The 144,179-nt window shown below is 40.0% G+C and overlaps 2 protein-coding genes and 1 long non-coding RNA gene across 17 annotated transcripts in view; 2 read left to right on the forward strand and 1 right to left on the reverse strand.

The window, feature by feature from the left end:
• Positions 1–8,716: 8,716 nt before the first annotated feature.
• LOC308061782 lies at positions 8,717–20,629 on the reverse strand. 2 transcript variants are annotated; one of them, XR_013927353.1, is made up of 3 exons: positions 20,509–20,629; positions 11,222–19,834; positions 8,717–9,349 (listed from the first exon to the last, which is right to left on the reverse strand). It is a non-coding gene; the product is annotated as an uncharacterized lncRNA (long non-coding RNA). The 2 variants fall into 2 exon arrangements; XR_013927354.1 differs by lacking the exon at positions 20,509–20,629 and having other exon boundaries at positions 11,222–11,350; positions 18,210–20,275.
• Positions 20,630–20,707: 78 nt separating this feature from the next.
• OSBPL3 (oxysterol binding protein like 3) lies at positions 20,708–113,598 on the forward strand. 12 transcript variants are annotated; one of them, XM_080382165.1, is made up of 26 exons: positions 20,708–20,908; positions 26,142–26,193; positions 41,057–41,182; positions 64,892–64,934; positions 65,012–65,135; positions 74,000–74,116; positions 74,322–74,375; positions 74,584–74,697; positions 75,446–75,616; positions 78,968–79,094; positions 79,915–80,018; positions 80,169–80,261; positions 80,855–81,011; positions 83,410–83,540; positions 86,359–86,466; positions 89,269–89,403; positions 90,144–90,237; positions 93,325–93,575; positions 95,424–95,561; positions 98,292–98,355; positions 101,186–101,264; positions 103,387–103,531; positions 104,855–104,999; positions 105,680–105,806; positions 106,372–106,494; positions 108,032–113,598. In XM_080382165.1, exons 5-26 carry the CDS (start codon positions 65,043–65,045, stop codon positions 108,126–108,128), a joined length of 2,667 nt encoding a protein of 888 aa, XP_080238291.1. In that variant the 5' UTR covers positions 20,708–20,908; positions 26,142–26,193; positions 41,057–41,182; positions 64,892–64,934; positions 65,012–65,042; the 3' UTR covers positions 108,129–113,598. The 12 variants fall into 12 exon arrangements, with proteins under 12 accessions (XP_080238291.1, XP_080238295.1, XP_080238300.1 ...); XM_080382169.1 differs by adding an exon at positions 31,687–31,734 and having other exon boundaries at positions 20,709–20,908; positions 64,892–65,135; XM_080382174.1 differs by adding an exon at positions 42,517–42,592 and having other exon boundaries at positions 20,709–20,908; positions 64,892–65,135.
• Positions 113,599–125,362: 11,764 nt separating this feature from the next.
• GSDME (gasdermin E) overlaps positions 125,363–144,179 on the forward strand; it is a 24,459-nt gene continuing 5,642 nt past the window's right edge. The window contains exons 1-6 of one of the 3 annotated variants that reach the window (XM_080387003.1): positions 125,363–125,482; positions 127,889–128,119; positions 129,274–129,466; positions 137,996–138,167; positions 139,174–139,294; positions 143,734–143,922. In XM_080387003.1, the coding sequence (XP_080243129.1) occupies positions 127,909–128,119; positions 129,274–129,466; positions 137,996–138,167; positions 139,174–139,294; positions 143,734–143,922 (886 nt within the window). In that variant the 5' untranslated portion in view covers positions 125,363–125,482; positions 127,889–127,908. Of the gene's footprint in view, positions 125,483–127,700; positions 128,120–129,273; positions 129,467–137,995; positions 138,168–139,173; positions 139,295–143,733; positions 143,923–144,179 lie in introns of those variants that run through there. The other 2 variants (XM_080387002.1, XM_080387004.1) reach the window with 2 other exon arrangements.

Here is a 144,179-nt window from a genome sequence, read left to right on the forward strand (position 1 = left end):
GTTTGTAAAGAATATGCTGTCTAAAATCTGTGTTGAGATCATGTTTGGTGAACAGCGTATTAACAAGAAATCAAAGTGATTCCTCCAAAAATCTGAAAGCAGACCTTATTGTTGAGAAAAATAAAAGAGGAGGTTAGCCATTCTAACTAGTACCCTTTGGATTTGCACTTTGATACTGATGCTGAAAGTACCAAGTTGACAGTCGGAGTCCAGCTTTACAAACATGACCCTACTTTTACCTTTTGCTGAAATGTTCTAAAACAAAATGGGGGCCCCGTTTCCTTTTCCATGAGAGATAGGCTTTTGTCATCCTAATTCCACTAAGAAAAAGAAAGATTCGTAGGAAGCAGCATCATCTCCACTGGCTTTAGTTTACAGATGAAACTTGCTGTTCTTCCTCCCGCCTGTCCTTTCTGCATTCTCCTTCCTCACATCCCATTTTCATTTCTCTTCTTCACCCTCTCCCTCTCCTTGAGCAGGTAAGACTGCACACCTCCGGAACACCTGGATTAGGAAGCTGTGCCTTAAAGGAGCTGAATGCTAATGCCAGCTCATTAGATTTCACAGGCTGTGGACTTAATCTGGGTGCAAGGAGTGCTGCAGCAGCACAAGCCTCATCTGTATCTCCTGCATTTTCACTCTGCTGGGTCCACTTGTTTTGTCTTTGCAGAAACACAGCTAGTTTCTCAACAACTCCCCAGGGAAAGACCAGGCTGTCTGTTCTTCTAGAGACTCTTTTCAGATGGGCTTCAGCTGCTGGGATGATCAGATAAGTGCATCAATAAGGATTCCCGTCTCACTGCTGCTAGACCAGACAAATTCATCTCGATACAGAGAAAATCAAGTTTGTTTTCCTTCCCTCTATGTGTCTTCCTCATATACACAGGCACGTACACACATATAGCTTCCTACCTTTTGTTTCACATCCCTCTGGGCCTGATTGTCACACCAGCAAGCTATAGCATGACTGAAGGAAGTTTCCATATTTGTATGATTAGATTTGTCCAGGGATATTCCACATCATGAAAGACAGCCAAGATCCAGAGCATCCCCCCCAGATCTGCCATTTGTGGTTGATAAGCCCCACTGTGCACTGGAAATATCAGTAGATGTTGTATTCCCCTACACATAATGAATCTGTTCTTCGGTGTTTGGCCTGGATTGTCTGTCTGTCCTAGGACTCAGCAGACAGTAGTAGTTGGTCTCAGCACTTCAAACTGTGTTTAACTATTCATTGCTATTCAGAGACAAGACTGTGCTAGCCCCGTTCATTTATCTGGCCTGTGTCACCACTGAAATTAGCCCAGCGCTTGCCACACAAGTATCTTTCACTTAGAAGTCATTATATATGGATATAAGAGCACCGTTAGGACTCTGCTGCACGCATCTGTTAGAGGAGGCCAGCACACCTGATCTGCAGAGCCTGGGGCCTAATTCTTCAACATGAGTGAAGCTGAGAGGAAATTTCTCCCCACACTTAAGCTTATGCAGAAGTCAGAATGGACATTTGCTGTAACTGATAGCAGAAGTAGACCATAGACAGTCGCAAACTGCGGGTGAGTGCATGTTACAAGATTAGGTAAGCATGACAAAAGATTCAAAGACTGATGCAACCTGCATGGTTTCTTCTTCATCTTTGGCTTTCCTCATTAGAAAATATATATATATATATTTTATCTTCCTCAATGCAAGATTTTAAAACAAGAGTGAAGTAGGTGTGCAAGTATCAGGAATAATCCTCATACTCTCCCTGCTGCCAGTGTCCTTGGGAGCTGAGATGGTATTGACATTTTCCTACTTAATTATGCTTATCTTAATTTGCTGCCTGTCCATAAGGAAGCTGCTAGTCTGGAACAGCTGCTGGGTCTGTGTAAAATTAACCTGAGCTACATCCAAACTCTAGCAGATGGGTACTGCTCTGCACAAGCTGACGCATTTGGTGCTGACATCCCATCCTGAAGCCGAGTGCAGAAGGCTGAAAGCCGGGTATGCCCTGGAGATCAGTATGTCCTGCCTTCTTCTGGGTTTATCTTCTTAGGCCTCGCAGAGATGGATTTGCAGGGGGAAATCGGGAGGAGCATAATTCTCCTCATCTAGAAGTACCATCGCATATTTTGTATCATGAGGTGGGGAAATGACTCTGGCAGGCACCGCTTTCTCCCCAGAAGGGGCATCACAACCGCTCTATAGCTAACCCTGACCTATGAACACGTAGATGAGATACTTCTGGAAAACCCTAACTACCTCCTACTCCCCATTTTCCACGCTAAAGAACATGACACAATTTCTTGAACTAAGGCAAATCCGCCCTGGCTGGAAATTCTTACCCCAGCTAAAAGGCGAGGTGATTCTTACGTTAGCAGAGGTGGTTTACTCTGGGAACAGTAGCGTGCGTGCTGTTGGTCTAGGGCGGCTACCTCTGGGCTTTCGCCTGGAAATTTTTATCTCGGGGCAAGTTTGGTTAGTGCTTTTGCTCTGGTTTTACCTGTTCTCTCAATGATATGATGCAGTTTTCAGTGCTCCCAATACGGTGTTTGGCTGCAGTGTGCCCAAGACTCATTTTGTCCTGTTATTCCGAATGCTCTTATCTCAAATTAAGGCTGTGTTTCATGGGGAAAATCAGCAATGCTATGGTGAGTCAAGAAGTAGAAAAGTCAGTTATTGTAACTTAAAAAGGGAGAAACCTGTATGGTGAAGATTTCATCCTACAAAATGTCTTTGAATCAATTCAGAGCACTCTTTCACTAAGGACTAAATCCCTTAAGGATTAAGGACCACTTTAGTCACATTAGGACCACTTTAATCCTAAATGAGGACACTCATTTGGGGCTTTAATGCATGTTGATTTCCCATGGTCAGATGAATTGGCTTAACTTACCGAGTGTCCCCTTGCAGACAAACCCTAAGGCTCCTTTGTTTAGCATTTTTGCAGTATCCTACAGCAAAGGACTGCTGCATCACACCTGCTACCCCACGTGTACCCAATCCTCTTTCCTTCTTTAAGTCACTGAGTCATCTCTTTCATCAGCTGACTCTCTGCAAAGTTTTGTATGCTGCAAGCTATATAAAGAAACAAATTGCATTCAACTGTATTAGCAAGGAGCCTGGAGGGTGTTTTAATTTTATTTTTTTTTTTGTACAGTGCCAGAAACTGATTTTCCCAAATCTTCAAAATTTCTGAAACACTTGACTCACATTCCTGAGTTATCAGGACTACTTACTTCATGGTCATGTTTTACTCCTTTATTCACTGTGTTCTTTATTCAGAGCTGATAATTTTTTCTGAAATTATTTAGATGATGCTACAATTAGCATAATTCACATAGAACTAGCAAGCCCATCTACTCTCTCACAGTAATTAGAGAGAAATGTAACACATTTGAAAATAAATAACCCAGGCATGAGGTGGTTTTGTGGAACAATACAGAACAAGTGGGTGGACAGGAATGTGGAAATAGAGCCAGGATTCCAAGCAGTAAAAATTGGCTCATCTCCACCAGCTTGCTAGATGTACAATAGCTTGAACCCTTGTATTTGGTAATAAGGTATAAAATGGCAAAAATACATCGTATAAGGAGAAATGTGTCCTTCTAAGCTGTTCTTTCAGTGGAGTTCTTCTGACAGCAGCACATCCTCGGAAACAAATGTTCTAAACTTAGGTTTCTGTAGTTGCACTCTTGGCTGCAACTCACATGGAGTTACGGGGGGGGGGGGGGGGGGGGGGGGGCAGTGGCAACGGGGAAGAGGAGGGGGGAGAGAAAGAATGAGAGATCTGAATGGCCAGGAAATATGATTGCTGTGACTGACACTTTACGATTTGTAATTTTATGCCCTTGAGCAATGGACAGAGAGGAATATTGAAAGAATCCTTTTATTTTTTTCCTCTTCTTGCTAGCACAGCTGCTTCTTTTCCCAGGTTAAATTCTGGAGTATTGTTTTAAAAAAAGCCAACATATCTTCAGAAAAAAAGAGGTTACAGGTTCCATATTCAAGGTGCTGTTAGAAGTTGTAATCCCATCCTGCCAGTCATCTCTAACTTCGTACCAGGAGTCTCCTACACCACAGCTTCTGTTTATAGCTTCTCACAGCCAGATCTCTGGTTTGTGTAGATTGGTTGGCCTCCCTTGACATCTTCCAAAAGATCATAGGCAGTGCTCAATAAAGAAAGAGACACCTAAAATCTGCTTCAGACATCATTTTGTTAGCACTAAGAGGAGAAAATCATACCTTGGTGGGCTAGCTTCCTAGGGTATTATCTATGGATAGAAATGTGTCTTGAAACAAGACCTTATCTACTTGTTTGTTGCTATTTAAGAAAGTCAGGTCATTAAATCCAGTTATTCATATCAATCTTCACTTGAGAATCTTGTTCATCTTTTCTGTTTTTCTGTAAGTCAAAAGATTTTATGACAGTTTAGAAATATCTCATCATAGCTATGCTGTATTTATTAGTCAGAAGTCTGATAAGATGTGGCCTTTTCTTCTTATGACCCTCCAAACACATTCTTCTACTTTCATTTATTTGCTGCGTCTGGCTTACAGCAGCTCTTCAAATGGCTTAATATAGCATGTAAATAGAATGAATTTGCAAAATATGGAGCATCAAAGAAGTGAATTACATTGTACTGTGTCCTCCCTCATTTCTCAGGCTAATATAAAATGGCATATGCTTCTGTTACTGAACTGGAAACAAGTTGTTTCTTTTCTTTAAATTTAGGTTATGGTGAAAGGCTAAGAGTACTCCCACATGCTTACATGGGAAAATATTATAAGTATGAATCATCTTTATTGCATTTTCTTCCTCCCCGATACTAGCAATATGGCTAGTGATCTCTCCCAGCAATGAGATTGTGTGTGCTGTTCCATCCTTGATGTACATCTGATGGCTGGGATCGGGACCAGTACTTGGTTTTCACAATTGCCAGCTGAGTTTCACACTTATGCTACTTCTATCCTGAAATTAGCAGGACAAAAGTGTTTGTGCAAAGCCCTACTGAGCTGTTAGTGTAAGGGGCACTATTAGGATAGTGTTGGGAAGCAAGACTCATTTTTCATTTATTATTGAATGAAGTATCCTGTCAAGATTATTTTACATAGCTAACTCAGGTTTCCTACAATGAATGATCCAATTATCACTTGCATTGCCACTGATCATGCAGATGTAGACCACAGGAATACTAGAAGACCAGAATTTGCTCAAAATTGTTAATGTTGGTAGAGTTGAGATGTCTGTGGCCTTTCAGATGACATCTGCAGCTCAGGGGAGGCTAGGTAGGGAAGACTCAGAATTTCAGAAGTGCACAGTTTCCCCACTCAGACATGATGAGCTTTCTGGGCTCAGTGGCTCGGGAGAGCTGCCAGGGACTGCCATCATCACTTGTCTGCAGACAGAAGGACATGAGTAATGGTTTGGATGTCACCCCACACCTCTCCTACTGCAGAGCAGTGGTGGTGCTGCAGCAGAGTCACAATCCTCCCTGGAATCCAGGCTGGCAGCAGGAATGTTGTCCTACTCATGCTTTGCATCTCACGCAAACCTCTGGGTGTAAGTGACGCTTTGGCCTTGGCTAGGAAGAAAAACAGAGCTGAACCTGAGTTTTTTTCCCTAGATTTCTAGGTCTTCTGTTATTTGGAGTACCATGCACCTCTAGTGCTTGGCCAGGTTCTCACTGCTGTAGGTTCTCCCTCTCCAGTGTATAAGGATGCTAAGTGTGCACACTCTTAGTGGATTATTTTTCTTAGAGAGGGAAAGAAAGAGCATGTTGGTTTGTTTTTTTCTTTTTCACTTTTGTGTCTTAAGGAAACAGTCTCTGTCAAAGAGTTTTGAACATGTTGCTGGGCAGAGATCTCTGAGGAGTGAAGACCTGACAGGTGGTTGGATGGGGGCAAGAAAGAGGAAGCAGCAGGGGGAACTCAGCTGAGATTTCTCTCTGACAGCAGCTGGTTAACCAGTGACTGTGCCTGTAGCTCTTCATACCCTGTGCTTGCTTGTGCTCAGCAGGAAGCCTGAAGGCTGTAAACAAGGGACATAAGTAGATCTTTGGATGTTGTATGAACAGATCAAGGGACTGTAAGAGGAGCTTGAGGTGAGGAGGATTTAGCAGAGGTGGAGATTGGGGACATGGCGATTGTGGTGTTGCAAGAAACATAGGTGAGAGTTGGATTACATATATGGATTAGTGCTCAGGACACAGAAAATACATTTGTAAGACATCAGGCTTAACTGGCTTTACTCCTAACAGAATATGTTTTTTCCCTCTTCAGTCCCAATTGCCATAGCTCTGCTTTTGTATCAGACCCCTCGTCCACAATGAGTAGAGAGGCAGGCACAAACTTCCACAGTAGCTTGACATTTTAGCATGGAAAAAAATAGTGTTTCCTAGCCAGGGAGCAGCTGCCCAATAACTGCAGCAAATGGAAGAGCCTGAGCTCTGAAGTGCATGTGTGCTTCTGTCAGCAGTGGTTCTCTCTTTCAGTGCAGCGATCTGTACAAATTAGAAGCAGAAGTTGCTACACAGCCAGCTGATATAAGCAGAACTTACCCGAAGTGTGGTGCTTAGCACCTTCTCCTACTCTTGGCTTTCTGATGTGCTTAGTGTGGGTGTTCTGCAAATGTGAATAGGCCTTATCAAGCTGTGACCTTGAAAGAGCTGCTATTATGCAATAAACCAGATTCCACTCGTACAGTGCTTGTGTAAAAGTTACTAGCAGTCCACCATAGAGTTATTAGCCGCTTCCTCGGTAAATAGAGGTTTTTTTCACTTGGCGGCATGCCTAGTTCAGAGTTTGTACTAACCAGAGACTAAGTCTAGATCTGTTACTTACTTCTAAGAATAGCATTTGCAATAGATCTGATTGCTGTTCCCTTTGTCAAGGTAACCGTGTAACCTTTTGTAGTTCAGTATTATGTTCTTACAAAACTTGAGCTTTACAGAAGTCCTAAGACAAATGGCAACAGCAATAATATTTCTTTGAGTCTCCAAGAAAGTGGTGGGATATGACAAAGTGAAAAGACTTGGGATAATTACCCTCAGCCTTCCAGGATCCACGTTATTCACGTACATGATCTGATATAAAGTATCGTGGAACTTTACAGGATGTGTAAAAGGAAGCACTGTGCCTACTGGCAGCTGGAAAGCCCAGTTTCAGAGAGCAGACCAAAGGCATTGTACGATATTCATTTCACCAAGCTGAAAGATGCTACAACAACATTATTTGTAGACAGGCAATGGGCAGTCGGTAAAAATGGTCCAAAACATTTAAAAAGGCACAAGTTTACTCTGCAGAAAATAAGATGACCATTATTTATTATTGTCCTAATCTAGGAATATGAAGATCTAGCAGTAAAATGAGAAATGGAAATGGCCTGCCAAATTAGTGACACCCTCCTTTTCCTCGCAAGACTTAGACCACAGCCAGAATCCTTGCTACTTTGTCTTGCTCCCCTTACCAGTAAGTTTCAGAAACTCTCTGAGAAGATAATGGTTTGCAACTTTTATGATTACATCTCTGGAGTGCTGTCAGAAGGAAATGCTTGCCCTGAGCTGCCACAAAGTATTGTGCTGCCAAAGAAAGTGGCTCTTTGTAACCAAGGAACTAGAGATCTCCAACTTTTCTCAGCTCTGCTTACACAACTTTGTTGAAAACAGTCACAAAAGGCTATGTCCACATGGACAGCTTAACATGCTCATGCAACAAATATCTGACCATCAGAAAGAATTGTCAAGAATTTATTGTGGAGACAGAGGAGAAAGGAGAAGCAGGTTGCTAATACAAGACTAGTGCTTATTCTCTAGATGAGCTTAACACACAGTAGGATGTAAGATGTCATGCCAAATCTCCAGTGGTTCGCTTCACACCACGAAAAACACTTGAGCTTAGTCACTCAAAGGCGTGTCACTGTTAGATGTGGGCAATTTGTTTGAAAAGTACGACTATGACTTGGCCACACACTAATAGATTTTGTTGCATTGTAAATCTATTGTATTCCTGATAAACCTTTTTAATTGCACACATTTTAACAGTTTGTAGACTTCTTAATATTGCTGAGTTTCCATATTAGCTCTTCTTATTACATCTGGAAGAGGACTTTCCCATGCACAAATATTTAGAATACCTGCAGTTTTTTTGAACCAGACCAGTGTTTAGCTTTTATACCACATTATCCTTATTCAGGTGCCTACTTTCCTGGTCAAAAGCATCAATGTTGCTCTCCCACTGAAAGGTCGCTTTTGGATCAGCCAAGAAATCTTTGGAGGAAAAGAGTAATTGTATGACAATGTTCTTTTTAATCTTTTGTATCACAACAGCAAAGAAATGTACAAAAAAGTCACATGGCCAACACCTTCTCTAGCCCAGGAAATGCAGACTACCCTAAAAAAGGCAGTGTCATGGACAAGACAGAGTAAATGACAGTGGATCTGGGAACTGGGGGTTACTTGTCAACCAACAAGGTTAGAACTTTTATCCTTCTTAATTACTTCACACACTCACTCACGCCCACTACCACCCCAGTGTTACATCCACCAGGTCTCAACTTCCTTTCTCAGCAGGGTCATCACTGTCCATCCAGGAAGGCCATCCCCTGGCACTCACCTACATGCAGCCCTCTGGTCTCTAGGATCTTACCCTACTTTCAGGACCTTTCCTCTAGCCAAGAACGTCACCTTCCTTTTTCCAGGCAATCTTCTTTTTATTGAGACCACATCTTTTCTTTTTATTGAGACCACATCTTTTCAGAAACCCTTAATTTTATCACCAGCTCTTCTTTCCAGAATTCCAGGACCCCATTTTCCCCAGTCTGAACAGCCAGTGTGCAGAAGCACAATGCACATGATCAGTCTCGTAATTGGTGGTTCTGTCTCATCTCTTTATTAATTACAGGATTTGGGATGTGCCACTTCTGTTTAGTCCAGGTGTTAACAAAATCTAGTACCAGCCTGTACCAGTTGCAATTAGTAAGTAGCAGGCTTCTGCTTGATAGTTCAGAAGTTCAGCTTCAGACCTTCACCCTGCCACACATACATCCAACTATCTGTCCCTGTTAGCTTTCACAATTTAAGCCATTTTTTTTACTTAGGATAGGCAGGACAGATGTCTTCCACATTCTTCACCCACTGCATTAGCTGGCACTGGGATTAAAGGGCTTGGGGTGAATGCTTGAGGACAACTAGATTTTAAAGTATATCTGGCTGGAGAAACACTGCTGAATCCTACCTGGGCTTTACTGGAAGAACGAATGTAGCTGGAAATAACTTGGTCATTTCTGTCTTCCCTGGCATGGGTCCACGAAGGCCACCCTGAGGTTTCTGGGCCAGAGTCAGGGGCACAATCCTGCCGAGTGAGGGAGCTGTTAGGATAAGATGGACAAGACAATAACAAAGTTAATGAAAACACTGGTAAAACTTGGCATCAGCACATACAAGAGATTTAATAGTAGGCAACTCTGCAGTACAAGGATCTCCAAACTCTCGTAAGCTCTAACTCCTAGAGCACATCCCCATAGGAACATGGGTGTATTACTTCCAGACTTAACCTGGCTCACGTGGAGCCCATGAAAGCAGTGTTTCCAGGCCACCTAGTTAATTCTCCCCCACCTAACCAGGAGGAGACTGTCATTGTTTTGGATGGATTAATATAAACTAAACCTTGCTTACCTGTATTTCATACAGGCTAAAAAAGACAATAATGACTGGATCTGGTGTCTAGGATGGCAGTGTTTTATCAAAAGTCTGTTCCACACTTGCAATGCTTCAACCCAGCTTTCATTAGAGACTCTTGCCTTTTTCTTCTTTTATATTTCTAGGAGCTAATTTCCATTTACTAAGTTATTTCAGCTGGATCACATAGCTAGGTTTTACTTCTTTTTAAAATGACTGAAAATTATTTAAGTTTATTCATTGTGAAAAGAGGCCCCAGAGTGTTGAGCATTCACAAGAGAAAACTATTTTTAGTCTTCTTTTTCTTAAGGAAACAATGCCTACTCAGCCAAGTTGTTTGCTCACCCATACGTCAATTTAGTTCTAATAACTATAAACCTGCAGACCGACTTCAGGAAGACTTGGCAAATTTGCAGAGTTCCTGTAAATCACGTAAAAAATCTGTGGTTAGGTAGAAAAAGCCTATTGTTTCCTTCATGATGCAGAAAAGGGAAGAAAAATCAAGTCATTGTTCTTTTGAGTGAAAACCGGCTGGCCCATTAGTCTGTGCTACTAATTGACCAGGTGCAGAGCTCTAATTCAGCTACAGCACATCTTGCCTCGTCCCTGCATGGTAATAAGAGTACCGGGAGTGAGGTGAGACTACTGTAGGAGAGCTTAGGGACATGTAAGTGTACTGGAAAAGATGAAGGGAAGACTGGGGTTATTGAGTGGACCTTTGTAGGAAACATGTAGAGAAACAAACCTGCAGGATATCAGACTTCATTAGTTCTGCTACCTGTGAAATACTGTCTCGTCTTTCCCTCTGGAGTTTCTTACTCTGATTTTTTTTTTACCATTTATATTCAGAAATCTCACCTGAATGACTCAGATCTTTTCAGCTGGCAGTTTGAAGATGTCATTGCCATTCAGCCTACATTTGCTGGATGAAAATGACAGCCACCTTTCTGAGCACCTTCTCCCTGAGCTACTTTGAGAGCACAGAAGCCCAAGCAGCACACTCCGTTTTTCCCCCCACGTTGTCTGTGTCACTTTGCTTTTCTTCTTTTTGGGAGTGTATACTGAATGTACACCTCACAATGACACTGGGGAACTTTTATGATGACAGTCATGATTTGTGGAAGTGTCAGCTCGTTACATCAGGATCATTTTCTTTCTTTTAGGTGTGAGATTTCAAGAATTGAAGGCTTAGAGATTTTTAGCATGGATCAGCTAAACAAGGTCCTTTTCAAATTCAGGTTATTCTCAATCTCAAATACATACAGAAGTGACAGGATAACCACCTGAGGAGGTGAGAGAGGAAAAGGGGGGAAAATAGAAGTAAAATAGTAGAGGGAATGTTTGGATCTGCACTTGTGGTACATGTGAGTCTGGTAAAGGAACAAATGAGAAAAGAGGTAGATGAAATGAGGGAGTGGAAATGCAAAAAGCTGCACATGAAAGCAGTATCGTCTTTGAAAAATGCCTTTAAGTTTCAGACCTGCTCTGGAGCAGCCTTTTGTTAACTGACAAAGTGAAGACCAGAAGAACACTGCATAGTATCATATTATTTTGTTTATTACCTTTCATTTTCTTCTTATGAATGTTAATACTTCATTCACTTTTCAACATCTGCTGAGCACTCAGCAGATGTCTTGGGGTGAGCTGTCAACATGCATTTGCATCTTGAGCACCACAAATTGATTTGATGGCTAAAATGGACAATTTAAACAAAAATTGGTTACAATTAAGATTGAAGTCTATCTTCTCCTTGCCAAAACAAACCACTGGAAAACACTGGTTCATTTGACACCGATACTCCGTTCAGCCTTAGAGAAAGGCTTTGCTTAAAAGAAGAAGAAAATACAATCTAACCCTCCAACATTACTGTTCCTGCCTCTTCAGTAAGCAAGCATGAAGTGGGATAACCTGCCTGAAGCATTTTCTGGGATAACTGAAAGGAATCAAGGTGGTTTTTTGGCATACAACTAATAAAACATACTGGATCAGCTAGAGGCATTAAAGCACTGCATCTTCTTGGGAATAGTTTAATCACTGCCAAGGTTAGGCATTCATTCTCTTTTTTTTTTTTTTTTTTTCTCTCTAAGTAAATGAAATCCCTCAGCCCACACCCTTTGGCACAGCTTGTGCTGTGGTAGCTCTGGAATTCCCCCATGAGATAGCATCTCCCTCACAGAGGAGGAAGAGGAACTGGTTCTGCTGCATCTTTGCCAATTGCTCCAGTTATTTCTTCACTTTTTTGAATATGGCTCTCAACCATTTATGGGTCTTTTCTTGTTGAAATTATTTAGCAAAGTCAGATTATACTTGCAAAGAATCTCGAGATGACAGCAGTCACACTGGCAGTTTTACTGGCGTTTTTTTTAATGGTCTTCTTGCCAGTTCTGCTTAGAGCTGTCCTTGGAGGTTACAGTTCATTCACAGCCCACTGCACCCAAGTGTGCCACAGCCTATGTTCCTTCCAACAAGGCTTATATTGAACTTTCTCTGTTGGCATTTCATTTACAATTATATTGCTTCCAAACATTTACAGTAGCTTTATTAGATCCATCTGGTATTCTTCATAATCCTCACAAATTATGCCAAACCCAAATAATCTGTATCATAAGCCAATTTTACTATCAGACCATTCATCCTCCCAAGACTGCATAATATACAGAACACTGGCTCTAGCCAGGATCCTGGGGGCATCCTGCTATTAACCTTTTTTCCATTTTAAGAGGTAGTAATTTATTCTAGCTCTTCATAGCCTCTCTCTCAGCTAATTTTTAACTCATGACATAACTTTACCTTTCACCTCTGATTCTCAAGCTCCTTTACAGCCTCTTCGAAAAAGACTTTCTTTGACAGTGTTTCAAGGCTCTGAATTAATTGCAACCCCTCATTCTTCATCAGCCATTATTTTAATATTGAAATAATGTTTATGTCTTAGAAAATAAATGTTTTTTTTCTACCATTAGCAAGTGTCTTTATTTTGGTTTATTGAAGCCAGTGCGTGGAAGGCATATTTGCTTGCTTTTCTCCCAGTGTTATGACTGTTTGCTTTCAGCCTATAATAGTCCTCCAGCTGCCTCAGAAATGCATTTTCTAACAAAAATTTAATTCTTTACCTCAGCACTGAGCTAAAATTCTATAACCTGTATGATTCCTAAAATCAACGTGAGTTCCACTTTAAAGAGTGAATACTATGTTTTTCATTTTCTCCTTGCAAAGTAAATGTTTGCTATAACACATTGCCTTAGCTCTTTGAGGTCAGATAAACAAGCCCATTTAATTCAAAGTGCATTTTTCATTTTGTAGGCTGGGTTTTCCTGAATTCAGCTGCTTCTTACTTTAGTTCTTACTAGACATTCATATATCACCAGCTTCCAGTTATGTAATGTGATTTAATTTCATATTTTCAAAGAAGTCTCCAGGAGTCTTTTGCCTTTATTACTTCTAAAAAGCAAGATAAACCCCTGAATTCCCCACAAGGTAGTTATTTCCTGCCATTCCATTGTACTAACTAGGGTGAAAATGAATGTACATAAACAGCTCTATGTCCCTGCCAAATAGTTTTCTTCTTTGGTTACGAGTGGAGGACTTTCCCTTTTTAATTACTTTAAAATACACCTCTTTGCTCTTGGTTCCTACAAATGTGTACAGAGCAATGACCTCAAAATTTTTGCTATAGTATTTGCTTAAATTTGAACAGTTGTTTTGGTGGGTTTTTTAATTCCATTACAAAATAGCAGCTTATAAAAATAAAAATTTTAACAGCTGGTAAATCTGTGTCTATTTGTATTCAAAAGGAGATTTTAAAAGTGGCTGGCTTTAAAACCTTGTACAGACATCCCTTTTCCACACCTTTTCTGGAGGCAGGAAAGTGGAAAGGCAGCTGCACACCTCCATCGTGGTTGGGGGCACTGTTAATTGAGTTTGTGCTGAGTTACTACTTGCCTGATCAGCAACTGACTGGACTGAGGTGACGGTGATAAACTGGCTATACCTGGGCTGCAGGTAAATAAACTTCCTTTCACGACTTTTGCTAGTGACCTCTATAGCTGTGTTTGCCCAAGGCAGGCTGCATGGGAGGTTTGCTTTTCCTCTATTTTACTTTGTCAGTCAGTCAGTCAATGTGCACTAATGCCATAAATGCTTTTGTTCTTTTCTTTCTCAGCAATCACCTTTGAGTTTAATTAAAGGTTTTCGTTGCTTTAGCATTGTCAAAATTTTCTTAACCACAGAGAGCCATTCCTCAGCAGTAAACCCGCAGAAAAACAGCAAGTGTGAAAGGATGCATTGAGCAATAGACTAGGTAGCCTGTCTTGCCTCAGTTATCACAGGGCAACAGTGGAGGGATGTGGTTGTCCTGCCAACAGCTGCCAGGATTCTCGTCAATGTCTTGAGATGCAAGGGAAAATTCCAGCCACTCAACATTTTGAACTGTTAGGCGTGGCACCTGACCCCAAAGCGTGTTGAACTTGAAGGATGATTTTTCCATTGATTTCAACAGCTCTAGATCTGGTCCAATGCAGCTGCCTGGAACTGTAACATTACTTTGAATAAAGGCAAAGATTTAATTTCTTGGACATCCCTTCTGCCTGGAACCATTGCTAGCCTCTGGCAAAAAAAAAGCAAAAAAAAAAAAAAAAAAGCACATCTGTCTGGACTTACTGACTTGTTTTGTATGGAGTCAGGGTTATGATGTGTGGGAAGATATATTTTTCTGTCAAATAAGGTCTGCTGGCAGCATTGAAAATGGAAAGTAAGCCATACTAGTATGCTTCTGAATTGTTTCAAAACTCAGGCCATGACACTAATGGCTGTGGTACAGAAAGAGGAGAGGGCTACTACTGTACATCAGCAGAACTCAACCCACCTAGCTTAGCTTTTCCCTGCTGCAACTTGGCAGTCAGACAGAACAGTTCCTCTGTTGGAAATCTCCTGATGCAAAATGAACAGTTAATCACACCAGCAACAGGCATGCTTTCTACTCTCCTCTAGTGAAGTTCTTATCTAAGTACATGTAGCTAAGAGCTGTGGCAGTGGATGGGTCTGGTACATTAGTTTTTTACTGAGGTGCAGGTCTGGGGGTGCAAAGTATCAATAGGCCTAACTGGCTGAAACTATGCCTAGTCTGAGAGCTAGGAGACTGTCTGATCACTGGAGCAGGAAGGCTCTGGAACAGCTCTTTGGTCAGAGGCCAGAAGCCTAACTTTCAAGTGAGTGTGAGGAGATCTGATCCTCTCTTCTTTCCTTCTGACACCAGTGAGGAATATCTGTTTGCTAACAAGTTTAACGTCTGTAGCTAGACTTGCAGACATTGTCAGGGTCGTGCTCGTTACTGCCATTATTGACCCTTGCTGAGTCAATGAAGCACTGGCAACTTTAAGGAGTTCACACAATGGAAAGCTTTGTCCATGCTGGCAGGAAATGTGCCTTGTAGGTATAATTTACAAGGTTTGAACAATTATGATTTATTTTTACTTTGAAGTGAAACACAAAGGCATCTATCCCATGGCCTTCCAGATATATATTCAGTGCCCTATCTTAGCTTTTGCTTTCATGGTCCCGAAAGAATGAAATAACTTGACGTCAGCAGTTTTTGTGCATTAATGTTTCCACATTTTTCCTATTGTGTGCATTCAAAAGAAAAGAATAGCAAAGGTAGCACTAACAAGAGAAATTGGGATGCTAGTCTCACTGCAGAAAACACGAGAATCTTCAAAGATTAAAGAATCTGTGTGTAGTTCCTCTGAGAAAAGGAGAGCAGGAGCCTAACCTCTGGACTTGAAGTGCCCCACGCTATGTGCAGTAGTTACAGAGAAAGAATAACAAAAGAGGTATGCCTGTGCCTCACCCAGAGCCCAGTGAAGTAGAAACTTCAGTTGCAATGGTCAATACATTAAGTCTTCCATCTGCAAGTACCTAAGACTTTAGAAAGACAAAACACCTGTGGGCGTGGAGTATCTGCTAATCCTTTGTGCCCCACAGGAGGTTTCTGTCTCTCCTACTCCAGAGAGAACCCCCCACTAGCAACCCGAATAACCAGGCTTGCATGAGTAGGAAGGATAATCTGGCCCACAGTGCAGTGAATTACGCTGTTTCCTAATAGCTGTACTGCTGCCTGCCAGTTGAACTGCATCTGGATGCCAGATTCTGCAGAGGACTGTATCACATCTCTCTAAACACGCTTTCTGAATACGGTAAATTTCTATGTACTCTGATACTTTCTGTCTTAAGTAATATGGAAAAAATAGGACTGTTTTCTTCCATCTGACTGCATTTTATATAAATACTAAAATCCTAGAATACTTGGAAGAATGAGTAATAGTCACCAATGAGGGGGAGGATAAATGTTATAAAACAGCATCTGGCATGTATGAAACCAGCAGAAGACTGACAAATCCAGAATCTTCAATTGCCAGTTTGTTTAGCTTTTCTTCTTAAAGGAAAATGCTACTATTTAAAAAAAATCATAATAATTTTATCTTGAAAACCTTGGAGTTGCCTCTCATTTCCAAGTCAGTATTAAAATTACTGCTTGAAGCACGTCCTCATCTGTGTGAAGCAGAAGCTTAGTGATTCTTAACTCCCTGTTTCTCCAGCAGTCTGGATGTCAGATTTTCTCATTCACCACACAGTGACCACTTGACATTCACAAGTTGGCTCTCAAATGCAGTAAGCCTGGGAGCTAGACCAAACACAACTGGGCCCTCTCCATTTCCCTGGAGCTAAATGGAAAATTAAATTAACAGCAAGAAAAGTACCAGCAATGAATGTTACTATTAGGAATTCAGCTACTTCCAAGTCCACAGGTCTTGTTGTGGAAGGTGCTGCACAAACACACACACACACAAGACAGGGTTCTTCAGAGTCTGCATTGTCAGCTTTGTGTGTTTTTTAAAAGAAATGGTGTTACATGCCTTCTCTATTTCTTTGCTGTCCACTGGCACCTTCCAGGTTGGATTAGCAATGCTGTGGAAAGAGACTGTAAAGCTATCATGTGTCATGTTACCCAGCAGGTAAACACTACGCACAGTCATGGCAGCCACAGTGAATCTGTGCGTCTTGTTAATGTTTGTTGCCTGGTTTATCCTACTCCAGCTTTGTAAGTCTTGGGCCAGAGCAAACTTCTTTTGCCTATTTGGCACAGGGACTCTCTTGAAGAGCAATTTGGGTATGGGGAATGGAATGTTTGCTTGCTTTTTCCACTGTAGTACAGTACACAGGGGTAATTCCTTGCCGAGTGCCAGGCTGGTGGATGTTCATTCCTTGTCAGTTTTTGCCTTCCCATTTTGACTAACCTCAGGCCACACATCTGCTTTGCCAACACAGAGAGACTAAGACCTCCTGCTTTCTCTGCCCTCATCTGAATAAGTAAACTATAGCTAGTTAAGAAGTTTGTAAACAGAAGAATAAAGGATGATGTGACAGCAGGTCTTTCCCCCACAACTGTAGAGTTCCAATCACCATACAAATGAGGGGCAGAATCAAGACTGCTAAAAGTATTTACAACAATTAATGAATTTTGCAACACATGTAAGATGCTTTCGTATGGACCTTACAGCATGAGGCACTTCAGAGGTAAACCTGGTACCTCAGATGTATTCAGAAGGGCTCCAAAGCTAATTTAACAAGGCTAATTCTGGCTGGGAAGTCAGACAAGCCATGAAGAAGACACAGTGACTACGGTTATGTGAAAAGAAGCCTGGACAGGTTAGGGAGATAGGGAAGCATTCAGAAGTACCAGCAAGAACAACACAGCAAAGGTAGTGCCAGTAGTTTGCATAATACCAGCCTGTAAATGCAACAGGACAGCAGCAACATTTGTCAATGGGATAGAAAGCTTCTCAGCAGTGTCTGAGAATAACATTAAAAAAAAAAAAACCCACAACAAACTGGCAGAAGGACAGAAATAACATGATGGGGAAGGCTGGAGGAAAGACGAAAGCTATCAAGGACAGATTTATTTTGGTACACAAGGAAAGATGATGCTGAGTTTCAAGACAGGGAACTAGTGCCCAGGACTGAATATATATGTGCACAGTCATCAGAAGAGAAAGACAGATTAATACAATAACTTTGCAATGTACACAACTCTCCTGCTGCTCACACCTCAGCCACAAGGGTACTTATAAATATATTCCTCTGCTGTAAATGTAGAAGCTCTTCACAAGTCTTACTTGTCTTAGTTGTTCAGCTCAAACCACAGGACATAACTTATATCTTACAATCAGCCTTTCTTTCTCTGGTCTGTATACATGGTATGGAAGTTTGTTCACTCACATGAGACTAAGATTGCTTAAACATGAAACATCATTGCACATCTGTGAGTTCAGTAGAAATGCAGTAATTATTTTCACCTAATAATTAGGAAAAAAAAAAGCTGGAAATCAAAAGAATCCCTTTCATTGCAGTACTGGGGAACTTAATTGTGAACAGTCTTTACAAAACCACAGGAAAGAGCAAGCTAAAAAGACACACATAGTGGTAGAGTTTTAATTCAGGCCATGTAATTTAAATCTGTATTCTATTAGATCAAAGGGAAACTGAATTAAAAAATACCTGTTGAATTATGCAGAATGGAGTTCTTCTTAATAGCTCTGGAAAGATTACAATGTCATGAAGCTCCATCAATCAGAACAGAAAAACTGAAGACCAAGGATAAATTGAAGGTTAAGTGCATGGTGCTGAGGAACACCCTTAACCACGTTCCTTTTACTATTATAAACCAGATGGGTTTGAGTTGACAAATCCGTTAAGAAGGAAAACCAGAAATCTATATTCAGACAGAGGCTTTCTGCATATACATTTACTCTGATGTGTACAACCATCTTGTATTTTGCCATCTCAGTTAACAGATTCACTACTCTGTGTGTTGATTTTCTAACAGAAAGAATGATCTTAGTCTCAAAAGGCTGCCTATTAATTTATTTCTAAACTCTTCTTTAGCCCCGGAAAAGAAAGCACTCCAATATCTTTTCATTATTTCTGTTTAGCAGAAAGGCAGAACAAAGGGAAAGGAAACAAAGCCCTAAATCCATAGAAAGCTCAAACTTCTTCCTGATGTAACTCCAGGGAAATAATTCAATACAGCCTGGAGATGTGCTCAGTCCCTGTTTTTTGCTGTAATGAACAGTAAATGTCCTAAATATTTCAGGAACCTCAAACAGTTCAGTGGCCAGTACTCAAGATGGAGATTTTGGACTGAAAGATAATTTTATTTTTGTTCTGTTCATTTCCTTTTTGTTGCAGGGCCTGGAGATCATACATCCTCGGGGAGACACCGAGTTCCTTTCTAAATCACGAGGTGGTCTGTATTTGGCTTCAGTGGGAGCTGGAATAGGCTGCACATGCATACGAAACATACTGTTACCTAACAGTATGTTATTATATCATGTGATCACTAGAAATGTGTAACATCAACATATTCCAGTTACCTAATTTTTCCTTAACTGGTTTGCTGTTGCAGGCTATTTGGTGCCTTTAGTTCAACAGTTGTGCTCTTTAAAAGGACAGTGCTAATTTCACCCTAAAACTTCTATTTATAAACCCAAACTTATAAAACCTGAAATCTGAGGAACCGCTATATGCTATTGTTGAATTCCATTTTTTTGCAAGCTGATAAATACTCTGTCAATGCCTGGATTCCCATACAGCAGCAACTTGAAGCTAGATTAAACAATACAATCAAAACTAAAACTGCTTCTGTTGCTTTTCATTGACTTTGTTGCTTGATGCTGACCAAAACATCATTGCTCAGGTTTTCATTGTGTAGGCAGCATCTTCACAAGATATCATCAGGCCGTATAGCTACAGTGAGCAGGAGAGGCAACAGAAAAGCCCTCTCTGCTGTCTTAGCCCAGAGGCCAGCTCGGAAAGTAGCATTGAAGGTGTTTGGGTTGCTTTGGTGTCTATGGTTTGGGAAGCTTCTGCTGTGTAACATTCTTACTAAATGTGTTAACTTTGTGGTACTTTCATGTCCTTGTAAGGTTTCATTCAAAGTGCAAGGTACTACTCGCGGGTTATGCTACCACAAGTGCCCATCCATGAGCACCCTCCCTACCTTTTGGGATGGCACTTGGGCTTGCTTTTCCAAGTGCTTCTGTTCTAACGCAGTGCCAACAGTACAAATGAAGAAAAGTGCTTCTGTTTCCCATAATCGCTCCAGCTGAGGGAAGCACCAAGTTCTGAATAGAATCGAAAAGCAGCTGATCAGTTTGGGGCACATGAGGCTGAGTAGGGAAATCAGGGTCTTTCTTCCCACTCCTCGCCCTTTCTCCTGAGTGTGGATTAAATCGCACTTTGTGAAACAAAAAACGGCGTGAAGCGGGTGCCAGGTCACATCCCGTCTACATCCTTGCAAGCAGAAATCATTTTGGAAATCTTTAGCGCACGCATTAAAGGGTTCGTGGAAGCAGTCCAGAGCGCTTCTAACGGCTTGGATCTAATTAGTCATTCAAGTTGTTTCTTCTTAAATAAGACTCGGAGGAACGCGCTAAATTTAGGATGCCGGGGCGGGGCGGGGGGAGGCGGGAGGGGGTTTCTCTCCCACCGGAGGAGTCCCCCCGCGGCGGCGGGCAGGGTGGGCGCGGGGAGCGCTCTCCGGTCGTCGATCCCCTCAGGCCGCTGGGTGCAGGCGCGACGAGGCAGGCCGCGCCCTCAGGACGGGGCTCCCGAGGGGCCACCGCTCCCCCGGCCCCGGGGCTGCCTCAGGGCCGGCGTGGGATTAGCTCCGCGCCTCGCCCCCTCCCCCGGGCGCCCTGCCCTGCCCTGCCCCCGATGCTCAAGGGCGGCTCGCGGGCTCAGCTCCGGCTTAGCCCGGGGCTCCTGTCCCCGCGTCCCCTCAGGGACCGCTCCCCACCTGTCCGCCGGGCGCTGCCCGTGACGTCATGGAAACACCCCCTTCCCCCGCCTCAACGGCCGGGGAGGCGGGCGGGAGCAGCGCCTTCTTGGCGCGGGAGCGGGGGTGCGAGCGGGCGCTTCTCGTTGGCCAGCGCCGCTGCCAGTCGAGCGCGGCGGCCCCGCCCCCGGTGCTGCTCGTGGACGGACGCTCCCCAGAAGCCGAAGCGAGCAGAGGTGTCGCTCCGCGCGCCCCCGCCCGGGCCGGCGCAGGTAGAGCGGCTCTGTGTGGTCGCGGTCGCCGCTCCTGCCCGTCTCCTTCCTCCCTCCGCCCTGCCGGCAGCGGGGCGCCGCTGCTCGGGGGGCCATGGCGGGGGCGCCCGGGGGGCGGTAGCTCGGCCGGCGGCAGGTGAGGAGCTCAGGTGGGTGTCCGGGCAGGGCCGGCGGCCGTGGGGCCGCTTCCCTGCCGCGCCGTAGGGACGGGGCAGCGGCGGGGCGGGGCGGGGCCCCCGGGTGGGCCGGCGGCCGTCGCGGTCCCTCGCTGAAGCGCCGCCGGGGAGGGGAGGGGGTCCGCGGCGGCGGCCGCCGGCGAACTCGCCACGCGGGAAAAGTGGCTTTTTACCACGGGAAAAGCGCCGTTCCCGGCCCGGGCGCGACGGGAGCCCCGGGGGCCGCTGGCCGGGAGGCTGCTGGCGGCGCAGCGCCTCGGTCCCCGCCTGCCCCGCCGAGCCCCGCTCCGGTCACCGCCCGCGGGGTGCCCGGCGCCGCTGCTGTAGCCCCGCGCGGCGGTTCCCGGGGGCGGCCAACTTCAGCACCGTTCCCTGCCCCGGGAGGGTGCTGCCGGCAGCTGCCGATCGCTCGGTTAGCGCCCGGTGTGCGCCGTGCGGCACCGAGGCGGAGCGAAGTGCCGGCGGGCCGCGGAACGCCGGGCAGGGCAGCTCCCCCGCCGGCTGCCCGCTGCGGGGGGTCCGGCCGGCTGGCTGCTAGCGTGCAACTGTGTGCGAAACCGTCACTCTCGTCTAAATCCCTGGTTCTCTGTGCTCCTGTAAAATAAAAAAATGTCACTATTATTTTTTTACCCTTTTTTTTTCTCCTTCTTGCCCACACCTTAAAGAAAATAGGTTAATTAAATCTAGCTGCTTCAGTTTCCAGGTTGATTTAACTTCCATTTGAGGACAACTTTGTCAGTATGAGCATTTAAATGCTCCATTGCTTGAAAACAGTTTGGTACGGTTCACTGACAGTGAAGTATTCTTCACTGACACTTGCTGATTTATTTTTACTATGAGGGTGTCTGGAATAGGTAGAGAAAAGGATGTTTTAATAAATTTTCTTCCTTGTAAGGTAATTTGCCTGCCATACGTTTTTTGTCCTAGGCCTCTAATGATGGTAGCAGCGTTTCTGGCCGCTTTCTTCAAAAGGATGCAGGGAACAGTTGGTTGTTGCTTCATCCCTTGACTTTCAGTGATTAATCATAGAGTTCAGAGTGTTTCACTCAATTTCAACAGAGCTTGTAAGTCCAGTTTGGGGATTTAAAGCAAGTGTTTTCATGGATGTTTTTTTCTGTAAAGCCAAGGGTAACAACAGTTTTAATTTCCATGAGCTTTGCTTTTTTGTTACTGAAAATGGTTATTTTTAAAAAAAAACTCAAGTAACACTCCATAGTCTGTACTCCCAATAGATTAAGCTAAATAATTTCTACTGTGGCTTCTAGTCAGTTTTCAAAACTATAGCACTCATGTTTCTTTATTTTCTTTTTCTTTACTCTGATATCCCTCTCCCCACATACCACGTTAGGCCCATTTATGTCCTTTCATCATTTTGTATAATATCTGGGTTTGCACGCAGAAAAGGTGGAGGGAATTTTAGGGAATGGAGATGCGCTTTTTGTACGAGTGTGCCTGTGTGTGCACTGAACGGTTTTGGGCAGAAATCACTAGCATGTTCACCAAGGACAGGAAATGATGATGAGACTCAGCTGGAGTTTGCTTCTTGCAACACTGCATGTGTGGCTAGCTCATTTACTTTTTGTAAACGTAAACATACTGTATTTTACACAAAACCCTATTTGCTTTTATTTTTTAGGGGCTGTGTTTATGTCGTAAAGAATTTGGTCTGGGTCAAACTGTATCTATTATAAACAGATGCGTGTCGATGTAATAACCTTGTCTTCATTTGTTGCATTCTGTAGGTCTGGTTATGTGCTGTGTAGGAAGCAGAGTTAAATAGGGCATTATCCTGGTAGTCTTGGGTCTTACAGTTTCTAATTGTAACAGTGCTTTAGCTACAAAATGAGAAAAGCCTTCCTATTGAAAGGTAGTTCATATATAAATTGCTATTATGTTTTAGACTTAAATTTGACTTGCTGTAATGTGTATTTCAAGAAAATGCTGTGACAAACAAGGCAGCAGAATGAGTATGCGATTGCGCAGTCACGGGGCACTTTTATGTCAGAAGAAACACAGTGTCTATATCAGTGTATTTTGATCTTATTGAAGTAATTCTCAAGTTATTTCAGTCATATAAAGATTTGACTCCCCAAAGGTGCAAACTGTTGCTGATAAAAGGATAGGGGATAATACACCACTGCTAAGGTAGCCAAAGAAACTTCTAGCAGAATCTAATTGCCTCTTCCTATATCAAGTTTCAGATAATAGGATGCAGATATTCTGAGATGTGGCAAACAACTCTCCAGATGGGGACTAATGTGTTTCTGTTACTGAATTTACCTAGCTCTGCTCTTTGAGATGCTGGGTTTTCGTGTCTGTCTCTGCATTTGTGGTTGTGCTCAAGCAGTATGCTTTGGGGGACAGACACTGTTTTTAGTCCCCTGCAGCTGTCACTTGTGGTACAAGTGTGTAAATCCTTGAATGTTGTGCCTTAAAATACATGTCTAATTGCTTTAGTTGCTTGTTTATCTGAAGGGCAAGGAGGTTTTGTCCCGTTGTGGGTACTTGTCCTTATTTTGCTAACATAAAATGTATTTCCTTGATATTAATTTCTAATTGGCTTAGAGAAACTTGCTATCTGTCTTAAAGGCTGAGTGACGTGGGTGTTGGTGCTAATGAATATGACTATCTAGGTGAAGTTGGAAACTTAACAGCTAAGAAAAGCACATCTGTGGGTCGGATCCTGGAAGGCAGGATATCCGTAACTCCTCCTCCTTTCAATATGTTTTAGCTTGTTGCTCATGTAAAGTTCTTCAAGCTGCTTGGTATTTTTACGTAGTGCATATGTTCAGAAATAGAAGATTCTATTATATATGGAGTTATGACATGAATTAGCACAGAGTTGGAGTGGTGGTTTTGGAGCTCTGTCAACATAAAACTTGTGACACATTGTTGCAAGTTGCTTGAAACATTTAGAAAAAAAAAAAAAACAAACAAAAAAACCCCAACCAACCAGAGCACAGCCTCAGCAGGGGGAGAAAACAGAAAACTTTCACAAATTCTTTTCTGTATTCCAACTGAGAAGTGTTAAATGAGCAGAGTTATTTTTTAAATACAAATTCAGTGGAAACTGTGGTATGTGCCTTGTTAATCAAAGCAGCGAGCACTCTAAGTGCTCGCTGAGACCAAGAAACGCATTTGGTCATTCAGCCCGGTGCAGCTCGGCCTCTACTGCCCTGCCTGCCCGGGGTGCCAGGACGGGGCTGACCCAGCGCAAGCTCCTTAGGATGGGAGCCACGTGTTAGCGCGTAGTGCTAAGCACAGCAGCACTTAATCCTATTTTGGTGTCTGGGTGCTCCGTGATGCTAACCATGAAAGTAAAGAAATAGAGTTGAGCCGCTTTCAATGTGGCAGGTGCTGGGCAATTTTTGCAATGCCTCTTTGCTATTGATTCACAATCTTCGGATGAAGGCTATTCTAGGCATGACTCTTGAATCTTTTCCTGTGGAAAATAAGTACTGATAAGCATGACTTGACAGGAATCCCTGTTATGTACAACAGGAGGGAGGAATAAGAGTGAGAAGTGACTTTCACTGACTTCTAAGCCCTAAGCTGAAGTAGTGCATTGAGAATTGTTATGAGTTTCTAGCTCTTAGATCTCCAAATTTACTAATTGTGTATCTGGCTGTAAAGACAGCCTGACATAAAAATAGTGGCTGCCTAATAGCATCTGAAATTCTAGAAGTTATAGAAAGAAGGCTGTAGGTGTGGTTCCCTATGTGCATCTGTGCATCACTTCTAAATTTTTTTCACAGTTTAAACAACTTGAAAAATCCTTCCTTTGAAGTCATTGAATAGCATATTACCCAAGCTCTTCACTCCTTGTCTAACCAAGAGGTGTGTATGTATCTGTGTTTCTAGATTTCTCACTTTCAAGTCCGGCTCTTAAATTTCAAGTACTTGAACTGAAGATTCCCTCTTTAGTCTAAGTTGCGGGGTTTTGATGGCTGAATCACATTTAGGTTGGCAAACACAGCTGCTACAATGTCAACAGAGTTATTTCCTTCTGGGCATTTTCTTTGGCACTTATGTTAACATGGATGTGCAAACAAATCTTCCTTTCTTCTACCTTTCAATGTAATGTATGAATTGGGAATTAAGGAAACTTTTCTTTTGATTCATCTTTCCATAACAGCAACTTTTTAAGTGATAGCTTCAGATTCTGCCTGCATGTTGGTTGAGCTGAAACCTGAAAAAACTCACAGCAAAAACATGGTAGTATGTGGTGCTGCAGTTGTCATGCAGCACTTGTATTTGACTGCTGTTCTTAGAATGAAAGTGGTAACAATACAAAATAGTAAAGGTAAGAAACTAAACCTTGTTGGTACCAGAGTTTATAACTATGCTGTGTTTACTGCAATGATACTTGTTGGATATCAATAATGATTTTTGTTGCCATTAGAAAAAATGGAAGCATCGGGCTTTCTGGCCGTTCGGTGTATTCTCTGATTAATGTTTTTAGAGTAGAAGCCTGAAATGTTTCCCTGGCTGAATGTAATTGTACTCTTCCCTCATCTTAATTTCTGCTAATTCTGTTATTACAGTGCTCATGATGATACTGTGAAGAGTCTATTATCACAAGTGTCATAACTTTATCCGTTGTGGCAATCACTTAGGTCACTTCTAGGTCACCTCTCTCTGATCTGACTTACGCCACTTTTTCTTGTGATTTGGAGGCTTTTCCTAGTTGCAGTATATGCATTGTTACTCTTCTGATTCTGTTTCATTTTCATATAATTGCTGGTGAAAATGAATCTCCTGGTCTTAACGGTTCCGGTAAAGAACAACTGTGTGGGTATACTCAATTTGCTTTACATGTTTACTACTTTCTGCCTAAAGAGTAACCAAAACCATAGGAGACGATTTCTGAACAGCTTGTCAATCATCAACAGAACCGTGTGTGCAGGAGACTTTATTCTTCTCAGTCCACGAGCCCATCTGTGTCACTGTTAATTCTGCTTGTTACAGAAGGTTAAGTTCTGCTCTTCAAGTTTTTGTATGAGCAGAGTAGGATATAGGTCTCTGGCACTACTTACTTTCATCTCACCAACCACTCATATTAAAAAGATTTTGTTGCAGTGTCTCCTCCTTCTCCAAGATAATTGCCTTGTCAGTGTGTCTGGAAAAATAGCCTTGAGGAAGGATAGCGAGAGTTTCTTCATACTCTTATTTCCCCAAGTAAAATGTACAATTCTTATTTTAACAGAACTTTACTGCCCTGTCTGCGGTGGCAACAGATGGCTTTGAAACCAGTCTTGGTAAGTTTTATTGTCAAAAGAGTTCTGCTGCTGCCTCAGGCTGCAAGGCATAATAGCAGCGTCTCCCCTGAACACAATGCAGAACTCGTTTGGCTCATACTGGCACCTGTGACTATGCTGGCTGCAACTGTGTTGCTAGAAGCTTGTATAATAGTATTATAAAATACTGTATTCTGAAGGAGAGTGAATGATACTATGATTTCTTTCTATATCCCCTGCTTGTGACAAATAGGAGTGCTGAGATCCCCTAGACAAAACTTTGACAGCATAAACTGTGAATTTAAGTGTAATTTACAATGTAGGAGTGGAGGAGAGAGAAAGTTTCACTATGAATGTGATTCAGTCACTGACCGTCTCGTATACCTTAAAAAAAAAAAAAAAAAAAAAAAAAAGGAAACAGCAAGTGTCTTTTAATCTTCTGTGGTAGTGCTTGAGCACTTCAAAATAATGAAGTGTAAATCATCAGCAGCAATGGGAATCCTGAAGACATGCTAGTGACTACCGTCTGCGTACTGGGGAGCTGGTGAAGCTAGCTCCAAAGGATGTGGGCTACTGCATTTCTGCTAGTTTAAGATGACTGTGGTAGGGGTTTGTGGTGGCTTTCTCAAGTTCACTCCCTGATGCCTTGCTGATTGCTAAAGGCAGGCAGGCTGGTACTTGCTGTAGATACCTTTCTACAATTTGGTAACTGTGTAGGGTTTGCTGCCACCCACACACCCACACCTGCCCCTGCAATTGGATGTTCTAAGAACTTGCTTGTCCATTTTTTTAGCAATGGTTTCCCTGCCTCAAAAGAAGCAGGCCACCTGGCATACATTGGGCTATTTGGAGCTGGTATTATTGCTAAAAGATCTTTGTAGGTCTTTGCTTTTTAAATAAGTGATTATGGAACAAAGAAACAAAAAATAATAAGCAAAAGCTGTTTTTAAGACTATGCCTGAATATAAGATTTCTCCCTAATGTGCTTTTTTTTTTCCTTGTAAGCGAGGGTGATTAATAAGGCTCTGTGGTCCACCTTGGTGCTCTCATGTCCTGGAAACTTCTCAGAACTGCATCTTACTTGCTGTTACTCTTAATTAGGGTTAGTTAAATTACTCAGAACAGCCATGTTTAGTTTCCTTAAAAGATAACATTCTAATAATGGTTTTGTCACTCATTAAAGATATGTATCAGGACAGGGCTAGAGGCAGAAACACAGGAGGTTCCCTCTAAACATCAGGAAGTTGTTTTGTTTTTTTCCTGTGTAATTGAACATTGGCACAGGTTGCCTGGAGATGTTGTGGAGTCTCCCTCCTTGAAGATACTCAAAAGCTGTCTGGATGTGGTCCTGGACAACTGGCTTCAGGTGGCCCTGCTTGAGCAGGGTGGATGGACCAGATGACCTCCAGAGAAACCCTCCGACCTCAACCATTTTGTGATAATTCTACTAGTGTATTTTGAAGTTTAGTGTAGTGCTCTTCAAACTCTGTTAGATCTAGAAATTTTGGAAAAGCTAGTCGGAGTCCTGGTGGTGTTTCCCCATTTTGCCTGGGCCTTAACTGAGTCAATAAGCAACTTTGTGGTTGGGCTACAGGTTATCTTTCATACAGGAGGGTGCAACCATTGTTGGAATAGCCTTCTTATGGAAGACTGGTGGTGTCTGACAGGATTTGACTTGTAGAAATAGAAGAGAACTTGAATTAATGGGGTTTGATAATTTGTCGATACTGAGGTCAGATAACAAGCAATTTGTATGTGAAAAGAGGAGAATCTAGGCTAAATCTAGTCCTGTTGCTGAACTCTAGTAACAACCATGTTGGGGAAAAAAGAGTTGATATTTCTTGTTGATTTTCTGATTAAGGTCGAACAGTGGAAGGAAAAGAACTTAGGTGTTGGTCTACAGGGCTTTGTCATGTCTTGGCAAGAAAGCTACTGTCTAAGAAGTGAATTCAGTTAGGTATACCCTTACAAGCATCAACAAATACTTATTCACTGAATAAAGTGATGGACTAAGACGTATCATGGGCCCTCATTTGCCTACCACTGTGGTGTCTGTACTGCTGCTAGGCTGAGTGAACACCCGGCTAGATCTGGAGTCCTGAGCTACCTGTTTTGTCATGTTGTTCTTAATCTTCTATCCAAAACACAGATCTAAAGGGAAATGAAGTCTAAAGTTTGGGTGTTGAGCAAAATATTGGGCCAAAGTATTGTGACTGATTCTTGTCTTCCTTAACTGAATGGTACTGGTAATTTTTTTTTTTTTTTTTTTTACTGACTGACCTAGCTAGGAAGTAGCAATTCAGAGCTCTTACACTACTGCTGCAGCTGCTGAAATTCAGGAAGTATAAACCCATTCATTCTTTCCTGTTGTTTTGAGAAAAAAAAAAAAAAAGTGCTATCACTGAGTTCATTTGCAGATTTGTTGCTGTCCTTCAGATCCACCTATCTCATCTACAAGGCACTGAACACAGAAACACTCAATATTATGATAACCTTATAAACTGTATAAAACTAAGGCTCACTGAATGTCTCCCATTGTTCAGAGAATCTCAGACTGTTGAGGAAAGAGAACTTATTGAGGTAGGGAACTGCTATAGTGAATAAATAAAGTTCCTGCCTTTTAGCTGATGTCCAGTTTTTGTTGAAACAAGCTTTTTAACATCCTATTTCTTAAAATAAAAATGCACTGCTGAAATAATGCTGTTTCATTCAATTCACTGAGTAAATACGGAACTTCATTTCAGATTCAGAGAAAAAATGTTAGAATTTTCCACAGGCTAGCTGAATCATAGGCTTCTCTCTACACACGTGAGCGCACACACGCTTCATTTTGCAGCTTATTTTTCTATGTGTAATACTATATTGTACTGTACTCTTTGAAGTTCAGCAGGATTGATGCTTCCACTTGAAAATCAAAAGCAGAGCTGTTGCCAGGATGTCACTTTGGCAGATGAGACTTATTGTTTGTTTGTTTATGTTCTTTTTTTTAAGAAAAAAAAATATACTGTACTGCTTTCACAAAATGGAGTATTTGATAAGGGTGACTTGTTAATATTTTTTTTCCTTTATTGCAGGAGCACTTAAGTATACGAGGTCAATTTCTTTTTCCATGTCATATGCATGCAATTGCTGGTGTACCAAAGATCCCTTACTAGTCATAGTTTTACATTTTAAAATATCAAATTTCAAGTAATGGGACCCAACTGAGTATTTTTAAATACATACGAGGTCACTGTTTTCATCAGGCAGGCTTTAATAATCTGCTTTTGGTCCTAGTTGGTTAGTTTGATAACCTGAGCAGGGAAGATGCAACTTCCAATTGATTTCTAGCTGTATTGTCAGCCATCTCTATTTTTAAACAAATGGCTTCCTTAATTTCATAGTAATTCAGTGATAGAGCAGCGGTGGTATTTTAGTGTCAACAAGTGACTGAGTGTCCTCACTTTGTGAGACACTTGTGGGGCTTGTCTGTGGTTGTGACTGCTTCCTACTTGGAGGGGCTTGGAAATCTTGGTTTGTGAGGCATGGCTCAGCATTTGAAAACATCCATGTTTTTCTGACTGTGAATGCAGTTTCAGTCGTGATAATCCAGACATAATGACAGTTCACATTGAACTACTAAATGTTTTTTGGCAAATGAGCTTGCATTATTTACATTAATATGATTAGAATGCATGGTTAGCATAAACGCACCCTCTATTCAGTGCAGGATGAGAGTTGTTCGCTTTGGGTTTTCTCAAATTTAAACTGTTTAATAGTAGTTCAGTTTGTAGAGCCCTTCTGCAACAAGGATCATCTTTGCTTGCTGTTTGGTGAATTTTATGTTCTAAAGTAAAAACAAAAAAAAGTTTCTATCTTGACTATTAGGAAGATGCAATGCCTTTCTCACTTTGGCCTGTCTCCCAGCACACACATCTTGCAGAATTTGAATTTTTGAGGGATTTTCATTCTTAATATCATTAAGACTGCTCACAGTCTGCAAGTGCATTGCCACTCCATCCACTTTGTGATGGGTGACTTAAGAAGAGAGCAGGTACATTATCAATACAATTGTGTACATTATCAATAAAATCCTATCTTCTAAATTAGCCTAGCCTAATGCACTTACAGCTGAGAGAGTGATGTTTGGTAAGGGAAGCAGGGATGGATTTTTAAGTATTAGTGTATGTAACTTTCTCAATTCTTATTCTGGTTGACCATACTGCTTTTTTTATTTCCTCATGGTTCTTGTTGGCCCTTGAAAATCATGGGGGTGTTCTGAGTAAATACAGGGGAGTCATCTTACGAAATTGTTTTACTCAGTCCGTGAATGCCACTGAAACATTTGCATGCAAAAATGTTTCAGTGGCATGTAGGAGGAGTGCGAATGAAAATCACAAGGCATAGATTAGCTAGACTTGTGCTTGGATTGGCTTTGTTGAAGGGAAGAATTGAAGAAAACTGTTCTGATTCCTTGATTCCTCCCTGCACTGAGATTCTGAAACGCTTGTTTCTGTGTATCTGAGTCCCAGAATTGTGGAAGCTGCATTTACTGTCTTTGGAAAGGCATGGACGTGCAAAGTACTGACATCGAACTAAGGATGAAATATCAACAAATTTCAATGTCAAAACTGATGTGGTAGAAGCTACATATGTCTGGCAGCCCAAATGTATGTTCTAAAAATCAGAGTTTTCTTCATCTGGCACTTTTTGAAATTAGTAGTGCTTTAAAACCAAACCTTTGTTTGCAAAAGAAATCCATATAAGTGAGTAAAACCTAAGTAATTTCTTCCTATTAATGGAAACTTTAGAGTATTAAGGCACAGTTGGTTTGCAGCCCAGGTTAAATCAGTACAGTAAAGATGATAAATAGTATATAAAGACTTCCTTGCTGAAAGTGGGTATACTGACATACCACAGTCTGGAAGAGAGGTCCTGAATACTCACGTTTAATATCTGCTGCGGTCAATACATTTGTATATTCCCTTTTGTAAGGTGACCAGTCATAACCTTAAGATAGTCAGAACTTGGTCCCCTAGTATCCCACTAACAAATTATTTCAAAACTTCCCTGCTTTGACTAAAACTTTATTCCAGGATTGTGTCTAAATGTATCAACGACCAGTTTGCACACCTGGCTAAAATTGATATTTTCTCTCGGTGTTTATAAAGGCATCTGCGTTCCCTCTGAGTCTGTGTAAACTGGTGAACTGTTTGCTCTGTTCATGTTGGGGAGGCTCCCCCTTTCCCCCATCAACCTGGGAGACTTGTGTTTAGACTGCAAGAAATACAGAGAATCTTGTGATGTGGCTGACTAGGTATGCTCATGGTATTCACTTTAGGACAACATTCTGCTGTCAATCTTCCTTGCTTAATATTGCATTGATCTCACGTGTGTCCTTTGTGCTATTCGTTGTTTCCTGACCACATTAGATGCAGGCAGTGCCTTGCACAATGACTTTTTTTTAATGCTTCCCTATATGTCTCTTAGGAAATGCCTTACTTCATGTCAAGGATAGCTTTTTTCTTTTTTCAGACCTTCATCAAATTGGTGATGGAGTGAATGTGTAATCAGCTCATGCATGTGAGTACCTTCCCCTCTGTTACTTCCAGCTGTCATAGCAGAACTGCTTGTCTTACTTGGGTCCTGACCTTGCCTCCAGGACTGATGAACTGCATTCCCTGTCACCACTTTCATTCATGTGGTTCCTCTCACCTGCTGGTCTAGTTGTTTGGTGCAATGGAGGTTCCTCTGTGCTTTTTGTCAGCAGTAATTTTTATTAGACATCTAGGTTGTTTTGCTGCTAGTAAAACTGTTAAATAAAGCTAGCCCCAAGATAATTCTTGGCAACCTCTTCTAGTGATCTGTGTCCAGCCTGACTTTTTTTTTTCAATTGATTTCTGTGGCCAGTTGGTTAGCAACTTTGCTATTCTTCTACTAAGATCATTGCCAGCTTTATTAAATTTTTATGCAGCTGTTGTCAGGTCCAGATGAGATCTACAGATTTTCCTGGTCTCTTTTTTTTTTTTTTTTTTTTTTTGTACAAAGTTAATCTGCTAGCATTGACTTTGGTATTTCCTTCTGACTATTTGCCTTAATCTGAAATCTTGCTTGTTGCTGATTTCCCTTTCTCCCCTCGCTTCCACTCTAAAGACAGGTATTCTGTTTGCTCTCCTGCCATCAGAGTATACCTCCCGCTGCTTTTTTGTCTGCTTCAAAAGTACAGATTATATTTTTTAAATGTTTATATTGGCTGGAGGTGAAGTAGGCACAATAACTTAAGAATGCATGAAAGTTTTATTTGCAGCTATATGTACAATTCAATCTGCCTTTTCTTGCAGAAATCTGTAGCAGTATCATCTGCTTTCCTCAAGTCGTGCTCAAGAAGTTGTTAGTCTTGATTTCATGCTGGTTGTGATAGTTTCCGGGCCTGTTTCATAGCAGGTATCCTGTCTTTGTTTCCTTACTAAGAAATTTTCACTGCCGGTTACTTCTTCACTTAGCTTCGATGTGTTGTTGAAGAACTTTGGTTTTAGTATATTTTAAATAAAATTTTTTTAAAGTTTTAACTTTATTCCTATACTTCAACATACGAGGTGCAGCTTCTCCTGTCAACTCCTTCCTTGCCTTTTGGGGAGGTGTGGGGAAGCCATTTATCTAGTTAGGGCTTTTTCATCTTGCAAGTTGTGTACTGCACACTGCATTCCATGAGGCATTTCCAGATTAATTTCTGCACATCTAATGAAGCAGCAGCTCAGCATTTTCAATTTAGAGAGTCTGAATTCCTCAGTCTACCTGATTACTTAAACTAGTTCCTTTTGCTTATTACTCATTTGAGTCAGTTAATCTCCTGCAATGCCTGATTCACTGTGATGTTTTTCATTCTAATAAAATAAAATCTCTGCTAAAGGCTGGTTTCTTGTATTCTGCTACAGTCTCAGCACTCTGAGTAAGGCTTTTTTTTTTTTTTTTGGACCCAGTTGCATTCTGTTTGTTCTTTTGCAGTGATGCATGTGTTGGTGCGTTGTGTTTTTTTTTTTTAAATCTATCACAGTCTTAACAGGTGTAGAAGTGTACTGCCCCTGCCTCTACTGGCTTTTCGGAGTAGAGTATACAGTTCAATGTGTTTAGCTACTAAGACTCTGCTGTCCCTCTGAAATTGTATTTAATTCAAGTTCATCAGTTTTGTAGTATAGTTGTCTTTTTTTTTTTTTTTTTTTTTTTTTTTTTTTTTTTTTTTTTAGTACATAGCTACTTCAAAGTCTTTTATCTGGTCATGCTGTTTACCAGGACAGGCTATTTGTCTGCCTGACCCCTGTTCTTTATCAAGGACCCTAGTCTTTTATCAGACAATCTGAGATAAAAGTCCTTCTCAGCTACATCCTCATTTTCCTTTGCTAGTGCAGTGAGGTTAGGTGTGGAAACTATGTGGGTGCCAAACAACTTTCACTTCTCACTTTCATCTGTAAATCCCTTCTTGGGTGTGTCACCTTGTCCTAGAATGTCAGTGTCCTTGTCTCATGAATAAGAGTCCATCAGCAGAAGAGCCCTGATGGGTGACTCCGAATAGTGTTTCACCCATATCTCTCTCTCTCTCTCCCCCCTTACATTAATACCTCTTCATCAAATCCCTTGAGGTACAACTGGATCAATTGTTTGAAACCCTGCTATATAACTAATCTCCACATTCTGCCCCTGCCACCTCTGTTCTTTGATGGTAGCTTAAGTAACCTTAAACACCCAGAAAGTGTGTAACTTCAGATCAGCAGGGAAATACATGAAGTGCAAGGAGGAAGGCTGATATATGCAAATCACTTGATATGATTGTGAAAGCATTCACTTAAATGTGACTTTATATACTTTATAAATAGATGCAACTTGAGATTTTTTAATATGAGTGAATGTATGATTTTTTTTTTAAAACTTAAAATATTTATAGGCAATTTTCTTTCCCCATAAAATTACAGATACAGTAGTAATTGTTGCCAGAGTTTTTCCAGCACTCGTTGCTACAGCTAAGGCAATTTTGCAGGCCACCAGATGTAGAGAAAAGAATCTGGTAAATAAATAATTCTGGAATTTGTAGACCTCATAATTATCCACATCTATTTGTTTTTTTCTGCAGGAAACATTCACAGAATAAACTTACTGTGAATAGGTTGCAGCTTCTGCAGGATGGCATGTATTTATTCTGGAGGATGATACGTATTTACTCTGATGGATCTTGTTTTAACATAATTGCTTTTTAAGTAATGCTTCCATGAAAGTTTTGTGAATGTTTAGGCCTCAACTGTCTTTGACCTGAAGCTGATGATGCTTTTTGGTGTGTGTGGTTTCTCTGTGTAGATGTGACTGAGGAAAAGAAGGGGTTATGCTTATGTAGGTGTTCTAATTTCAGAGAGAAGCATAAAATCTCTCCAGTATTACTGGCGGCAAGAAAACAAATAACTTTTTTTTTTCTGGTCTTCTCTCCTGCTAATCCCCAGATCCAGATTTAGTGGACAGTCAGTAATGGTACCATCACTGCATGCTTATTTTCCCAGACTAACACCGTGGTTGCTTTGGCTCATCTTCCCTGTTCTTCTATCCTTCCACTTGTGCAGGTTTTTCTACTGCTTTCTTAAAAGGCAGGATGTGGTATATCTCTACTCACTGTACCTGACATGATGGTTTTAAATGTGGGGAGAGGGTGAGAGGTGGTTTGGTGCTCGACGCTTGTGCAGCCATACCCGGCAGGCTGCCCTGCCTGCATCTGGTTGCCACTGCCTGAGGTGGAATAGCCCAGCTAGGAAGAGCCCTGTGGAGTTCTAGGTCGCTCAGCTCTCATTCACAAGTTAACACGTAGCATTAAGAGTATATTTATCTATGGTAGATGCATCGTGTTGTGTGTGTGGGCTTTTTGTTTTGGTTTGTTTTTTTTTTAACATTCATCTGCACTACATAGGCTGTTGTGATCTGGCAGGGTTTTAAAATAAAAATGCTTTCTGTAAGAGTGACACAACTAGTATACAAAGTGCCTGCAGTATTCATCCCTATTTTTGATGCTATTCATCCACGCTTTGGTCTGTTAATTCAGAAGAAAGAGTCTTAATGGCAGTGAGTGTCATAATTTTGCACTTTATCAGAAGTGAGTGAATAAAGCCTGTCTACACCTGCACCGACAGTAGGGAGCCTTTTTGTTCTGCAGCAGCTCAGCTAGCAGTGGAACATGGATGACCCACTGCAGAACACTGCATGTCAAGAGGCTTGCTTTAAAATCTCTCTTAAGCAACAAATAGACATAGTTCCTTTAACCTGTTCAATCCAGCCTGGTTTGCACCTCAGAAGTCATTGGTCAGAGGACAGAAAAAACTGTGGCACACTACCTTTGGCCATATTCAGTGTAGTAGGTTCTTCCTGGCAGACAGACCTCCAGCTGCTGCTCCTACAGTGCATGTGCAGCTCTAACACAGGCAAACCTGGCGTCTGAGCTGTAATGTGACATTCGGTAATTCGTATGGTCTGATACTTTCTTTTCCGTAAGTAGCATTGTTCTTCTTTTCCCCACTCACCAAAGACGAGGATGAAGAATACCAGAACTGTGAAAAATTAAGAGTTTGGCTCAGTAAAGAAGAAGATGGATGAAAACAGAGAGAAAGTAGGTAGAGGGTACAAGCTGGGTGATGGTTTGGGGAGGAGGGAAGGGAGTTTGCAGTTATGGCCTGAGAGAAGGTGGGCAGACTTGTCATTGCAGCAGTGACTTTTTAAATTTAACTCCCTGAATTGTAGAAATATGGTGGACACTTCCATTACATAGCGACCTCTGAAATGAAGATGAACAGGAATGCTGAATCTGTAGGACACGTCTCTAGCTGTCAGCCGAACTTTCTGCCTGAAACCCATTACCAGCTGAGAAAAGGAAATCAAAGCCTGCTATGCAGAACTCTTCCTTAAATCTTTTGAAATCCATATGTGGTATGAGAAGGCAGAAGAGAGAACTTGTTTCATGCCTTTATGGGGGTGCTGCAGTCTGCTGCCATAGCAGATTTTGGACCCCCTTGTGTTGTACCTCATGCCAATACAGCAGCTGCAGGGAAGGGTCAAGCTGTGTGCGTGTTCAGGAGATGTGCTCCTCCTCTTCCTTCTCAGTGGTGCCTGGCTAGGTGGCACAGGAAGGGGTGTGTGGGTACTGATTCAGAGGTCCAAAACCAGATTTTAGCGACTAAATATTCTTTATTGGCGGCGCCGGGTGTACGGGGATCCTTCCACCAATCATACACACCCGGAGGGGCAGATTACCTTCTATTTATATAATGAAACAATGAATATTCAGTTAACGCCTATACATATTCATTACCTGAACCCGCCTACCCTCGCTTCGTATGCTAATTAGCTTATCAGTCTTTTACGCTTGCGCAGATTCTTCCAAAAATTGTGGGCCGGGGTCTTTAGAATGTGGGCAGTGGTCTATGGGAGGAAAGCCGTAGGTCTTCCTCATGGTGTGCTTTTCACCTTAGGTCTCAAAAGTGATGAGTTGGCAGACTTGTAGAAATCTTTCCCAGGGTTTTTACAATACCCCTCATAATTTTACTCAAGGACATCCAGCTGTCCCGTTATCTCCTTGGTAGGACAGCTTGCTTTGCAGGTAAGGAGGACAGCTCGCCTTGCAGAGATTTGCAACTTTCTTGCCAGAACAGTCTATATGATCTTTCAGACATTTTAACCCCTTTGTGGCTATACAATTACAGGCTCATTTATGCATTAAAATGAATACTGGTTTATGAATACAAACTTGACCATATTATATAAAGCTTATTCACATCAGTACCAGGGTAGATTGCTGGTAAAGGCAACATCTTTACTGGAAACACGGGGAAAAGTGAAATTTGGAATGGTTTGCTAATAAAGCAACAAGATGGCTTAGCTTGAAAAGGTGCAGGTATGTGTGCTTCCATTGCCTGCTGGCACTGGAACCAGAGTGACAGGAAAGCAATTGGCCTCTTGAAAATAGGAGTTCTGAAGGAGTGTTGGAGACTTTAATGTAATCATCTTCATGGTTTCCTTCCTGCTTCTCTGTTGTAATGTGCAACTGAGGGTGCCTGTGTGCTTTTTCTAACGGGAAGATTTTTTTTTTTCCTCCTTGAAAGACAGAAGAGCTGAGGGGGGGGAAGCTATTAAATTCTGAGAGCTATATTTAGCTCAGAGCAATTAAAGCTAGCACTATATAATGACACTTGTAACTAGCTTATCCATCATGCCAACTATAAGATTTTAATGTTTGGTTTCAGTCAGACTTGGCATTACTTTTAGCTTTTGCTCACATTCATTAAACTCTGAATTTTAGAAGACATCTATTTGTTTGTTTTGGTCAAGTCACTTTCTTACTGTTCCCTGTCATGTTGTTTGATTTTATTTTTTTTTTTTTGACACAGCCTAATCCTGTGTAGCTTCTGAAAGGGGTAGTTCTGCTCTACCCTCTTGTCTACAGCTGCCTGATTTGCTCTTTTAATCTCCTATATGCTGGCTGCACATTCATGCAGTGAACTCATTAGTGTGAACTAAAAATCTGACTTTTTTTCCTGGTTAGTTATTAATTGGATTAATTTCCTACTCTGTTTCCACTCTCTAGTAGTGGTGTTACTGGTTTTAGTGAGAGTTGCAGCAGAAATAAAGGGCTAACTTTAAGAAGGGAGAAAATGGGCTGGTTGCTCCTCAAGGGCCCGGTTCTGCTTGCTGCAGATTTACACCAAATTACACTCTATTGCCAGATTAGGTCTTTGTTATGCTCCTGGTAGGCATTTCCAGGAGTACTTGGAAGTGTGTAGCTTCTTTGGGACTCATACAGTACAAAACAGCTTAATGAATTGTAGAGTTGTTAAAAGGTCAATTATTGCACATTTGTTCTTTTTCTTTCTTGGGTATTAAATAGCTAATTTTCTCTGCTCCGCATTAAATGAGCGTCCCTCTATGATGCTCACATGAACTGTAGTCACCCACTGTGAGATTGTTTGTAGTTCAATTTCTTCTTCTATTCCAAAGTATCAGGCTCTAAGACTTTTCTAACATTTGTATGTCTGTACAGGTGTGCATTACTTCTTTATTCTACAGGAACAAAAAATAATAATAGTAAATCAATCAACAGTGCAGTTTAGCTGGTCTGGATTTCCCAGATAAATTTAGAAAGTGTGTACCTGTATCGCAAAATACTCTGAAACAAAATATCATACGGGTACATCCCTATGCTCACTGATCAGACTAGCTCACTGGAGAGCAGTGGGGATCATGGAAACTTTTTTTGACCAGTAAATTGTGGGCAACATTTCATTTTGGGAGGAGGATCTGCTGTATGTACAAAAATGTGGCAAGATTGTGGAACAATAAAGGCATCAGTTGCCTATATGGGGTGACCAAGGGGCTGATCCAAGCCTCGGCTCCCTGATGGACTTCTCAAATACCTTAAGAAACATCAGTCAAAGTTAAGGCCCCTGCATTTGGTTTGTCTTGGGTGGCATGGAGTTCATGAATTCTGCAGTTGTGAAGACAACACTGAACTCTTACACAGGGGGCTGCATAATAAAGTGGAAAGTTCTAGATATTGTTTTGGGTAACTCTTAGCTAAATAAAGGCTTTGAGATGGAAATGGTGGAAATAGCAGCTCCCCTTTCCAGTCCCCTGACCTGTGGAGTTGCTGCAAAGGTCTGACCTTGTGGGCTGTGTTGAAAAGCCCAGTTATTTCTCTTGCTTTTTTGGGATAGTGTTTTATTTATTTAGGCCATCGCATGTTTTGGAGGTCAGTGCAGAACTGCTGATGGCCTGATGTGCCTAGTGAGGGAGACGGCTTAGGTTGTGCCTCCTTGTATCTGTTGCTTTCCTTTGGGGTCCCCCTAGGGTCCCTGCTATTTCAATGTGATATGTAATATGCTTCTGGTAACTAACATAATTGTCTGTTACCTATATCAGCTAATTTTTATTCCTATTTCTCTTACATGCAAGCAACACAAAGAATTAAAGGCACTATTTTTTCAGACCTAGGTATTTTTATTTATTTTTTTCAAAGACTTACCATAAGGTAATGTTGTTGCCTTAACCGTGAGAAGTTTTTGGTGTATGATTAGTTGGAAGTTTCAGGTGTAGAGCAGCTTAATTTTTGAGTTACTGGGAGAAACACCTGCCATAGATCTGGGAAAGTCCGAGTAATAAAATCATAAAGCTGGATCATCACTTAAATATGTTATTATTTCAGCTGCATCTGCCCTCTGCATGCTCATACAAGCTAAAAAAGTCAATAGACTCTTGTATTAATACCTATTTTAGGTCTCTAATCTTAAAAGGCAGCACAAATGAAAGAACCTTAGATTAATCTAAAATATCAAAGTTAACATGTGAAGTGTTCTTTCTTACTCTAGTTTTAAAGACTTCTGCCCTTAATATTTGGGTTATTAAAAATATGCAAGTTTATACATTTAAAAAAACTAATCCTAAAATTAAATCACAGATGTTTAGACTTCAAACCAGCTGGGGCAGTGGCATTTTCACAATGTAACACATAGAAGCAGCAAGGAATTGAGTGTAAACATGAAATTAGAAATTATTATTTGTAGACAAGTGATACAAGAAGACAGAGGTATTGCTTAAAACTCAGCTCAGTGAGTTGAGAATGGGGAAAAAGATTTATTTTCTTTGGAAAATATGCTAACACTTTAACAATAATATTCAGTAAGGGTAGTAATGTAAATAACTCAAGAAATTCAGAAGAATTTAGTTCATTACTGAAATGAAGCTGTGTGGTCTATTGAGAACATATAGAAATAATAACTAAGAAAAAATAAATTGTAACAGTGGATACTGGTTTTGAATCTAGGGTACAAATAACTGGAAGACTTCTGTTTTTCATATTGATTTTGATGAAAGCTGGGGAAAGCCTTGGAGCACTGGAGGAAGCTTAACGATGTGCTAGTTTTTATAAACAGTAAATGATACGTGGTGCCCGGACACTGGTTACTCTGGTGTTGATTACAGACTTTTGGAGAGATTATCATCAAGCTGATATGTGACCTGACTCGGTGGAACAGAAATTCAAATCTAATCATTGGAATGAAGAACCATATGGTCTATGAACATAGAGACTAAACCATTGATCCTTTTTAGCTCAAATAAAGCACATCAATGCTTAATTGTATGTCTAGAAGAACTGAAGGACGTAGCAAGGAAATGGAATAGGTAAACCTGAAGTTGTGCTAATGTAACCTTATGTTCTACTGAGACGAGGGTAATTCTTCAAAAATACCACAAAGCTGTGTTACTCTGTCATATGTGATTTCTGTTTGGTAGTATTCATATTGTACAGAGAAGTTCTGCAGGCTGCTAAAACCGTAAGGCTGGATTGCCTTTAGAAAAAGTGCATTTGACTAAATATTAAAACTGCGTGGTTAGTGCTTCAAAGCAACAATTGAATAGTGGTATGAGTTTGTCAGAGTAGTAACCCTGGCATCTTTCTGTACGGGATTATTCTGTGTCTTTTCTTTGTACTGACAAGATGTTTGTTTGAGTGGGTTCCCTACACCCTCAGCAGAGTTACACACTTGTGAAGAATTCTGGATCCTTGGGGCAAGAAAGATTTCTGTTAAAAAATGAATTGCTCCGTTAGTGTGTTACTAGACTGAAACTTAGTTGCTTAGTTATATAGGAGAATGTTGCTAACCTGAACTTCTAATATGTATGTTTCAGGAAAGGAAGATGTAGCTGTAGGTGCTGTATTTTAGGGAAGTAATTTTTTGGGGTGGAACACGTGAAAAAACAGGGTAGAAAATTTTCCAGATATTCATATGTTGTACTCCTTACTTGCTTTGTGTGCTTCCCAGGTATGAAAGGACAATGCAGCAGGAAGTTTTATTTCTCATCTGACTTTCTTTTTTTTGTTTTTCAGATCCAGCGCAAGACTCCTGTGAGCTTGCCACATCTTGCCTAATGGAATTGCTCAGACTTTCACTGCTGTAAAGGAGGAGGAGATTTAGATTCTTCATAGTTGGCACTGAAAGACTACCCACTTACTGTAAGTTGGTCTGCCTTATATCATGGATGTGGTGCTCTCCCTATAGGAAAGCAGAAGTTAAATTTATGTGGAGCCTGTTTTGCCCTAGAGGGGCAGCTGATGAAAGAAGCTGTGTAAGAAGCTGCTTGCCATGAAGAATCACTCCATCAATGGAGAATGGGAGAGGACTGCAGTATAGCTGGCATAGAGGCAGTACTTCAGCCCCCTTTTGGGATGATACATTGTGCTTAATTGCATGTGTAGAATAATTGAAGAACCTAGCAAAGAAATTGAATAGGTAAACCTGAAGCTGTGCTAATGTAACCTTGTATTCTGCTGAGATAAGGGTAATTGTTCAAAATACCTCAGAACTGTGTTATTTTTGAGGGAACTGGAAAAACTATTTGTTGGGTTGTACGGTTTCCCTTTAATCTTAGGCTTTGGGGTTTCCACTGGTCACCTACCAGGAAAGGATTCTCACCCATTGCGCTCTTCGTGGTTTGTGTCTCATTCTGAAATGCTCTGTACAGACTGCAGCCAAAGATAGGCTTTTGGCAAGGTTGAGATTGTTACCAGTGATATTGAGAAACCGTGTGTGTTGCTGACGGGCATGTTTTTTGCCTGAGTGTTCGCTAATTGTGAGATTTATCATTAAAATAAAATTGTGTCCCAAGTCATATTGCCAATTATGGCACTTGTGGTGTTTTACCTTCTCTGACAGCATGTCAAAGTACTCACAGTGCATCCTGAATACTTAATAATTTATATTTTGGGGTAGGGACATTGATAATGTACTTGACCTTCCTGGCTAGCTGCTTGTGCTACATTTTAACATTTTTTTAACATATTCTTGGCCTTTGTAACCTATAGGCATTAAAATAATATGGGGCACATAGGACAGGTGTGATGATCTAAGTCTTACATGCATATAATTTACATATTTGTTTGCGGTTGTGAAAGGCTGGATGTTCTGAATTGTGCAGTTCTTGCAGTGCTGTGATTGTATATAAACTAATGTCTTGAAATTAGTGTTAACGGGCCTACGTGGATCTTTTACCTGTAAAGCAGAATATAGCACTGCTGTTCTGCACTGATTTCCCATTATACTCACATCTGTATGTGTGTAGGCTTAGTCACTGCTTTAAGCTTGGCAAATTCCTTTAGACTAAATCTCTCACAGTTTCTGTGTGAGCATGTAGAAGGTATCGCTAGCTGTATATTGCCCAGCAGGACTTCCTTTCCTCTGGAAAGCTGGAGATGAGTCATGAAAACTGAAGTATGTAGCAGGCACAAGGGTTGAATCTTTGCTAGATGTGGATGCTGTAAAGCACAGTAATGTCCATGTGTGTGTTCAGCTTCTACAGATTAGCAGCTGAAAAAGAGTTGGAGGAGGAGACCAAGGACTGGAAAATACTTGGTTTATTTGTTTTGGTAGGTACTGCCCTACTGCTACAATGGGCTCTCTCTGGGAGGTGCCCTATTGCTATAGGATCCTTTTACCTATGCAGATAGCAGAGTTTATCAAATACAATTACAAAATAGTTAGCTGTTTATATTGGGAAGTTTTATGTTTAAGTAGCAAAGCAATGTTTTATGATTGTCTAATGACTTTCAAAAAAGTTTCAGTGTACCTGGCAGAAATTAATATAGACCTGCCCTGTCCCAGTGTGCAACGTGGTTATTTTATTTGCAGGGGGGTTCCTGTGGAACAGATATATTCATGACTGCATGTGGAGTCATGCAGGAAACCTGTAAAAAAGTCAGGGCAAGACCTCACTGCTTTATCCTAATCTTTCCAGTGCAAGAATGTTGTCCATTGAAAGACAGTTTTGATAGTTGCTGAAAGGAAGGGTGGTAGATCTACAGGGGTAAAAATACTAACGAGTTTCAACAGTTATAGAAAGGGAATGTTTTGTTGCTCCTCCAATAGCTGTAGCAGAAGGCTGCAATGAATACTGGTATTTATCTTAACAATAATAATTTTGTTTTCATACTGATGTAGTACCATCCTGTTGGCATATATTCTTGGAATGCATTAATAATTTGTAATACCCTTTTTCTGTGATACATTAAATCTCACATTTAACACATGGTGTAATTTCACTGAATAGCTCTATGCCTTTGGAAGAGGAAAAAACCAGTACTTGGTGCTCAAAGTGAATTCACCTTAAAGTTATCTTAAATGTGTTTTCACACAGTTGAAAACTGAACCTGTGGCTCTTACAGAAGCAGTTTCCATGTATTACTGACCCTTGGGAGGAATTTTTTACTGCTGTCTTGGATGTAGGAAAAAACAATGAAGGAAGTGATCCTCAATCATAAATTTTATTAAGAAACTTCATGGAGCCCCTGTGTATTCCTTTGTTTGTATTTTGTCTCAGTTTTGCCAACCTAAATTTCCTAGCTTAGTTTTTCAGTATAAATATTATGTACATCTCTCACTTGGACCACTGACATAGTAAATCTTACGAAAGGTATTTAATTTTACTTTGTCAGCTGAATATTGACAGAAGTGTTGAGAATATTGACAGCTCGACTGCTGGCTCTTTGCTAACTGTCTTATATGAGAAGCTCTTTGTACAGATATAAATTCTGTGCTAAAATGTGCCATTTGCCATTTAGTACTTCTTTCAAAGGAAACTGAGGTCAAATTTCAGTGTGCATGTATCTGTAAATCCAAGAATAACCAGTGTGCACAACCCTAGCTGCTCTTTGTGTGCAAGCTCATGTCTCTGAGTTTAAGCTACTTCTCCCAGATGAATTCCAATGTGTTTCTTGTGGATTTAGTTATGAACACTTGCACTAACTTGTTCAATGGCTAGTAGCATAGGTAGATGATGTTCCTGCAAAAAAAGTGGAGTAGGGGAGAAAAAGGATGTTTGTCAACTTATTGTCTTACTAGTTGCTATTGAAACAGATTAATTTTATGTTATTGTTTAAGACTAAAATAAACTATACATATGAGCATCAGGATGGGCATCTATGGGAAGGGAGGGGTGAAGAAGCAGGATAACTTGACCTCATAAGAGCATAATTTATAACTTTTAGTTTCGATCATAGGTACTTTAGTCTTAAACAGATAAAACCTGGTTAGACAGAGGAGCTGTTTGAAACTGGACTGCTGATTCAGTATGATTACAGAACAAAGTCATTTTTAGAGTTTGTGTCAGTAAAATTAAAAGTGTTTGAAACTATGAAAAGGTGGATCAAATGTACAGGCACAGTTTCGTTAATACAGCATTGTAAATCAGTCATAGCTTAAATGCATCTTTTACGGCAAGTTGTCACTGGTAAATGCCAAACTTGTCAGGCTGATGTTGGGCTTGAAGTGGTGTGAAAAGGTTGTGAACTCCTTGGTCCTGTGGTGTCAAGGCCACAGACTGATCCCCCTGCAGTAGGGACACTGTTTGCCTCAGACATGGTAATTCAGATCTTTTTAATAGTTACTGCTTCCTACCTTGGGAGAGACTATGAACTCAAGCGGCTAAAATAGGTAATTAGCGTAACCAAAAGTGACTTAGATCATGAATCTAGATCATGAGATCGTTATCAAGAGAAGACCATGAATCTTGTTTCCTGTTAATCAAATTTTTGATTCCTTACGCAGAGGAAAGTAGCAACTGCTATGTGTCTCATTGTTCCAGAGACAATCAGGATAGCCACCCTGCGTTTCGGCAACAGGAACAAATTGCCTTCTTACTAGCATTACAAGGAGAATTATGCAAAGTGAGGTTCTGCATTTTGCTTCCAGAAAGTAATATGGATAGTGCAGATTCTTACCACTGAAAATGTTTTCATTGCATTCTCAGTGAGCAGGAGCACATGCTTTTCATCAGAATGTCATGAACTCAGTCAGTCCTCTGATGTAAATCAGTTTTGTGCTTGGAAAAGCCATGAAAACTTCCCCCTCATTTTAAGAGTAGCTCTAAGATACTGTCTCTGTCTTTTGGTTTGTGTTTGAACCTATGTTTCCATCAGCCGTATCTTTCTAAAAAAAATTGGGTAACTTTTTCTTTCCTTATGTAAACTCTGGTAAGTTGTTTATTTGTCCACTAGGAGGAGAATGAAAAGAATGTTTCATATACATCAGAAGGCAGAAGATTTGTCACATTTCAAGGGTGCCCTTAGAAATTTATTTATTACGAGCTTCAAAGCCCCTTGCTTTCCAGCTGTGCAACAGCAAAGGTTTTGCATGCAAGCTAATGGCATGAGAGGGGAAAAGAAGGCTGCAGTTGTTGGTGGACTTCTTTAGTAGTATGGTAATGAGAATGTGGGACTGAATCTTCAATCTTGGCATATGTAATAGTCAATGAGATATGTTTTTGGCCTCTAGTGACTCTTTTGCTCATTCACTGACTCCTAGTTTAAACGCCTTTTACTCCCATGTGCTCTTGCAAAAAGGTCATATCCTCATTTTAATTCATAAGGCAAGTTCTTTTAGCAGTAAGTATTTGAAGAAAAATAAACCCTATATTGTTACTTTAGGTTCTCAGAGGTTTCCTGTGCTAAGCAGAGAAAGATGATGGTTAAACTAGGTACTTTTCAAGAAGAAATAAAGTTTACTCAATCTTTAAAGTAATATGTTAACAGTATAGTTTTTTTAAAGGCACCTGTGTAAAGCTCACAGTCACTGTGCTTCTGTAGTAATGTGTGTTAATCTTGTTTTATCCTCAGTTGTTGGTCCAAGCGTGTAATCAGTTGAGGATTTTTTTTTGTTGCAAATCTTATCAAAGCATATATAAGGAATGGAAAAAGGTCAAACCTGACCAAAGATAATTATCAATGGTGATTAATAAATAGAAATATATTTAGGAAAATTAAACACTTGCAGTATTTGTTTAGTAAGATTTTTTAAAAAAACCTTAGACTTCTATGCATGTGCCACAGGGGAGAGAACATCTACTATGGAGACACATGCTTTTTAGTTACAAAACCATAGCAAGAACATTTGAGAAGAAAAATACGTTCCCCTGTCAGCTGAAATTATGTTGGAAGAACATTAAGATTCTGGCAGAAAACCAGGCACAGTCTTATCTGGTAGGGAGTAAAACATGCTGGCTGGTAACTTCCAGGCGCGATAGCGAGCATCAGAGCAATATAGTATAAAATTATTATTAAAATTTTCAAGAAGATTTCAATGCAGCAGCATGTTTTACTGTAACTTTCGCTGACCTTCCCTTTTGTCCAGGTGAATTCTGTGCCTCCCTATCTCCTGGAGGAGACTTGGGCTCTGCTACTGTATTTTTGGAGGCTGGCAAGTTATTAAAAAAAAAAAGGGAAAAGTTCTTGATCTAAGACCAGATTTCATATGATGCCTTACCTTAAAAAATAATAAAAAGATTCTTTATACTCATCACCCCCCAGTTTTTGTCTGTGTATATATTTTTCCCCAGGAGTTTTTTCAGTACTTAAATATCTGAACAATTTGACAGCTGTCCACAGGTGTGTTTGAACATACTGCAAGTAGTAGCTTATTTTAAGCAGCAGGAATTGTGCTTTCAGAAAAATAAAATAAATTATTATTCTACTTTAAAAGTGTAATACTAGATGATTAGTGACAATGTTAGTACCAGAAAATTGTCCTTCTGTAGTGCAGCAGGTGTTTGGAAATGCTAACAAGCTGTCAGGTGCTAAAAAAAATGAAATAATTTTAATTCTTGGGGGCTCTTACATTAGCTAAAAGGTAATGCTGTCAGCTACAATCATAGTCCAGAGACAGCCGTGCTCACTGTGTTGGCAGTGAAAAAGCTGCATGTTTTTTCTGGTTGAGAGACATCGATAGAATTTGGTGTTGCTGCTGAGAAGGATAAGGAGAACTGCAAAAGTGCCCTGTTCCTTTACGTGTAATTTTAAGGCAGCTCTTATTGAGCAGCAGCTCTTTGCTTCTAAAGGTTGAAACCATTTGCTAATGCAGTTTTTAACATTAATGCTGGGCCACTCCTTACCTGATGCTTTTATTTTTGTCATAGCTGAACAAAATTATATTAACAAGTGGTTGGCAAGGTAAAAGGTGTTCTAACGTATGCTACTTTATAGTTTTACCTGTAACACCTTCCAGCATCTGACCAGCAGCTTTGAGAGAAAACATTTGGTTCAGGAGAAATGGAAAAAGCATTCATCGTTTAGCTCAAGCTCTGGGACTCTGAAGGAAACTGGAGGGAGAGAGACAGGCTGCAAAGTTAAGAACTGAAAAGTTCAGTGGATTTTGATTTGCCATAAGCATAGTATAAATTTGCAAGTTTTCTCTGCCTTTGGCTTTTATAGCAAGTAAACTTCTGACTAAATTTAGCATGTTGTAATGAAATGGGGATGCAAAAATATAAACAAAGCAGACTGATTTCTCTACCCATAAAGAAGAAACATGCTATATATCTCTGTGGACATGTAAATTAAGGTGATACTGGGAAAATGACAAGTGTCCCTAAATCCAGAATAATTTATCTTTTGTTTGCTTTAATCATTTTTGTATGTTTGCTTTTTATGAAGATATGGAAAGACTGATTCTCATTAAAACACAATGAACTATATGTGGATATTTGGTAATAAATTTAGCTTGGCAAAACAAAGTACTCTCACACAGCTGTACATATTTGCTTCATTAATTAAGAATTTATGTAGCATTGCATATGTCTAATTCTGATTCTTAGCTTTACACTTTATTACTCTTGGAATGGTAAGTAAGATCATATTCTGTTTGTAATCTGTGGTAAGCTGTATTTCCACAGAAATTGGTTAAAATACTGAAAAAGAAGTTTTAAACACTAAATTTTAAAATATGCAACATACATAGGACTAATTTACTAAACCAGAAATGCACAATTGTACCACTGTACTGATTTGTTTCTGGTTGTACTTAAGCAGTGTAAAAGCTGTTCCCTTCCAGAGTTTGTTGGTATTTTGTTAATTTATTAGGTGAAGAATAAGCAATATTTTCAGTTCCCAATTGCCTTCCCTCCTCTGAGTGAGCAATAGACAACACATAAACCTAGGCAGCATACATTACCTGAAGATGACGTTGGTCTAAAATATACTTTTTGTATATTTTAGACTTTTGCTAGAAAAGGTCATGTTAAGTTTCCAGAGCAGCCTGGATTCCAAGTGAGTGATTGACAGCTCTTTCTAATCTCATGGTTAGAGTCCCCTTAAAACCTTCTATTTAAGCATATGCTACTTCAATTTGCTTTTTCAGCTTAAATCATATTTAGTAGACTATCATCAGGCAGTGTAATCATAATTTGGAAATAAAATTTCAAAGTTAAACATTTTGACAAGGTTATGTTTTATTTTTATTTTATGATTTTATGATTATTTTATGATCATCTTTCAGGCTGTTCAGAATGACCACAGTTTCAGTTTTTCTAATGTTCTGTCGTCTCCTTCCTTTCTGTTCTTCTAATGGGAAAGGCAACAGATCATAAAATATGCGAAAGCTTTAACTGCCGCATCCTAAATAACAATCAGATAGTAATTCAGTTTCAATAACGCATTTTGCAAGGAGTAACTACCAAAGACTTCTAAATTAAATTCAGTTTCTGCTCTGCAGTGTTAGAGTTTGGAAAAGAGATTAATGGATAAAATAGGTTCTTTAAGTAAACATAAAGGAACGAAAATGTAAATAAAAGTGAGGTGTTTTCTACAGCAGACCACTGAGCTTGGAGAATTTCTGGCACATGCTGTATCTTTACTTTATGACCAATTATCAAAGCATGCACGACTGATAAAGGTTTTTGCTTGATTTGGTTTTCTTATAAATCAGTCCTTGACAGCATGCACTTTTCTTTCTTTCATGCGTTGTTGTTGGAGGATGTATTGGAGAGAAGAAATGGGAGGTCAGCAGTGGGTGAGGGAGAACTGTGGCTGGCTGTAAGAAATGGGGGTGTGGGTGGGTTACTGCGTTAAATCATCTTCTTGTCTTTGTGCAGCAGGGGCTCTTCTATAGAAGTAGGCTGTATTGAGCGATTTTCCAGATAAATACTTGGATGTATCAAGTTTGGAGACGAAGCTTCTTTCCTTACTAGCTCAAATGGTGCTGGGAGGTGGCTGAATAGTGAGAGTTCACTTGCCTGTTTTCAGTAATCCCTTGACCAGAAATTCTAAAGTTTTTAAAGTCTAAATGTAAAATTATTCTTCCCTCAGGCCATAATTCATGCTGTTGCTTAGACAATGAATCTAGAAGGCTGTTTGTTCTATCTGGCCAAAATGTAGCTTGTGCTTCACCTTTAAAATTGTTGCATGCATATGATTTGTGTTTAGGGTTTGGTGGGTTTTTTCAGTACCATACAGTTAACAAGAAAATGTAAAAGGAACAACTAATTAAGAGGTGGTAGCTAAGTAACAGCTGTTAAGAGCATGATTCAGCATCTCACCCTGCAACTATCTCCCCCTGCAAGTTCTGAGGTTTTGATCTACCCTGTATTTGCAGACTCCTTGGTGAAGGAATGCTGGTGACCAGGGTACCGGGGCTGCTGTGATGGATGTTGTGGTGGGTTGACCCTGGCTGGACACCAGCTGCCCACCAAAGCTGCTCTACCACTTCCCTCCTCAGCTGGACAGGGGAGGGAAAATACAACGAAAAGCTTGTGGGTTGAGATAAGGGCAGGGAGGTCACTCAGCAATTACTATCATGGGCAAAACAGACTCAGCTCAGGGAAATTAGTTCAATTTATTGCCAATCAAATCAGGGTAGGGTAATGAGAAACAAAAAAGAAATCTTGAAACACCTTCCCCACCCCTCCCTTCTTCCTGGCCTCAGCTTCATTCCCGAATCCTCCGCTGCCTCCCCCACAGCAGCAGAGGGAAGGGGGCTGCTGTCAGCTCATCACTTGTGGTCTCTGCTGCTCCTTCCCCCCCAGGGGGAGGGCTCCTCATACTCTTCCTCTGCTCCAGCCTGGGGTCCCTCCCACAGGAGACAGTCCTCCATGGATGACTTCAACATAAGTCCTTCCCACAGGCTGCAGTTCTTAAACTGTTCCAGCGTGGGTCCCTTCCATGGGGTGCAGCCCTTCAAGGAAGGACTGCTCCAGCATGGGTGCCCTGTGGGGTCACAAGTCCTGCCAGCAAACCTGCTCCAGTGTGGGCTTCTCTCTTTCCATGGGTCCTGCCGGGAGCCTGCTCCAGCACAGCTTCCCACAGATCACAGCCTCCTTTGGGCACCTCCACGTGCTCTGGTGCGGGTCCTCCATGGGCTGCAGCTGGGTATCTGCTCCACCATGGACCTCCATGAGCTGCAGGAGGACAGCCTGCCTCACAGGGGTCTTCACCAGGGGCTGCAGGGGAAGCCCTGCTCTGACACCAGGAGCACCTCCTCCCCCTCCTTCTTCACTGACCCTGGTGTCTGCAGAGCTCTTGCTCTCACATATTCTCACTCCTTTTTCCAGCTGCAGTTGCAGTTGTGCAGTAAATTTCCTCCCTTATCACAGAGGTGGTGCTACTGTCGTGAATGGGCTTGGGCTTGGCCAGCGATGGGTTTGTCTTGAAGCCTGCTGGCATTGACTCTATTGGACATAGGGGAAGCTTCTAGCAGCTTCTCACGGAAGCCACACCTGTAGCCTCCCTTGCCATGCAAGCCCTATACAGATGTACTCTGTGCTTCTCTATGCCTGCCTCTGGCACTGGCCAGTACCAAATGCCATAGAAGAAAGTGCATCAGTCCTCATCCTGAATAGTTATAAAGCATTTGTTTTTTTTCAGACCCTTCTTATGGTCTTCATCAGGGTGATACAATCTGGTGTGAAAAAGGCTGTCTTTAAATTACTTTTTTCAAGTTCAGAGAAATTGCACATCCTATTCCAGAAAGTGTATACACAAAGCTAAATAAATTTATATTATAGGACTTGACTTAGGCTTTTTTTGTCTAATATATCCAGTTTTCAAGGCTGGTATAGGCAATTTCTACCAGCAACAGTTGCCATGACTTAATGTATCATCAACTTGAATAATAATACTCATTTAATTTAAAAAGTGAAACTACAAAAAAGAGAATCCCTAAACACTCAAGCTATACGGACTGTAACAAACTGTAGCAGCTGCAATCACAAACAAACAAACTTGGCCCTTGAAATGAAAGGGGGAGGAAAAACAAACACCTGCCCCCAGTGAAGTAGCTTTACACTGTATCATTAAAGCTCACTTGAAAAAATCAAGATGTCTTGTTCAAAACACTGGCAATGAGAAACTTCATTTTTTATTTAAGGCTGTTCTTTTCCCACCCCCAGAAATGCCTGCAAGTTCTCACTGGTTTTTGCTGTGTAATTCTCAAGTTTGTTTTCTCCCTGCAGTTATATTTCTTATGGAATATTTTTTAACAATATCACAGAAGTATTTGTCAAAAGAAGAAACACATGACATTCCTAAATCCTGAGTATCTTTCAGATTGTCAGTATGTCAAAACAGTATAACTGAAATGAGCCATGCTTTAGTAAAAGTGGATGTAGTGGTAGGAGAATGGTACCATGCGTCTATAGTCATCATCTCTGCATGGCAGTGGGAAGTACGGAGGGCAGTGACTACAGGCTTTGGAGAAATACAAGGAATGAAAGAAAGAAAGGAGTGATAAGAATTTCTTACAACTTTATCTTTGTGCACTTAAAATCAGATATTTGGCTTTGTATAATGCATGTATTTTTCAAAGCAGAAGTAGGTGTTTTCAAACCACGAACAGATTTCAGGGTTCTGTAAATCTTATCAGGGCAAAAATCTTATTTCTAAATGCATTGTGTTTTGTTCCTGTCAGTGTTGTCCTGCCTCTTTTATGTGTTTGAAAAAGCAAATTTGAAGATTTTGATACTGAAAGTGTTGGTCTCACCCCATTAAGACTGAAATGAAACTCAAGGTAAATGACTTTCAGAGTTTTCTTTTTTTCCTTCAAGTTCTAATGGAGGAAGGTATAAATAGCTCTGCAGAGTTATGTTGGTCAAGCCACAGATTATTTAGTGTGCGTCTGTTTAGGCAGATTTGAATATTTTGGGATTTATCTTGTTAGCATCTTCAGACTTGGTTAATTCATGACTAGCAGCACAGAATTCGAGGAACACTTCTGAAGTGGGATCTTTGGCTATAAGCTGGAGGCCTTTTAATAGTGGCTTGCAAAGGATAATGAACCACTAACACTGTCTTTTGCCTGGATATCTGGCTGTGTGTGGGATGCTCCAGCTGTACTGTTAGCATCATCACCTGTGGGAAGATAAATTCATGTTTCTCAGTTCCATAACTACACATCTCATTTTATTTAACTTATAGCCCAGAAGTCAGATCTCAACATGATAGATACAATGTATGCATTTCAATCACAAGGGCATTGTCACAGAAAAAAAGAAATGTGCACATTAGGACTTGATTAAAAAAAAGATCATTAGCACATAGGTAATAGCATCACTGCAGGTATATGTATGGAAAGCATGTATATAAATATACACAGACTTTATATAGGTATTGGAAATAAAGTAGCTTAATGACCAGCAAGAATTGTGGGGTTTGCTGTGGAAGGTGCTGCAGAAGTTCTTGGCCTGATAAATGGAATATTGCTGCCGAAGGTGTGTTTGGTAGGCAGCAAGGCTGCGATCCACCTGAGTGTCCCAGGCAGGTGGCACACGGACGGATCTGAGTACAGTGGCCAGCTCAGAAAGCCCAAGTGATGCAGATGTTGAGTGAAATGTAGACTCCGCAGCTCCTCAGAGCGAGGGGGCTTCTGCCTTAGCTTCCAAATACACTCTGTCATGAGGCTCGTGTAATCTAATAGGCGATGACCTTTAATTGTCCTTCAGCCTGGCAGCATCAGGCCGCAACTGCCACCATTATTAGAAAAAATTCTGTCATTAAGCTGGGGTCTGAGAACAACAGGTAACATGTTATAAAGTGCAGGTTAGGGAAGATTTACCTTCCTTTAGAAAGAATATTTTAATTTTTAAAATATATTATATGTATAACATATTAATTTTATTATATTATAAATATAATATTTTATTATTTTATATACATCACAAAAGTACTCACATTTCTGCATACATTTGTATTTCAGAGTACTCTGAAATGATTGTGAAAACCAGCGTTGCTGTTACATGTTTATTTCTGTTAGCAGTGGTGCACGAGTCCTGATTCAGGATGTTACAGGGAAGATCAAACCGAAGGCTGTTCAGTGGTTTTGGATAAATCGTAGCAACCTGATTTGGACTGTTTGTTTCCACATGATTAATTTAATTTGCTACCTGTGAAATACTCTGTTTCTGTGCATGTGGACATAAAGACTGTTTACTCTTAAGTGGATGTTGTTGAAATAATATCTTGCTGCTAGCTCAGCTGAAGAAAAGTCAGGCCTGCAGCATCCCTGAAAACGGTTCTGAATATAAAAAAGCCAGTGGTTGATTATGTACAAAATGTTAATTGTCGCTCTGCTCTGTTCAGACATAACTAATGTGTGACTTAATTTAGATACATTAGCTGAGAATCATTACATTCACATGGGAAGAAATGCATTTGTCACATGTATTTACTTTCTCATGCTTAATGCATAACAGCTTGACAATTGCATGCAGCTTGACAATTCCTCCACTTGTTGGTGAGTTTAAGCCTCTTAAATTTGCTGTATAAGGTGGTTAAGCTGCTGGTTTTAACTTCCAAATGCCTCATGCTTTTTCCATGTCCTCGTCTAGCTCTAGGAAATTATTCCAGGCACAGAGAGTGGGTCAGGGAGGAAGATGGAGAGATGGAGCTGTGAGTGTACAAACTGGCAACAGATGTTCTGTTCAAGCAGTTTGTGGAATCCCCAGGCAAAATTAATACTAAGTCAGATCCCTCTTCACAAGGCAGCAAAACCAGTGCATCACAGCATTTGCTAGAAGCTCTAATTATTTTAAAATACTGTATGCTGGAATTGTATGGACAGCCCACAAGAGCAAATGATAGACTTTTCAAAGTGAGTTGCTGGATGCCATGGGGAGTAAAGGCAAATTTACATCTCATTTTTGGGAATTATACTGAATTTTTGCATAGGTTGGTGGTTGGTCGAGATTTGCATTTCTGGGAATGCTATATAACTTATATATGTATGTATTATATATTAGATATGTATATACAATTTATGCAAAAGCAAAATGTGACATGTGAAAGCTTTTAATGCAGTTTTGGGTCAGTCTAAATGAACTGTGCTTTAGGGTAGGTGTTTTGGGAAGCAGGAGGATGCAGGCAGGTTTCACTGGATGCCATTCAGAGCCTGGCATATGGCTCCCATTTGTTCCGCTTTCAAAATCTTTGTTCAGAAAGCTAATAGTGCTGGATGGAGAGAAACATAAGGAGAGAGATCAGAATCTTTTTCTCCAAGTAATTCAATAACTTTTTTTTTACTTGATACATATATAAATTATTTGGATTTTGATGTGTGGGCTTCCTAAATGAACTGGCATGACCAAAATGAAGAGTTGTAATACAACACGAGGTGCTCAAGAAATATGTTGTGTTGTACTGTAGTCTGTATTTCTTGACTTTCACCTTTTAAAAGTATGGTACCCATTCAGCATGATAAGCGATCTATTCCTGAAATCACCTCTCCTGGTGATGCGAACGATACTGGAGTGTGACAAGAGATCCTGCTTGTTTTGTCACTGTATTTTATTTTAGAATTTGGTTACTGACTTGAAGCAATGATCACCTTTGCTGTTCATCTGCCTAACCAGGATTATAAAATCACACTAGAGAACAATCTTTCAACATCTCCCTCTGGGAACAATGCGGGAGTAGCTTCAGCAACAACAATTTTATGATTCGTCCAATTAGCGTGAGTTTTCTACTCTGGAAGATCATTATAATGAGACACATCAGAGGGCTTGTCCTTCAGTTAAAAAAAGAAACTAGTCCATTAGTTTTGTTAGGCAATCAGATACTTGTGGGGCTCTTCTTGACATCTTCATGTTGCTAACCATGAAATGCTGCTCATAAGTTTAATCCATAAAGAATTTGTTACATAGAAGCTCACCTCTTCTACTCCAGGAAAACCTGTAAGTCTTTGCAAAAGGATATTTTTGCAGCACTCTCTCCATTGCACACGAAGTAAAAATATGCTCAAACCATCTTGCTCTTTTCCCCAGATGCAGATGAGCAGTCAGGCAAGTTAGCATGCTGGAGGGTGACAGTCCGAAATAGGAGCTGGAGAACTGCTGGCCTCTGTGGCCACCTTGTTTGTTTGCTGCTAGGACAGACACTTGACTTATTTTCTTATTTTTGACTACAGAAGAGAAGACTGGAAAACTGCAAATGCTGGTGATATAACTTCTCCAAATGTACCCCTTCCAGCTGCCATTGGTCATTCCAAGATTTATCTTTAATGTGATGTGTGATGTAAATCCTTGTTATTTTGGAGTAACAAAAGTAAAAGATTTGAATATTTTGGAGATAATTTTATGATGTGCTTTAAAAAACAGTGTAAAGATAATGCTTAGGAGAAAAGATTGTGTGCATTTTATATGGCAATTTTAAATTTTCTTGACTTAAATTACAGTTCACAGTATTTTTTTTCCACATTCCTCCTGCAGCTCTTCACTTTCTACATGCATTTAATTTTTCTACCTGTTCACAATTAAATGCATAGAACAAAATAATGAATTTCAATTCAATGGTTGTGTTTTAACTGTATGGCACAAGTGTATTTTTTCTAGAAGAAAATGTGAGTTATGAAAATACTATAATGTCTGCAGACTTCAAGTTTTGTGGTCAGGACTTGGTGAAAACTTTGTACGTAGAGTTTCAGTCTTGAGCAGCCTTTGAAAAGATAAGTTTATGTCAAAAGTGCAATTTTATGCATAAGCTTAGTAAAGGTGTTTTTCTCCTTTATACATCCTGTATTTTACCATTTAAAACAGATGTACTTGAATGAGTTTCTCAGTCCTTTTATCCTAAAAATACCACTTGCTGGCAAAATTGTGGGAAACACAGTCAATGAAAGATGAATATTAATAAAAGTTAAGGAAAAAGATGTAGGTTAGCATGGGTGAAGTGGGCATGACTGTCATCTGTTAAGAAATTAGCTTTCAGTATTATGTTTCCGGCAACTTCATGTTATTTTAGACATTTTTATTAAAAACAAAAACTGCTTTTAGCACCTTCCTTTAAGAAATTATTTTTTTTTCTTTTTTCCTTTTCAGAAATTCAGGAAGTGCGTTATATGAAAAATCGGAAATTTTTAAATTATAAAAAATGCTAAAAAATATGGAAAATGTCTTAAGTATGTCAGGATGTGCTTTATGCTGCACTACTCCTAATTAACCACAGGTTTAATTTATTTTTGTGTTGTAAGTCCTGATGGTCTACAAAAGACAATACCATATGCCAGCATTTTAGAAATAAACAAACATGATGACAGGTTGGGAGGAGAGTAGAAAGAGAGAATGCAACTAATATTAAGCAGTTTAAGGGGAATCTACATAACTTGTAAACACTTCTGTTTATTGCTGCTTTATAGCCTATAATTAAAATCCAGGTTCTTAGCTGCAGTTCAAGTATAACCAACCTCAAAAATGCTATGAAGCAACGAACTCACTGGACTGCACACATTATAAAACTTCATGTTGTTGTCTGCTGTCTCTGTGGCCTGCTTACAGTGCCTGGAACTGAAGTAAAAAATGAGTGTACTCATTAGAAATAACAAATATGGATTGTTATGTTGTAGCACTGAGCTCAAATCAAGTTTTCTGTAAATTATTCATTCTCTCATATTGCTGATGCATCCTAATTAAAGCCTTCCATCTTTTAAACCACTAAAAATGCTTCGGAATGGGCATGTAGATGAAGCTTTTTTAAATCATGCAGAATTCCTTTTGTTTTTAATTAAATTTAAATAGAGATAGCTGGTGGCTTGCACTAACCTGAATCTAAATGTAAGATTAGGGACAGTATCTTTTTCAAACCTGTCTGGATCAGTTGAAAATAATATTGCTTCCACTTTCTTGCTCACAAGTTGGTGATGACCATCGCTGCATTTTGACCAAAGCAAAGTATGTGAACTACGCCCTGTGACAAATGGCTCTCCACTGAAGTGGATTAGAGAGGACTTACATGACTTTATTTTTTTAAATTTATTTATTTTTTGGCAGGGGAGCTACTGATGTCCAGAAGAGGAACATTAACATTCCTATTATTAATTATAGAAAGTCCTATTCCTTTAACTGCTTTGGCAGTTCTACAATTGAGTATAAATTTGAGCTTTAACCCATCAGTGGAAGCACTGAGCTGCTACTGAGACCCATAAAAGTTCTCAGCAGCTTTGTATTAACTCTAAGCTCTGTTGTTGGAGGCAGGCCTTGTTTTTGCATGGGGTTATCATACTGTATATATCATACTGTAGTAGATTTGAATAAACAAACAGTGCATTAAAACTCTATACATCTTCTTCCTTGTAATAGTGTTAAATTATTCACAGAGTCCTAAATTGAAGCTTTCCTTTTTGGCCAAACTCCTAACTTGCTTCTAGATTTTATTCCATCGTAGCTAGGCAGTGATAGGACAAGACTTGACATGAAAGCACTAACTCTGAAACGGACCTTCTGTTCTTCCCAAGCATGGCTGCTGCTTCTGCAGCTTTGTGTTCACTTTCTTCCTTTCTCAAGGTCAAAAGTTCTCTTACTAGCTCTGTCCAAGTAGATCCTCTAAGGTAACCCTAGCTGGATTCAAGTTCTCCTTCATCATTTCAGAACTTGAGGAGGTGGTGGTGGGATTCTATCATTTGAAGTAGGGAGAGGATCCCTTTTATGGTCTCTTTCCTGCTGAAGGGCTGCCCTGTTAACCTAGTCAGAGGCCCTCATCTCCAGCAAGCATCTTCTTGGGCCGACCCAGCTATTGTGATTGATACTTTCCCATTTCATATTGCTTAGGCAAAACATTGCAATGTAATCATTCAGATTTATGATCTGCTTTCCCATATCTTGCATCTCTCTGCTTCTAGGTCTGTTTCAGTTCATCTTTTCCTATGCTGTGAGGATAATGTTGCAGAAAACCTGATCCCTGGAACTTCTTTCTTGGTTCCCATTGTCGAGGTGTTCATTACAATCATAAATATGAATGGATTAAGACAAACTGTCATGTAGAGCATGGTTTACTCCATCCACATCTGTTTCTCATGGTTCTTGTCATCTGCATACGTGTATGTGGTACATGTTTCCAAGCAAAAGGACTGTTGCAGGTGTCATCCTGTCTGTCCTTGAAGATCTCCAGCCCAAGCCTTAACTTGAGATTTTTAGTTTTTACTTGAGAAACACGTTTCTGTGTCTTTTTTCTTTATATTTGCTTTTTTTTTTTTTTGCTTTTTTTGTTGTTGTTGAAAGCTTGACATTAACAGTTCCTCTCTTTTTGGCATTAATAACAAAAATACTTAGCACTTGTAGTACTAATTATCCTCAATATCTAAAGTGTCAAGGTTTATTCACACATTGCATATTCAGAAACACAGTGTTGGGAAGTTAGTGGCCCCTTGCCTAAGAAGATGTTAGAAAGGGTTAATATTGATGTGCTATCAACTACCTGTCCTTCTTCAGAATACTACACATCTTTTGATGTTTCAAGCTATCTTAATATGAAAGACCTTCTGTAAAGGAATAATCTGCATATTTAAAAGAAAGCTGTAGGTCTGTCTGCATTTATAAATACTAATATTGTAAAGTACACTGAAAAAGGTGTGCTGGAATGGGCTTAGAGACAGAAACCTCTATAGATACAGTAAGTCAATCAAGAAGAAATGTGACATTTTCATAACTCATACCCATTACATTTCATAAAGTGCATAAATGAATTTCTGTGTATCCTAGGAAGAACCGAATCTTGTTACCATGGTCATTAAAGTTAATGAGATTTAAATTTTGAGCTAATAGGCCTGCTTATAAAGGAGAAGCACTAAACATTCTCAGGGAAGTGTTGTTCCCTTTGTATCTTTTCCCTTTCAGAAATTAAGTCACATACACAAGACATACATGACAATTCCAGTGTATTGTGGAAAACCAGGTATCTGGGAGGGTGACTCTAGTTTATTTGTTTGGTTTTTTTGGCGTTATGTTTGCTTGTTTTAGAAAATATATGATGCCAAAGTATGAAAAGTAGAACACCACATCAAAGAGGGCAAAGCAGGGTTGTTGGATCCTGCCACTTTTTAATGAATGTGTCTAGCTTTCCTCTGTGAGATAAGGGATCTCTGTGTTGTGTTTGCTGTTCATACATACCCCATGATGTTTTTCTTCAGATTTTGGTGAGGATCATTCCTGACCCATGAAAACTCTTCCAGCAGTCCTACTTGATGTTTTACCTGAAACCACAGGTGACCTGTTTTTGGTTTCTTTCTCCATAGTTAAACCAATTACGTCAGCTGGTTTAATAAAATATATTGCTTGATGTCAGCCTTGATAGATCTATGCTTGTCACAGCATTATGCAGCTTATCAGGTCACAGAGAGACAGTCTGATTTGAAGTTACATGGATGCCTTCAATGGTTTGACAGGAAAGTGATGTCTTTTTCTTCATGTGCAGACAATGCTGTCTTTAGATCTTGAATTACTATGTGCTGGCAGACTGACAGATATTTCCAGAACTAATGTTGTGGCTATCAAAACCGAATCTAGGAAAACAAACAATGTGTATTTCAGTAACATCTTAGCAATAACAAGTGTAGTTTTAAAAAAGAATAAGCCTTGGGGCATAGTGGAGTATCTTTGTTGTTGTGAACAAAGAAAAGCTTTAAATAGCAACAGATAGCAGAAAAATGAAAGGCAGCCAAACTCATGCCAAAGCTCTGATGGTGATGTTTCCAACTCTGGGACGTTATCACTAACAGATGGGCCTTTCCAAGGTTTTTAGTACAGACTGTAAAATGATACCATGTGCCTGTTACTTTCCTTACTGGAAATGATAACCCTTTCTCTCTTTTCTGTTGCCTGATCATCCTTTGTCCTTTCACTTGTAAGGTCTTCTCTAGACGAATAGCGCTTCCAATGCAAACAGACCCGCTGCTTTATTATTTGAGCCCAGGGAGGGCTGTCAACCTCATTAGCACTGCTGTATGCAGTTATGTGCTCCCAGGGCAGGATTGGATCACAGCTCAGTAGCTGTTGTTTTCTGCTTCGCCCTCTTGACAGGGGAGACTATGGACTCCTCTGTTACTGGGCCTCAAACCGGTTTCTGTGGTCCCCCAGCTTTTGGCTTCTCAGTTGACTGTGTAAGTTATGCTAAGAGCTGGAAACGGGGGCTGTGGGACCCCAGTGAGCCCAGCAGCTCGTGCTAGAGGGCCCTGAGCTGCCAGGCTGTCCCTAGGCAAGGCTTGTTCCAAAAGGGGTGTCAGACAAGAAGAATTGTTAATTATTTAGGACCTGACTGCGAGATAGGTCAGTCCTATTAGTTATGATTCTTGACGCAGTTAAAAGTGGGGTAGAAAAGGTGGTATGACAGCTGACTAATTACCGTAACAATACAGCTATTACTGCATGTATTTTCTGTATCACTAGTCACAAAGGTTTTTAACATATCTGTTTAGAGTATATACCTGGCAAGTTTGGTTTTTTATACAAATGTAACCTCTTGCAGATCTCCTGGGGGAGTGAAAACAGTATCAAGATTATGCATTTAAAACGAATCACGTTGCATGCAGTATTATAGTCAGTTTCTATGGTAGGTGTAGGAGAAAGGTGGTATTTTTATATATACTTACATTTCAGGATGCCGATTGACCTATTTATAAATTTATGTAAGATTTTTCTAATATAAGGATTGAATTATTTGCTCCAAGGGTTAGTGAAACAGCAGATACTTGCTTTGTTTCAGGGAAGTCTGACTAGACTTGACATTGAAGCATGTTCATCTTGGATGTCTTTCTTGGGATGTATTCTGCTGAATTGTGTCTGTTTTTTTGTTTGGGATTTTTACTTTCTGTACACTGGAACATACAGGATTTTCTGTCATCAAGTGGTGAACATTATACATGAAGAGTAATCCGGTGTTAAATGCGGTATGTTTGTCATTTGTCTAGCTTTTCTCCTTTCCTGCTCTGTCTGTCTCTCTCTTGATTAGAGGATTAGAAGAGTTTTGTTTGAACCAAATTTTCTTCTTTTGGGTCACTGAAATAGCATGATTTAATTACTCCAATAGCCTCCTTAAGGAATTGGGCTGGGTGGAACTAACTGTTTCTTTGCATCACGGACTACTTCAGAAGGTAGCACATGTCCACGGCAAATGAAAGCATCTGCTCCACAGAGATGGTGACTTGGTCGATGTCTAGGGACAGCACCTATCTGATGGAAGGCAGTTCTGAAATGCTTCCTGTTATTATTGTTAGTCTCCCTAAGCTGTTTGAACTTTTGCTTTCAAAGGTACTTTTAAGAACTTAGTTGTTTAAAGCCATTTTATGTTTGGTTTTCTTCTGTAAAGAGAACGGCTAGCAGTGGGACCGTATTTGTATGCTTTGCCCTTCAATAGTATGAATCTTATGGTAATTCAGGAACAGCAAATATCTGCCTTGAAAAGACATCTCCAATTGTTGTACGTGACGTATCTGTAGTCTATAAATAATTCTTTCCTTTTTTGAGTCTGATGAAACACTGTGATAGAATAAAGCTGACAATTTGAAGTGTAACAGAGAAATCCATGAAAGCAGTAATTGGAAAAGACTATTGCTTTGTTTATCCAGGTGGACATGAGTGAATGTAATTTAATAGTTTAATAATAGCTACAGAGCAAAGGTTTCAGCGCGGATTCTGTTTTAATTCTGTGAAAGTCACTCAATGTAGCTTGCAACTCTGATTTGGATTGTGCAGTCCTGTGCTTGCTGTGTGCATGTGACTCTCACCAGGCTTTCTGTTCTATCCACAAGACTACAGTTAAAGAATGAGATGTATGCTTCCAGTTTTGCTGTTCTTTCATTGCTGAGTCAGCAGCTCTGAAGCAGCTGTTACAGCTTTATTTTTCTTACAGAGCTGTAACAAAAATAATTGCATAATGTTGATTTTATTTTTTTTACTGCAGTTTTCAATTTTTTTTCTCAATTTCCGCTTTTTTGTGAGATATGGAAAAACTTGGATTTTGCTGTAAGCTTATTGCTTTGAGAGTTGTGAGAGATGAATTGTTGATACTGAGAGGCTGCTTTGAACCCATGCAATTTTAAAGGTTTAAGGACAGCTCGGGATGGTACTTTTTTTAAAAAAAATAGGTCTTCCTATTCTACGTATTATATTTTTACATTGGCTTTAATTGATGTAGAATAGTAAGTCTCTTAGTAACTGGTGATAAGTAGAGATAAGTGCTGTTTATAGGTTTAGGATGTAGTAGCTATAAATATTTGACACTCATTTATTCTTAGTTCTTTAAAATGCACCTGGCGAGGTCATTTGCAAAAGTACTTTTGGCCTACTTCCACTGCTGTTGACTTGATAGCAAAGAATTAGGCTAATACTTAGCATTTGTGAAAATTCCTGTCCTAAATTTATTTGGATTCGCTTCAGCCTCACACCTTTGATTTGGCTTTTTGGAGTAGACCAAAGTGGCTTAGTGTGCTCCAGTGAAAGGTGGGAATAAACAGCTCTGAGGCCATCCTGTGGCATGGGGGAGAGCAAAATGTATGGAACCTGAAGCAATTATATGGCTTCTTTTTATGTTACAGTCCATGAGACCTCCATTTTTTTCAGTTATCTGACACTTCCAGGACATCACAACATTGTGCTGTGTGTTCAAACAGGCAAAGAGTATTGTATAACTTAAATCGAATGTGTCCTGGGGATGTATTTGCAAGGTACTGCTGACAGCAAGTTTTGCTGCAAATTAGAGCCTGTTTCTTGCTGTGAACTCTGCCAATCTTGGCCAAAATGCCAGACAGTCACTGGTGAAAGCCAAGTGATAAAATGCTTATTTTGAATATGGAGCGATGAGGAGGACAGGTGGTTATCTGAGCAAACAGTGTGCCAAAAAAGTAAAGCACTTGCTACGTGGTACTATCAAGGGGGTATGTGAATGATGAGTTTGCAAGAAGAGTGTGTTTCTGTTCCTGTTGTGAATATTTGACCTCTGCTTGTTAATAAAGATGTTATCATTAAACTCTTTTACTAAATACAGTTTGAAACTAAGTAAGAAAGTTATACTTCATACTTACTTCACAGTTAAAAACTTGCATGAAGTCAGATAAATTTAAACCTCTTAAAAGTGCTAGTCCTTAATGAAATGCCACTCAAATTTATCTTCTGCATAGGAAGCAACTATACCTTCTCCAAAAGGCGCTACTCCTAATCTCAGTAGTAATTTCAGCCTAAACCCACGCCCAAGGCCCTGTTCAGACCTTGCCATCACATTGCTGTACTGTTCTGGCTTGCTTCTGCTCTCACACTGCTTGTTGGCACTGTACCTGTCTGGTGTTCCCTGGACACAGCTGCCAGCCTGCCTTACCAGTGAAAGAGCCCCAGCGAAGCTTGCTTTCTCACCTGGCTTTTGGAGACCAGGGCTGTTCATTACTGTTGCTGAGCATAGATTTGCTCTGGGGGTAATTAAGTAGTAGGGAGAGAGGTTTTCTGCAACATAGTCTTGTTTTCATCTTAAATATAGCACCTGGTTTTATTTGGGGTTGTTGTTGGTTTTTTTTTGTTTGTGGGTGATGGTTTATTTGTTTGTTTTAAAGGAAAATTAATTCTTCAAATACACAAAGTGTACTAGGGATTTGAAAATTCTGCTTCTCAGAATAGGTTTTTAAGCCTCTTCAAGAAAAAAATGAATGGTAGACTTCCATTACCAGTGATCCCAGTTCAGGACTGTGAGGGGATTGTTAAGTAGCGCCTCCCTGGTTTGGCAATGAAATCTCTCTTCTCCTTGTGAAAAATTGCGTATCTTCCTCAGTGCAAACTGAGGAATTGCACTCTTCCGAATGTGAAATTTTTTTTTCCCAAGACAATAAAATCTGAAGTGATACACAATTTATAAACCTCTTTCACCACCACAAGTTTTGGAAAGCATCACCCTTTTGTTATGCCCTCTGTTTGGTTTTTAAAAAAATATGCAGTTACCATGACAACTCTTACCCACACTGGAAATCCATTATTTGGAGTTTCTGGCATGGGTTTTATTTGCATATGCTACAAACAGCACTGTTATTAAACAGACTGCTAATTACTCTTCCAGTCCCAGACTGAGACAACTAATGTGACGATAGTTACAACTTTATGATTCCAGGTAAGAGTGCTCATGCACAGCTCTATGTAGCTGAATTTGCACACTCACAGCTTTTATATATTGCTTTTTTATAGAGAGAAGTTTCTTTTTTTTTCCTTACAACCTGAAGCCATGCTTACTTGTTTAAATTATCAAGCAACTGAGAAACAGAGGTGTTTTTTTGATTACTCACCATCCTTTTTGGGAGACATTTTATTGGATGCTTTCTTCACATGTTGAGGCTGTTTTGTTCCATTTTATATACAAATTTATTATACCCTATTTGTGTCTTTATTAATGTTTTTTTAATGAATTTAAATCTTTAAAAATAAGCTTCATACTGTACTTTGTCCTCTTAATAAATAGTGACAATTAAAGCGTGCGTTTAGGATCTAAAATTCATGTTGTTCTTGTTTGAGACTTGAAAATTTGTCTTAAAGTGATTGTTGAATTAATTTCTCATAATGTACAGTAATGCAGTCAGCTTGTATTACCAAAGGCTTTATTATGATTCATGCTACAGGAGGGCAGTAAGAGATGGCATCTGATAACTTGGCTTTTGGGATTTTTTTCCCCCTTTAGGAATTTCCATGGGATGCAGATCATGCCACGGGACTGCATTTGGGTAAAGAATGAATTCTGCATTTCCCTTGGGAGTCTTCCAACACTTTTTCTAAATTACCTTTTAATGGTTGTTCTAAGGGAGCTTGTTTGAAATAAATGGTATTGGATCATGAGCGAAGAAAAAAGCTTTGGTGTATCCCAGAAAATGTTGTCTCCTTCAAGAAGTACTAGCAGCTGCTCTTCCAAGCAAGGAAGTCGACAGGTAACGCAAACTTTTTCAACCAAACTGAAAGCATTACTAGGATTGGCTGTTACTTTTGCTTTTGAATATTGGTGAATCTCTTAAACTCTGTTTTCCTATTGCTTACTTGTTTTGTTTCATCACTTCATTTTCCTTACTCTGTTTTCGTTTTTTGTTGGTAGCAGCATCTTGTTTTGAGTCAAATGCAGTAAATAGATGTTACTGAATAGCAGACACTTGTAAAACTGGAATGCTAACAGTGAATTTGATTTTCTATCACACTGTATGTATGGTGCTTTTATAGTGAAATATTGCTGCTGTAGCTGCTTGGTCTTAGTGGTTTGGTCCTGAAATCCCATCTCTTCCCTGTAATATACCACTTTTGTGGTAGAATATTGTGTAACTGCTCTGCTTATTTCAAGTTTCCAGGGAAAGGTGTGTGTGCATGTGTGAAAGAGAACTCATTTGTCTGAAGCGTGACATAGGGCCTCTGACAACAAAAAATGTCTGTGAGTCCCTGTGTGTGCTGGTTGTTGCTGTGGAACCGTAGTTATGAAAGTATGTGTGTAACGTGATGCATCTGGGTGCCTAATGCAAAGGATGGTTTGTTTTCTGCAGAGGCGATGCTATTCTTTAAACCTTACCGTTTTGAAAGACAAGTCTACGAGTGTTTGCACCTGACAAGTGAGAGTGCTGAGGATGGCTTTTGTTTGTGGGCAAGAAGCATTGACCTGCAGCTGTAGTGAAAATTAAGCTTAAACACGCTCAATCCATGCTTGTAAAATCATGAGCAATATGCTCAACAGAAACTTCTACTAAGCCAGTATTTGTGAAAATAGAGGTATTGAAGCTGCCTCTGGTTGAAATTTTAATCAGAATTGAGCATCCCAATCCCACAAAAGCTTTGGAGACCTCAGATGTGTTTGGAAACAGCACCTGCTTTTCTGGCTCTGTACATACAATTCACAAGGCAGACAAATCTCTGAACAATTTATGACTTTAAAAGCACTGTGCTTGTAAGAAATGTTGTGTGTTTCTACTATACTGAGCAAAGAAATCCTTGCTTTCTGGATGTCTTGTTTTCCTGTAACATTATTTTTCAGATCCTTTTTAAAGGTATGAGATTACCTTTAAAAAGTATAATTTAAAGCATTTGGTATTGTCTGTTTCAATAGTTCATGTCTATCAAGTGTTATCATGTAATATTTAAATAATAAGATTTGCATGAGCATGACTAAATCCACTGGTGTGCTACACAGCCAGTATAAGCAACCTTACTTATGCAGAAGCAATTTCTGCAAGAACCTCACTTACTGCCATTTAACACGATCAAATCTATTGGCTAGCGCAGGCTTTTGATACTATTATTAGCAGGTCCCATTTCTTATCCATTTTGTTCTCACCTGCTCTCCTTGGAGAAAAGGAATAATTCAGTAAGGTTTAATGTCACCTTGTCAATCCACAGTTTTTTAGGTTTTGATCCTTGCACAAAAATGCAAGGTGTACCTGACCAAGGTGAGAGGTGCAACTTGGTGTTCTGTTTGTATTCCTGGTACATCAGTGCTCATTCATTATAGTCGGGGAGATGGTAAATTGCCTCATATACCTAACAGGTCAAGCTAAGTGGAGATAGCAAGTAGGTTGTTTCCCAATGTATATTGAAGGGCGATAGAGTTGATATTTCTTTGTGATTATACGCTGCATTGTGGTAAGTATCTCCACTTCATCAATGTTTCAGTATTACTCTTTTCATGGTCAGTCTAATTACAATACCAAGAAAGCAACAGTATACTTTTGCATCTGGGGAACCTACATGGGTTGTCAGTCCATGGTTTTGGGTGGGTGGCCCACAGAAGTTGCAGAGATTGTGTGACTTGTATTGGGGAATGATCACTAAGCGTGGCTAAAAGCTCTGCTTGCTTGCTTGTTTTTTCTATACAGTCTGAAAATTTACAAATATGTTTTTTTCAGAAATTATTTGTGCTTTTTAAGGTTCTACTGGTCTTTCTGATCTTTTTAGTTTTAAATAGGCACGTCTAATATTTCTGAGTACTTCAACACTTTCTCTGTTTCCCTTTTTACCAAGTGCCATAACTTTCTAGCTTATCCTGTAACTGTTGTTTGCATCTGCTGAAATGGTCTAGAAGTCTTCCTTCAAAGTAGCAAAATTGAGAAAGAAAAAACCTGAAATGAATTTGAAATTACAGTTTCTTTCGTCATTGTCAGTGTTCATGTGCATGGCTGTGTATTGCTGTTCCTTCCTTAATTCCCTGACATTTTTGGTATTTTTCACATGGCTCTTGTTTCACACTGAAGTTGTCTTGCAGTTTATAGAACAAACTGTTTTGGTGGGGAAAACGAAGATTTAAATATGCTGTGCAGTATGCACTCTGGATATTTACTTGAAGATAACCTCTGTGGGTCACTTTCCTTTATGTCTCTTTAATTTATTTTTTATAGTTTGTGATGATAGCATGTTTCCATGAATGTTTTGCTAGATACGCTCTTCTGTGCTGCAGGGGGGAAAGATGGACCTTTAGGTCTAAGAGACAGTACTCTGCAAGACTTACTGGCCTGGAGCACTGCATTACAGCAGTGCTTTGGGTGAGGAATGGATATCTTCTCCTGGTTCCCATTCCCCAAAAGGCTCTGGTCTTGGAGATTATAAAGATATTTACCTTGCTAGAAAGACCTTCTCTTCAGTGGTATAACCATATCATTTAGCATATATTATAAAATCTAAAATGTTAGTCTGAGCAGCGAGGATGTTGAGAACTTTCTTGTGTCCTGTCCCTTTGCTCCCTCCTTCCCACAGAGGATTTCTTGTCACACCTGATGAAGTAGCTTTGTTTATATCATTAATTGCTTATCTCACTCAGACTCTTGTATTTGTAAATTGGAGCTTCACAGTCCATCCCTACTAATATCCACCTACTCAGGGCTGACAGGACTTGGGATGAGTGATGCCATTGTCTGAGATTTATTTAATTTGCCCTTTTTGTCTGCTTTTTAGTTTAAATGATAGTACTTTAGGTGTCCTATTAAGAAAAAAGCAACATCTAAAATTATGTAAAACTGCTACCAAAAAAAGTAATCAAAAACCTACGTGTGCAACGTACACCTCCAGCAGATAATTTTTTTCCCCCCAAAGTCAGGATAGAAAGAGTACAGTATAACACTGTTATTGATACTTTTTTATGGGTAGTATCATGAAAGTTGAAATAATTTTGCCATATGCTGTGCAAATTAAGGAGTGACATGCTGTGATTTTGATATTCTTTCCTTTGTTTTCCAGCTCCATGGAGGCTTCTTGTTCCTCCTTCAAACACTTGCGCCTTGCTCAGGGACCCCTCAGAGCTAGGCTCATTGTTGTAGGATAACGAAATATCTGCCTTACAGGTGCTTTCCTCTGGTCTGACACAGCAGTACTTTTAACCTGATTAAGTGGAAAGAAATCTGGAAGAGCGCAGCGGGAAGAGACCTGGAGAGTTTTGCAGGGATTGAGTTGCCCAAAAAATAGTGGGATCTGACTTTTGACTGTCTCTGATTTCCTAGGCACAGACTCTGTTGCTGGTACACACTAGCACCACATAATAAGTGACCTGGGGTTGTGCCATGGAGCCGCAGTAGTGCAGGGATGCTGTGTCTGCTAATATTACGTGTCAGTGTGTTGCTGGTGTGAAGCGTCAGTCCCGTGACGCAGAAGATGGGGCACTGTGCTGGAAAGGAGTGTAACTTAAGCAGGGCTGCAGGGCTTGGAGGAGCCTGCTCCTTGTTCTGCTGCACTTGGTGCCCCTTTTCTGTGAGAGGCAGCCCATTACAGAACTGAAGAGGCTGTTACTCCTGTTCCACTCCGTTCACGTTCACCTTGAAGGCCCACGGCATAGGTGGAGGCTACTGCCGCTTCCCAATTTCTGCTCATCTCTGCCCCTCTCCTTCAGCCGTGGAAAGGGATCTCTTCCACAGAGCCACAACTCAAACTGTGTTTTGTGAGGAAGGAAAACTGGCGTTGATTTCCTTTAAATTTAAATTGGCCTGTCATCAAAAGAAGGTATATTGTGGTAGTATTTTTAAGTCTAATATGTTAACTAACTTTTAAAATAGATTCAGTAGGGAAAAGCTTTATGGCAGGAGAGCCACTTTAAATAAGCACGTTCTAAAAAAGAAAATTAAAGCATTTCTGCCAATTTTATGAACTGTAACAAATGCTTTAGTTGCAGCTGATGCCAGCCCTTACCCTCCACAAAGCAGATTTCTATTTTTGGCACTTTAAAATATTCAGTACAACTGACTGCATTTTACACTGGAAGAAAGTCTGGCACTGTCATCTGTTTTGTTCAGGGAGCTGAAACTGCAAGCATTGGCCTGAGCGCCATTCACACTCATTACTTCATTCTTTCCTCTGAAATAATTTGCCTTGAGGAGCTGTATGGTACAGAACCTTGCAGAAAATGAGAAGGCTTTTATTTTATTAAACAAAGAAAATGACTGCAGTTACCTAATGACAGACTTATCTCTGAAGACCAAAGTGTATGTTTTTTTTCCCTCAGCCACAGAGCCGGTATAAGACAAGTAGCAACTACAGGGTGATGTCCTAATGCTGATCTGAAACTGGACCTGAGAAAAGCAAGAATATGTTCCTCCTTCAGCCTTGAGTGAAATTTCTCCCTGGGCAGCAAATGCAGTGTTGATCATTTTGTGTAGATATTGGCCCATAATGATGCAAAATCTTTTGTAGTGTATGATATATGTTAAGATATGACCTATCTGGACATCAGGCTTATGCTGTAGTTGTTAATGCCATTCAGCTGAGAGTTTTTGGGGGTGGGGGTGGGTGGGGGGAGTGTGTGTCTTGGGAGATGTGGTGGTGGGTTTTTTTAATTTACCACTGCGGTTTGGGGTCTCTCTTTCAGTTCCCTGTTGTGGAATAAGAATCAGAAAAATGGAGCATAATCTCAATGCTTCCAGTAGCTTTCAGGAAATCCTGTATCTCCAGTTTGCTCCTCTGCTATTTCAAACATATGAGAACAGATGATAACTGACAAGCCTGATTCATTTGCCTTCATTTTAGAGAGTAAGCAGTTTTCTTCGCTTCTGCAGCTGCTCCCAGTAATAGCCAACTGATGCTTTTTCCTCATTAAATGAGGTGTCAAATCTCTTGCAAAACAAAATACTGCTCGAGATCCCATAGGGTCTGGGTCAAGAGCAAATGGATGCAAAACCAGTCACAGCAGCAGTATTCTGAAAAATGTGGGAGTTCAGGGGTTCAGGTGGGAAAGGTTGGGCTCTTCTGGAAGAGGAGCAGATGCTGTTAATGCAGCATTACACCTTGCATGCATCCAGCAGGTCCCCAAAGTGTTCATTCTCTGAGCTATTCCTTGCCTTTCTTTGGGTAACATAGTTGATTAAATAGTCTTGTGCTTTTAAAAGGGTTCCTTTTTAATTTTACTAAGCTACCTTTATGTAGTTTGCAATTGAAGCGTGAGGTTCCCAGGGCAGAAATCTGAGCAGGAGACTCGCCTTCACCACCTGAGCTTTGGCAGGCCATTGGTCTTGCTGATGGGAAAAAGTGCACCTACTTCAGCTTTTCTTCCCATTTTCACACTTCTTAATTGTGAAGGCACATTCCTGGCTGCCTCACTGACCTGAAGAACAGTGAGAAATGTGACTCTCCCGCAGGAACATGGGAGACATCTTGGGTCTGGGCTGCGGGAGAGGCCCAGACAAAATTTGAGTTGCAGTGCAGGCCAGGATGTGCTTTTTTTATTTAAAGTTTGACAAAAGCTATTGATACCATGTATGTTCCAAGTGGGTGTAATTGGCTGAGCTATTTCTCAGCTGCTTCATTTCTCTTCACCTCAAATGCCCAACGTAGCATAGGCCTGTCTCACTTCAGGAGCCCTTTTCTTTCAAAGCTTATCCTTACAGATGGCTGGATCTGGATTCTTGTGTTTTTCTTGATTGTGCTCAAATTTCTGCTTGTCTCCTGCAAGCAGATGACTCTATCAATGATATATTTTGTTGAAGCTTAACTAATCTGTGAGAACTTGATCCAAAGTTCAAGAAACTTGTTTCGTTAGGTGTAACGCTAGGACATTGAACAGGATCTACTGTTCACTAGTCTTGACTGCTATCAGATTAATTCTCAGTGGAAAAGTTGTGTGTTTAGGGACTGCAGTTTAACAGATTTTGGTGAAGACAAGGGAAATAGCTTGCTTGGTAATCAGGCAAAACAGCTTTTAAGTTCTTTTGGCTAATTTCAAAGAAGCACAAATGTAAATGCAACATTTTTCTTAATCTCACAGATGCTCCTATTGGTTCTTAATTAGCATTATCTCTCACTAGTTCCATTAGGTTTCTCTTTTTTAAAAATGTTTACCTTTATCCAAGTCTCCGGTTTGAAATCGGCTAATGTCAAGATTATTTTTTATATTGGCTCATTTAGTAGGTTGTAATTTTCTTAGGCGATTAGATTTTATCCACCCCTGGACGTTTAAGCAGCAGTAAGTTCAGCTGTTAGTTTATGTAAATTGTAGCATTACACTGTGTGTCATTATATTTGAAAAGGCTGCTCTCTGCCATTCTAACAGTCCCAATTCTTGTGATTACATAAGAGTAATAAATAATCTTTAATGGGAAAAAGAAATCCAAGACCACTAGTGAAAGCATTTAGTGGTCTAATATTCACATTGATGGTAAAAGAGGTTGTGGAACATCATTTATCTTTGGCTTTCAAGGCTGCAGACTGGAAGGTTCTTTCAACAAAAAAAAAAGGCGGGGGGGGGGGGGGGGGGGAAGTCCTTAATTGTGGAGGCTTAGAGCTGCCTTCATGCTTGAATAGCTGTCAAACTGCAGCTAGCAAGCTCTAGCTAGCTGTCCTTCCACGCGCACAGGCTGACTCTGCTTTCTTCTCTGCCAGCTTCACCCTGTGAGAGGCCAGTGCTGTGGCTCTCTGGTGCTGGGCTGATGTGCTGGAGACAACCCAGGAGGCCTTCTGCTCTCCCTTCAGCCCGCGAGCTCACGATATCCATGAGTAACTTCTCTGTTCCCTGATCTGGTATCATAGTAATTTACCCCAAATCAGGAAAGGGTTCATGATTATTGAGAATTTTAAGTGAGTCTCGAAGTAGTGAAAGTAAAAAAAAAATAATGAATATGGAGTGTAACTTCCATTTGCAATATGGAAGTTGATTTCGTGATCATTGGTTAGAAATAATGATATCTAAGTAGCTGTCAAAATACCTCTTAGACTGGAGGGAGTAAAGAAGCTATTTGTTACAAAAACGACAAGGATAAAACCCAAACCTGTCGGAGCATAAAATGAAATGTGTGCCATGATAACAATTTTGAAAACTGCTGTTTTCACTTGCCTTCAGGTAGTAGAACATCATTGGGTGGTCTGTAGGATGTTGGAGTGACGGGAGCTGCTCAGCCCCACACTTCTGCTGCATGCAGCCTGTTGTGTGGTGAGTGCTGGCAGAGTGAACTCAAACCAAGAAAGCAGAGCAGCTTTCCAGTTTGTTCCATAAAGTGCAGTGCAAAGAAAATAATAAGAAAATAGCGGAGTGTCACCAGTAATGTGGTAGAATAAAAGATCGCATTCCTTAAGCTGTTTAAAGAATGTCTTTTCGAAGATGGTTTGCCACTATGCCTTGTTGCTCAAGTAATGAGCATGTTACCTCACTTTTTTTTCTTTTCTAGGCTTCTAGGGCTGAATTTTTAAGGATTCAGGAGATGGATAAATGAACACAACTAGCTCTTGTTGATTTTTGCTTAATTTTTGTTTTAAAGGTTGGGTGTTGTTTTTTTTTTTTTTTTAGTCAGTCACTTCTTGGGAATGCTTCCCTACGTGTCTTACAGAGGACCACAAGTACTTACTTGCCTATCATGTTTGGCCAAAGTGTTTCATACTGGTCCTTTTTCTTCGTTAAATTCTATGTTAAAGTATTCTCTGCCTTTTTCAAATACATGGGGATGGTACTAGCACATGCCATTTCCTGTCAGTTGTTCATAATTCTAATCTATGATATCCTGTGGTAGCTGGCAATAAATAATTCGTGAGATCTCTGATCAGAAATCTTGAAACTCATGTTACATTGTCATTAGCGTTTGTTCCATAAATACAAACTGTAACAATACTATGAGATTTATTCTCTTCTCTGTTAATGTTGCTGCGATATGTTTCATTTAAGAGCTCCTGATGGCAAAAAAAGAGAGACCTTCTTTTAATTAGAGGTGTATCTGCTGAAGGGTGTTTTTTTATTTTTCTTGTACTCTCCCTTTATGTCATCTTCCTCATAGTACTTGAGTTACTTCCCTGGCTTTTTCATTTGTTTTTATTTTATTCTATTATCTTTACTGAAGTAAAGGGAGGCTGCAGTTCACACCAAACACACAACATTGAGTTAATGAATATGGGAAAAAGTTTTACAGAAAAGGTCTTCATTTTCAGTGTCTTATTTCTGTTTCATAACCTATAAAACGTATCCTTTTAGCACAGGCTGTTTCTGCCTGTGATAGCAGAAGGGTTTTCATTGTTTTTTGTTTTTTGTTTTTTTTTCATTAAATAGTGACTAGGCTGTGGCTGTACACTGTGTCTATGTATGAACAGAAAAATACACATGAAATTCTGGTAAGCACGTACACTCAATGAAAGATGGTGTCAGAAAAATAGTGTTTTGTTTACTTTGTATAGTTTCTGTCAAAATGAAAAAGGATCTTGTCTCTTGGAAGATACACAAGTAAAGATTGATCTAAGGTTAGATTTCAGTATAATTTTGGGTTTTTAACTTATAGCCTTCTTCCTGTTTAATCTCTTTTAATTCTCTTTCAATTCTGTTCTTTGGAAGAAATAAGATCTACATGTGGGTTTTCTGTTTGAGCAGGACAGCTGGGAAATTGTAGAAGGACTCCGGGGAGCAATGAATTGTACCCAGGAGCCACAGAAGCAGGAGGGCTGCTTGCTGAAAAAGAGGAAATGGCCTTTGAAGGGCTGGCATAAGGTAGGAAAGGAACGTGTATGTGGAAGCCTGATGCCGTGTGACTGGGACTTACTTGGTGGGGTTTTGTGGCAAAAAGGTTGCTTAAGAGCAGATAAAGCATTCTCCAAAGAAATACAGGTGTGGGTGGTTGTGTGGGGTTTTTGTTTGGGTTTTTTTTTTGGGGGTGGGTTTTTTTGGTTTTAATTCTCTACATTTTTGGTTACAGAGATATTTCTTTTTGGACAGAGGGATTTTGAAGTATTCTAAATGCCAAGCTGATGTAAGTGATCTGAACACCCTTAAGGCCATTATAAGGTAACAACACTATTTTATCCAAAGTAACGGTAATTCCATATTGTTGGCAATGGGAAGTAAAGTTTCAGCCATTCTAAACAGTTGGAGAGGGGGAAATGATGGTTTCGGCAGGTAATGTCTACCCTTTTGCTTTATTCTGGAGTGATTGTATTCTTTTTACTTTTTTTTTGCAGATAGAGAGAGGGAAGCTTCATGGCTGTATTGATGTTGGACTTTCTGTAATGTCTGTAAAGAAATCAACGAAATGTATAGATTTGGATACAGAAGAGCAGATATACCATCTGAAGGTAGGTCTTCAAGTTTGTTATAACCTTGCTGCAAAAACGCCAACATTAGCTATGTATGGTGGACACGTTTTTTTAATAGGTATGTGAGTTACACTAATAACTTACTTTTGTCTCAGCAGACTAGTTTATACTAGCTTGAGAGACCTTACTGTACTGTTCCAGAGTCAGTAACCCTGTTCTGAATAGAAACTTCAAAGATGCTTCATGTTTAGCAGCACTCCTTTCACCCAGCACTTTTTTCAGCAAAGAGTACGCGCTTGTTGCACAAATGCTTTTCTTTTCAGTAGATGTACCTTGATCTTTGTCTTATCTATTAGAAGTATTTTCCAGTCAGATCTGTAGATTTATCTATCCTTGTGAAATAAATTGTTTTAAAATACATCACCAAAATAAAATGTCTATTTGTGGTTAGTTAAACCTTGACTAAACCTTAAAAATGGCAATTTAGAAATGACAGATTATATGTGAGGGTTTTTTTATTTATACCGAGGGGTTTTTCCATCTAGAAGTTGCTAAGTATTGTATTCTGCATTGGAAGTCATAACTATACTAATTGAAATTTCTATTTTTCTCATGTTATCTTAAGCTCAAACATTATGTATTTTAGTAAGAGCATCATTAGAAAACCTTTCCTGATATTTTGCCAGTAAAGGTCAGCCGGGCTAGCTGTCTAATGAGCACAAAATACCTTCATTTCTTTGGTAGTGATTTTGAATGTGAATGTTAAAAAATCTGAAATTTTGTGTAGGTGAAATCTCAGGAGCTGTTTGATGAATGGGTAGCAAAACTTCGTCACCACAGAATGTACCGTCAGAACGAAATCTCCATGTTTCCTCATGATGTCAATAATCTTTTTTTCCCTGTGTCTACTACTGCGGACTCTGTCTCTGGTTTCTGTGATTCTACTCCGGGTAGAAAGGTAATAATTATGATTTATAAATAATGAGTTTTCATCAGGGATTACATTAGTCTGATTTGTCTTTATTAAGTGAAGAGCGTAATGGAAGTTTGTGGTGGGGTTTAAGTTATGATCTAAAATGTCAAGAGGAAAATTATATTATTTATTGATTTACTCCTATGCAGTTTTCTCTATGATGCTGTTAAATTTTATAATAGCCTCTCATTGTTTACTCATTGCAGTAAATTATATCATCATGATCAGTTTTAAAACTGCATTATGAGTTAGAATCCTCATAATTTTTGAGACATGTATCATTATTTGTCTAATATGTGCTGGTGAAGATTAGTCTGGGTCACAGAAGAGCACTCAGCTAGATATTTTTTTTTCTTTAGCATTTTTTCATTTATCCTTTAGCTAATAAAACCTCTCCCCTTTTATATTAATGAATCTAACTACTTACCTGAGGATTATATAGGAATTATTCACCTGTGGCCACTATTTATATTTTTGACTGAGGTGGAAGCATTGTTCAAAGCAATCCAAGGACCATGCTGTAGGTGGGAATGGGGTCTGGAGCGTATTTCCCTTTAGGCAAAGTCTGTGACTGTTAGTTTCAAAAATGATTTGGCCAATGCTCAGACCAACACCGTAACTGGCCTCTTTGATGCAATCTTGTGTTCTGTGGCTGAACACAACCTCTGTGCCTTCAGCAGTCTGCACGTTGACTGACTGACTTTTAACCAAAGAAGGTCTTCTGCTCCCATTTAGAACCAGTGGCCTCTTCTGAGAATAGTAAGTAACACAGTATTGCTAAAAAAGACACTATAACTGAAACAGCTCTATGCTTCTGTCGCCAGAGTGTCACCTAAAATCACCTCTTTGTTGCCCTCTCAGGTTTTCTTTTCCCTGGCCTATATTGCTGTATGATCTGAGTGGGCTTGTTCCCCAGTACCTGCAGTCCATCCCTTTGGGAGAATTATCCTGTAACTGAATATTAATTTTACTAAACACAAACATGTGCCTGAACAGCTTTTTGCCCGTGGTCGAGAGGGAGGGGTTCTGTGTGAGTGGGTGGCTGAAAGAACAGTAGCTCACCCCACGGTACCAGGGCTGTTCTGAAGAGAGCTGTCTGCATGCTTTCGGTGGTGCCAGCACCTCTGTGGCTCTGGCAGCCGGTTCTTCTGAGGCTGTCTGCAGAGAAATGGCAAATCTCCTGTGGCTGTTTAGTTCTTCTCTCCCAAAAACCAGAAGGGACAGAAGAGGAGAAGAATATTGAGGGCAAAAGTGGAATGTTGCAAAGCCAATGATACATCTACGCATGTGCTCTCAAAAAAAAAAAAAAAAAAAAAAGTCAGGGGAAAAAAATAATCCATGTGACCACCATATCTAAAATCTATGCTTACTGTCAGGAAACTAACCATTTCTTCTTTGGCATGAAAGGCTTTAATTCACTTCTAATTTATTAATCCAGATTTGCACTGCAAAGAAGCCCTACTTATTTTCATGTGAAAAATAGAAGGGGATAGTTCTTAAGCTGCAGTTAATCACCTTAGCTCTGCTGAAGCTAAATGGAATTTTGCCAATTTACACCAGCCAAGCTTGATGTTAGTTGATACCAATCCAGCGGTTGGGTTATTTTAAGAAAAACATATTGGGTGAGCTTTGCATTGCATTTTATTTGCTTTTAGAAACACCGGATTGGTTTTTACACCTGGTTTTTTGTTGTTGTTGGGAGGTAGGTGTATATATTTACATACGTTTAGTTGGAATGCTTGGATTCTAAAGCTTAGCCATGCTAAGCAAAACTATGCTATCTGGAGCCACACGAACTCTCTCTTGCCTGTTCCTTGGCAATGCCTACTTCTTCCTTCCTGCTTGTGCCCCTTGTGTATATGAGTTCTGGAAAAGTTGATTATATGAGATAAGATTTCTGAAGACACAAATGTAGGATTTGTTCACATAACGCCAATACAATTGCTCATCTTTAAATTCAGTTTCATAGTGCTTTTAAAGGTGCTGGGATTATTATTTGGGTATACATATATAGATGACTAAAGCTCATATAGCTTTATGTAGAAATAAAACAGCTGAACTGCATACATTAATTTAAAAATAAGTAAGTGTGCCTACTGATGCCTACTACTATTGCATGCTGGCTATATAAATTGACAGTACTGAATGATGTCATGTGGCTAATGCATTCTATTTTATTCTGCAACTCAAATTGGAGCTTATGTTGTAAATTTAAAAAGACCAACTAAGAAAATTGCAGCTGACAGAGATGTAGATGATGTTTCCTATGAACAGATTTAAAACTAGTACTACCTGAGGTTTTTATATGGGGTGAGCAGGAAGTAACAAAGTTTGTGAAGTGTATGCTTCAGAGAGGAGCCAAACAATTCAGTCAGCTTTTCTCATAACCAGTAAAGTGGCCATGTAATGGCACTTAAGATGAAACATTTTAAAACTGATATTAAACAAGATGATGACAAATCACATAATTTGTGCAACTTCCTGACATAGATATTATTAAAGATGAAAGGTTGAGTGAGATCTAGAAATAATTATGCATTTGGATAGCTATTATTTGTAGTCATGCTAGAGAAGAAAACTGCATTATAGGCCACAATCAGCTGGTAATAGCACTGGGTAGAGTTTTCATTCTATTGGAAACTACTTCATTATCCTGCTCGAAAATACTTAATTATCCTGCTCAATTAGCTCTTACACAGAATTTCAGCATCTCTTGAAGCATCTGATAGTGGGCACTGCTGAAAATGAGAAAAGTTTGAAAATGGTTACCGAGTTGTTGTAAAAGGGTAGTAAATAATGCAGATGAGGTGTACATTCACACATGTATTAAGGCCTGTCAAGTCAAAACCATGGTGAAGTCATACAACTTTGAGTAAAATTTTTGAATAGGATGTAGTAGATCTTGCTTTCTTTACTGAAAGATAGCTTTAACAAATCTGTGCATGTGACATTTAAGTTACTTTTGGGGCTTCTTTGTGGAGCATGGGAAAGGAACACAATGTCCAGCTTTGGTTCTGTTTGGATATGGTGCTTTAATTGTATTAAGTTGACTTGATTTATGCAGAACTTTTCCCTTTCTCAAAATTTAGTTTTCAGGAAATGTTTATGGTTCCTTTAGTATTTCTACTGCTTGCGGACAGCCGTTATGTTAGATATCCTGATGTTATGCTCAATGACTCTACACCTAGTCTAGTTCATACACTTTTTTTCCTCTGTGTTATTGATGCCTTCAGTCTTTGTCCCTGATCATGGACCTCAGCTGTCGGTAGTCAAAATCTGTGCATACAACATGAAAATATTGTTTCTTAATGATTCACTTTTTCTTCCCTGGAACAGGCAGGCAGCTTGACCAAACAGAATTCGTTGTCAGCTGGAGTTAACTTGTCATTTTCCTTTTCAAGTAATGAGTCCAGGATTTCATCCTGGCTACAATCTTCTGAAGACATGGAAAAATGCTCAAGAGGTAATAATATTTGAAGGAAGTGGAAAGTAGCCTAGTATTTCCCTAGGGTTTTTTGACAAGAAGACTACTACACCTCTGAAACAGGAGGGAGGACAGGGGTGGTTGTTCATTAACTGGCTGCTCACTTGTTTTCAAAAGGAATGATGATTTTGAATGTGGGGATATCAGTTGTGGGCACCTCTTCAAGTAAACTATGTATTTCAGTACATTTTTTTTTACATATGAACATCACCTTCAGTAGTTAGATTTGAACTCTCATAAGCTGGGTATTCAAAAAGGGGAAGCATCCAAAACCTAGTCTTTTAAAAAACACTAAAATGCTTTGTTCTTCAAAGTCACCTTCTGCTTTCATGCTTTCCTAAGAGCATGAAGATCTTTCTCATGTTGGTAGTGTCTGTCTGATACTTACTTGGTAAAGTGCTACTACCAGTGAGCTTCAACTCTAATATAGAGGAGCTTCATCTCTAGCTCTACGTGTACAATTCAGCCTTGATGCCTATGGAATTATTACCCTCACCATGAGGAGCTGTGACTAGTCCCAAACTGCAGTAATTATCACATTTTTCTCATTTTTCTGCAACCAACTAAGGTAAAATATCGTGATCATTACACAGACCATCTAGATGCATTTCAGTATTTTGAATTGGAACTTGAAGGTAGAAGGATACAAGCTTTTTATCCAGTCATCTAATAATGTTCTTTTAGTCAATGAATAACTTAAGCTAGCTACAATCAAAATAAGACTAACCTACAAAGGAAAAATACTTTCAGTGTGTCTGTTACTTCAGAGCAACTGAAAATATTCTCTTGTTCAAAACAGACCTCTCCAACTGTCACACATATTTACTGGAAATGAACCAGCTGTTACAGAGCATGGATGTTCTTCACAGGACATACTCAGCGCCTGCTATAAATGCCATGCAGGTTTGTTGTTTAAAAAGACAAAACAAAAATAGTTTTCCCTTGCAATTTCAAAAAAACCAACCCCAAATCCTAAAGGATCAAGGTATTTCTTTGTAGCTCTATTAGTTTTATGGCAATCTGTATTATTTTTGTCCTATATGTTGTTACAAGGTTGGACCTTTTGAAAGCCCCAAGAAGGAAAAGAGAACACACAGGAGATGGCGATCCAGAGTTGTTGGGAAAGAGGGTAAAGGAATGTTACAGGTAACTTCAGTCCTTTCAGTGCCCGTCTTTCTCCAAATCTTATTTATCGCTTCTTAGTATGACCAGTTAAGGAAATATTAATCCTCTCTAGTGTCCATTGCTAGATCACTTTAAGTGGTAATATATCAGACCAAACACGAATATGTTGCCATTGATACCTGCAGTAGGATCTTTGCTATTACCTTCAGGAGACTGGCCATGTTTTTTATCCATGTTTTCAATCTGCCTCTGATTTGAAGCGTTGTGGTGTTGGGTTTTTTTTATCAGTACAGATTTTTTTCAAATTTTTCAGATAGTTTTGTACAAATTTGCATCCAGAGACCATGTGATTAAATATTTCTAAGTGGGGAAAAATAGTATAGCATATGCTATAGCTCTCAGTGGTCTGGTTTCTTGGAGCTTTGCCAAATCTCCAATTACAATATCTTGGGCAAAGTTATATTTATGGATTCATTTGCCAGATGTCATCCATTTCAAACCTATTGGTAATGGACAGTAGTTTTTCCATTTTTGATGTCTCCAGTGTGCAACCCAGATGGTACAATATGATAAAATTTTATTTACAGTTTTTAAAAACATCACACTCCTTACAGGTGCCTTCAGTATTTTCTGCCCCTATGAGACTGCATGCTTCCAACCCGAACTTATCTACAATAGATTTTGTAGAAGAGAAAAATTATTCCGATGGTTCTGAAACATCATCAGAATTTACTAAAATGCAAGAGGACTTATTTCACATTGCACATAAAGGTAAATGCAATTGTCTTTCATATGTGGTTTTATATCATCACAAGTTAAATAATGATGTGCCTTCTGAGAATGCTTCCTGTTTAATGTTTAGATAAAGCAGAAACCATCCTCCCTTCCATTAATTCCCCTGAGGAACTGCAAATGTTGAGTTCTTGAGTCATTTGAAAAAAGTGGCTTAATCATCATGGTTTTTTATTTTTTATTTAGTAAAGGACAGCCCTTTGTTTTATGTGCTAAAACCCTAGATTGTATTTTTTTTTTTTTTGCCAAAAGGTTAAAATCCTAAAATCAGTTGCTATAAACATAAGAGCAGATTACACTCTTTTGTGTTTGCATACATATGTGTGTATATGAGCACATACATGTTTGTATATTTGGTGTGCTTCACTGTATTTCAGAGTCAACATTTGTTGGTGATGCAAGGGGTTGCTATGGTAGTAACCTATTTTTAGTGAATACAGAAGAGTAAAATCATGTAAAGCAGCCAGAGGGGCAGCTTGACTAGAAATGTTTCTTCTCTCAGAATAATTTTTCATTGGCAGTGATTTGCTCCAACACCCTTGCACAAGAAACATTTTTATTGTTTGAATGGTTTTGGTGAGGAAGGCCCTTAAGTATTTATACCTGAAAGACTTATGGAAGTATTGGCTTTGTTGCCTTTTGCACAGGATAATGGTTGATGTTATCAATAAGCATTCTTTGCTTGTTTTTCTCCTCTGGTGCTGATGTATCTTGATTCCATTACATAAGAAATGTATCTAAGTGGTAAACTTTATAAAGTCAATTTTAGTCAAAACTGATATATATTTTCCAAAAGGAGAAAAGACGTGGGGGCAAGGCACAGCTGGAAAAGTTGATATTAAGCCAGGCAAAGAAATCACCTCCTCAAGATCATTACCTGAAATGTCCATGTCAGAAATTTTGGTTAGATTGACCCATGTGTTTGAGGGGACAACTGACTTGGTACCATTTAATACAGTATAATTTTATTAAGAGTGCAAATAATTTTTTTCCAAAGTTGTTTTATACCACACCCCTTCCAAAAGATGGTAGTGAAGAAAACTTTTGCTTTAGCTTTTGATTCAAACTAAATAAAATGTAAAATTAGTAATTTAGTATGTAATAATTCTTGAAATTCTAAGTTAGTATACAACTTATTAAATTGTATTTAAGGTCACTGAAGATTCTGGTCACGTCATCCTCATATGAAAGGCTAACAAAATTGATCATAGTGGATACATCTTCCTCCCCACCCTCTGTGATACTGTTAAAGATTTCTTCAAATAGGTTAAAGTATGAGAATTAGCTTTGGTAATGGTTTGCAGTGTTGAAATAAACCTTAAGAATATTTTCTTAGAAGAGTAAATAAGGTTACATCAAATACTTAATGAAGTGATGATGATTCCGGTTAATGCTGAGTGGGTGATTAGAAGAGAGAGGTATCAGAGATTTCTTCTTTGCCCCTGTCACGCATCCATGCTCAGATTTTGTATCTCCATTTCCCTGTAAATGGATACATTTTTGCATTGGCAGTTCTCATGACTGTATTACAAGGCTTGATTAGACCCTCAAGAAATCATCTAATTTTCAAGTTAGATCAATGCTGAAATTCTATATAAACAAATATTACTTGAATATTTTTTTATTTCTTGTGGTTAAAGAAAAGATTAGTCTTAAAAGTAAAAAAATAAGGAAAGTGCATTTCCCCTTTAAAAATCTAGCAATTTTAAAATCACATAATCTGTTGTCTGATTTAAATGTTTCAGGCTGGTAATACTGGCTCTGAAAGGAGTAGAAGTAGCATTGTAACATGCACAACATTCAAGATCTGGCCTTTTGAGTCACTAAATCATCTAACAAGCTGAAATTTCCTTATCCCAAAAAGACATAACAAAACTCAACAATGCAGTTGACTTGCTTGTGGGGAAACTACTAACCCTATGGCTGTGGCACAGTATGTGTTATAGCTGCTTTTTTGATATTTTTTTTTCTATTTAATTTTTTTTCTTCCCTGTCTTCTCCTCCCCCACTGGAATTCTTAAAGGAATGTGGAATAGAGTCATTACCATCTGAAGATTCAAGCTAATTGGGGAACAAAAGCAAGTGAAGAGCAGATGTGGTTAGTTAGCTTTGTTGCCATCTGTCACAAATAATCAGAATAATTTTGACTGTGGCTAATATAGTCAATACAGTAGCATTCACCATAAACATTCCTTCTACTAAAAAATCTACCCTATAACCTTGATTAATACTACTTGTTTTTAGTAACCCACCCTGGATCTCTTAACCTAAGTTCTTGTTTCTGTCACCATAAATGATGCTTCATTGAAGTTTTAGATAATTGGTACCTATACAACTGGTAGCTGTTTTTAACTCACGTTTTATGAAATGGTTCTAGTTTACTTCACCTTGAGGTCAGCTTTCAGCACCATATCTACAGAGAGAGAAAAGCTGAAGCAGATGCTGGAGCACGATGCATCCTCATCTCCATCTGCACAAATAGTTGGCTTGAAGAATGCCTTAACATCCGTAAGTGACATGCTGAAGTTGAGCAAGCTTCACTGTCATCAGATATTACTTCTAAATTTTATAGTACTTAATTTCTGTTTATTTAGTGTCTGTTCTGTGCTAGAATTTGCAGTATTGAATCATAGTATGTTACTATGTATGCTGTTTTTCAAAGATTCTACTAAATGTTAAAGGTATCGTGAAATCACTGAAGTTTGATAGATTGATTGAGGTATGTAGTATAATCTGAATCATTTGATGCGAAGAATCAGAGGGCTGCTCTGTGATAATGAATCTACTTTCTCTCACTGTTTAATCCCTCAGTTCTGGTAGGTTGCACGTTTCCTTTTCCTTTTCTTTTCCTAAACAGCACTCAAGTATTCACTGTATGACTTGGCATGAAATGAAGGTGAGAGTGGCTGAAAGCACTCAGCTGCCCCTTCTAATGCACTGCAGCTTCATCATGCTGCACCAAAACACTGCAAAACAAATTCAAGTACAACTTGTTTATATTGACTTCCAACTTTAATTTATCTCTTAGTCATCTAAAAGCAGCAATGGAGCTGTTAGGGCAGAGTTCTAAATGATGAAAGATTGTGCTCTTTAAAAAGGTGGGGTTTTTTTGGTTGGTGTGCTTTTTGTGATTGGTTGAGACCAGAACTTTCAGATTGGTGATGTTTGAATGTGTCAACCAAACAGTGATCTGATTTCATAGCAATGAGCGCCATCATTATCATGGTCTTAAAATTTCAGTGTTTGTTGCAATTTCCTATTGCAGAATCCAAACTCTCTGGCATTGGATGTGATATAGATGATCTTTGAATTATTTCAGTATGATAACTTCCCTTTGCTTTACAAAAGCTGCATATAGTTATAGTTTTATAGCGTATAATGTGCCTCCCTGCCTAGCCCTTTAGAGGCCGTGATGTCTTCATGGTATTTAGAGAAAGCTGAGACCTGTTGCATAATAACTATATTCAGTTGCACTTCTTTGGTTTTGGCTTTCAGATGTTTCACTTCTGATATTTGAATAGGTGACTTTTATTTTTCCAGTGTTACATGCCTACCAATTTTATATCCAAAAATCTGTTTTAAGATACCTGAACTCAGTGAATACAGCTTAGCATAAATATTTTTTTCTGAGCAGTGAAATTCTGTTTTCTTTCTTCATCCTTTAAATATCTTTTGGAAGTCATGCTTTTAGGTCTTACCTGATACTTAATAAGCCTTTTGTAGCCCATCCAGAAGTCATCTGTGACCCTTGCCAGTTTCAGCAGAGGTTTACATCTGTGAGAGCTATTCTTAGCCTGCAGATCTGTAAAGCCATGATGCCAACAGAAATTTTCTCACCCTATACAGCAGAGATCTTGTAGGAGAAAGGAATAGGCTTCCTTTGAAGATGTATGGAAGCACAGATATGATAAACTTGGCATATTTCTAAGACTTCCTTGCAAGAGAGTCTGCGTTGATGACTTTGACATAGTGTTTGTTGTTGTTCATTTCTGTTGTTTTCTGTACGTGAGGAACAAAAAAATCAGACTTTACAGGTTGAAAGCTATCAAACATAAGTCTGTTTTGCTCTCATAAGCCTGGCAGGGGAAGAAAAATAAACAGATTTAAAGCAGATAAACCACCACAAAATTAGCATCTCTGCCTCTGCTTCTCTCTCACTAAGATAGTACCCTTGACCTACACACAGTCTAAGAAAAGCACATACAGAATGGGGAAAAGTACAATATTTTTATTTTGGGTGGAGGAAGAAGACAAGAGAAGGAAGAAAACACTTTGTAGCAAACAATGTAAATTGGAAGATGCTATTACAGCAAAGCTGTGTAAATTCTTTTTTGCACTTACGTGATGTTGTGGGTATAACATAATGCTGTCCACTTGAACACTTGACACAGAAGTGATATATGCCTGTATGGCGAATTCAGACCACACATATGGAAAGCCAGAAATTACTTTCTCTTCTCCATTATCACTTCAAGCTTACTGTCTTTCCTGCCCTCAAGACTATTTCCAAAAAAAATTACTGTTGAAATTGGAAGCATTTGTGGGACAAAGTGGATGTGTAAACAGCAGGGTTCTCCACATCCTAGTATTGATTCAGATCACCAAAATGGGCAGTAAGTCTTCAGTATTGTTCCAAAATTGGTAACCCAATCTTTTCTTTCAGGGATATTTTCGTTGCAGGCAGGGTTGCACTCTCTTCCTACAAGTCTACTCTAACTGACATCTGTCCATCAGATGCACCCAGCATGAGTAAATAACCTGTAACAAACATGAGTTTGCAGTAGAGGCTTTTTATTCTGATCATTGCCATTATAAGCTGAGAGGGCACAGGTACCTGTCTGAATTTAAGTCTTGTTTCTCTGTCAGTGGAAGACATGGGGAACTGTCATTATACCAGGCTGATGGGAAATTCAAATGTTTTTGGATGTGGCAAGAGTAAGAAGTAATGTTGAGAGAGGCTAGGCTGGAGATAGGGATGAGGGAAGGGAGCTTGAAAAGAAAAAAGATGCACAAAATTAATTTATAACATTAAATTAGCTTGCAAAACTTAGTAACTTGAAATATCCCTGCCACCTTTGGCTTTTTTTTTCTGTTTATGTGTCTTTTCCTTCATGCTGAACAAAAAATAGTTTTAATTTGAGAGATAAGGAACAAGGTCTGGAGCATTTGTAAATAAATGATTTGCTGAACCAGTGAAAACTCATGTGGTGGTGGTGTTTTATACTGCACTTTAAATAATACTCTTTGCCCCTTTTTACACAATAAAGCCATGTTCAAGTTAGTTGAGAGAACTTTATATCCCCGATATTTTTGTTAAATGTTCCAGGCAATAGCACAAAACACAGATCTTAAAGACCGGTTACGCAGAATACATGCCGAATCTATGATCCTTGATTCAGCATCTAATGCAAAATCAAGTCCAGATTTGGTGAAGGTGGGTATGGATTTCCTCTTTCAGTGATGTGTGTTCCTCAAGCCCCTACTTCTAGACAGTGCTGCATAGCTGCATTTTGTCCTGTTCTTTGTGTCTTCTGTATGGTGTACGGTGTTAGTAAAATGAGTCCACTGTCATGGCTATGAGTCATTTCTGGTGATGCATTGTGCAGCATTTGATTTCAGAGACTTCTCTTGTGAGCAGTTTTCCTGAGCACACTTCTAATTGCTTTTTGCTACTGGTTGCTGGTGTTCTCCCTCGCCTCCTGTCTGCTTCCCGTTCAGCATGAACAGAGCTGCTGCCTTGTTACCCTCATGCTACTGTTTCTCTCCTCGTTATTCCCTTGTTAACTTTCAAGTTCTATAGCTCTTTGTTGCCTGTCTAAATATCGTTAGCCTGGAACACTGGCTACCAGTGTGGATCATGTGAGCTTTAGAACAACTATCAGACATTTCCATGAAAGGCTCTAAGAAATGAGATGTACCAGAGCCCTTCCAGCCATTTATTTTGGTTTGTGTGAAGCCAGGGAGTCTTCTGCATGTCCAGTTAGCCAGTTTGATATGTACTGATGTTCAGACAGTTTTTCTGGCTTGCTGCAGAATGCAGAATGTAGTGTATTTATAGGTCATAGGATCTAGCTGTTAATGGTGGTAGCGAGGGAAGCAAGAACTGTGTTATCTCTGATGGATTTTCCTAAACGTTAACTCATACGGAAACTTCTGCTGTGCTTGTAGTATAAGTCTTTCATTAAAACCTGAGTGCTGAGTTATATATAATTTATTATTTCCTTTTATTTTTAAAGATAGTTTAGTCATTCCATCTGTTTCAGTAGAGCTGTGTTTTGATTGTATTTAGCTGTTCTTTTTTTTCTTTTTTAAGGTAGTTCATCATTCTAATGCTTTTTGCTTTTAGTCCCATGAGAATGTGAACTGCACTTAACTTGCTATCCAGACAAGCATTAATGCATTGGGTTTTAACTTCAGGAGTTCTTTATTTTCTTATTTAGTGGAGGTCCTTGCAATGACAATGGATTATTTCTGAAACTTGTTTTGTCTACTATATGCCCCCACCCCTCCCCAAATAGCTTTCACAAGTTCCCTCTGGCATGGTTTGGGATGGAACTTAAGGATGAAATCACTTACACTGGAGAAGTTTCATTTTAGATTTGTCTGAGGACTGTGATGCAGTAATGCTGCTGTGAGGAAGACAGGGCCACTGCACAAAAATTGGCTGTAAATGATACATCAGTTGCTATGATAGACCTGAAAATTGAAGCAGTATAAACTAGTATCTCAAGCCTGTGCATAAGGTAAAAGTTTAGTTTGTCTGTTGGGCAGTTTATGTTGTAGTTTATCGTGCCAGAGTGGGAACACGAAAGAAGATAATCTGAAGGTCTCATCTGATAGATCTAAATATCTGCTGTTCTTTTATGAGCCTTTCCTGCTCACTTTCCTTCTCAGATTCAAAATAGTATTGGAAACAATCCCAGCAGCAATGCTCATGTGTGTAAGATTTTTTTTTTTTTTTGTACTTGTAGACTAGTGTAAATGCCTTCCCACGGAAGAGAAAGTGTTGAGGTTTCGTCTTTTCCTGCTGCTGTATCAGAAGTATTTTATTAAAAAAAAAACCAAAAAAACAAAAACACCAACAAAAAAAGTCTTTTGTGTGATAAGTTTGTGTTGTTACCATGTCACCGTTATCAGCACATACTGAATAACATTCCATGCTATAGTAAAATCTACCAGCAGAAAAACTTTTCAAGAAGATTTGTCAGTTTGATTGGAGACTTGTCAGATTGTTCATTGTGGTGTTCTGCAAGTAAAACACAATAATTCCTGCAAAAATATGATAAGGCAGTCATGGTTACAGGTTAGTAAAACCTCTCACGCAGAAAAACTTGGGAGCAGTTAATACGCTCCCTTGGGCCAGCTAGCCCTTTTCCCACCAGTGTTGGTAGAGTTATCAGGGAAAACAATAGTGCACAACGTTCCTCAAGCTTTTTACTGCATCCACAGAATGAACCAAGTCTTGCTGGTCACTCCACCTTTGCTAGGCCACCTTTTGGAACTCTGCTTATGCCTTCCGTGGGAGGAGCTGCCGGGATCTCTGTGACAGCCAAAGGTGCCTGCAGCAGCAAAAACAATGACCCTTACATGGCTTTGTTAGTATGCTGGGTTTGGTTGACATGGAGCTATCTTAGGTGTAGATATGAAGGAAAGCTTTCCAAAGCACAGCACAGAAAATTATCTAGTGAAGAAAAAGAGCTAGGAAAGCTTTGCTATTATATAGAAAGCAACTTTGCCCCTCTGAATTTTGTATGCCACTGCACTTCAGGCTTTGCATTCAGCCAGGCTTGGGAGGCAAAGGCTAATTCATTTGTTAAGATCAGAAAGGAATGTAAATCTAGGATACGATATAAAGAGGTGGGAGTTTTGTTCTTTTGGGGCTTTTTGATGATACACTTGTGTATATCTGGCTAAATCACTCAAATATCAAAGCATTTTTACATATTTTTTTCCTCAGGAAAAAGTACATGCAGTGCCATAACTGATTCACTGAATATGCATTGCCTTCCCCGTGACCCCCCCCCCCCTTCTTTTTTTCTTCTTCTCTTTGGTCTGTTTTACTTTGGTTTTAAATCCCTCCATGAAACACATGCTACCTTTCATTAAATTCGAGAACAGCATGTGCAATCTTCTCCCAGTGTGTTACAGCTCTTTACCTTATGTGACTGTGGAATAGCAGGCACGAATACTATGTGTGGTGGTACTCCTCTCAAAACTTTTTATTTCTTTTAAACAGGAAAATTCGAGAGAAGAAAGCAGAGGTCTGGTGCACCAGGTCTCAAATGAAAGCAGACTGTCTATAGCCGACTCTCTCACAGAATTTTTTGATGCACAGGAAGTCCTGCTCTCTGCTAGTTCTTCAGAAAATGAGGTCTGAGCATTAAGATTGACATCATTCCGATATAGTCTCTTATCTGCTACTTGACGTGCGGTCTTTCTGAGCACTAACTGCACATCAGATGACTGCCAGAAAATGAAAATCTTCAAAACATTTACAAGTGAATGTGCTGCATATATTTATTTGTTGTCATTGCCTCTTTACATGTAGTAAAATGTAACAATTATTATGAAGAAGTCTTACATGCACATTGAGGCAAATGGCAGTTTGGTGGCTAGTCTGCAGATACTGCATATGTTGTACTGTCTGCCTTGAGTCATTATACAGGTGCTTAAATTGTATTTTAAGTAAGAAAAGAAATTGTATCATAGAAATACATAATATATATTGATACCTGTCCTTGCGGTACCTGTAGGTACCTTGGGGCTGATGTCATGCGTATTGAAATGTTTTAGCTCATTTTTCTCACCTCTCTCAAACTCTATAAAAGCACCTTGGGTTTTGATATGAGGAAAGCCTTCTTAGCTGCGGGGCCAAGAAGATGAAACATGTCTCCACTAAAATAATAGTTGAATTTTCAGTGATGGTGATCTCTCCCAAGCTCAATTGTGTCTTTGTAGAACTTCTTAATACTTTCCTGTAATACTGAAACATACCTTAAACAGTTCAAATCTATTAAAACAATAATTGCAGCGGAAAGTCACAATTTTCATGTGCGTATGGGGTTATTTTAATGGCTGATGTATCTTGTTTATTTCCTCAACCCACCTCAGGTATCAGATGATGACTCATATGTAAGTGATATCAGTGATAATGTCTCAGAAGATAACCTAAGCAATGACATGGAGAATGAAAGACAAACTTTAGGTAAGTTCAGTGATTTATTATAACATGTTTTGAGAATTTTCTTTGATTCTTTTTGTTTGGGATATTTTTTTCTTCTCTTACTAGAAATTATTTGATATTACAGGTTTTGAGATGTAAACAGCCTGTGGTTTTTCTCTTACAGCCTCAGATTGGTTTTGAACAGGACATTCTGGCTAATCTCCTTAACAGGGCCTGGGTACCATTGTTTAAACAGGATGGTGGTTCTGTATCAGCAAAGAAACACCTATTTTCTTGGCTTCCTTGGTGCAACTCGCACTCCTTTTCAGTTACTTTCATGGCAACAGGATTTTTCAAAGTAGCAAGGCCTAGCTGCTTTCTTTTTGTCAAAAAGTAATTTTCTTCTTGTCAGTCTGTCTTTTTTTAGTCTACAATTTAACAACCACATTCAGAGTTCTGTTGTTTGTAGCAGAACTGTGTTTAAAGGAACATGAGAATAATTACACACTGGCAGGCCTGGTGTATGACCATAAGGATTTATTTTTTTGCATGTTTTAATCATGATAGTCTTGTTTAGTACATATGCTTATTTAACTGTCTTGCTAATTCGAGACAGAATCAAAAAAAGAGGGAGAAGAATTGGTCATAACAAACTAATTGGCTTTGTGCCTTCAACTCCTTTCAGCTAACCACAATGGTCTTCTCACTCTATCAATACATTTTTATCTTCATAAATGCTGAACAGTGGTTGCTTACCAGCAGCTGTTTCCCGATCATCTCCAAGGACCAGTGGATCCCTGTGAATTTGGGTAGTTTGATATGCCTGGAGATCTGTTGTATTGTGTAATTGTTTAAAAATTAAGGTGGGTTTTTTGGTTTTTTTTGAAAGACAGGAAAGAATACAGGTTGATTATCTCATGATCTGGACCTTAAAAAACTTACTAGTATGACTGTTCATCTTGTAACAAAGACTGTCACTGAAGCTCTTCCGTATTAGCAGCACCTCCACATCCTTCTGGTACCTGCTATTTCTGTGCTTTGGGCACCCTGCCACTCCCATTAATAGCAAACTGGATATTTTTTTTTTTTTTTTTCCTGCAGGGCTTTAGCTGAACCGTAAATTGTAGGATTGTGATAAAATCCTCTGGCCACTGTAACGCAGAAGGTCAGACCAGATAATGGTTCAGTCTGGCCTTAAAAGTCATTGAGTCTAGCTGGAGGTCAGATGTCTCAGTCTCCTCCAGTATTGTTGCTGGCCATTTGTTACAGCTTTTTTAAACCAAAACTGCACAGACTTTTCTTCTCATAGTGGGGTGGGCAAACTTCACTTTATAGAAAATTTGGTATCTGAATATCTTAGTTGCTCTCCACTCTGTTTTATCACCAGTTTAACCCAATTAATGGGCTGGTCCAGAATGTGTAGCTCAGTCAATTAGTACTCTGCTTTTAACTAGAAACTGTCAAAGGACATAGCCAAATTCCATGTCAGGGAGCTCTTTTGAACAAGGATAAATTTTTAGCATTTTACCTCCTTCCTCTACAGGCATCCCCTCATTCCTGAGGTATCAAAGAAGGTATCTTTTTGGCCTCTTCTGATATTAAATAAATTCCTTCAAGGGGAAAGTATAGAGGTCTACCTCCTAACTGTTAACAGTATACCTATTTAAGGTAGAGTTTTTGATTCATAGTGCCCTTGCTGTTTTTATGCAAAAAGAGATAGGCAGTAGACTGCAAATAGTTCCCCTGTCCTTGTTACAGTAACTTAGTCATATGAAGTTTTAGGACCTCTAGTTTGAGTGGCAGAAGAGGTGGAAATTTCTTCCTCAAAATTTTGAGGCTGCTGATTACACTTGAAGCATCCGTCTGAGGCACGGGCTAGCATACATGACAGTGAAGGAGAAGAAGTTTGCCCTTGTGATTATCTGTACTTTGTCGCTGCTGGAAGCATTGCTGGTATCGTGCTTACGTCAATGGACCAGCAGAGGCAACACTGGTTGAAATCGTGCCTGTAAGGGCAGAGATTCTTTGGATATGTACAGCACAGAAAAAATGTGCTGCTCAGTGCTGTTTTAATTCCTCCAAGACAAAGCTGTGTGAGGAAAGCCCGATGAGGACAGGGGTTAACAGACTGGGGCTTTACCTGAATGTCTCCAAATGGTGACTGATTCTAGGGCAGAAGCTTCCTAGGTGTATCTAAGAGCATGTAAAGATAAAATACGTTCTTGTAGTGGCAACCGTATTCCTCTCTGAAATGAGATTGTTGTACAGATAAGCAACGTAGTAACTTCAGACTAGTGCCTGTTGCAGAAGCTTGTAGCTCTGTTTTGACCCTGCCACAAACCATTTCATGGCACGCTTAGAACTATTTATCCTGTTCCAATTGCTTTGACATAGGAACACAGACCTCAGATATTCATGTCAAAGACTCTTGACATGAGTCCTTTTTTTTTTTTTTTTTTTTTTTTTTTTTATCTTCAGCAAACGTATAGCTTCACAGTTGCATCAGCTTTTCCACCTTCAAAGCAGGCCATTTCTTCACCAAATTATGGGTGTATCTAAAACCTAACATCACTAATTTTTTTTAAATTATAAATACTGTGGAAAAGTCTGCATGTAAATCTGTGGTGCAGTAAATTTCCCTGATAGGAGTATTCAAAAAAGCAGAAAAAGTAGGTAGGAGTTGTTATTATGCTTGGATCTGTAAGTTACGCCTTGCCTTCTGAGAAGTGTCAACTTAATTGGAACTCTGTCAAGGAGGGAGGTTTTATGTTCCTTAAACACAGAAATCCATCTCTGTTACAAATAAAATAGTTATAATATTTACTTTTTCAAATTCAGTGGAAAGCCTGAGCCTTCTTATGGCCTTTAAGGGGAAGGAAGGTAATTTTTTATGCATCTTTTGTACCTGGCATTTATCTCAGTTAACATACAGAAATTAAAATCTTGTTCTTAATTTTATCATTTTTATAACAGGCTATCTTCAAACCACAAATGAAATACATGAATGAATTGTGAGGGTGGAAGGAAGTTTTGGCAGAAAAAAGATGGTTGCGTTTTAATGCATGTTGCAGAGGGGTGAAACTAAGTAAAGAGTGATTTGACTTATTTTGCCACTTCCTTCCTTTTCAGACTGTATTTCTGAAAGTGGAATCGGATGCAATTCTAAACGGAGAACATGTTTACCAGCTCCGTGTCCTAATACAAGTAACATCAGCCTATGGAATATCCTGAGAAATAACATAGGAAAGGATCTCTCCAAAGTGGCCATGCCTGTTGAATTAAATGAGCCACTTAACACCCTTCAGCGTCTCTGCGAGGAGCTGGAATACAGTGAACTACTAGATAAAGCAGCACATACACCTAATCCATTTGAACGGATGGTAAATATGTTATTCCAAATACTTAGTAACATTTAATGTAATTAGAATAAAGGAAATATGAAAACAGTCTGCCAAAGAAATTAAGATGTTCTGTTCCATTTTTCTTTTTCTCCCAGCTGAGAGAGGAAGACTCTCCAAACGTGTCTGTACATACTTACATACCCACTATTTTAGATTCTTCTGCGTAATTTCTGTTGCTTTGCCAGAAAGTCTCTTTCCTCGAGTACCTTGCTGGACAGCAAGGTTAAGCAAAGCAGTAGTTTAGTTCTGTTTTGCAGGTCATACTCTGTCAGATTAAAAATTTACAGCAAAAAAGAAGGGGGTTGTGAACTAATATACTTCCCTCTTGAGTATGAAAGTTACAGTATATCCTTTTTTTAAGGATGTCCAATCTGGTAACACAGTTGTGCATAGAGGATGCCTCATCTTCCAGCCCTACACTACTGTGATACCTTTGTATTAACCAAATGAGCTCCATTTGTTTTATTAACTGGTTTTGTGAAGTTTTGGGGTTGAGTCAAAATATTCAGGTTCTCAAAACTAGGGAATATGAATAGTTAGGTATAGTAATGGTGTCATCTTCTGCCAGTGCAGAACCCCAAATTCAGCGTTTGGCAAAAGAAAAGAGAAAAACACATTTCAGTTGTTCTGCTTCCAGTTGCGTAAGAGCTACTTAATATGGAAGCCCGTAAACAAAAGGTTAAAACCTTTCTAAATTCTCTTAAATGGGAGGTTATTATTTACCTTAAAATGAGGTTATTAATGAGTGTAAATAGTCACGTTATGAATACTGTTTGAAAAGCCTCTTGCTCCGTTCTGACACTCCGCAAGAGTTACAGTTTCGTGTCTGTCCTCAGAACAGAGGGTATGGTTATTAACTGGGGGGGTTGGTGCACAGCCTTTTTTGTTCGTTTGAGAACATATCTTAAAAGGAAAAGGAAATGAGCAATAGTTGTTCATATGGGAGCGAAAATAAACCTTTTCCTTCCTTCCCACACCCAAGCATCTGGAAATCACCTCAGAATGGAGTGTTCTTTGCCTTGGAGAAACTCCTGAGGCAAAATTAGTGCTAGCGGTTGCATAGTAATTGCAATAGTTCATAAGAGAGCCATTCTGAAGTGGATTCAGTTTCTGAAATCCTGAAAGGAGACCATCTACACTTTCACAAGATGAGGAAAAGGGAACGAAAAGGGAGAAAAATGGTACAAAAGAGACCTAAATCAAACAACACCAAACTTTAATTCGTCATGTTTAGGAGGAATTATGCTTGAGTTGACTGCAAAAATTTGGAAGGGTTACCTGTGTCTCAGTCATAATCAAGAACAGTTTCATGATTAGCACATGAATAGCACACAGCAGATAATTCAAACTGCATTAGCGATAGCATACTTGGTGAAAACTCATCCAATACTTCCTGTGCCTTGTTGAGAAAAATAACAGTTGGTAGATCCATAGATTCACAAACCGTAACTGTGAAAGCCAGTTATAATACAAAATCTAACTTTTAAGTTAGATTTTTAAAGTTACTGCTTTGAACTGTTGCAGGATGCTAAGCTGTTTCAAACAGTTTTCAGAAATGCTGTTCCAATTGCTGAAATTTGCAGTGTCTGACTGTAATAATTCCATCCCTGGACCATTGAATGTGAATAATTCTCTGATGTCCGAGCTAGTGCTTAGCTTGCAGGAGGCACACATGTTTGTAGTCTGCAAATTATGGGAAAAATACAGAACCTGATGTCAGGATAAGGCCTCATTTTTTCCCCCTTCTGTTAAATCAGAATGTATAGCAAAAATTGTGCATGGCTGCGGTAAATTAATTAATCAAAATTCAACGTATGTTATTCCCAGGTGTATATAGCTGCATTTGCAGTCTCTGCGTATGCATCCAGTTACTACCGAGCTGGAAGTAAGCCATTTAATCCTGTGCTTGGGGAAACCTATGAATGTATTCGTGAAGATAAGGGTTTCCAGTTCTTCGCAGAACAGGTATTGTATGCTGCAACCTTTAGATTTGCTACTTGATACACTGCCTCATTCTAAATGCATGGCTGGAATCCTCTGGAATTAATAGCAGAATACAAAACTAGTTTACATGACCTGAGCCCAGAAAAACTCAAGGGACGCTGCAGAATTATAAATGAAGGAAATTGTTTTTTGAGGAAAGTCTGCTAACTCTGGGATGGGACGTGACAACCAACAGCGGACACTCGAGAAGCCAAGGCTGGCAGGCTGCCTACTCCAGTAACTGGATAACTTGGTTAAGTGGAGTGCAGTTCTCTATGCTGAAATCTGATCCGGACTGCAACAAGCATTCACATTCTTGTCATAATATTCTGTGTGTGATCATTAAAAATATTGTATCTTCAGCTATTTAATATATTTTTTTATAACAAATATACCCTTTGTGTGAGCCAATCAACCACTAGTATTTTCTACGGCAATATGACTATTTTTGCTTCCTGTCCAAACACTTTGTGGGCTAAGCCTTTCAAACCTGGTACCACAGCTTAGTAGGTGAAGGATGTATACAACATATCCAGGTCTGACTGTTTATGAAAATAATTCCCCAATAGGAGAATAATTATTAAGTATGGTTAAAAACCACTAAACTTAAACCAGCCAAGTTACCAAAATTGCTAAGCTTGAGTCATATGTTAAAAAGAGGCAAAACTAAATAATCTGATGCCTAGCAGAATAAGAATGATTGAAAGCTGCTTCATTATGTCTAGACATGACAAAAAAAATAATTATAAAATGTGCAGTGTGCAAGGGTGTACGACCTAGAAATTTGATCAGAGAAAGCCTTCTAAGAGGCTTCCTTTAGGAAATGAAAAGTGGTTTTGGCAGTCTCTGAAGATACAACATTTTGTACATTATGCTTTACAACAGACCAAACGGAGTGCTATGTGATCTTTCCTTAGTCTCGGGGAAATGTGCACAGGCATTAGGAAAAATAAGGAAAAAAAGAAAACAAAACAGTCAAAGCAAGAATCAGATTTAAAGTTCAAGTAATGTATCTGGTTCTTCATTGTGTCACTTCAGTTCTAAGATGATGTGTATAGAGCACTGAAGTTACCAGTGTAACCTCAAACTGAAGTAACAAAGTGGTGAATAAAGGTCGGTACTGAGCTTAAATGTTAGATTGAATTAAAAGAGATTTTCCCCTGAATATTGGATAAATCAGTACAAAGGCTGCTTTTTCTAAAGAGGAACTTTAATACATGACGGGGCTTGGGCTGCTGACAGCTGTTGTTCAAATATGTGCAGTAAGTGATGTGTGGTAAAGTTAAGTTACTGTAATAGTATGGGGGTGGAGGACTATTAGGAAGGGAGGATGGTACAGGAGGAAAGAAATTTCATGCAGCTTGCAAGCATTGAAGTTTCTCTTTGCATCGGGAGCTGTTGCTTACTGCTTGTGCCAGCATTTTAATGCTTCCTTTAGATAACTTGTTAGTGCAGGTAGTAGGTAATCCATGGGATAGGCAAAATGTATAAAATCACGGATTCTGTTCTATTACCAGAGTGAGTTTAGAATAACCCTGTTTTAGCATCATGACCTTACTCTGGAATTACAACAGTTTAAGTGAGAGCTAAATTTAACCCATGAATTATAGTGACATCTGGGGTTAATCTGGGTGCAGCATGTGAGAGAGAGTGTTGCTTGTGGTGGATTATGGCAGAGCTGAGAGTAGTTAGTACTCTTCTCTTTTTTTTTTTTAAACCAAGTAGAGGATGTTACATAAATAACTGAATGCCTGCGGAAAAAATGTTCGATAACAGATTTGCAAAATGAGTAACAAAGACAAAATTAAAACTGCATTTGAGCCATGTAGATGGTTAAGAAATTAAATTCATAGTGGGAAATAGCAATTTGACTTGAAAATAAAGTTGTCTTTGTCAAAAGAACAGTAAGCACTGCACATCAAAGAGTTGGTCCTGGTCAGTTGTTAGTCATGTTCATCCAGAAGGGAGAATTTACAGCCAAGGAGGAGTGGCTGCTTTCATTTTGTGCAGTTACTTTATTATTTAGTATTTCATTTTAACAGTCTGCATTGTGTATTTGTTTATTTACTCACAGTCTTTGCTTCGCTATTTTGGTGGTTGCCCTAATTCATGTACGTGCTACTACCCAAAGCTGATAAAATGCAGTGTGTGATTAGAGTTTTGCACTAGAAACACCTGGAGTATCACTGCTGCACTAGTAGGGGTTGCTAGATGGAATTTCATGGCTCGATTTCTCCACCCGTGGCCCCCTCAGAGATGCTGATCTCTGTCCCCTCCCTCATAGTTAGGATTTTGTGGGTATTTACTGTACAGAAGAAACTGGCCCGTTTATTTGTCCCTTTTTTTTGGGGGGTGGGGTGGGGTGTGTGTCTGTGTGCCCAAATTGCACCTTCTGTTAATATACAAAGAGTCCTAAGGGTAAGTGTAATTATCACCTTAAAGTCGATGTGCAAAACAGGTAGATTTTCACTTGATGAACAAGCCTTTTAAAATAAGTGCTTCCCATTTCTTTGAAGGCTTCTTAGGTTTCAGTACCTTATTGATCTGACTGACTCCCCCTCCAGGACACAACTGCAAAGGGAAAGTAAATGTTCAAATTGTAAATGAATAAAAAATGAAGGGGGTGGGGGAAAAAAAGAACCCAAACCAAAATGACTGTTCAAGTGTTAATATGTCCATCCTTTTTCTTCCCCGTTCATGTCTTGCTATTAGGTCAGTCACCATCCGCCTATTTCTGCATGCCATGCTGAATCTGTGAATTTTGCTTTTTGGCAAGGTAACTCTTCAGTCTATCATTTACTTTTACAGTGTTTGTAATATTTTAATTGTATGTCTAACATGAAATATCCAGAAACTGGGAAAAGCTGAAATTCCCTGCTTAAAGTGTATTAGAATGGCTTTAAGAAATGTCAGCCTATACTTACTTGCATGCTTCTTACTTGGATGTTTATATATTTATATATATATATATATATGTATGTATGTATAAAATATTAAATTATTATTATTTTCATGTACAAATATCTGCATTTCTTTAAAATCAGGTTTATTCTGGGGAGGGGGTTCTTAATAAAGGAGAGTTGTACCTTAAGTTATTTATAAAACAAACAAGATGGAACACAGCTTGAAAAAACACAAGTTAAATCCTGATCTTGAAAACCTGTTCTGAAAATAATTTCCAAATATGAGCATAACAGCAATGATAAATATATTTACCTTGTCTTTCTCTCCTGGCATTATTATAGCATGTAAGATTCTGTGCTATTTTTCTACTAACATGGTGTTTCAAAAGAAGTATTTTGGAGCTGTGTAATGCTGGTGAAGATGTCAGCTAGCCACAGTACCTGTGTGGTTAGATATTTCTGGAGTGTACACAGAACACAATTATGCCTTTTAACTCAGTTAAAATCCTTCACCCAGATCTGTCAATTCACAATGTACCTTTAATTCTGTTATGATTGACTCTGCTGACTTAATTATTACAGGTGGAGCCATACTGAACAGAAATTGGAACTTTGTCATTAGTCTGGGTTTCATTATTCAATGGAATTATTTGCTTTGTAAACAAATACAGGGACATGAGGCCTTTTCTTCTCAGCTAAAAAGCAGAGATGACCAAAAATGTATTCAGTAACTGAATACTGCATAAATAAGACTAGATAGCAGCCTGTCTTAAGAACAACTCGTGAAACTGATTTGTTTAACAGATCTTGACAACTGTTGTCACTCAAATATTTTAATGCTTGCATTTAGAGAACAAAGCTCTTCTGTAGAGCTGAGACTCTGATCAATGAGTGTGAGATTTGGTCTTGATGAGCACAGGAGACTCAATCAGGGTGCAGCAGGGATTTTGTTGTTTTGGGTTTAAATGTGGCTAACTGAGTTGATGGGAGATCTAGACAATGATTTTTTTCCAATGCAAAGGCAATTCGTAAATGCTGTGGCCTCTCTTTATGGGGCTATATTAACTTACATGGAAAGGTTAACATCAAGTTAACCAGAAAGGTAGCTTTTCAGTGAGGTAATTTCTTTCTGTGTGTAAAGATCTTTTCACTTACCATATTATCTCCTCAGCTGAAAAGGAGACAGCCCTCAGCAATGTTGCCAGAGTAGTTCTGTCATCCCACCAGACGCTGACTTTAGTTCATCTGTTTCACCACCAAAAAATTTTTTGATCATCTCTAGTGAGCCAGAAGACTGGGTTCTGACAGTGACAGTTATTTTGGAAATTGTTTTCCCAGACTTACAAAGCTGAATCTGCTTTTGCAGAGGAGTGTAGACACATGAACAATGGAAATGCAGAATACAAAGTTCCAACTATTACAACATCTGTGCCTGAATTAGTCTGGGCATAGCTTTGGAGTAACACTTTGTCCTAAAATTTTTGCATGATCAAGTTGCACACTGGTTCCCAAGATGTTTATCTGTGGGACAGCTTTGCCATTTATGAAAACTTAGAACATAACACGGTCTGATAATACATTTTAACTCAGCCGGGTGATGCTGACCCAGCAGCAAACTTCAAAACCAAATAAACCAGAAGGTCCTTCTCTCAAGTGATAAGAAAAGGATATTTATTTTTTTTTCCATGAGGAATTCTGCCCTATGTCCCATTCCAGCCTTTGCAATAGTAGGCAGCTTGGTGGGGCTCAGTCCTATCACTTGCACATACATACTGAGGAGATGTGTAATCTCCTACCTACGGTTTGAGCATCTATCTCACAGCCAGCATAACAGCTTCCCCCCCCACAACTGCATAGGAGACAGTGTTTTGTTCTCCTTGTGTTAGTACTGGCATCTTTTTGAGACTAGAGATGAATTCTTCCCTCTTTTTTCGGATTGGACAGAGAATGGAGTTCCTAGTGTCTCAATACAGCAAGGATACTATTCCCCTAAGCTCTGAAGTTACTGTGAAAGTTACTGCCTGATTATCTAGCCCAATTTAACTCTATACTCTTCTGCCATGCTTTTCTGTCTATGTTTTTTTCTCTTCCAGATGTTTTTGCTCAATAAATTTTGCTAAACTTGCACTGAAATTTCTCATCTTTCTTTTTTTTGAGAAATGATGTGAGACTTAGACACATCTTTCTGTGATTCAAACAAGATTTTAAAAGGCCAGTTAAACTTACTGAGGAAGTTGGACTAAATCCCTCTGCAATTTTGTGCCCTTTGAAGCATTTTCTTCTTCACTGTGGATGGTCTTAGTTGTTATATATTTATATTTGAAATTCTGCTTTTTTCTTTGGAAATGTCTGCATTCATTCACTAGCAACTGAATTGCAGAGAAATATATACTGTCTATAACTTTTTCAAATTTCTGTCTTTTGAAAAAGTTTTTCAGAGAGGACTTTTAAACCTCTGTTCCTTTGTTATTTCAATACCCAAAAATATAATGAAAAAAAAAAAAAAAAACAAAACCCAAACCCATGTTTAAAGGTCCACAGCATTCTTTGAACTCTTATTATGTTGCACCATGTTATTTTGCACTTCTTGAAAAGAAAGTGGAACGCAGAAATAGATTGATTTATCCATTCCTATGAATGAATTCCTATGATTTATGAATTCCTATAAACCTGTCCTTTTTTTTTTTCCTCTTCCTGTTTCAGATGTAAGATGGAAAAACAAATTCTGGGGAAAGTCCATGGAAATTGTTCCAGTTGGTACAACACATGTAACTCTTCCAGCGTAAGTGCTAAAGTCATGCATTGCTGTTCACACAGAGGCACATACATGCTTGCACACACTGCAGCCACATTTATCCAGATAAGAACAAACTGTGCTGTGCCATATTAGACCTTTGGGAAGAACTGGTGATTAAGATTTAGGTTTTTTTAAAAAAAGGGGGGGGGGGAGAAAAACACCAAAGCAAACCCAGAAGCATAAAACAGAAGCCCTAACTCTTTCAAAGGTTATAAAAAACAAATGATGAAATAAAAAACATCACTCCTGTGTTTTCTGCAAAAAGAAAAGTTGGTGTTTTCATACTTCAGTTGAATTTCAAGCTTTATGCATTCGCAGGGAAAAACTGCATGGTAGACGAAGCTATGAATTCTTTTCTTGAATATGGTTTTGGCAGAGGGGGGTGATGTTGGTGTTGCTCATGTCTTTTGTACCCATATTTGTACGGACCCTAACACCATGGGGTCCTGGTCTGTAGTTGAGGCCAGTAGCCATCATCACTGCATAAATATTGTAAGTGAACAAGAGAACTGTTACATGTCTGGTGTTTATTGTCCCAGGAAGTAAGCAGCCACTGTAGCTAAGTGTTGAATACAGTTTAATTTTTTCAAAAAAAATTAAAAATCTGCAGTGTTCCTATGCTGGCTTGACAGGGTGCCCATTATAGGTCAACAAATAAAATCCCTTAAAATTTGGCCTATATCCATCATATTTGCAGAACCGGAGGTCTAAAGGTTGAGCAGTGTTCCAATTAAATCTGTTTTCCAAAGAGAGTCTACAAAAATAATTATTCTGCCAACTGAAAAAAAAAAAGGGGTGGGGGGGTGAGGGTAAAAAGAAAAATAACTCAAGAACCTAGCACTCACCAGACTAAGTGACTAAGCATGCCTTTTCTCTTAAGTAGGTAAAATTGTGATATAGTAAAATGTCCAAAAGGTAATGTATAAAACATTCTGTGTTCACAGCTGCTAGCCTAAGCTGTGGAGTGAAGGGTCTTTAGGATGTGAGTGGGGGTTCAGAGGCAAGGTAACTAACAGAGTAAGGCCCACGGTGAGCTGATGAACTGGAAAATAATCTGATCCATACGTGCTGTTTGTATCCCTGTGTATCTGATACAGAATTCCATACAGAAAAGGTACTGAGGCTATAGGCAAAAATGAAGCAATAATATAAAGGTTATTTTTGGAGCAAATACACTATTTGTAGCATGCATGATAGAGCACGTGACCTGCAAGTAGGAGCAGGAAAACAAGTTACTGTGGGGCAAATTGGACACTTCTCTGCTAGTCTAAAAACTATGCTTGTGTATGCTCTTCCAAAGAAGCAAGTGAAAGCAAGTGATTAAGGGGAGGTAAGGAAGGTTCTAATACCCTCATGGGATGTGTGCAAGGCACTTGCTATGAGGAAAATGGCGCTTTGTAAGTTTACCTTTCACCTTACCAGTAGCAACTTCACTATCAATACCCAGAACAAATTGTAGATATATGTCTTCAAGAGGCTTTCCTTTTCTTGACATCTTATAAAGCTGTTTTATAAGAACATCTAGTTCTTTAATAAAAGATAAAATATTGTATTACCTATTGGTATTTGTTTATCTCTCCCTATTTGCTGTCTTCCAGTGTGCGACTACATCTTGAACTACCTGGTGAGAACTTTTGATCTCGCCTAAAGCACACACGTAGGTGCAGCCTTGAGAGCCTGAGCCAAGCCCATTCCACTCAATAAGTCTTCTGATGACTCTGGTGGCCCACGTCCTTGTGTTTTCAGTTGTCACTGTGTTACAAGCTGTGAAATGGGCATTTCAGCCAGGAGAAGATATTAGAATGAATACTTTTGGAAACCTAAAACTGATAAAGAGGGGCAAGTAAACTGAGAAAAAACTGAATCCATTTGTATGGATTTCTGCTATTCTGTTAATAGCAGAAGTGGAAAGGGTTTTCTAGTAGACAGGATTGTTGTCATAGGGTTTGGTTTTGAGAAGGTGTGGGACAAGAAGATGAGGCATTTCAGAAGAGAAAATTGTTTTGTGGGGTTTTCTAATCAAGTTCTCTGCAGGTTTTTTTTTCACAAGTATATGAGATCATTTGAACAAGGCATGAGATTTTTCTTCTGTGTATTTTTCTTACAGTTTTAAAGACCATTTTGCATGGAACAAGGTGACATCTTGTATCCATAACATCTTAAGTGGGCAGAGATGGATTGAACACTATGGAGAGATCATCATCAAAAATCTTAATGATGACACTTGCCACTGCAAACTGACTTTTATAAAGGTAACCACAGCAGTAACCACAGCAATGTTGGCAGTGCCTTTTCTAACAGACACAGCAGTGGGTGGATGTTCTCTGCTGAAGCCCAGTACAACTGCTTACAAGCTACATTTTCCTAGAGTTCTGCTGTAATTACATGTGATTCTTTGAGAAACTGTAACTCTGAAGGAACTGCTGCTCACTAGGTGGAGCCAGGCCAGAAAGAGAAGCAACAGCTTTCTAAGGTGATTCAACTGGAGATGCGGAAAAGTATGAGGGAAGGAAAGGAAATATGATGAAAAGCCTACCATGGGTTTGATGAGAGAGGTAGGCACAAGATGTCTACTGACAGGGGTTTACCACATACCTCCTGCTAACCCATTGGCATGTGCTGTGGTTGCATTAATTCAGCAACCATAGAACCAGTGCTTCACCCAGTGCTCTTTTCTAGCCCTTTGCAGGTACTCAGAGGAGTTTAAGTGAGAGGTTGCAGTGTCACTCAAAGCTTTTGCTTCAGTACAAGGCATCAAGATATGACTTCCTCAGGAAATGCCCTTAATAACTGCAATTAAAATTAGGTTTTGACAATAGATGACTTCTTCCTAGTAAAGGAAAATCAATGAAAACCTAATACGATGCCAAAATTCCTAACTTAAGAAACAGTTTTGCAAAGCATGCTAGGAGACTTGCCTTAACCTGCATTTTCTGTATCTGATCGCTGGAGAAAGGCTGTGCTTTGCATAGAAACAGACCATATAGATATAACCTAAGTGCTTCACCATACCTGTGCAGCATGGCAGGCTCAGCAGCAGAAGGAAAGTTCCCTTTTCTTTGTTTTCCTGAATACTTGGTGCTGTCTTAGAAGCAATAGGTTGATTTTTCTTTTTTAAATACTTGCTTGAAAGTACTGTATTATATTTGCAGAGTTGCAGTGGATGTTTAGAGTTCAAACTGTAAAGACTGAGAGCCTGCAAGTCTTACACCTGTGATACTGCAAATTGTCTAAAGTGGAGATTACTGTATAAGTTCCCTCTCTTCCTCTTCTGCAAATCTGGGGAAGATGTAGATAACTAAGAAGTCAGTGTTACCTGTTATTGGGCAAAATTCAAGGTCAGCTATGCTTTATCTAGTACTGTCCCCAAAAAAGGCAAATAAATTCTCAACATTAATATTTTAATAAGCTGATTAATAATACCAACAGCAGTTGTTTGGATGTGGTATTGTAATGCACACCTCAGTGAATACTTTGCAGAAAACCACTCTGCAGCATGGTGCTACTGACATGGCAAAATCACTGACACCTGACGGCTTATGCACCTTTTTTCCCCTCATTCCTTTTAATTCTAGGCAAAGTATTGGAATCCAAATGCACATGAGATTGAAGGCAGTGTCATGGATAAAGCTGGAAAAGTTGTGCATCGACTTTTTGGGAAGTGGCATGAAAGTTTGTACTGTGGGACAACTTCATCTTCAAACTGCATATGGAGAGCAAGTTAGTGATCGGAATGGCTAATGTAGAGAACTTAGGATCTGCTTGAGAATAAGCTTACTATTTTCATCTCTTTATTATGCCCCAACTTATTGTTATTTCTATGGTGGAATATTACATTTTTGTCAAGCGTTTAAAATCTAGACCAGAAGAAAACATCATTTAAATTATACGGAGAACTTAATCCCATGGCTGCCTGCACTTGCTCCATTCTTTCTCATTTTCATGTTTGGGCATGAAGTGGGTACTGAGGACGCTAAAAGGAAGACAAAAAAAGAATGAACAACCCCCTTCATTTTTTGTGTAGAGAAGTGTTGTGTATTTTGTGTGTTAAACGTTGGACGATAGCCCACGAAGCTCAGTTCTGTAAGGACAAGGACAGCCATATCCAACCTTCTCTCAAACTTGTGGGGTTTTGTCTACTGTAGTCTGAAAAAGCACTATGCTAATGCCATGGCCTTCATCACAGTTGTGCTCTGATTCAGCTGAGAGAACAGAAATCTGTTTTGTTGCAGTGCAATTATCAAGGGGGATGTTGTCTTTTGTCACATTATTAAACACCTCTTATTCCCCCAGAATTGAGACTGTGGTTCAGAGATAAAGGACTGAGGGGAGCTTGGAATTTTCCTTCTAAAGATAACAGCATTTCAGTAGAATTCTACATGTACTCTTTTCTTCTGTAGATCCGATGCCTAAAGATTATGAACAGTGGTATGGATTTACTCAATTTGCACTGGAGTTAAACGAACTGGACCTGCAAACTAGGTCATTACTTCCATCCACTGATACACGTTTTAGGCCGGACCAAAGGTAAGAAGTTTTAACTCTTTAAATACCTTTCTCAAATAGTTCTGAATCTTCTGCACACTCACTTCACCTTAAGCTCAAACTATTTTGTGTAGATACCTGCAGTGTGTTTCTATTTCTACATTAATGTGCACCTGAAACAGACATCTTACTTATCAAGAGATGGTGTAGTCGTCATGGACCAGTGTTTCCTAGAATTGGCTCTTGGATGCTTCTAGATAACTGCCTTTCCAAAGATGTTAAAACTTCAGTACTTTAGGTACTGGATGTTGAACATAATGTGTTTGAATAGCCAAAACCCGAGACACCTGAGATTTCTTTCTGCCGTGGTATTTCTACTGTTGCTAACATCCAAGTAAAAGAATGTAACGATGACTTTGAGCTGGTTATGAGGGTTGCTTTTCCTTAAGTACTTTTTGATAGTGCAGTTGTCTGCAGATGTAGCATTTTACCTTTCAAACACTGTGAACCGCCTGCTGTAAAGATTAGATTCTGTAGTTCTAGAGGACCTGGCAAAGATGGAGGACAGGAGCACCAATTGTGTCTCTTATCACTGCTGGTGCTACAGGTTTCTAGAAGAAGGGAATATTGAAGGGGCTGAAATGCAGAAGCAGAGGATTGAGCAGCTACAGAGAGAACGACGGAAGGTGCTGGAAGAAAACAATCTAGAGCATCAGCCTAGATTTTTCAGGTACTGTATAATAATTAGCATATGCTACCATTTACTGAAATTCTTATTATAGAGTTGGTTGTAAGCTGCCATAGAGCAGGCTCCAGTTTTTTCCAGGTTTCTTCCATATTCTTGATTTTTATACTTTGGCAATGTAAACCACTCCAGACTTACTTGAAATTCAGAATTATATATTTTATTTTTTTCATTAGTGCATCCCTGAATTTCTTTCTGACTTTTTTGCCTTGATGGTGATTGATATTTAGACTGCTTTTGAATTTGCCTCAGTGAATGTAGCATCTTTGATTCTTTCAAGCAAAGTGAAGTAGCTGGATTTAGCTTAATTATTTCTTCTGACCTTCTGCCAAATTCAGTGGGATTGCCCTGTGCAGAAGTGTGCAGAGTTGGAGCCTTTCATTTCCACAGCTGTTTTTGATTTGAACCTTTCCCCCCTATTTCATGGAGAGGGAGTTATCATTCAGAGGGCACTTTATTTCTTCCTGTTGTAAATCAATTAACATGAGACTTCAGCCATCAAAAGACAAAAATGAACACTAGTGAGATCACGGCCTTCTGCCGTCCAGCTTCTCCTAGTCTCCTGCAATGAAACAGGTGGAGCCGAGTTGAATGTTGTATGGACCTAGGTATCACAGCTAACAGATCTGGGTTCCTAACTTTTTTCTGGATAGATAGGTACTGTACTTCTGAGGAACACAGAAATGTTTAAAATAGGTGCAAATAGGTGCAAAAAGGGAATGGCTCAGACCACTGCATGCCTGACTGTGAGCTAACTCATCACATGTCAATCATACCTACTAAAGACAAGGAAATGTTGGTTCCAGCAGGATAGAGACAGTCTAATACTTTGTAATTGTATATTCACAATGAGAATTGTGAATAATAATGAGGATTTGAAAATTGAGATTTGTGCTGTAAATTTATATAACAGAATAAAGAATTTAATTACTATATGGCAAAAGTGTTAACCCAGTATTAGAGTAGATATGAATTATGCATTCGGCTTTTCAATAGCGATTTCTCTCTTCAACAAATCACAAGCCTTGATTTGCTTGAAAGAATAATTAGCTGTTGTGCCAAAAACATTGCACACTAAAAGCAGATTGATTACTTCAGGATATGGTATCTAGTGCAATGAGTCTCACTTCTTGACTGAGAGCAACTTTACTGAATGCAATAACTGTGGTGGGCCATCTTTGGAGGGGTGAAAGGTAAATTTCCACTTTCCACTCAAAGCTGCCTTTGAGACCACGAAATAAACCTGGAGTGTAGTTTTAAGTACTAAGCACTAAGCACCGGCACGTGACTGTGAAATACGTGCTGATCTCAGCTGAACGCTAGGCTACTGAGGTGCGTCTCCAAGGCCCGGCACAGACACACCAGTTCAGCTCTCCGAGCTATATTGCTGTGTTTGAAGACTGTACTGGGTTGCACTGCACCTGGTAATTGGCTGGATTGGGTATCTGTGCATAGCATTACACAGCATATGTATGGAAAACATAAGCTTTACATTTAAAGATATTTGTTTAATCTTTGATAGGAAATCCAACGATGACTCCTGGGTGAGCAATGGAACTTACATGGACCTTAGAAAAGAACCTGGTTTTTCCAAACTGGACAATCCTGTCCTCTGGTGAAAGAGGAGCTAAGTGAAGATATTCTGTGTGTATTCTCAGATCTGATTTAAAAGAAGTATATACAAAATATATCTCTCTATATATAACTATATATACACACACACAGAGACACAAATAATATATTTGTGGGGGGTGTGTACGTGTACAAGTGTGCATATCACCAGAATTGTGCTTAATTTAGAATCTGATGATTAATGTTTCCTTTGACTATTGCAGTGATTATTTGAATGTATAAATGCCCTAGCTTCTTTTTATAAAGTATTTAATAAATAGTACTGAATGTTAGCAGCAAGAGGGCAAAGAGGAGCTTTTACACTACTTTTCTGATATTAATAACGTCAGTTCTGAGTTAACTTATGCCTTATTGAATTGCATTGGAGACAGCAGCAGCCTCTCCTAGCTGTGCTGAGAAATCAGAGTGCAAGCCTTAGCAACTCAAACTGTAAGTAGGCTTCCACAGTTCAATGAGTAGTTCAGCTGTCTCTGGGCTGGTATAAATTGCTAAAACAGACTATCAGCTGGTGCTGGAATCTGAGTGATGTTTTGCTGCCTGTAGAAAAGATTTAAATAAGTTTTTGTTTCTATTAGCTTATTCCTTAGCATTATGGAAGAAGTAGTTCTGAGCTTATATCAGTGGTTCTACTGCCTTATACATGAACTGTACCCAGCTAAATATAGTGCTAGAAATGCAGGAATCGCCAAAATTTTCCACTGGGAAAAATTTCCACTTCAGATTTATAGCCCCCAACAGGGCAAAAGAAGGAGATTCTTTGTATATACTGCTGGAGCACTGACTAGATGAAGAAGCTCTCTCTTTTTCCAGTAAGTAAAATCTACACAGAGCACGAAATCCTGTGCTTCCATAGCTTCATTTGCTTTTATTAACCTAAAAATTGCAACAGTGAGACTTTTTAAAAAGTGAGCTGATTGTTTTAAGCTAGAAATTTTTTCTTAGTATTTTGATATTTTCTACCTCTTAAGAAATAAACAGCATATTTAAGATCTTATATTTAAAAAATGACCATCTGCCTTATGGAGAAGTGTATGGAGTCTTTGATCTTCCTCTGTTTGTTATGTTCAGATAAATATTCAAGTATCTTGCACTAAATCAATTGCATCCCCTTCCTGTAATTTTATACATATGGCTAGATTTGTGAAACTACTAAACCATAGGTCAGAAATTTAGCAGGAAACAAATGTAGCAGAAGTCGTGCTTTTGCATCAAGATTATAGAGATGGGCAGTATTTTTGTGTTTTCCATCAAATCAAGATGGCACAGTCGTAACAGAATAATTTGCATTCCTGTCTATCTGCAACTCAAGCCTGACCTATATGATTCTTCAAGTCTGTTCTGTGTGTCTGTGGCTCTGGCAACAACAGAGTTTCCAAGTTATCGATCTATATCACGTTACCACCCACACCCCCTTTTCTCACACGCCACTTCAGTGACAAAACAAATCCATGTGTTGCTGGCGTGTTAAACTGGTTTATGACTGGAACAATTGGACATGGCATGGAGATGGTAGACTCTTAGAAGGACCAGTAGCTTAGAAAAGCTTGCACTTTACTGTGTGCTGCATTGTTCTAAAGAAAACCCATTAAAAATAGATCTATGTATTATATGTAACACGACGGAAATATGATGAATGCTTCCATTTTAAATCAAATCTGTGATGTCATATTGGATTTATGTTTGAATTTTGCTTTCTGTTACCTTGAAGCCCCATTGTCTTAAAGGCAGACAAATGCTTTTTCACCATTTTTCACTTTGCCCAGGAATTCTGCCTCACTATTATTTCCGTAATTACCAAAGAAAGAAGATAGCATAATACTTTGTATTTAATACATCGTTTAAGCACTCGACTACTACGCCAGCAGCTTACAATAAGGCAAGGTTCACATCAATGTAAAGACAAAATTTGGGCTTTGATTCCAAAGGAAATCTTAAACTTTGGGGGCTGTTTGGTTTTTCAAGGAAAGTGAAGATCTCTTCATAGCTTGTTCCCTTCCTATGTTTTATTCTTGTATTAACTGTCAAAACTTAGCACAAAAACGTGTTGACATTTGTAATTATCCTTGCTGTTGGTAATTACCATTTATACTAAAAATAACATTCATTTAATAACAAAAGAGGATAGGGGGATAAAATAAAAAAGGTTTTAAGGGATCAAAATTTGCGGAGGATGCATTAAACTTGCTCATTGTTATATCTGGCAGCTACTGTGATTGCTGTCTGATCTGGTTGCTGGGTTTGTATTTTCTATGTATGGAGGGGATTTCCCCATACTTCATCGTATGAACTAATAGTTGATAGCATCTGAAACTAAAAGGGTTAGAGGCCAAAAGGCAAAGTTAAATAATTGTAATGCATTAAAATTATCAGGTGTTAAATGAAACTAATCTCATATTGGGTGTTTAAGTCATGATTTTTGAGAAATCAGACTGGCAGCGTTGCCTTGTATCTTGCTAAATACTTATCTAAAATGTCTAAAATACACCTGATTAATGACAGGAAGCATTGATATAAAATTTTCTTATAATTTTAAAATTCCCATGTCAAGAAAGTAAGCTTCAGAATATTTCTACCATCTCCAGAAAAATAATGCCTGAGAATAATCCAGGGAATTTAATAAATACACAAAGCAAAATCATTGCACAAGTTATAGCTCCTTTTGTAAATCTCAGATACGCATTTGCAAACACGATATAACAAGTTGTGAATGATCCTCTGACCCCATGTTTCCAGCTGCAGTGTAATTGTCCCTGCTTACTTTTGTATGAAACAACTGGGTTTAGTGTTAAACTTCTTTAAACTGTATATTAAGAAGTGGAAGAAAATTGTCTTGACGTGACTTCTGTGTATTTCTGCATTAAAATATATTCATCATTCACAAACCTTAATATACTCTATACAGTTATTCTTGCTAAAATAGGAAATTTTGCTAAGTTTTTTTCCCCAGAACTTCAGATTTATTAATGGGTGCAAAATTTACATTAGCTTTCTGCAATATAAGTCAGCTGTTGTTTTTAATAGTTGACATCAAGGGACCTTTTCCCCCATTCCTATCCTGAACGGTAAAAATAATGTATCAGGCAACTTGCTGCTTCCTTTCATACACAGCCATGATCCCCGAGCTGTTTAACTCAACGGATCAGTCTTAAAATTTCCTGACGACCATTGCCTGCTGGTACAGCTCTTTTATTTGATGACTTTATAAAAATTAATTAATACAATTTTGGAGGGCTGCTTGAGAACACTGCCTTTCTTTGTGTATCCCTTCACAAACTAAAACACTCGCTATAAACTTAGATCAAGATGATGGAGCGGCTCAGGCCTTTGGGTGTTAAAACACTGGCTCTGTTTTCAAATTAGACAGCAAAGAAAGGAAAAAAAAAAATATCCAGGGAAATAATGTTCATAGAAACAGAAACCCGCAGCTCTACTTCCAGATTTGCAGACTCAACACGGTTGCTGATTTTGGTAGAGTGTAAGTTTGGGATTATGAAACAGCCTAACTTGTTTAGGATGCTACTCTTGGTAGCATAAAGTGCCCTTTAGACTGACCAGGACTGGAATGCACTGTTAATCACTGCGTTCCTTTGAATCTCTGCTCTCTGAGATATGCTTTATGTGTTAGTTTGCCAGCACTGACCTACTTCTTTTAGATGCTTTTTGAAATACAGATCCAGCAAAGTACTTAGGGTCTTTATACAGAGCTCAGAAAATGAGATGCATGGAAGGAAAAGTGAAAACAGTCACAGCTTTGAGAAGGAAAAATCCTAGAGATCTGTTCTTCCACCAGCAAGTTTTGTTTGAAGGACTGGAAACAAGATTGCTGCCTTCTTTTGAAACCTGGCTCCTGAAGGAGGTGGTGGTTGCAAACACAGGCACCTGTTATTCGGCACTTCAGTGTTGAAGCCAGATTGCTGTGCAGAAAGGAACACAAATTCATGGTGCCAGAATGTACAACCAGGGACAGCTTTGGGGTTGTGCAAAGGTCCAGTGCTGGTCTCAAAAAACCAACCTCTCAAAGACCTTACCCCTTTCCATGCCCCCCACTTGCCCTCGGCTGTTTACAGTCCCGTTAAGGTTTTCTGTGGGGCCCCTCACATCTAAAAGTCCTTATTCAGTGTCCCATTTTTCTCTTTATTAAAAAAAATTCTGAAGAATAGGAAAACAGTCCATTCTAACAAGCTTTTAAATGACAAATCTGGCCTAAAAGCTGTAGTTAACAACTTCCCCCATAAACATTGTGGCCTACTTCTGTATCTTTTCCTTGACTGTGAACAAGACTTTCTTCCCACCTGGATGCTGGAGTCTGACCTTGTAAGAGTAGCGTGCTGCGGGAAGGGGCGGCTGTATCTGCTCAGCATAATTAATGTCCTTGCATCTGCTTTTGTGTCAATCTCTTCTGGTGTCTCTCTAGATGACCAGCTTTGCAGAGCAGGAAATTTTCAGCATACCTTATTTTATTCAATACAGGGGTTTTTTTTGTGTACAACTCTGAGAGGGCAAGCTGGAGTGCAAAACTTGGCCCGCTGTGCATATATGACAGAGAGAAGGATGAAATCAAACTTCTCCACATAACTGAATACATCGTGCAAGGGCTGGAGTCAGTGCTATTCAAAGGAGTGAAGTCAAAAAACAAAAGGGTTTTTTTGGTTGAGTGTGTTTTCATTCATGAATTCATGTCTACTATAAATAAAAATCACAGTATTCACCAAAACTCATCTTTTCTATTTTCTAGCTACTGGTGGGTGCAACTTAATCCAGCAGCTGTGGGTTCATAAGAAACTGCACATATTATCTGGCTTACCTGTTGAGACTTGGTAAACGCTGTAACTTATCACCAAATGTATTATTTACTGCTCAGTTCTTAGATACTGTTCTTGCTGCAGCTTTTGAAAGCAATAAGAGAACTTTTCCACATAAATAGTTGCCATATGTTAAAAGATTATTTTAAGCCGTTTCTTTTTTATATAAATTGTGGATTTGGTGTTTTTGTTGTATAAAACAAAACTGTATTAAAGCTTACGAGAACGTTTGAGAGGTTGATCCCCAAGAGGTGATGAGCTCCTTCAGCTCCACACCTTTGGCATGGCTACTATCTGTGAGAATCAGGCAGTCTTGTATTTATGTTAACAGTATTGTACTAGTTCCAGTATTGGAAAAACATACTACGTGTATGAGGTATTACACACACAAAGCTGCTAAATGCTGAATTTGTTGTTTGTTTTTATAGGGCATTAGGGATTTCAGAATGAAGAAAGGTATCTTATGTGTTAGAATTATCACTGACTTGCAGATTTTTAAGAAAACTTTCTGTAGTCAGGATCATTCCTGTTTTCTGCTTCACTTACTCCAAAAATTTGTAATAATGTTGGAGCACCTTGATTCATAATTTGATTTATTACTTTTGTCTCTGTAACCAATTTAGCTGGATGTTAATAAATCATACTTTCAAAAGGTCATAGAGAACCCTGACTTTTTCCCAGGGGTTGTAAGCATCTTTCTTCAAAGGTTGTTAGTCACAGCTGAAATAAGTCTAGCTTCTGTAGTGATCTGTGCTTTTTACACTTTCCAAAATGGCAAGTATGAAAGAGCTTCCATCTGCTAGAAGCCCTGTTTATCACTTCTACAATCTGTCTGGTAGTTGTGCAGTGTTCCAGTTGTTTACCAGTTTACCTGCACACACTGTACAGCACTGTCACGTGGCTGTTATGCCAGACACTCCGGCAGGGAAAGGGGTAAGCTGATGGAATTCATTTACAGCTAGAAGTTGATTCTTAAAAGCAGGTTTTAGTAGACAGATGTGCAGCATAAATGTTATGCTTTACCATGAATGTGGAAACCACAAACCACATGTTTTCCATAAAACAACTTTCAAAACCAAGGAAACATGGTATTTACTGGAAAGATAAATAACTGGAAGGAAAGGATATCGATGTGGTGTTTTCTCTCTTAGGGATGGTGTTTCAGGACAGCTTTGCCAATCTGATCTCAACTGCATCTCAGGGTCCCACCATATGTGTGTAAGATGCAATACAGATGTATTAGGATCCTGAAAAATGTGGGAGTACAGTGAGTATAATTCCTGACCAACCTGTAATTTCTGACTGCAGTTCTGCAGCACTTCCCAGGCTCAGTATGTACAAAGATTTGGTGGGAGGAAGCCTGGAGGTTCCAAGAAGAGCTGGGACAGTTGGATCAATAAATCTCCTACCACGCAAAATAACCTCAGCTGTTGAAAAATAAGGATAGAGGCCGAAAGAAAACCAGCTTATGTATTGGGCAAGAGTCAGCTCCTGTTTTTTGAAATCCAGCCATTTTGGTTCTGTATTGGGTTAGGAACTTTGGAACTAGCCCACCATGTCAGTGGGAATCACTTCTTTGCTGATTAATTTCATAGAGATCTGACATACTTTAATTGGTACCTAAAATAACGAGCATTTAGTTCAAGCTGCTGGGAAAATAGCCTTTTATAAAAGCAGCAATAGTTTTTGCATAATTATAAAAGTCAGAGGAAGATGGCAAGGGATGCTCATTATTGGTGCCCATCATGAACACCTAGGGCAGTAGGAACTTCTCTTACAGAGAAATGGATATGGAATTAATTTCTTGTGCTTGCCCCTTGAGCTAATAACATGCCAAGCACCCACAGCGTGGTCAGGACTACCCAGGTAAAACAGGCTGTTCTCCCCTACAGAAGTGTGAGGTTAAACTTGGCGTCTATATACATTGCATCCAATTTGTGTTTAAGCTCAGTTGTCTGGTCCTTTACAGCAATCTCTCTTTTAAAGTAATTTCGCTTACTGCAGAATGATTCAAACCACCACAGAATGAGGAAAACGACAGCTGAGCAGAGCTTGCTCTGCATAGTAACTGACACATCCTGGCCTCTTTTTCTTTATTTTTTTAATGCTTCTGTTACATTTCTTTCATCATTGCTTTCCATGCTCAATTTGTTGATATTTAGCTTAGATCCCCTCTAGTGCAGCAGATGCGTAAGAATTTGTGAGTTAATCTGAATTTTTAAATGGTGTTAAAAGCTGGCCAGACAACAAATTCTGCTCTAAACTTAGGAATTTATGTCTTTACTTACTCTGTACCAAGGGAAATACTTGAAATTGCTATGTGTACACCCTCATTTGAGGTAAATCAACACCGCTGTGCTGAGCTGAGTATAACTGAGGCTTAAGTTAACTGAGAATTTGACTCTGTGGGTTCATTGATCTAAGTGTTTACAGGCTCTCGGAACAATAATAGATTTGTGGAAGACTTGATATTCTGTATGAACATCAGCTGATGTTTCTGTCTGTAATTTCACAGACTTCAGGAATTATTGGCTTTCTCTAAGTCTTAGGGCACTATTTATCTTTGAGGATTTTTGAGGGGATGTTTCACTTTGTATTTTACTAAGAGCAGCTGTTAGAATTCGCAAATATGATTCTTTACTTAGTTGACATTGGTTTTCTTTATTACAATTTCTTTAATAAAAAATTGCTTTCCTAAATTACAAATTTTTTACTTTTTAACTTGTGTTGGTAAAAAAAAAAAAAAAAAAAAAAAAAAAAAAGCCATGATAAAGGCAGCAGTAAATCTAGTTTGAATTACTGCAGTACATGCCTCGAAAAATCCTTTCCTTCTTAGGTTTTATGAGGATATGTCTGCAATACCTAGATTGCTGCCTGGAGCAAGGAAGATTATGTAGATTTATCAATAGATGAGAACCTGTCTAATAGCTGTGAGAGATTTACTGTTTTGTTTACTCTTAGGTTTGTTATCTTTTCAGCCATTGACAAACTGAAGATGAAGTCAAGAGATGATCCTGCTTGTATTCATTGTTTGTTACTTGTGCTTCAGTCACTGAAACAAATCTTGTGAAGCAACTAGAGCTATATAATAGCTGTATAGGTATTTTGGATTGGAAAATCAATTTTCCTCTGAGGTTCAAAAATAGTACACCAAATCCTTAAGTCCTTTTGTGGGAAAAATTCTACTGTGGACTTTGCCTGTGAAAGAGCACCACAGGTAGGTCAGTTAGAGCAAGCTTGGCTTTTCTGAATTTTCTAGTTAGTGGAGAATAGTAAGCCTAGCCCATCGTTAGCCTGTCCCCTTTCATTTTGGTGAGAGTAAAATTTCGGTTAAAGTTGACAGAGGGTAGAGAACTCAAGGATATTACTCACCTTTTGTGACTATCAGAAACTGGAAAAGAGAGCTGGATGTGCCACATCACAAGAAAGCCCATAGTAACAGCACCTCTGTTTTATCTAGCTGCGAAGCTTCCTAAAGCTGAAGCTCATGTGAATGCTTTGGTCTTGATACCGACAGGAATTGTTTGTTTGAAATGACGGGGGAAAGAATGAGAGGAAAGAGTATATATTGTTGAAATAAGATTCTCGGTATTGAAGTGTGCAGTCACAAGGTCCTAGCCAAAAGAATGACTGCAGTTCATGCTTTCCCAGTACCGGCTGCTCATTGTTTCCTTTCATACTAACACTTCCTCAGGACACAGCTGGTCTTCCTTCTCTCTCAGAAATTGCATGGCTCGCCCTGTGGTGTATTGGCATCGGTGGTGAGGCCATACAGTAACTGCGGAAGAACCAAATAAGCCCCAGCCCAAGCTGGCCATGACCAGTTCTGTAGGAGGAGGTGCATTCCCATCTCCCATTTGCGAAGAGGGTAGTACTGGCAGTAAGAAAACCATCCACCCAAGGTCACTTGCATCACTCACTACAGCTGCTACTCACCTAAATCAATGCATCGTTCAGACAAACGAGGGCGGCACAACTAGCAAGGACACCACTTTCAGTCCTGTGATAGAGCAAGTGAAATACATGTTTAATTGCCAGAGAACAGGCCAGCACTTTGTTTCATCCATGAGGTTTTTTCCAGCATAGCGAAGACCTGGTCTGTATGTGTAACTGCAATGTAGCAAACAGTGTCCATACTGGAGTTGTATGACTCTAGCCCTAGTCACCACCTGTACAAATTCACAGGACACCACTGCTGTGTAGTGGTTCACCCTCTGATCAGAAAGACAGCAGCAGCCTTCCACACCTGCTGATGTGTTTTGACCCACAGCACCCCCTTTGTGGCACCTTGCTGTCTTTTTGGGCAACACTTCCATTACATAAAAAGAACTCCCATGCAATTAGCAGCCCGCACCGTTTTCAGCTGTTTGCCAGCCCTTGCTCCTTGTTTCAAAAAGAACTGTGTTCTTGCCATCCTGCTTCCCTTCAGTGGGGAAAACCGTGGTATGTTCTTACCCCCGTGTCTGTAAGACACTGAAAAGAAAACCCGTCGTGTGCTGAAACGAGGAGGCAGCAACAGCAAGCTGAAAAATGAAGTGGCTTGAAGAAGAAACATGGGCCCTCCAGTCTTTGTATCCAGTGGGGCTGAACTATTGGCCCTGTTCAAAATGGGGTGGGTTTTGCCTTTTGTCCTCCTTTGCAATGTGCAGAAGGTGCAGGCAGCCCTTGGTAGCTCCTGCTGCAGAGACTCTGGGAAGCTGTAGGAGCCCTGACTCACCTGGTAGTAGCAATGCAGCCTCACGGCCCTAAGGACCCTCTGGAGCCACTGGCTACTTTGCCGTTTGTAGTTTTCTCCTCAGTACATCTGCTACTTCTGTGGGCCCTGGCCTGCTTCAAAGATCACCACACAAAATTCTCAATTTCTGTCTTTGTGGGTACTTCAAAAATGCATTTACTTTGCTGTCCAGGACAAACACCTTTCAGATTGCCCTGGAATGGGAATTCCAGTTGTTCAGTTCTGAAAGAGAGACTGAGCTGACAGTTAACAGATAACACGAATGGGGGGTTACGGAGTAGCAAAATAACTGGGAAATAAAACAAAGGAGGCACAAAAACCAAAAGGGAGAGAAAGATTTGTTTTAAATGAAAATAAAGCTATTGCTACAAATGTTGTAGTAGATGAAAACATGCGTCTGGTGTTATCCAATGAAATATTAATGTTCGCTTCTGAACATTTTGCAAGGTTTGAGTACGGCTGTGCTCCAGGTCTGTGTCAGTGTAATACAAACACCAGCCAGCTGCCTCAGGAGGAACTGCAATCGCATACTACGGATTATTTGGAAAATTCTCCCCAGATCATTTGTTCCTACAGTCAGATAATGAGTGTTTTTGAGAGTGCTTATGCATATACACATCCATTCAGAGGATCCAAGAGGAACTGTGTGAACCAGAATAAAACCGGAGAGCTGATCCTTACAGTCGGCTTTCCTCTCTACAGGCAGCTTCAGTCACAGGCTCTTCCCCACAGATCATTTAACTCCTCATTTCGCCAACCTTGCCCCAAACTTTCTATGTATTCTTTAGATGTGCTTTCCTTTGTTCTTCCATTCGCTGTAACTTTAAGGTTGTCTATAAGTAACAAAATCAGTATAAACTGCACTAATTTTAGGATCACAGTTTTAATGATCTGAAAATGTAACAGTAGGACATTTATGAGTGGATGTACAATGTATTAAATCAATGCGTATTATGTAAATACTTACAATCAGTTGTACCTAGCTGCTTCTAGGCACTGTGTAATTATACTTTAAATAGTGCCATGAACTGTATAGTTATATTTTAAAGAACCCTGCCAGAGTGCTTACTGCAAGTGTATGCACGCAGAGATACAAAGATGAAGGGCCTTATTTTTTGGAGGCTCAGTGACAGGTAGCCTCCGTTTGCAGTGTTTTATTGAAAAAAAACCAAACACCCTAATATTTGTTATTTTAATAGTTTGTCATTTGGCTTTGTAGGTCCTGTTCCTGGCTAAGAACCAAAGAGGTAGAAAAAAAAAGAAAAATTAAGAAGCATAGGGAATAAGCTTCATTTCCAATTTTATTACTGATATTTTCTAGACTTTTGTAGTTTAATTTGGAATAATATGCTTTTAAAATAACAGTTTATATGGAACCTACATAAATGTTTGGGGCTTCTACACTATAGTTTGATAGCCATTCCTTTTGGCTAATTTATGAGAAAGTCCTACTACTGAATAGTTTGAACAATAGAGCAGCCAGATGGTTTTTGATAAAACATTAATGAGACCAGATGGTTCATAATAAACTATTATGGAAAAAGACTTTTGAGACATGCAAGAAATGCTATCTACTCCTAAGTCTTCATTTATCATTATTATAAAAGAAATGAAGTTCTGCGGCTGCCAGCTAATCTACCATTTAAAGTTAGAAGCACTTAGTTCATGCAAACTGTCCTCCATATTATTGTTAAAGACATCACTAGACGACTCCTTAGGTAATCACAATCTATTAGACATGATCCTAGCCTACCCTTTCTGACAATTTTCTTAAAATCATGGGAAAATCATTAAATAATCACAAGGTTTTTACAGGTAGATATTTAGAAAGTTACAGCTACCCTAAAACACACTCACCGCAGAGACAAGGCAGCTTTTACAGTGACAGAGGGGAGCCCTGTGCTACATGTACTACAGAAAGGTAGATATAGTGCTGTTTCCCCCCATGCCAGCATCAATACTCAAGGCACCAAGATCTGACCGAGTTCCAGCAAACAAGCTGTACTGAGCTATACTGCACACATCTGCCTCCTGCATCTCAGTGTGGCACTCCCCGGTTGTCCTTCCAAGGGACTAAAAGATCCAGAAGTAAAGTCTTTTTTTTTCTTTATATTGGTCCCTAAAGTTCCAGAGATGAGCCTGGCAATAAAAGATAACCTCTAAATAGGGGCCAAACTCATCTCGCAGGCAAAATCTTCAGATGGTTAAAGATGTCACCTTCCCATCGCTGCCATCAAGAGCTGAATGGACAGAAGCTCACGTAAACCGGTAGGGAAATGCAGCAGAATGGTTTCCTGGCTGCTTTGAGCTCCTGGCTTACTGCACCTTCCCACTGGTCTCCCCGAAGCAGGACACAGTAACTTGCTGTTTGCTAAGCTTGTCACTAGCTGCTGGCAACGTGGCAGGGCTCATGACAGCCATACCAGCAGGAGAGCGAGAAAGCTATTGCTGCAGCAGGAGATGTTCTGGAGGACTGAATGGTACAGGCAAAATAGAGCACTCCACCAAAACAGGAGATTAATTTTAATGTGAAATACAAACAAGGCTGGTTAGTTGATTCGAAAGAAAGAAAGAAACAAACAAACAAACAAAAAAATGCTGCTCAGGTCTTTTATTCTTGCAAAAGGAAATGGGGAAAAGTTCATTCTTTTGCTGGTGATTTGGCTTACGCTGCTGGACACCTTTAAAAAGGTTTGCTACCCCAAGTATCCTTCTTTTCTAGATATAAGCCCAAAATAGTTTCACGCTTTCTTCCCCTTTCCTCCACAGAATTGAAGCCAGCAGACCCTTCTGCAGCCAGTGTGAGGGTTTAAAAAAAACCTAGCACGCAGCAACAGAGCTTTGGACAACCTCCTGGCACATCAATATATAGGCAGAATTTCAGTGAGTGCTTTCTAGCCAGGCTGGATGCAGCCTGAAACAACTCACTGATGGCTACAAGGCGTTATACACCATTAGCACAGCTGTTAATACTGACCCCGTGAAAACAGAAGTTTTTAAGACTGAGAACAAAACAAAACAAAACAAAAAAAAAAAAGGCATTTCAGAAATTCCCCTTTGCAGCCAATTTTGGACTTACATCCTAATGTCAATAGTTGAAAAAAATAAGGCTGGATTATACCATCATTAAGATAAATAAATAAATAAGTAAATGAGTAAATGAATAAATAAAGCCACATGCTTATAGGATGCAAAGAGCTTTTCTGCACCTGGTAGGAATAGCCACTTCAGCACTCTGCAATGCTGACATCTTGCGGTGGCCTGCTCAAGGATTGCTTAACAGCACAGCTGAGAAAGTTGACCCAGGTTTTCAAAGAGCATACAACTATTGTGTTGGGTTTTTTTTTTTCCTTTCACATTATTATCTTGTGTGTTCACATATGTGCGTTACTCATTTTTTAAGTTGTGGCTTTGAAGTTCTCGTGTCAATTGGCTCGTTTACTTAAACGAGGAAGCCAAATTCTGCCCCACACCAAAAGCAGTTTGTCCCGCAGGCAAAAGTCTCTGGCTTTCTCTGTTTGCTCGTTTTGCAAGAGGACTTTCTCAAGCTGGAGTAATGCAGAAGGATCTCCTAGTGCAGAAGGGATGCACTTCATTCTTCAGCTCAGGAGATGGAGTGCGTGGCGGACAGATCTGCATGCAGACCACACTCTGAATGTTACTTCTCTGCTATGTTCTCTCTGCTGGCTTCTGAGCCAATCATGAAGTCACTGTGTGCCCTGAGTTTGGAGCGTGTAGTACACCTGAAAAGCATTTCCTTGGAGACTGAAGGCTCAAGGTGAGTGTTCAATCCTAAATGTCTCCTGCTTGCAGCCCATTTTGGTAACAGCCTTTGAAGCCTTTTTCAGTTAATTGCTGCATAGCCCAAACCTGTTTGCTACCACCCAAGACCTATGTTTGTCTCTTCTAATTAATGAAGAGCATCTGAAAACTATCCTATGCTGGCCTGTGTCTTTCAAGTGGATAGAAGATTTCCGCTCAAGGTTTTTTCTTGAAAAGATGTAAATATTCCTGGTGTGGGCACCCTTTAGTGTGCACACAACCACTGGTAACATCCTTAAAATGACTAGCAAGTTTCACTGTTTTTGTGTCCTCCCGCCCCAGTGAATATTTCCATGGTAATGTGGTTCAGTGCAACTTCCTGGCTCGATTTCTCAAAACATGCTTTAGCAGGCACTTGCATTTGAAATGAATCACACATCGCCACTCCCGGGAAAGACACATGATAGCTGATGAAACGTGTGCTATTACTGGCCACTGTGGGAGATTGTTACTGGAGCTGGCAATTCTGCAGCTTGGTGCTGATTTTAAAAAGAGATCTCCCGAGGATGTGTGGGTGCTTTTCCTCAGGATGAGGCTCTAAGAATGGAGCTTTATATTTGTGGGGTTTTTTAATAGTCCATAAAAAGTAAATTATCACAAATGCTGGTATTTACTTAGCTCCATTCAGGCTCTTTGTTCAAATTTTTGTAAGTAGGTGGAACCCCAGAAGGGAAATCTATTCACCATCGATTCACTAAGGGTGTTACCTGGAAGAATCAGAAAGGAGTGAGGGATTAAAACCTGCTGAAATGAATTGGAGGTTTTGGCTCAAGTATGTAGTTAAACAGAATGGATGAAATGGATGCTACTTTAGCTATATGCATTAACTTTTACTTCTCTCCTAAGACTGTTCATTTAAGGACATGCAGCTTTCAAGTTCCCTTTGTTCCAAAGCCCAGGTGTTACTCCATTCAGATCCGGTGATGTGACACTTGTGACTATACCCCACAGCCTGAAATGCTGTCTTCAAACCACAAAGCAAGTACCTGGCCTGTGGCACGGTTCACTTGAAAAAGATTTCTTTGATGTTTATTATCTTGAAGAACTGCTCCTCGGGTTTCTGCAAACTCATCTGTTTCTCACAGGATCGGTCCTTTGGTATCGTGACCAACCCAGCTGTCTGGCTCTGGTGTTGCACTGTTTTCAGAGGGCTGAGATACAGTGATGGAGCTCAGTATTTCACACTGCGGTTCACCAACCTGCCCCCCGCGCTCCGTTGATCACATTTCCCATCCTGCGCAGTGCTGCCGGTCAGGGTCGCTGGACTGGGGACCTTGGCGTGGCAGCTGCCATTTGGGCCACCGCAGCCAACCCTGCAGCCGCGAATCCACAGCCCAAAGCGCGGCAGGGCTGTTGCTCCCCGCGGATCCCGCAGGCAGACCGCTGACCCTCTGCATTTCTGACCACGGGTCATCCGGGCCGGATTTGAGAGGATATCGCAAAAATTTCCCTTTTAACTGTGTCATAACGTGTCACCACCGGGCAACGGCTCCCAGCAGGGAAAAGCTGCCGCCCGTGCTGTTTCACAGGCTGTAACCCCGCAAACCCAGTGCCCCGGCTGAGCTGCCGAAGCACTCGCCGGGCCCTGGGCAGCCCTCCACGGGGCCCCCGCCAGGCACCGCCGCCGCGGCCCACCGCAGGGCCAAGGGCCAGGCCGCCCCTTCCCGCCCGCAGCCCCTCACAGGCGGCTCCGGCCGGGCGCGGGAAGCACGAACCGCCCCGGGGCTCGGCAGGCGGACACGGGCGGCGCGGGCCCCGCCCGCCGGCACGTACCGGGCGCCGGCCCCGCGCGGCAACATGGCGGCAGCGCCTCGACCGGCGACCCGGGGCGCCGCCACCGCGCCCTCCCCGCCCGGGCCAAGCACCCGGGCGGGGCCTGCGCGCCTCCCGCCTCGCCCCTCGCCGCGCCCTCGGCACGACACCCCCTCTGCGCCGGGGGTCTTGGCCCCCGCCACTCGCGCAGCCTCGCCCTCGGCACCTCGCCTCGGGGCGCGGCCCCGCACGCCCCACGGGCGGAGCGCACCGCACCGCACCGCATCCTCGGGGCCGGGCGGCGGCGATCGCCGGGAAAGCCGTGAGTAGGGAGGCCGGCCCGGAGAGGCCGCGGGAGCCGGCCCCGGCCGCCTCCCCAGCGCCCGCTGAGGGGCCCCGGCCGCCGCCGCCGCTCCTGCCTTCTCGGCGGGCTGAGCCCCACGCGTCCCGCCGGCTGGCGGGGCAGGCGCCGCGGGGCCTCGGCGCGTCAGGGGCCGCTCGCCGCCCGGCCCGGCCCGGCCGCACGCTCAGGAGCGGCCGCTGCAGCCGCGCCGCTGACGGCCGGAGCTCCGCGTGCCTTCCCTGCCCGCCTGTGCGCGCCCGCGGCTTCGCGGGGGACCGACCGGGCCGAGGGGCGGCAGCCGAGGCGAGCTGGTTCGAGGGGCGTTGGAGCGCGGCGGCGGGGCCGCAGGGCTGTGTGAGGGGGTCCCCGCGCTCGGGCGCTGCCTGAGCCGCCTCGGTGGTGGTGGCCGGGGGTTGCTCACCGGGGACTGGGAGGGCTGGGCCCCTTCCCGAGGCTCCTGCCGCAGGCCCCCGCACCCCCGCCCCACGTAAGGAGCCCTGGTCAGGGCGCCATGGCCCTGTTGGGTGCCTTGAGCTGCTGTGGCTTCGCGCGTCCTCGAAGGCACGTGCTGTAAAGCCCTCAAGGCGCGGTGGAGGGCTGCATCCAGGGCTGAACCCTGCTGGATGTGGTTTTGGGGATCACATGTGTTCTGGGACTGAAATTTGCTGTGTCAACATCCCCGCTAGGCTTTGCCTAGTAGCTTTTATGGCTGTTTTTAAATTCTTTAGGAAACAGGTGAAATAACTATAAGGTTTCATAATAAAACACACGTCCTGCTTGTCACCACCGCCACACTTCAGTTGCCTTTTGGCGTAAACCCCATCTTAATTAGGATTTAAAGGCAGTTGCCGCTGCTGCAGGGCAGTTAAGGCCTAACAGCCCTTCTGACGCCGCGGCCACCTTTGGCCTTCAGGGGTTGTGTTTCCTTACAACTTGGATTGGCGAGGGATGCCCTGACATTTGGCAATCCAGTTGTCACAGTCTTCCCGAATTCCCTTTGTACTTTTTCCAGCTACAGGCTGGGTAATCTTATGTTAAACGGAAAAGAAAGCTTTTTTGTATTTTTTGTAAAGGTCAGTGTACGTGTACACAGAATGTAAGAAATATCAGGCAGCTGTTGAGGACTTGCTTTTGTGCTGACAAAGGTAAACACTGATTATTCATAAAATGTTGCTTTGGATCTAATGTCCCATTCTATTGAGTTAGGGAGATGTGATAAGGGAAAGCAGCAGGGTAAGATTTTGTTTTCTTTAAGTAAATAATGAAGTCGCTGTAAATATCTTCGCTTGATCTCATCAGCTTCTTTGAATAATCCTCCTATAGCCCACGTTCAGGCTAATTTTAAATTCTTCGGTAGGCAGGCAAGGTACTCCTCCTTCCTTTTCTGCTTTCACACCTAGCTGTCAATCTGCGGAAGTGAATTTGCTCTTGACGGGCTTCTCCTACCAGCTTTGATACCTTCCCTTTTAATTCTACCAAACCAAGCACAGTTCTGACATTCCAGAGGAAGAAACTCCAAAGGCAGAGTTTCCTTAATGCCGTGCCCATAAGCACGCCGTGTCCGTTCAGTCAGGATGCTGTCAGTCCTGGTAGCTGCATTAACTCAACTCCTTCATGTTGATTAAGGGCATATTTAATCACTCGCTCTCTGCCGATGTTTTGTGAGCTACTGAAGCAAGACATTTGGGTGCGTTTTAGAAGTTGTTAAAGGCACGATATCCAAAGAGACATAAACAGGGATTTGGATAGAATGTTCTTGCTTTGCAGGTACAGCTGCACCAGCAAATATGCTCCCTGCAAAGACTTTCCCAGCACAGCAAAGTGTGGGAGATACTGACGTCGTCATCCTGAGGCTGAAGACAGTCCCATCTCTCTCTCTCCTGCCTGGTGAGTCTCAGCAGCCCTCATGAAGCACTCCGTGGTCTTCCCTGGACGTCCTTTTTGCTAGTCAGAGGCATGGTGACTGGGAGTGAAAACAAACCACTGTGAATTGCGGGTTTTATAGAATAGTGTTAATGGTCCTTCTGATGAGATTTAGTGAATGCGTAACAATGCCAGATCATAGGAACTGTTTTTTGCAATTTGTCTTGTCAGAAACTCCTCAGAAATTGGTGAGCCTTTTTCTTTTCAGAAACTGTGCCCACGTGAGTTGGTTATGGAGGAATGGGATCAGAATGAGCGAACAGTTGTGTAAAGCACAGAAATGTTTGAGGCACGGTAATGCTGGGGAAGAGCAGCTAATGCAGGCAGTGAGAATTTTCTTGATGGTCTCCTCGACTACAAATGAGTGATCTGGTTGGTTGTGAAATAGTGTCATACAAAAGAAGTCCCAGGGAAAAAGAAAACTTGTTTTTTTTTGGCTGTTGGGGGTTGGTTTGTTTGGTGGGTTGTTTTTTTTCTGCTGCAGTGGTGCTCCGTTGCTTATTCTGTTAAAGCGTTCTCACTGAGATTAAAAACAGGAAAAGTAAAACCAGGAGAAATTTAAGAATTCAGAAAATCAATCTCAATTCAGAGTTTAGGGAATAGTTCAGAGAGCAAGAAAGTCAGCGGAAATATTCCCAGTGCCTATGGCTGGGGCTGTGCTACAGGTTTGTTGCAGCCACAATTACAGTGAAAGTCCCAGAAGACTCTTCAGCAGAATGTTAAGTGACTTTGACATTGTTCAAATCCTTTTCATGCATGCATTGTTGAGAAACACTCTTTGCTTGCTTACATGGAGAGCTAAGAGTAGGCCATAGGGGTTCCATGAGGAGGTAGATACCTTGACATGAATTGGTGAATAGTTTGTGAAGTATTTTCTGAAATGGGATTTGAAAAAAAGCTAGTGGAAAGTTAAGCTCCCATCTGTAAAAGGGCTTTTTTGTTTCTCTGCCCTCTAGCTGATAGTAAAACTTGGGGCCTGTGGTCTAACCACTAATATCTTCACTCAGTTTTCCGTTTTCTCTCAATAATCCTGAGTACCCACTGCAATATCAATTTTTGTCTGAAGTCTGTTGCAACTTATTTTGACCTGTATTTGCACATGACAAATCTACCATCTCTGCGCAGCAAGACAGGTAATTAATCGTGAACGTGTGGGTACCTAGCTAAGACATCTTATGATCTTAGTTGAACTTTCCAGTTGGTGTCAGCTAGGGTATTCAAAGGAATGCTGCCAACTTAAAAAAAAATTACTTGATCTAATATTTCCAGAATTAAATAACACAGAGTTGAAAAACTAAAAATTATTAGATGTTTTAAAAAGACCAGTCATTAGTTCATTGGAACTGTGTGTTTAGTACTTGTGAATGGTCGCTTTTACCGTTTCTCCTGAGTTTAGCCAGTTTCCCTTAATGAAAAAGTTCCTTGTAAATACAGCAAAATGGATTGCTTGGGATAAAGAAAACCTTGTAAGAGATGCCAATTTTTTAAATTTAAAACATTTAAAAGCTAGATTAAGATACTGTCTGTAGCTGTTTAGCAGATACCAATAAGAGTTACAAATAACTTCTGTTCAGTTTAGCTGTAGTTATGCTAATGGAAAGTAGGAAATGGGAAAATATAAGAGGTAAAAAGGTTCAGAAGGAAAACCATTAATTGGGATTTTCCAGGGGCGTAGTTCAGAAACAAAACTTAGTGAGAAAGATGCCAGCACAAATATTTGTTGGGTTTTATAGAATAATTTTTATTATCCCTGTATGTGTTTTCTCACTATTAAAAAGATCAAGATAATTTGTGTGAATAATACCTAATTACCTTACATGGAATAAGATATTTTATGTTAGGTAGTAGAAGGAGGATTCTGTGGGGCAGAAATCCTGTGCAGTTGCACTAGTGCTTTTCTTATCCCAGCGAGTGTCTGCGGGGTGCTCGTTAGTAGATGCTTTTTCTAAGAATTTCAGGTAAACTGTGTGATCTTTTTTCTCCCTAACAGATTAATGACCTGTGCGTGTTCCTTGGAAGAACTTTGCCGCTATAGATTAGATTTTTTTTCTTTCTTCGTTATCTGCGTGATCATAACTTCCATGCATTATTGTTGTAATGTTTAAGCCTTGCGTATCGTGTTGTATTGCATCGTTCACTGTTGCTTATTTAAAATTTTAACTAAATTTCTTTCATCTGTTAGTGTGAAAATCTTCTTACTTCAGGATAAGTGGTTTGAACCATCATGATTCCCAGCCCAGAGTGGAGAAGACAGGGTGAAAACACTAGCTGTTCCTGCATTAATACCAATACTATGAAGAACTTCTTAAAGTAAAAATATGAATATTTATACTTTCCAACTGTAGTTGAAAAACAGGTGTACTCTTTCAGGCTTTAATTGATTACCCAAGATGTTTGCAAAAGCAACAAAGAATTTTGTGAGAGAAATTGACAGTGGAGGTGACTTGATCCCTGTCTCCCACTTGAATGCCTCAGACAAGCTGCAGCTTCTGAGCTTAGTTACGAAGAGGAAGAAATTCTGGTGCTGGCAGAAGCCCAAGTATCATTTCTTGACAGTCACCCTCAGTGATGTGCTTACTGAAGACAAACCAATAAAACCAGGTAAAGCCATACTTGGGCAGCACTATTATTGCAGATGAAAAGAATGCAGAACCTAATCTTTATTGTTATTATTTTCAATTGTTTTACTAGAGGGCTGCTTTCAGAGGAGTGCTCTGAAGTATTCTCCAACCATGGAAATGAGATGACTGGATCTTTTCTCACTTTTATTTGTTTAACTAAAACCCATAGATCATTTTATTTGTTTAACCAAACAATATAAATGTTTGTTTAAAAAAAAAAAAAAAGGTTTTGCCTAGATGGACTACTGAGATTGAGTGCTGAAGGTTGTCAAGCCGTGCAGTTCTACTATTTAATAACAGTGCGGTGTGCAGCCACAGGAACTTCCCTAGAACATTTTTGGGGGATTCCAGTATGTGCCGGTAGTGTGAAACTATACTGTGCTCCAGGGAAAAAAGGACAGGATAAACAGTGTCTTGTTGGTGATGGTAGCCCAGGGGATGCTTGCACAGGCAAGGCCAAGCGACTTTTACCACTGCTTCCATTCTTCTTGCACAGACTGTTAAAAATGGTTGACCCTTGTACTTCTTTATTCATCCAGGTGTGACGGTCCTAACCAGGTTTTAGGATTGACGATCTGGAATCCCATATTTCTGGGCATGTTACAGTTCCATACAGGAAAATAGATGAGTCCCTAGGTTTGGATGTTAATTGTAGCTGGCTTGGAAGATTAGCTGATTCTGATTCAGTTCTTTGGTTTATGGGTGTACAAGATTGAGAGTTTTAAGCCAGTCAGATGCTTCTGTTGGTTTCCAGTGAGCTTTGGGACAGCCCTATAACGAGGTAGTCTGAATCCTGTTGTACAAGCGGGTCGGCTTTGTAGTTTTTTGTTGTAGCTGAAATAAGTTTCAGTCATTCTGTATAAATCTTCTATAGCATCTGAGCTCAGCATTTCAATCACATTATATTTTCCTAAAATGACAAAATATAAAAGATGGCGGAGCAAAGATGATGAAAATATGAACGAAGCAGAAGTAAGAGTTGCAGAGCTGTAAATTTCATTATTTATCTGCTTGATACCATTCTTGCCTTCACTAACTTGCCATATTTTCTGTAAGCTTCTGTTTTTCCAGTCACTTCAGGACTGTTTCAGCACTTCTCTTCACAGCTAGTAATTACTTTTATTACTTTCCTAGTAATTGTGGAGTCTGACTTTGCAAAATATATGGGGAAGTTTGAAGATTTTGTTCAAGGAAGTATTGAAACTTCATTTGGAAAAATCAGCCTGGGAGCTGGAGGGAAGGGCTACGTGGAAAACCAGTCATCATTTGGAAACCTGAGGAAGCAGGAGATCGACTTGCAGCAGCTCATGAAAGATGTCAAGGACAGGTTTGTTTTTATTGTGGCCATCGTAATGGCCGGGAAAGATTACTGAGCTGAAAAGACTTGGGCCAGCTGTGATCACTGAACAATTGATTCTATAGTATTGCCGTAGTTTGAGAATTATTTTTATTGTAAGCTCTCATTTTCTGGTGATAAATCACATGTACAAACATGAAAATTTCCATATTTTGAAAGCTTGATGTCAGCCTTTCCCCTTTTGTTTTAAAAACATATCTCTGTGATTTCACCTTATGTATTTGCATGAATTGCCACGTGGAACGAGCCAAATCCTCCCTTCTTTGGGGGGCTGTGCTGAGGTAATAATCCGGGGGGAAAAAAAAAGGATTATTTTTTCTATGTTGCTGGGGCAGATGCTATGGAAACTGAATTCAGAGCTACTAATGTTCTTGTAAGCAGGCTTTGTAATTTTTTGCATGTGTGTGACTGCTAGAAAATTGGATTATTCGAAGTTGAAGGAATAGCAAAGGTGAGCAAGCGTGTTCAATGCATGTTCTACTAGTTGAACAAAATATAGTTTCTAGATCTGTTGCTCACTGTTCATACACTGTAATAGTTGAGGGGAACTATAATCTTAATTTTACAAGATATGCAACACTTCCTGTCCAGCTCTGATACCAGATTTATATAACCTTTGCAATAGGACGGTCATGGACCAAAGCCTACTTGGCAACTAGCTGGCAAGCAAGGGGTCCGCTCTGTATTGCAGGTCCTGACTCATGGGAGGTGAGGGTGATTGATTGGTGGCACCATTGTACCCTAGTTCTATAGCAGGTGGTGTAATGCATTTTAATAGCCTTTGCCGATGCTCTGAAGATAAAGATGTGTTGTGGTTTAACCCCAGCCAGCAACTAAGCACCACAACCAAAATCAGCACAAGATGATACGTTTTGTTCTGGTGCAAAAGTTCTCAGACGCAGTGTAAACTTGCTTCAGATACACTGATGTTCTAGAAAAAATCAATTCTTCATTTTCACAGGAACAAACGGCTGCTGTTCATACTGTGAGCATTCACAAGTCAACAAACTTACTCTGAGTTTCTATTCTAAGGCACCTTTCTCTCTTTGCACTAAATGCCTTATTAAAAGCAGAAAATACTGGGCTAAATGTGTGTGCCAGGCCTGTAAAATTAGTATGCATATAGTATCAGAAAAATAGTATCAGTCAAGATTTAGAGTCTTGTCTCTAACACTAAATAAATGAGTCCTACAGAGAAACAAATCAGAGTGACTTCTGTTTAGATCAGTAAGCTTTCACTTAGTTTTTTGCAGTATGTTACTTACTCTGTTCAAGGAAATAATCCTCCCTGATTTACTTCAGCACATATTGGTATTATAATCCTGGATGTAACCAAATATTTAGGAGTATATTATCTTCTTTTTGAGTGTGGAAAATCAGTAGCTCTACACCAATCTGAATGTAACTGTCGGTGAGGTTAACGTGTGTGCTGTCCTATACAAGGAGCTAGTTCTTGGTTCATAGAAAAGATGCTCATAGCTTATTAAGGCTTATGATGCGAAGCGTATAATTGATATCCAGTCAGTCTGGCTTCTGCCAGGTCACTGAAAATGATAAGGATAGCAGAATGTTCTTTTTATTTTTTCTTCAGCATAATGCTGAGTCTCACTGGAAGTTGTGGCAATGCCTTACAAATGGAATTCCAGTTACTCATTCGTAAATATTCTATGATTTATGATGGATTGTGTCCGGGCTTCTAGTTTTTATCTTATTCATGGAGCATGGTGTGGAATTCAGGAACTCAGTGTTCAGGAGTGCCGGTGCCTACAAGTTAGTGATTTTTGGATGCAAACCATTTTGGTACTAAGAGGATGTTTAGCTCTCAGTCCTTGTGAGATGAGAGTCAGCTAAATGTTCTTGATGTCATCTGATGACATACGTTGCTTGTACTTGTTTGATGAATTACTGTTTCATTTATCATTTCTACATACATAACCTAATGAAGCTGCATTTTAAAATGTTCTTGTATTAGGCTCTTTAAGTCAAAGTTGCAGATAAACAGCAGAGAACTGGGGGGGGGGGAAAGTCAAAGCTGATACGCCTTTTAAACTAAGTCATGTGAGTCTTCAGGGTTCAGCAAGCTGGAAGTGCTGAGTGGCAGCAAATCAGTTTCCTGTCACTTCTTAATGTGAACTTGCTGAAGGAGAATCCTACTGATCTTTTAATTAGATTCCAGGTGCCAGATTGGCTCTCCTTTTCTGAAGAGGGTTGACAGCTGAAGGATGCAGGATGAGATCCTTCCTGACTTGCAGGGACAATGACATTGCAAATGCGGAACACACTAACATAATATACAGTATAAAAAGAAAGTAAATGGTACTTTTAGTTATATAAACTCTGCGTGGTTTTTTTTTTTTTACATTTTTCTTGCTTTTCGTATTACGTTGTGCTTGTTAACAGAGTATGGCAACATACTGATTTCAGGTCAGTCCCGTGCCTTTAACCTATGGATTTAAGAGTATGTTCCATCTTCTGTTTTAAGGCTTTCAATACTGCCTGCCATAAGATCTTCATAGAGAAGCTGCTGAAGTACGGGCTGGACAAGCAGACAGCGAGGTGGATTGAAAACTGGCTGAGTGGCTGGGCCCAGAGCATATTGATCAGTGGTGCAAAATCTGTGTGCAGGCCAGTGGCTAACAATGTACCCCAGGGGACAGTTCTGGGTCCAGTCCTGTTTAATATCTTCATCAGTCATCTGGGTGATGGCGCCAGTGAACACACCCTCTGCTGGTATGGCAAGGCTGGGGGAGGCGATCCTTCCCTCCTGCTCAGCACTGGTGAGGACACAGCTGGAGTAGTGTGTCCAGTTCTGGGCTCCCTAGTACAAGGGAGAGATGGACATACTGGAGAGGGTCCAGTGAAGGGCCACAATGATGATGAAGCAACTGGAGCACCTCACATCTGAGGAAAAGGTGAGAGAGAGGACTGCTCAGCCTGGAGAAGAGAAGGCTCGGCAGGGATCTTACTAATGTATATACATACCTGAAGGACGGATGCAAAGAGGACACAGCCAGGCTCTTTTCAGTGCTGCCCAGCGACAGAACAGTAGGCAGCGGACACAAACTGAAAAGCAGGAGGCTCTGACTGAACGTAAGGAAACAGTTTTTCACTGTGAGGGTGACAGAACTGACACAGATTGTCCAGGGAGGGTGTGAAGTCTCCCTCCTTGGAGACATGAGCCTAGGCAGCCTGCTCTAGGTGGCTCTGCTTGAGCCGGGGGTTGGGCTGGATGACCTTCCAACTCAACCGTTCTGTATTCTCCCCTTCAGTGAAAAGGATTATGAGGAGGTTATAATCTCTGTAGTTCTCATGGATTGACAAATCTGCCTGTTTTTTTTTACCATTTCACTAGGTTTTGTCAGGTGATTGAAATAGAAGCTCTGAGAGGATTGTGACAGCAGAGAGTAAGAAATAGGACCAAGTGGCAGCTGTCAGTCAGTTCACATCAGTTGCAGAAAAGTTTGCCTGTTCCAATTCCATCATTCCTAATTCTGATTAGCATATTAGAAAACCAGGGTAAGTGTTACTAGTGGTATGCTCTGGCATGATTGAAAGAGATTTTTACACTATTGCATTTTGCACTTCAGTATGTACTTTCATTGATTCAACTGTTGTCTGCACTGAGACAAAAATAGGTGCCTATTCCTAATCTGAGTACAGTGGAAATTCAGCCCATCTTATTAATTATTCTTTAAAACTCCTTGAGCGTTTATGCATGTGAGAAAACCATTCAGTTTTCTACCAAGGTGCTACATGGATAATAGGAAGTCACAGTATCTTGTGAGACAGGGTTGAATAAAATCAGTTTTCTGTGTCTGTGACTTAAAAAATAAGGAGGATGCTGAATAGAAAACAGAGGAACTGTCTCACTTGCACTCTCGAAAATCTCTGGTATTCTTAGAGAAGATGTTCTGTGAAGTAATTGTCAGGTTATTCTGTAGGGAGAATTGTGAAATGCTGTCAATAACGTGACTATAGCAGATACCGTGTTCCAGTGTGACTGCAGGAAGCAGGTCAGAGAGGTTACGTTTGAAATGGATAGATGAAAGAAATACTACGCATCTGTGCTTGGTGGAAATTGGCAGAGTGAGGTCTGGTGGGTTTTACTCCATGGCATTCATCTAGAGGTCTCTGTTAGAGAAGGAACAAAGCTGGGTGAAGCCTGTCACTGGGCAGCAAGCAGCATGTGTATGGAAGGCATCAGCATTGTAAGTGGAAAAGACTGAACAAGCTGAGGAATTCTGGCTGAGCAGTGAGAGAGGTTTGGAAGTCAGTCATGTGGATGTTGTGGAAGAAGTTGTATTTGGGCAAAGCTGTGAGAATGGGCCACCCATGTCTCTAGAGCTTGGAGAGGAGGTGTGTTGAGGTGACGTTGCCCAGTGCAGAACTGAAAAGATTTTTCACTCATGAGTAGTCTGGACTAGTGAAAATTCGTGCAGGCAAGCAACAGCGCTGACTTCAGTGTGAGGGTGGAGAGTACTCACAGCAGTAACCATTCTCTTTGGTATTCGTAGTAAATTGGCAGGCACCTTGCTTTGAGGATTTTTGGGGGTAGATTACTGAGAAGACTAGACAGGATTTGATGCAAAAATGGTCCTAGCCCCCCTCCTTTGTGGACAGTGCAGTCAGAAATTCTGTATCTGAAGACCCTCGGTTTCAGCTGTGGGGGTTCGAGCAGGTTCATGCTTTCTCCTTTAACTGTGAGAGCTTGCTCTATTGCCAGGTGATGTTTGTTTCCTCTTGCCTTCCATTGGTTTCTGCCTTGCTCCTTTCTTTCCTGCTTCTAGCCTGCAGCAAATTGGCTTTGTGCCTCTGTTCTCCAATGCTTTCCTCATGCAAGAAGAGAAACGTTGAATAGAAGTGAAGGAAGCCTTTGCATTATGGGAGGGTGGAAGTGTTTAATCCATTTAAATGTGCAGTGAATGAGACCAGAACTCAAAGAAATTCCTTTCTGTTCATGTCTGACCTATAGAGCTTCTAGCACAGTAAATCATTGACCTCAGGAAAGTTATTTAAGCAGAACAATCAAACAAAAAACTGTAATCCTTATCTTTTAAATGATCTTTATTTATACAGACTCATACTCTGTGTGTTGATAATGGGACTTAGCAAGCCACCATCTCATTGTATTTTCTATTTATATTACTTTTATATATTTATTTTACTTTTGAATATTTTGGCTCAGCTTCTCAAGGTGGGAAGGAGTACGGTGATGTAGTACAGGTCACAGAAGATCAGTGAAGGCTCCTGTACGATAGGTGGTGAAAGAGATGGTAAGAGTGGTGGTTGTAGAGCAGAAATAAAAGCTCTGAAACGTGACCTGTAAAATAAAAAACCACAATGCAATTCATGTGCCTGCATGCATGTATTCCTGGGGATTTAACTGAACCATCTCTTGTTACTCAGATGTGCTCGTGATACTCAGAGCCTTATGCAAGCCAGTGAGTTCAGCTCTTGCAGAAATACGTTCATAGATTCAGCAGCCATTGCCTTGCAATACTTTAAGACCTACTCTGATTGTCAGACTTTAACCCTGTTGCGTTTTGCTCTCGATGACTATTTTCAGTGGTAATTTAGATAAGCTGGGTGTTTGCTTACTTCACGTTATCTCCTGTTTGAGCCACTGAGAAGAGCAAGGTATTTTGCCTTCCACAAGCTGCGCTCCGGCGATAACTTGTGATGTGCCCACGCACAACCCTAGGGTCTAAGGGGTTTTGTATAGAACGTTCAGTGCCAGAAGTCTAGAGGAAAGCGTATTTGTAGCTGTTGGTATGGGTATGTGTTTTAAAGCTTGGAATCCAGTACTCCCTAAACTTAATGGGGAAAGAAGAGCTTTTCCGCTGGCTTTACAGCCGAACGCATCCCACCGAAGGCACTTGGAGCTTGGGGGTAAGGCAGCAGCCATGCCTCTGCCACACAGTGTAGCTCTGTGCGGAGACACGGGGCCTGCAGGAGAGCTGCTGCAGGGACCGAAGCAGGTAGCTCTGTGCCCCTTGGCGTTAGGGTTGCTGCCTAGCCTCCAGCGCTGCCTCAGACATTTCTTCACTGTGCCTCTTTGCAAGTTTATCTTTGTCTTCTGACTCTTCCACTCTGCAACTCTGCTGTTAGTTCTGTATCTGAACCTCAAAGCCAGGAGCATGCAGGCACCTGAGCCAGGCCTACCTCAGGCAGAATGCTGTAGAAGTAGATGGAAGAAAACAGTCTCTTGAATTACTTTGGTCTTCCGTTTGTATAGAGTTAAATCATATTCTGTATGCTTCTAACGTTAACACTCTTACAGAAACAGCGAAGCTCTAATCTGTACTTTTCTGCCTTTGATTGTTTCGTTTCTTCTGCTCTAACTTTTGGGGATATCCAGCGAGTTTGTCATCCTCTAAAGCAGGCAAAAAATAAGTCATATGAAAGCAAATGACAGATTGCTTTTGTGCTTCTTCGTTGTATTTCTTCCCCTGTGGCTTCTTAGGTCAAATGTTAAAACTGCAAGTTCTTAGTGCATCGGTTAGTATTTTCAAGATGTTTAGCACACCTCTTCAGAATCATAAGTAATTATTGTGAGGGATGTGATAGGCTTGATGGTCTGTTATTGTGATAAGTAATAGCTCTGATTTGGCAGACACTTCTAAGAGCAGCGGTGTTTGTGATAGCTTGACATTTCTTCCATTTTTTTCTTAATCCAAAGATTCATTGCATTCCAAGCATAAAGCATGGCTTTGCACCAAAATCAAAAAAGGTTATATTAATAATCTCAGGAATGTTTGGGGGTGCTTTTCTAGTGGCTGCTGCATTGCTTCAGAGGTATTTTCTTTCCCTTGTTTAAACAATCAACTTTAAGGTTTTCAGACAGTTCATTCCGACTGATTGAACTTTCATATAACCATGTAACTCTCCAAAGAACAAAAATTGCCTCAGGATATTTTTAATTTAATAAAGAGCCAAGCTGACTTCAGGCTTACACAGGCTGCATAAATCCGAAACTCCAGAATCTAATAAATCTAAAACTTTTAATTAAAAGTGGAGATATCTTGATTTAAATAAAGTGAAGTCAGACATGTCTTTCTGTCACATTTTTGGGGAATTGCCATTTAGCTCCATGAATAGCCATTTATGGTAAAAAGGAGGAGAAAAGACTGAATAACTTGAGCCAGGGATAGCAATCTTTTCATCTTCCAACTGCCTTGCCAGAGTTATCTGTTCATAGAAAGTACAACATCTCATCTGAGGACCTTCAATAAGTATTTTGCAAAAGTATAATGTAAGTTAACAAGTTGCTTTAACTGTTACCAGAAAGTCTGTTAACACCCCAGATGGTAAGGTGGTGAATTTTATCACCTTTTCTTAGAAAATAATTCTCTCATATTGTTTCTGGGAGTTCGCTTCCTTTCTTCTGCTCATTCGAAGAAGAACCCAACTTTAGAAATATTTCCAGCAGCATTTAAATATATACTGAATTATGTTGTGAAGTAGGGATGACTTGTGGAGTTGGAGGCAGAGGCGAGAGATCTGAGGTCCCTCCCACAGTTAATTTTTCTTTTTACTGTGACAGCCCTGGTCATGAATTGTAAATTGTGAGGTTATACTGATAAGTAACACAGGAGTTTGTGGTGGGTGTTTTGTTTTTTTTTATAATCTTCTCCAGTCTCCTACTCCATGACATCTTTTCTATGTTTTCTCATCCAGCCCTTTGAAGCACTTGGTCCGTGCTGATCCCGCTCAGCCCAGTCAGGGTTTAAGTGAACACTGGAACAGGTCAAGAGCAAACTGTGAGGGTTGGCACTGAGGCATCACTCTTACTGTGCTGTTTATCCCTCAAGGAGAAATTCTGGTGATTCAGAATTTGGCGGTGGTGCTTCTTTGCCTGCATGTGGGCCTTCAGAGGCCAAACCAGCATCTTACTGTGCTGTCATACGTATTTTTAGCATGTGTGTGCGTGCACGTAATCTGTACAGTGGTGTGCTAGGCTGCAGGGTGTTCGTAATACGGACCATGAGCACAGGCCCTTTGTACTGCCTGGTAACCTTTCGAGTTGAAATAATTATTTTGAATAGAGACTGCAGGATGTGGCTGTTGACCTTCCGACACTGTTTAATGTGAGACTCTGAAGAGAATGGTTAGCCACCATCCCCTGCCCTGGCCGTGATAATGCCACTGTGAGTTCATGGTAGCAGAGCATTCAGACCGGTGTCCGTGAGCCTGGCTGGTTCTTTGCATATTGCACCGAAGCTTAAAGTTGGCTTTCATTCTCCCTTGCTTTTTTTTTTGCCTAAAAAGTAGCCAGAGAACTGCTGCATTTGCTGAGAGTAAGGAATCATGTGTTGAGACTTCCTGTGCAATACAGATATTTACTGCTGCCAAATAGCAAAAGAGGACATAATAATTTTGAGGAGACTGCTCATACAGAAACCATTGATATTTTTATATAAAAGCTGCTTCAAGCAATGAAGAAAATGCTTTTTCTCAATTCTGGTATTTATGTTGTTAATGGTGTCTTGTCTTTTTCAGAACGATAAATCTAAACAGTAGTTTACTGCAACAAGTAATAGAAAGAAAACGTGAAGTGTTGTGCATCTTGAGAGAAAAGATAATAACAACACAGAAGTGTACGATATCTGAACATACCCAGACAGAAGAAAAAATTGGTGGTGTGATGGGATGCAGTACAAAAATAGTAAAGGTAAAAGTTACTAAAACTCTGCAAGGAATTGAACATGTGCAGATGATCAGAAAAGAAATTATAGTTTCTCCAAATAGACTTGAGTTATTTTTCATGCATCCTTCACATGTTGAACTCCCTCCCTTAACATGTTGAACTCGCTGCACTGCTTAGTTGTGAAGAAAAGCAAAATGTTTTTTCCATTGCCTCACTGGCAAGAAATGCCATCTTTTAATGCAAGCCTGGAATGTGGTTTCCATTCATACTGTCAGATTGTTATTCAGTTTCTGTGTAGATTTCTGCACACAGCAGAACATAAAGACGTAACAAACCGGTGAAAGTTGAAGAGCAAAAAGCACTGCTGAAGCAAATTTATTTCAAAAGCCAAGTGATCATTCATCAAAAATGTTTGCAGTGTCTACTGAGTTTTAGTATTTATTGAGAAGCTATTTGTTTTCAGTCATGGGAGTAGAGATTAACTGCATTATGATGACATCTGAAAAATTGCCTATGAATTCAGAAGTAATTACCGAAGTCAAAACATATGCTCATTCATTGTAAGGTATGGTTTTTTTAAAGCTGCAGATGAATCATTTCCGTGTGCAGGGTGTCCCCAGTAGCAGAAATCTGGGAGTTGCAGTTCAACAACCCTCCGTGCAATTGCCACCTTCCTGGTACCAATCTCCAGCTGGGCAGAAGGGCTGTCAGGGTAGAAGAGGGGCCTGACAGGCTGCTGACGTGGGTGCCCTTTCTGTGGTGGCACAGTGTCCCATGTGTGGCAAAAGCTGCACTTGGAGCTTAACTTTGTGCTAGGACAGGGTGGCTAAGACTTGGGGAGCTGCTCCTGGCATTGTGCTTCTACCTCGCTGCTCATCGAGTTCCTTTCGTAGATGACGGATGTAAGGTGCTTTAGTTAGAAATCGTGGAGAATAAAGCATGTTCTTTCTCTGTATTTTTTCCCCTTAATGTTCTGTTTAAGCTACACAGTAGCCGAATGAGATAAACTGTGAATATATCTGTCCTGCAGGTTTCAGTGAGTGAAAATGGAAGTATGATAAAGGATTCCAGTGTGATCCTTGAAATTCCTCCTGCAACTGCTATTGCCTACGGTGTAATTGAACTGTTTATAAAGCGCAGCGGCCAGTTTGGTAAGTATGAAGCTGATTTTCTGTGGCACACAGTTAACTGTGGACAGAGCTGTCTGTTGGGCAGTGGGTTTTGCATTTCTCTTTGTGTGAGGGTGATGATGTTGTATGGTCTCCATTCACTTGATAGTTATTTGTGCTGTGAAATACTGCTTTTCTGATTTAGTAAATTTTTTTTCTCACTTGTTTGAATAAATCATAAAACTCAGAATAACTTAGGTTTTAGGGAACCAAAGGAGGTTGTCTAGCTCAAGCTCCAGCTCAAGGCAGGGCCAGGTTTTGAAGTTTGATCTAAGTTCGGAGTTAGATCAGATTGCTCGTGTCCTTGCCTGTTCAAGTTTTGATTATCTCCAGAGACAGAGATTCCATCACCCCTCTGGGCAGCCTCTTCACGTTTGACCACCTTTGTGGTGAGATCTTTCTCTCTCCTCCCCCCAATACCTAATAAGAATTTCCCTTTCTTTAATTTGTGATACTTGCCTTTTGTCATTCATTATATCGTCATACAGAAGAGGCTGGCTCTTGTCTTCACTGCATGGTCCTATTGAGTAGTAGTACTTGGCAGTAAGGTTCTCCCTTAGCAATATTTTCTCCAGGTGGACAAACGCAGCCTCACAGCCTCTTCTTGTACACGTTGTTCTCCAGCCCGCAGCAATCTTGGTGGCTGTTTGCTAGATTGCTCCAGTATAAGAATGTCTGTCTTGGACTGGGGAGTCCAAAACTGAACGCGACGCTGTGAATGCAGTCTCCCAAATTGAAAAATTACTTTAATTGATCCACCTGTCAGTACAGCCCAATATGCAGCAAACTTCAATAGCTGCAAGGGTACACCGCTGATCCTCTTGAGTTTGTTGTCCAGATCTTTTTCTGCAGTTTTGCTTCTAGCTAGCTGGCCTTCAGCTGGTGCTGTTGCCTTCACCTGTTAGCAGGGAGAGCGAACTGAATATAAATCAGTGGTCAACCAGGAGCGTTTAGACAACAGTTATGCCAAGAAAAGAATTATTCATAAAGTATAGGACTGGAATTTAAACTTTGCTGTCCCTTTTACACTTTCATATATAGCTTGTTCTCAGAATGGTTGCAGAAATGTCCTTGTCACATTTTCTGGTCATGCTGTAGTTGTTTCAGATTGAGTACTTTGAGGTGTCAAGTTAAAAAAAAAAAAGAAATTGGCTTTGGGGGGAGTAGTAACTCTGCTCTGCAGAATCTCTTGTGTTTTTCTTTCTTGTCTATCCTCTGTTAAACTCCCTGACCTGAAGGAGGTTTCAGGGTATGTTATGCAAGAAGGAAAGAAGTCAGATGGACTATATATAGAGCTGCAAGTTGAAAAGGACCAATGTGGAGAGAAACAGGAGATATGTTGGAGAAATAATTGAAGTGCAGTTGAGATTTGAATCCAGAATGCACTTTATTTGGATAAGAAATGCAAAGAAACTCTGCACCGTTCTCCTTCAACTCACTTCTGATATTAAGGAAGTCTGTAGGCTCAGGAATATAAGTAAATATCACGTAACCTGTAAAAAAAATTCTGAAATGGGGAATTGCTCTGACATAGACTGAACACAGAGATATAGCAGAGGGCATTGACTTCATGGTCATAATAGAACTGTAATTCAGAGTAATCAGGTGCAGTTAAGGCTGTCTGACTACCCAGGTGTATAGCTGGTAGCCTACTTAGGTGATTTCTAGATGGAAATTCCTATGTCCTGCTGGCTGATAATACATGGGTCTTGTTAATGACCTGTATTTCCCTGCTCTTATTTCACTTCTCCTTCTTTTTCCACTTTCTTTTTTTTTTTTTCATATTTAATGTTATGTTTTTTAAGCTTCAAAACAAGCACAGTTTGTTCCATGTTTTATCTCAACCTGTGTCTTGCCTCTTTTTTTAAATTTGTGCTATCATGCCTTGTCTGAGTGCTGTTGAGAAGGTAAGGTGGAGGAACTAACAATAAAATTAGGGATTTACCAGCAAGAATAAGTGTGGTGGAGCCTAACCTTCAACTTCTTAATGTCTGAGCAGTGATCAGTGTCTGTTTATGGAAATAAAAATAGCCTTTGAATTTAAATCCAGAGACATAGTCCTTTCGCATGAGACTGAAAGTGATCAGGAGCAGGTGTAACATAATAGGATTCTCTTCACAGGTAATTACAGCATAATGTGCATTTAAGGGTTTTTAGTTTCTTTTTCTTTGCCACTGACAGTGCTTGAGTTGTTCTGTAAGGAAGAGTGGTTTATAAACTTTCTTTAACGTATTCTGGCTAATGTGACTGGACACGCTTGAACATTTTTATAAATAAATAAGGAAAAAAAAAAAAGCCTAATCCTTTTCTGATCACTTTACCATAATGTTTTCCTGTAATCATTCTGTTTGATTTCTACAGGCTAATTTTCCACTACATGTAAAAGCTGTTCCTGTTAAAGGACCTGCAGCTTTGTGTCTCTAAAGTTTCACTGCACGGTCTCTCTGTTTTTGCTTTACAAAACAGGAGGTATAGTAGCACTCGACTGATTTACTTTGCTTTGTATATATGTGTGACTTGCTTCCTCTTAATAAACAGTCCTGATCTTTTCACCTTCTCCAGGCAAAGGAATCTCTTTGACTTTGATTGTTTTCCTTGATAGTCTCTGGTTTTCTTCCACTTTTGTTTATGTTTCTGAATAACTAACAAGATCTAATTGCGCTATTGGAGGTTTGTCATCAGTGGATGTAATAGAATTCAATAGAGAAAATAACACGGTATAATGTGTATTCTTTCATTCACTTATTTTGTAATTCTCTAATTTTGTAATACTCCTTAAAAAAAAAAAAAGCAATACAAAATTAATTAACAGTCCTATAAATACAAAACTTTGTGTCCTGTATTTGCCTCTGAATCGAGTCCTATTACAGGCTTTAACAGCAGGGTCTGTAGTTCTTGAACTTTTCACGTCATGCTGTGTGTTGACTTCCCTTATTAACATCATTCTGCCTTAGGAGGGCAGGCAGGTTTTAGCACCGTCTTCCTCCTTCAGGGTTCATGTGAAAACCTTGTTATTATCATCGAAAGCAGCATGAGCACGTTGGGCTGATGGTGCCTTAGCTGCTGTCTGGGGTCTTGTTGCTTTGGGAAGTTCTTTAATTTGTATTAATTGCTTTCTGTTCATCTCTGGCTCGCTCTTCTCTGTGAAGGGTTATGCAGGCATAAAGGTCTCTGTCGTTTGTCTTTCTCAGTGGCAGAGATTTCTTTGTCTGCTCTCCCTTTGAAAAACCTTTTCTGCTGATGGAGTGCTCTCCATGCTTTCTCATCTGCTTTGAATGTCCTTAATTTGGTGAGACAGACTCTTACAACTGCAGGAAGGTTATATTTAGGTTTTGTGCCTGGTACGAGGGAGCATTGTGCTTGATTAGTTACATATTATTTTTTTTTCTTTTGCTCTCAGGTATTACTTTAAAATCGAGTTCCTCTTGCTAGCTTGCCTGCCTTCTCTTCAGACCTGCTGCAGAGTACCAGGGGTACAGTTACAAATCTTGCATTTGTGACTTTGTTATATTGAGCTAATAAGACAATAAAAATATGCATATGGCTTTGATTATATTCTGCATCTTTGGGGCACAATATTGGACGCATGAATGCAGAACTTGATATTCCAGATTTCTTAACTCCCTGTGTATGTTCCAGGAGTCCCTTAGCTTCATCAAGGTGGGGTCATTGCGGTGGCAGGAAATCCGCAGAAATTAGTGTCTGGGTGAGGTAGGCCAGTGCTCACCATCAAGATGAGGTAGCAGGTGTAATCCAGCCAAGGTGTGTTATTTTCTCCATGAAGTTATTGCAAAGAAACAGTATTGCAGAGTGATTCTGTTAGTGAACGTGCCTGGGTGAAGTCCTTCAGAGCATCTGAAAAGCCCCCTGTTTTCCTCTCCTCTGCACTCGAGGATGGACCTGTGGCTTGGCTGAGAAAGAGAAGTCTGTCAGTGCCATGACCAGAAGCAGCTCTGTGAGGGACTTTCAGAGTTCTTACGAATCTCGGGGTGCTTTTGGGCGTCTCTCCCATCACGAGTGGATCTGTAGCCCGCCTTACAGCGCATCTCTTAATTGCTAGAAAACTGAAGAATTCGTACCTGCATCTCTCATATGCAGCATTCAGGTTTAAGGTATCAGTGAGAAGCATTCGTGTTATTTGCTGTCTGCATTACTTGAATTCAGAGGAGCTGGTGTCACGTTTTGTAGTTGGTAGCTGCACCACGGGACCTTTGTCTGTACACAACTGTACCAAACATCAGGGCTGCAGTAATGCTCAGTAATTCACATACGTAGCAACCATTGCCATTCTCTCCATCTAGAAGAGATGAGACGTGGAGAAATCACATGCGAGAACACTAGATGATATAAGCTAGCATCTCATTCAGTAATTGCTTGTGTGTTTTATCAATTATTTTTAAAAATTTAATTTCTAATTACAGAATTCTGTCTGCTAGATGAACAGCAAGGAGGTTTTGAAAAAGAAACCACAGAAGGCTCGACTTATCCCCGTTCAGCACTATTCAGAGATGCTTCATTTCTCCATCAGCCAGATGCTGTTGATAATGAGAGATACTCGGGAGCTACAACCCTCATTCCCAGTGATGCTTCTTTAAGTGTATTGAAACAAGGTATTACCAGAAATGCTTTACATGATTACATTACAGTGAGTTAAGCAATATGGTAGGAGGAAATAATCTGGTACAAAAGTACATAAGAAATTATGTTAGTTCATTTTAATAGCCCTTATCAGGAGCTCTTGGGGGATCGCACGGAAAGAAGAGAAAAATTTACTTCAGCAATAGGTATATGCAGTGGACTGTTCCCTAGGATCATCCTGAATCCCTTTGTCATAAATGAGATCTTACAAAATCCGGGGTTTGTGCCA

This window comes from Falco punctatus (assembly GCF_963210335.1).
Source record: "Falco punctatus genome assembly, chromosome: 4".
NCBI classification, from domain to species: Eukaryota; Metazoa; Chordata; class Aves; order Falconiformes; family Falconidae; genus Falco; species Falco punctatus.

Coding starts and splice junctions, on each gene's coding strand:
- OSBPL3 (XM_080382165.1), top strand. CDS start 65,043: ATGAGCGAAGAAAAAAGCTTTGGTGTATCCCAGAAAATGTTGTCTCCT. Junction 83,541..86,358: donor TGAAGAATGCCTTAACATCC/GTAAGTGACATG, acceptor TAAATGTTCCAG/GCAATAGCACAAAACACAGA. Junction 106,495..108,031: donor CATCAGCCTAGATTTTTCAG/GTACTGTATAAT, acceptor AATCTTTGATAG/GAAATCCAACGATGACTCCT.